This window comes from Nelusetta ayraudi, unplaced genomic scaffold (assembly GCF_046127955.1).
Source record: "Nelusetta ayraudi isolate G7.1 ecotype Tasmania unplaced genomic scaffold, CSIRO-AGI_Nayr_v1 ptg000042l, whole genome shotgun sequence".
NCBI classification, from domain to species: domain Eukaryota; kingdom Metazoa; phylum Chordata; class Actinopteri; order Tetraodontiformes; family Monacanthidae; genus Nelusetta; species Nelusetta ayraudi.
In genome coordinates, this window is record NW_027466092.1 from 11,711,817 (window position 1) to 11,849,806 (window position 137,990).

The following is a 137,990-nucleotide window of genomic DNA, read 5'->3' on the forward strand; positions in this document are numbered from 1 at the left end:
TTCTCCTCCATGGCTCCATTTGAGAGGTATCCATTAACTTCTCAAAGTTTGTCTTCTTTCATTTACACCTGCAATTCTTTTGTTTTGAATATAATGTCACAATACATAAAATATTTTCGTATCTATTCTTATAATTCTGAAATATGGGAGCCTTCTCCTGCAGCTACACAAACCATATTGTGTCATGCAACTCTTTAAGTCATGGATCCCATAAATGTGCTAAAAGATTTTCTCATTTTGTAGAATTTTAGTAGAATTTTAAAATTAGTGGGTAAACACTTTCTGTCAATTAATAAGAAAAAGGCTTCTATTTACGCTAAAATGGCTCATTTACAATAAGCCATACCTGTAAAATAATTGGTAAAATTCCAAAACTTGCAGGTGTGAGAGAAACGCTCCTCTTTGAACATCAAAACTCTTTTGCACAACACACACAAAAAAAAACCCTGACAGCCGTTTAGTGGCATCAAAAGCAAAGTGAGAAGCAATGGAATCCCAAAATTGGTTTTAAGTGAAAAAAAAAAGAGGTTGAAAGAGGGACGGCTGTGCAGAGGTGCGGCGGCACGTTTTTTTGTTTTTTATCGCCGCCGCTCCCTCGGCCGGCGCACACGGCTCCTTCCTAATCCACACTGACAGAGTTTTCAGCATGGGAGGAGGCGGGGACGAGTTTCCTACGCTTCTCCTCCCCAGTGGCGTTGCACGTTGAGTGGAACCCGCGGCCACCAAGGCCCCCTTTGTGTCGGTTATCAACAGGTGGCGAGTGACGGCACCACGGCCTCCCGTTCTCGGGAGAGCGGGCGGGCCGGGCAAGGAGGAGGAGGAGGAGGAGGAGGAGGAGGAGGTGCGCGGGAGGGGAGAAGCCCACAGTGGAATGTTCCCAGAAGAGACGGAGGGAAGCGGAGGAGAAGATGTGGAAGGGGGGGGGGGGGGTATAGGGGAGGGAAGGGAAGGAACAAAGCTGTTTTGGGGAGAGGGCAAGGGGGGCAGAAGTTGTATCAGTGGCGCTCGTCTCGCAGGTGCACCGCAGGAGGAATGCGCCTCGCTGTGATGACTCAATAATAGAGCCCCAATCATCAATTAGCCGACGCGGAGGAACAAATTTCCAGGAGTATGGCAATGATCAAGTCATTATCTAATTCATCTCATAATCTGCTTTTTGATCCCCCTCTAACAGGATGATGTCACCCCGAGCGCTAACCGGGCTCCGTTTCCTGCTACGATTCCGTGGCTTGACTTAATTAAGGTGCACGAGTGACAGACAAACGTCTAGACAGGCCTTCTGGATGCAGACCTGCCCGGACGACGAGAGGGGTCAAAGGTCAGTTCCTTCTTTTTCCTCCCCGACCGCTGCTCTTTTCTCCCACGCTCCCTCTGCATGCATCTCCGACACACCTGTGTCCTCAGTGGCACTCGGGTCGCTTCCCTTCCCCCTCACACACACACTGTCTCTGTCACACAAGCATGCAGGTTAGCCGTGTTGAGTACACACACACACACATGCATTCCAAGCCTCCTCCGCAGCTGCCTGTGCACCTGGGCTGGCAGCTGTCATCGCCGCGGTAACTGGCACACAGCTGGCTGCGTCACTATCACCTGGCTCATCTGCCCCTGAAAGAGAGGCAGATAAGTGTGCGGAGGAGTGAGGACGGACTGAATGGGCCGAGTGGAAGGAGAGCGGAGGTGTTTGGGAGTGGAGTGGGAGAGGCAATAACACCAAAGTGTGATGGCCAGAAAAGTTGACGAAGTGAGCAGCTCAAGGAAAGCAGCAGCTTCTGCGGATTTGTTTGACTTCGCATCTGTTTCGTATGTCCACTAGTGGCCACTACTGAGCCTCAAACCTCAGCTCATCACTTGGCCCAGTCATGTATTTGTTTGAAGAAATATTTAGCAGCATGAGTGTAGGCAAAAAAAAAAATATGTTTAATATAAGAATAAATAACTAAGTACTTTAGCAAATTAACGTTCAGGAAAAAATCTGATTCAAGGTATATATGGAAATTAATATCTATCTTTTAAAACCAATCTTTAGGAAAAGTTCACCCTCACCATCGTATCACACCCTCTGATCCGGAGTGTAATAGCTGCTATATTAGGTACACAAACAGTTCTAGGACAATACGTTGTACATTTGGAAAATTTCAAATAGGGTCAGTTTTCATTTTCATTCAGTGTGTGAAATAATTTAATTTTTTTTTAAGGTGAAATATGTCTTACAGTTGAAAAGAAAGAACATATAGTCTGACATTTCTGACACCCTTTTACCTCCATTTTGACTGCCGGGTCAATTTGACCCGAACAGTATCTATGTAATATAAACATGCAGGGGGTGGTTGCAAATATGTGAAAATCCATTTTCATATTATATGTTGTTTACACTAATTAAGGAAAGCAGAAGAAGTTTCATACTGAAAAAATATTTTTAACTGTATTTCCTAGATCCTCAAACTTTAAAACGGGTCAATTTGACAACATAACAGGAGGGTTAAATAATTGAAAATAATCTGGCATACACATAAAGTTATTTCACTTCAGAAACATAAAAATTCAACTTGAAGACAAAAAAAAACAAAAAAAACCAACCAACCTACTGCTATTTTCAACCTGTTCCAGGCTAAAGGCTAAAAGAAATTGCCAGTCTCTCTTTTTTTTTATAAAGGTCAGGATCAGAGGTGTAGCAAAACAAGCCTTTTAGAGACCCCCTGCCTGGGCCACTGTAATTACAGCTAAGGAAGTGGCAGAGCTTAAATGTGAGCCACCCTGTTTGGCTGTTAACATCCCATGACTCTGAATGAAAACAGAAAAGCAGTTTAATATCTTTTAATGTGCACAGTGTGTGTGTCCGTGTGTGTGAGGGCGATGCACGCCAGCAGCAGTGTGTGGCAAAACAGCACCGTGCAGCATATGGGCAGGCGTGTCTGAGCAGCCTGTTAAGCAGAGAGGACATCAAAAGGTGGGCTTAAACCCACCCACCCACACACTCACACACACACTCACGCACACTCGTACTCACACGAACAGTGTTACCAACTCTCACTATAACACCCCCCGCCCCCCTCCCACCCTCAAAAAAGGAGCCATTTACGGGACAATAAGAGGCAATTTATGGGCCCCTAGAAAATGAAGGCAATTCAGGGCCGTAGGATGAAAGATGACAAGGGTTTTCCAGGGACTAGCCAGTAGCTCTGGGTTTCTTCACAACTTTCTCCCGTGCTGCCGTCAGACTAAGAGGGACCAGTCACCCCAACTCTCGGCAGGAAAAAGAAATGGTCTGCTGCGTGGGCTCACATGGAGCCAACTAAATCAAAGCAATTAGGTTCCATTTAATTATGTTTTATGAATCCTTGGGGGGATATTCATTTGTTGCAAGTGCTCCATCGAAAAGTAATATGCGTCTCCTGTCTAGCCTGTCAGTGAACTCTGCAGAAATGTTTGAAAAATAACCCAAAAAAGTCCACCATGTCTTCGACTTGCTTGACTTTTCCAAAGGTGCTTGCTGACCTGGAATTCATCCCATTGTGACATCACAAAGGGGAGTCAAACTTCTAACTGGTAGTTACAATGTCCCCAGCTTGGTGTTTCACCCCCTGATATCACCTTGCAGCTGCCAAGGTTTTATCCAAACGTGAAAGACTCGAGAAGCAGGGGCTAAAAATAATTGCAACAGTCTGCAAACAGAGGGCTAAGTAAAGTTTGTTGTCTGGAGAGCTGTAGAGTTGAATTTGGACATCTGCACTGCACTCAGACTCAGACTCACTTGCCTTTCATTGGTTCTGTTCTGAAGAAAGTGTTTTTGCAGAAGGCTGTTAACAGAGGGCTAAATGTGCAGTACTCTGCACAGCTGGAGATTGAGATTTTTGTGTGAGGCTGAAGAGGGACAGTGAAAAGAGAAAAACCCAAAAGAGAAGAGAAAATACTCAAAACCAAATCAAATAAGAAAGATGAAATAAACATTCATGCTTATCTTGCCTCCCGATTTTTTTATGTCCTTTTACAAAATTAATTCACCTTTTAACTCCCGCACATGCCTTCCCCCGTCACCTGGAGGTCATGGGACGCTTTCAACCGCCTACATACATAAACACAACGGGATTAACGCCGCAGAAACACAGACAGGAGGACACGGGCTCGAGCCCATCCGACTCGGGGTTACTCGGGTGTGTTGATGAGAATGTTCGGTGAGAAAGCGCCGTGCCGGGCCCGTGAGCACTCAGGCGTGCGGGGCGGCTGTCTCAACCTGGGGCGTGCGCGCTGCTGACGGATGCAGCGGCGAGCACTCCTGAGGTGATCAGGGGGTGAAAGAGAGAGAGCGCGCGCGTGCATCTCCTCTCGGCCAGCCATCGATATGACTCAGCTCCGCCTCACACGGTCGCCGGAAACCATCTCATCTTAAATGTGCCCCCCCCCCCCCCCCCCCGCCCCCGCTTTTATCCGTCAGGTTTAATAGTCTGTAATGGTTACCAAGTACGGCTACAGCCGACCTCTGCCGCTCCGAACAGCGCTGTAGGCCAGCCAAGTGTTTGTTGTCAGCATTTTATTGGCTTCCAGGGAGGAGGGTTGTTGTTGTTCAGTGTAATCTTGGCACGCCAATAACAGGTTTCAATAAAAGCAGCTGCTCTCTAATGGTGGTTAAGCCGCTTTCTCCTCCTTCCCCCCTCTTTTTCAGGCGAGTGTGTTGGCTGGGTCGGAATAAAAACCGAGAGCTACCTGCGGAGAGTCTACTTTTGTCCCTCGCTGCTTCCCTTTCCTCTCCGTGTCTGTATCTGTCCAATCCAACATCCAAGATTTCACTTCCTCTCTCTTTTCTTTTTGTAAATCTTTGTCTGTCTTTTCAGCTCTGCCACTTGTTTCCTAAGCAGGTTGGCAAAGGTTCCTCGGGGCCTGGCTGTCACCAGCACACGCTGCAAAGCAGACTGTTTAAGTTTGATCACGCTGCCCCCCTCAGGGAATTACCTGCTGTTACAACTCAAACAAGCAAGAGTTGGGAAAGTGGCGGGTTTAAACTCCTGGAGTGAATTGTGATTTAAATTCATCTGATAGGTTCGGAAACATGAGCACCTTCTAAATTGAGATCCAATTCAATTTGGTTTTTAAATAATATTAATATAATTATGAGCAAAGGAAAACAAACCAGAACGGGGGAAACACTGAAAATGTTATTCAATTTTCAACACTCAATGACAACAACATAATGTTGTTATTACGTAAATGTTGTTACTTATATCATGTATATTGTGTATGTAAATATCACCTTTAGCAAGTCACTGCAAAGCGTTGCCATAATATTTTTCACACATATTTACATTTCCCTTCTCTTGCCAAAGAAAATTACATCTGATCTGATTCTGCCCACTAACCTATTAGCATTGCTCTTGAGAGCCTTTACATTTTTATGCTGTGGTTTAACTCACACCGCCGTTATGCAAAAGCGCACCATCTGTCTGATGATGTCTGTCAAACTTTAATGCATAGCAACAGGCTTCACTATTTTTCCCCTCTAACAGTCTCGTTCATGATGATGTCAGCCAAACAGTTAGGAGTACGGAAAATTAAGCCTTCTGTCCACATGCTCTGCGCTGTTTTGGGGCCCTGAGCTTGAACCTTCGACTATCAGCCTCCTGGGAAGTGAATGACAGCTTTTATATGTAAGAACACATGTAACTGATAGGAATTAACATGACTCATGCAGAAATGACACATCACTTTCCGTCGTCCCTCTGCGTCAGAAGCAAACTTTTATTTTCCTTAAACCCAAACAGCCGTTTGACATATAACACAAGTTGATTTTCGTCATCATTACGCTGTTTATCAAACCGGGCAAAAAGGCGGCCAACTAGAATTTACCGGAATCCATTACAGTCATTATAAGTGTTACGCTGACGGACGTTTACTCGTCAGTCAGATTTTTGAACAGACCTGTGTCGACGGAGTTGCCCCGAGCTGCCTGCTCCCTGAGTTGAAAGCCTGTTCCGGTCAGATAAAGTCCATCCAGGCGAGGGAAGAAAAGATCTGCCAAATGACATTCGCCAGCACGTCGTTTCCAAGAAAAGCCTCTCATCAGTCCAACCGCGGATAACAGCTCTTTGCCACGGCTGGAGTCATCTTTGCTAACAACTGAACCGTGTACGTCCGGCACCCCATCACTTACCGCACTGCAGTTTAGACTATTTGGGCTGTTATCATTTGTTTCTGTCATGAGCTGTTTTGCAAAACGGGATGATGGGATAAATCTGTTGCCTCGGCTCAAGCTTCTGAACCAGATTGGAAAATAGCTTCTGTGTTCCTGTAGCCAAAGCACAGCAACTGTGGTATCTAAAGTTACCTTATGCATCAGCATGTGCTGCAGAATAGAGACCAGCATGGCTCTGTAGGTCATGCAGGGTGTCTATGAAATAATGTGGGTTAAAATTAGTTATTTATTGAGGTCAGAATCATTAAGGATGTCATTTTCATCGAAGATAACTCGAGAAAGCAACATTTATCGCTTCATGTCCACTCAGAAGACAAACAATGGGGTTCTGTCTGTATAGGGAGATGGAGAATGGAGGGGTGGGGGGCAGCTTTGAAGAAAGCTGAGAAGTCAGAGCCATTCAGGAATTGATGGTTTATATGACAGTATAATCATGGTCATATGGCTGCGACCTCCCAGAGGCACCCAGAGGTCATCCATGATTCACTCGGCTAATGAGCCTCATCACTTAGGCTGTCAGACGCTCTTCTCCTGGGCTCAGGCTAATATCTGCAGCCGGCAGCGTGTGAAGAAGGGCGGGTTACGTGAGTGCTTATCCCATGCAACGCTGAGCGCCGTGATACATGGCTGTAATCAAATGAATTATTGAATGTTTATTTTGCATAAAATTGGAGTGGAGTGCACTGCGGTCAGGAGTGGAGTGCAAGATAATGGTATGGCAATTTGTAATATGACAGAATAAATATACTACTAGCAGTTTAGGAACTAATGAAGAAGTACATGTTCCTGAGAAATAGTTGGCATAAATGAAAGTTATTTCGCTGCAACAGTTGCAGACAAATCTAGCAAGTGGTTGCCACCATATTACTAATGAGTAGCAGATCAGTCATATGACATGAAACGATTCTATTTAGCCCTCTGTTTACAGACTCCTGCAAAAAAAACATCCGCTTTTAGTGTTTCCTTTTACATGTTTGGAAGGGGACAAAAACATGGTGACTGTACAGGAACATCTGGCTGGGGCTTTTATCATTCACCAGTCATAACCTGAGACTTAGTCTGGCTTTGAAGCTTTCATTGTGCAGCACTATTCTTGCACTTTTGTGCTGTCCTTTAAACCAGTGACTGGCCTTCGACTTGCGTAAGAAATATTAAGTGCCGTTTTTTTTTTTCCTCAACTGGCAAATCAACCCTTTTTCCCAATCCAATTTGGCAGGACAGCTGGACTTTGGTTGTTATCCGTTCTCTAAGTTTACAATATGCATTGCTGAGCAGTTGCTCTACAGATTCAACCTTCTTTTTTTTTCCCTACGATTTCTACTTTTAAGCTACTTCCTGAGTTTTGTCAACACCATTGGCTTTAGAGGCAGTCAGGGCACAGCGCCACCTGTCCAGGAAGGTGAGCCCTGCAGGGACACAGTCTGCGATGGGTGGGGCTGGAGCCGGCACAGCTGAACAGCAGCGGTTCCTGCTGGAGGCTGCACTCTCGACCCCAAGGACTGTAGGAGGGAAACAGGTGGTTCACGCCCTGGTCTGTTCTGGAGCAGCCAATCCCAAGACTAGAAAAAATAGGAAGTCGGTTCTCAGCAAGAAGGTCACCAAAACCGTTGGCCTTGCATTAATCTTACAGACCTTTCACTGTTAATGTCCCAGCTATTTGTTAACTTCCTGACCTGCTGATTTCTTACCTGGTGAAAGCAGCGGGGCTGTTGAGGTGTTGAAACAGGGTGGGCTCACACACATGGGCGGAACTTCGACACACGTCTACACATGACTGACCCAGAGGACCCAAGTGCGCCCTCAGAGAACTCTGTGGCGGCCATGTTGGGACAGAGTTACTGCAAAAACTCTGCCAAAAAAAAGGAACACAGTAAGAAACGGTGAAATGGATAGTTTAACATTTTGACTAGTTTGCCTATTGCCATAATCCCTATTCATTTCCGGTGATGCTAGCGCCTGTTGTTTTTGGGGGGAGAGACACGTGGGCTGTTAAGCAAACAATATGGAGGTGAACAGGCCTCCTTCCTTCAAAACTTATCAAATAAAAATTTAACAATCCAACAACTCCAAAACGCTCTCATGCACAAGTTGTGACCTGCACATTTATCACCAAACTGTGCAACATTACAAGACAGAGTTGTTTTCAAGGTGGATTTATCGCCCAGAACCGTGTTTATTTGAAGTATCTATGGCTCTCTCTGTGGTGTAACTGTGTCACTCAGCCCAGTGGTTTACTCTAGAAAGTAGTTTTAAGCGTTTGCTTCATGTGTTGTACATGATGGTACATTATCATACAATATTATTTAATAGCATGGTAGGTGTGCAGGTCACAAATAGTCCATGAGAGTGGTTGTATTGCGTTGCGTATTTGATGACCGTAGGAATTTTGCATTAGCAAGAAAAAACGTTGAACTTTAACAGTAAGCACAGATTGGATGAGAAAGAACATTCTGCAAAGAACTGTTTTTAACGACTCCAGTGTTAGATTAGACCAGGGGTGGCCAAACTTTATTGCCTGGATTAGACTATTGTGACTATTGTGAACATTTCAGCCATTAAAATGTGAAGTGGAAGTGAAACATACAAAGGTAAAATGAGATCGGGGTCAAGAGGACCATCCCCCCCACTCATACGTGAAGAGAATTCAACAAGAGGCCACTTATCAGCTGGGTACTGCCGTTACAGTGGGAAGCTATTAATCACATGACAAGTTAATAAGGGTTCCCACTCCGGTGGGTGCTTTTTTAAAATCCCAGGTTCCCTCCATGAGGCCACGCTACCTGGTGAGTGATGTAAGCGTCAACTCGCTCCAGCATTCCTTCGCATGTGAACTCCCGCAGAGTGAAAGGCTTCACCTGCGAAAACAAACACAAGGGCCTGTCTACAGCTGCTACCGTAAGGTAAACACGCACGACAAGAAGGAATGCGCCGACACATTTATGTAAAGGAAGGTGAGAAGTCGGCCGGTTCACCACCTCGGCGCCTCGCAGGATGGATCCTAGCGCCCGGCGAACGTCGGTCCTGTTGGCGGCGTCCACAGTCCACACGTGCGGTTCGCCGATGGATGTCTGGGCGTACGGGTGCTGAGAGGAGATCTGCCATTCAAGTAGTGTCAGTGATTTTACATCCCAACGTCTGTGAGGGGTTTGTGTTTGTTTCCCAGCTGCTGGTTGGTTCTGTTGAAAGTGTCAAACCTGTCTTGTGGTGGGTTTCCCTTTGTAGAAATCATTGTTGTCCGATGAGTGCGGTGGATGGAAGCGAGGCTGAAGGAAGACGCAGCCTAAAGCGATGGCCTCAATGGGAGCTGGACCCTCGTAGGGGAACCCAAGGCCTACAAACACCTGAAGAGGACAACAGCCAGTGAATGAGGCAGAATCTTTCTTGTTTTTAGTGGACACTAAACTGTGCCTTTGATATTAGCTCTCCATTTTGCATTTTTCTTTCGCCGACCTTGGCTCGGTGGAGAAGCTGTGCGAAGCGCTCCTGACTCAGCAGGCCGTGGTTTCTGATGAAGCTCGGCAGGCTGGAAGTTTGTCCTGGAGACTCGTAGACTGTGGCGTGGGTCTCCAGCTCTTCACTGATCCACCGCAAGTACTCAGATTTACCCTGGTGCACAAACACATGTGCTGAAGTCCAACCACGCAGGCCAAAAACATGCACTAACAAAAGCACCGTGACACGAAATTTTGAAATTCTCTGGCTTGTATCAACCTGGTGAAGAGCAGACAGAAAGTACTTGGAAAGCAGAGGTACCAGTTCAGCATTATCTGTTAGCTGCTGCTAGCTGCTATGTAGTGCAGTGCTATATGGAATCAAACAGTAAAACAATTATGTTGGCCAAGAAAAAAGCTTTCAATCTCATTCTGTTATTCCTGTGTCCTGATAAAAGTGTCACTAATGCAGTGTCAAAGTTAATCTCTTTAGCAGCGAACCATTGATTACCACTGTTCTAGCTTCTTTTACCAAGGCTTCAGTGCTTTCATATATGTATGTAGAGTGGATGATATTTAGAAAAGTGGACAACTTTTCCAGCGGAGGTTGACAAGATGGATGAGCAATGCATCTGACAGACAGACAGACAGACAGATAGATAGATAGGTAGATAGATAGATAGATAGATAGATAGATAGATAGATAGATAGATAGATAGATAGATTACCTGCCACATGTACTCCTGTTTGCCATAGACAACTGCAATCCGGTCTTTCCTGTTGGTGTCCTGCTGCACTTCCCCCTGTCCCTCCTGCACCGCCTCCGCACTCACAAAGCCCAGGAAGGAGTTATCAGGAGTGTGAGCTACAGACGAGAGAGGACGGTGTAACTGAATGTCATATAAACAAGTCTATAATTTTGGATTGTTCACATTGCACTCCATGCCTATGGACCATTGTTTGAGAAAAAACGTCATTAATTAATATGTTGGCCTTTGGTCCAGGGTTTTGGGAACTCAGTGATTAAGTGCAGCGAGACTCAAAATAATGCTGCACAGCATAAATCAGAAAGTAAAGGAAATAAGAAGTTAGGCGTTGGTTGTTTGTAAGAGCAGATGCCGCCCTGATACCCTCAGAAGCAACAAGGCAGGTGTGAAAGACGTGTGTGTGTGTGTGTGTGTGTGTGTGTGTGTGTGTGTGTGTGTGTGTGTGTGTGCGTGCATGCGTGTGCAGGTGTGTGTGTGTGTGTGTGTGTGTGTGTGTGTGTGTGTGTGCGTGCATGCGTGTGCAGGTGTGGTGTGAGGCCGCAGCATCTGCATGAGGGCATCCTTTTCTCTTGCTGTCTAAAAGTGGGTGATTAAAAGACATGCAGCTGAGCCTTCCCTCATTCACCCTCACTCCCGCCTGGAATTTCCTGCCTGCTGGGTCTCTTTTGTTTTTTTCTTCTTCATTTTTTTGCACCATTTGTCCACGCTCGTCTCCTACACCTGTCACAACTCACCGCTTAAGACGCTCAGACGCATCAGATTTGCGGAGATGTGCGAAGCGGACCCTGATACGATCAAGGCTGCCTGTTTGGTAGGAAGTGGTGACGGAATGAGGTCGTTTTACAGCTCGCCTTCATCTGCTTGTAAGAGATGTTTTACACTCCTTCAATGCAAAAACAGAAGCAAAAACCAACATTTTCCCAAGCTTGTTTCTTTTTTTCTCCCCCCCAGTCCTCCTCCCCCCCCCCGCCAAGGTTTTGCTGTCTCTTGCCATCAGCTAACAGTTATCCCATTTCTCTCTCCCCCTCAGCAGGGCAAATAAACAGAGCTGCAGGCTGAGACGTGAAGGGTGGCTCTCGGCCCAGCGTGTCCAGCTTGTCTCCATCTCCCGGCAGGATAGGAGAGATGACAGGGAGAGGTGTTGGAATAAAAGTTCTGTCTGGGTACCGAGTTTATTTAGCCCTGACGATTAATCCTCTCACCGAGCGGACGCTTGCAAGGGTGCGAATAAAGGGTTGGTGGTGCTGCCGCTGCATATGCTTATTTACACTCACTTAAGTGTAAATTTGAATTTTAAATCAGTACTTTAAAGTTATTGGTTGGTCAACATTTCGGATGATGGCCCTGGTGACAATTTTAAATCCACGCAACCATTCTGAGTTCCACAGAAAAATTCACCTCGTAGAAGCCATTTACTCCTATGCGAAAAAAGAAACACAACAAAAGAAGAATATAACATTTCTCTGTATTGCTAGTTGGGTGTCATCAGCGACTTAAAAAGCAGATTTTGAATTATTGCATATCCACTATGCCCTACTAGCCATTTGCACATTTGTGAGTTTGCATGGGATCAGCGAGAACACTGCACAGCGGACTATGTTTACACGCTCCTGGAGGTCGCTGTGTGTAGACGGCCTCAGAAGGTGGTGAACAGCCAACATGGAAAAGCTTTTTAAAATGTCAGTGACTAGAAAAAAAAATTACAAACACACACTCACAGACTTACAAACAGACTTACGAAACATAGTCATGTACTGCAGAGGCTGCAGACCCCAGCTGCCCCACAGCGTTTTATATCCATGGCTCTGTGCATAGCTGCCAAGATTAAATGCTGGTTCAGTGCCAAAAGAGTCCACGACTCTGAAGCGACACCTAAAAAAAAAAAAAAAAGATGCAGAAAAATTGAGAAAAGCAGATGCTTGTGTGGGACATAGAATGGTATTGGTCATGGACAATGGGCATCTCCTAAATCCTAATTGCTAATTTGAGGTTTTTTTGCCACTGTTATTACTGTCAATTATTATAAGAGTTTTGTTAATAAATACCACGACTAGCTATAGGAGCCATAGCAAAGAGTGCGCATAAGTTTGGTTATACGGAAAATACTTCACACACACGTGGTGGCAGCTATAGCTCCAGGGGGGTCCTGAGGCCAGTCAATGTACTGATCACCTGCAGACTGCAGCTACGATGCTAATGCTAATGTGTATGTAACGGGAAGATGTGGCATTCATATCCATGTATTGTTGTTGTTGATGTATCAACTTCCCGTGAATACTGAGTTAAAGTGGGTTTGACAACCGATAGCCTACGTGAGGGAATGGGAATGAGTTGCATTTGCAGAAGACCATGATATTGGCACCACTCAGTGCACCGATCGACTGCAGAGTGCAGCTAAGGGGCAAATGCTGTTGTATTACAGATTGCAAAGAATCAAAGGTTTTAAAACTACACATGCACGCCTGGATACTTGGCTTTCTGTCCAAGTGTGCAACACTACAATTCACAAAAGGTGGCATGAATGTAGAATTAAGTGCTCTTAGTTGGTTTGGACATATCTTTAATATACTTGGATTTTAAATTAAGGAGGCTGCTCCTCCATTGTGCAGTCTGCGGTGCTTGGTGAGCAAAGGGTTAAAATATGTTCTCCATGTTTGGTTGCTTAGTTATGGTTTCCATTAGTTGTGGTGCATTATTGCATTATCCATCCCGTTTCTATCATTTCTTATCCTGCAGTCAGGGTTGCACAACCGTGATGATGACAATGATGAAATTCATCCATCATTAAATCATATTCCAGATATCATCTCACGTACTTGCTCGTGGGTTATTGCTTCTAGAGCTGTTCATATAAAGTCAAGAGGTTATTAAAGGTACTTTTTTTTTAAAACGAGGTTAGCAAAAAAAAAAAAAAAAAAAAACAGGAAAACGCTGCTGTCATACTGGTAGTGCTTAAAGGCCAGTCCCATGGCGGCGTGAAGGTGAGCGAGGCCGTGGTAGTCCGTGTAGATAAGGTCAAAGGTGAGCGGACTCTGGATGGGACAACTGCCTCTTCCTGGGGCGGCACCTATCAGACTGGACACAGCTGTCGTCACTCCACAGCTGCCCACCCTTTTTGTTGTATTGTAATATTTTGCGCAAACTGAAGAGGAGAGGCGGGTTGCCAGACGGCGATGCCAACCTGTGCAGCTGCTGCTGTGAGGTGCTGAAGGTCAGGTTGTGGCCCAAGACTGTCAGACAGGCGCTGAGGTCGGCCCACTGAACCAGCTCACCCAGAGGACCTCCTTTTTTCACCATGGCTTCAAATCGCTGGCCAACGCTCCCTGCCAGCGCACCAGGATAAAGCAGCACCTGAAGCAGCAAACAGGAAGGGGAAGACATGCATTCATTATCTCTGTACCCGCTACTCCTGCACCCAGGGTCACAAAAGGTACTGGAGTGTGGACGTGTCGCAAGGACCATGTACAAAGATACACAATCAACCACATACAGCCAATTTAAGGTTCCCAATTTTGCCTCACATGCATTTTTGTGGACTGCGGGAGCAAGCCGGAAAACCCAGAGAAAACCCACACAGACGTAGGTTAAACATTCAAACTCCACAAAGAAAGTCAAAGCCACAACCCTCTTACTGTGAGACCACAGTGTTGACCTCTACACCATGTCAAGAACTTTAATCAGTCATAAAGAAAGAATCATGACCATCGATGCAGATGACTTGTTGCTTTTACCCTCATCCGATTCGGGATGGTCTTGTTGCTGCTCCCCCTCATCTTCAGTCCAGCCCGGATCCACCGCTCTGACGTGCTCTCCACCCTTGTGCGGATGAAGTTCATGGCGGGGCTCGTGTGATTGCCGATGGCCTGGTAGAGTGGACTCAGGGTTGCCCGGATCTCAGCCTGCATGTGATCATTGCCAGAGGAAGTGAATTGGTGTGATCAGAACTTTGCTGCAACTCTGAGGTGGCGGTACCTTCTGTGTGTGGGAGTCGAGCCTCTGGTGCCACGCAGGGCTGGTTCCACTCCTTCCAGGAGCAGAGGGACAAAAGTCCTCGATTTGGCTGAGGTAGGCCAGTATGGAGCAGGTGCCACCGTCCACCCCGTAAAAGGCATAGCAGGGGTCTGATTGCCAGTGGGCCTGCAGAAACTGGCAGGGAAATGGACTTTATACCTCATGTATTGTAATTTATATATTGTGTCTATACATATCCATCCATCCATTTTCAATGCCTGCTTATTCCTGAGCTCAGGGTCACGGGGGTCTGCTGGAAGGGCGAAGGCAGGGTGACACCCTGGACAAATCGCTAGTTCATCGCAGGGCCACATAGAGACAACTAAGACAAACAGCCATTTGCACTCACATACACACCGATGGACAATTTACAGTTTCCAATTCACCTCACATGTTTTTGAACTGTGGGAGGAAGCTGGAGAACATGGAGGGAACCCGAGCAGACACAGGCGGCAGCGCTAACCACTGTGCCACTGTGTCGCATCTACACATATATATACAGTATGTACTGTATACAGTATGTATAGTACAAATATATATGTATTTTCTGATTAGTTTATTTTTTTGTTTTTTACCTTAATACGATGGATTGTGAAAGTGGACCAGATAAATTTCCCTTTGGGATAAAACTTGAACTTGAACTATACTATTTGGTTGTAGCTTTCTGCTAAATTCAAAGCCAGAATAAGTAGAGAAAGAACTTCTTTATTTCTCGTTGGTTAGTTCTTGTTAGACACACCACGGTTTGAAAACTTTGGTAACGTGACAAAACACTTTTCATACAGTTCATGCTAATGCGTTTCAATTCCACATTCTTACCTCCACTTTCTCCGCGCACAGTGGATATGTAGGATCCTTTGGCACTTGGCACTTCTCACTGGGGCCTATGGGTGAGAAATTTTTCAGTTTTTTTTTTTCTCTTTTGTTTTGTTTACGTGGCCGTTTTAAATGCATCATTAACCCAAGACCTTGACATGGGCGACAGAGCGTGCACTCTGGAGCTAACTCACTGCAGTTACTGGACACCCACCGGACGGCTCACAATGAATGGCAGCCATCAGCGGGGCGTGTAGCACGAGCAAGAGGCACTAGAGTCGAGGCAGTGTGTTCTCAGGGGCCCTCTTCCCGTAAGCCCACCGCCACCGTTTCTAGCCAACGTCAATCAACTGGAATGAGCCCACACATCCACACACACCTGACCCACCTACACCGAACACAGGCTTTTTACAATGCTCGCCCCTGCCAAAATATACAGTCTTCAACTTTGTAAAACAACCCAGTAAAATAATAATAATAATAGTAATGATATTAAAGTTGAGACGGGGGAAGGGAAAACACCAGATAAGGGGAGGTGAAAGCGTGTGTGTGTGTGAGCGCAAAGTGCTCCCTCCTCCCGCAGGAAAAAGAAAAGAGTAGACGAGTTGGTGAAAGGACTCCTGGGTAATTCAGTCATGTTTTATGGGTGTGAGGTAATGTGAGAGTGGAAAGGGTGGGCGCTGAGCAGGCGAGAGCACGCTCGTCCGTGTGCGTGCGTGCATGCGTGGCCGGGCGAGCGTGCAAACCAGCGTGGTGTCTGTGTGGCCTGGGCTTCAGGAATCCCCCCCCAGCACCCACCCTTCTGGAGCCACTCTGTTCCCACCTCTGACCCTCGACCGCGTCTCCATGCTCACCACCCAAACATACGCTCCAAGAACCAGGTCCTCCTCCTCCTCGCATGCCACCAGCCTGTTTCACCCAACTTTCACCTGACGCATCTCTGGAGGGTCGCAGGCTCGCGCCGAGACTCTTTCGTCGCCTCCTCCCCATATGACCGCTTGATTGGCTGCGGCTCGGTGGGACCTGTTAAGCCTCCGTTCAAAGGACTTCATCCCCCAGAACCACCTGCACTGTCTGCCCCTCGAATCCTCCCCGCCGGCTTGCGGCCCTCGATTATCACAGCTTGTTAATTTCACTGTGTGGTTAACCTCTGCCGAGGCCACGAACCGTGCAGTTGGCTCCAAGTATGCCGCTGCTGCAACATTCGACCACAGACACGTAGGCACGCACACACACACACACACACTAAAAAGAAAATTGCAAGTGCAATTGGGCCAGTTATGGACGCTGGCAGCACGCTGAGGGGACACGGGTGTTTTTATTTGGTCCAGCTACGACGTTAAATCATATTGTCCCTGGAACAGATCCTAAAAATCTCCCCTCGAGCTCAGGCAGCGGACTGCTCTTAGCGATGCGCGTCGTGAAGCTAAACCGTAAAGTTAAACCGAGCAGATCCTCCCGAGCGGCGAAGAGCAGGTTCCATTTTGGTGCTCGTCCATCCGTGGAACTCAAATATATGACTTTAGACAAAACAGTGGCTCAAGCAGTATGTTCTTGAGTTCGCGCCTGTTGAATGAGCACTTTTCCTGTGCCGAATGCAATTTTTTACCCGCGACAATTCTTTAACATTGGAAAATCTGACAAAGTAATGCAAGAAGATTATGAGGATGACTTCAGGGCTTTACCCCATTGTGGTTTGAGGTCATCATGCACTGCCTGATGGTCTCGGCTGAGCTGGTCAAGCCGCTGGGAAACTCTCCTCAGCTCCTTCTCCACCACGTGAGCTGCCACCCGCTGGTCCTGTCTGAAGCTGGAGTGGGATGGACGCGAAACGCTGCAGTTGGGTTCTCGTATATGTCTGAACGGGTGGTGACGAACATCGTGAAGGAACATACCTCTGCAGAAGCAGGCTGAGATCATCCCTTGTCAGTTGGCCGCGGTCATCTCTCTGTCTGCTCAGCTGCTGCACCTGAGTGCTGAGGGCCTCCAGGCGCAGAGCCAGCCGATGGACGCTCGAACCGTGCTGGGCTGAAATGGAAGGACCCTCGTTGTTAGACGTATATGCATTGGAAAACCCCGTCCCCAGTGCAGATCATTATCATCAGCCAGATTAAGTCATGTTGTTTTATTAGCTGGACCTGCTTCAAATGAAACAGCACATTAATGGCAACGTTCTGTGTTTCTGTTATTCCAAATTCCATGCAAAGGACTAAGGAAATCTAATCTTTTTTTCAGGGGCCGTTTTCCCTAAAGGGGCCAATTTTATGTTATTGAGTCACAAAAATCTCAATAACTTGGGGCTTTTTTATCAGGTCACACACACACCAAACCAAAGTGGTGTGTGTGTGTGTGTGTGTGTGTGTGTGTGTGTGTGTGTGTGTGTGTGTGTGTGTGTGTGTGTGTGTGAATGAGTGTTTACGCGCTCACAGAAATACATATATGTAATTACACAGACTACTCAAAACACTGCATCTATTTTCTCAGTCATCAACACATCAATATGAGAGGCCTGTTGGGTTGTTTGGCATGGGTGCACTGACAGAAGAGAACTGTTTGGTACCTTAGGTACAACTTTGAGGTGCGTTGTGTGAGTTTCACTGCCATCTTGTGGTCATATTGTACATTTCAGTCTCAGGGGCAGAAATGCACGATATGAGAAATGTATGAGAAATTCAATCACAGTTAAAATATGTGCAATGTACACAACAGACTAGACAATGTACAGTATTATAAGTGATTTTAGAATAGGCTCTTCAAGATCAGTTAGCCCACATTGTGTTTTTGAGACACAGAATATAATTACTATTGTATTAATGTTAATCTTTTCATTTCCAGATGTTGCATAACTGATGACTCTACGGAGGGACTGAAAACTGAGGATTTGATGACAGACCTGAACAGTGTGCAGCTTCCCCCCGATGTGCTGGACTTTCCTACACAACCATTGCCTGGCGGTTTTCTTGTACACAACTCGCGGTGGGTCCCTAAAAGGTCGGAGCCACTGGTGGGTCTGCGGCAGAGGCACACCAGTGTCTCACACTGGCAGCTGAAAGCTCATCTCTGTCTGTTTATCCTATTATCAGTCAAAATTATCTATTTCTCCATGCTGACTTTTTTTTCCAGGATACTGCAGTTTAAAAAGGGATTTCCTAGATGGTCTGGGCTTTTGGATTTTAAATGTGTCTATAAGAAAGAAATCATCTCATTTGCAGAACGTTAATACAAAATTTTAATATTTTCAGCTGTGTGTATTCCATTAAGTTTTACAATATAAGTTTCTATAAATTTGGGATTTATCAAAAATAAATAAATGTAAAATCTGCAAAATATTACATCTGTAGAATAGGAAGTTTGTGAGTTGGAAACTTTGATTTTTGTTGTTGCAAGTTGCAGATAATGCAAATAGATCTGTAATTGTGAAATTTTAAAATTGAACATTTACATTCTTTGTGGCATGTGTGTACATCAATTATTTTGCACTGAAGTAATGTTAGAATGCAGGAACCATATCGAAAAACGGACAGTGAGAAACTTATTCAGACACTTGGAGACAGAAAACAGTGATTAAAAAGTTGCTGTATCTGTTTCCAAAGTCCTTCAACTGACGTTTTTGAGAATGACTCATAGCAGAAGAAGTTTACAAGTGGCTCAGGGCCAAAATATGCAAATTTATTCATCGAGCACATCGGGAGAAAAAAAAATGCTGATTTTACAGAAAAACGCGGTGCTGAAAACATCTGTCTGCTCCTGTGAAAACCGTGCTCCACAAACAGGCCCGTCTCCTTCCCCCTCGCGTCGCCGCCTAGCAGGAAACGTTTTGAAGACTGTTGAATTCATCAGTGGTATTCTGTCTCGCCCGCAGAACCCATAACTATCAGACCAAAGGTCGGACCCACCACAGCTTGTTTACGAAAGCTCTCTTTAACACAGATTTTTCACTGAAAGTCCGTTCTGCAGTAGCAGCGCTTGTGTCGGCGAGCGCCCAGGCCAGGTTACCTTGTTGCTCAGGTGACCTCCCCGCGGGTTCATCGCTGGACACCTCCAGCGGCACCCACAGGCTCTGCAGGAGCAGGGTGAGCACGGATAGGCACAGACAGAACACCAGGCAGCCGCTAGAGGGCAGACACGACAGCATAGAACATGCAAACAAATACCTCGACACGTTGCACTAATTGAAAAAAAAAAAAAAAAAAAAAAACTTATTAAGCCGTGTATTTTGTTGAATGGATAGTATATTTATTTATATAGATTTGCTTTCGCATTTTAAGTACATTGTGAGATCTCATTTGTATCCCAGACACCCGTAAAGCAGTCGTAAATAAGTCTGCAGATCTCAAAAATTCGAATATGCAGCCCTCTGTTTACAGTCTCTGGCAACATTTTTTCTAAACCTGCTAAAACTTTATTGTACCTAACTTCAAATATATTTATGAGGAGATAAAAACATGAGAGAGACGAAACTTGTCTAACATTGTTTAGCACTTTTCTGTTACATCACACAGGTCAGATAGACATGAATGAACTAATTTTCATGTCTGGGGAGTGTATTGGCAGGTTATAAAGATATTGTTGATTCTTGATTTCAAACATCAGTGAAATATGTTTTGCATTAGTAGCCTGCAGTACTTGGTAGACACATTTTACATCATTCCAAAGCCTTGACTTAGAGTATCATTTACTAGTCATTTTCCCATCAATTTGAGTTAAGTAATAAAATGTAACACATAAATCATGTGTTCCATTGCAAAGAGAGAATCTAATTCCATTTTACCTCTCCCGAGTGTGTTTGATGCAATAATAATGATTAAAAAAAATTGATGGCCTAATTTTTTTAACAACCCCAGAATTAAATTGTTCCATGACTTCAAGCAGGGACCTTGGTGTGTCAAAACACACTCTTGCAGTTCATGTGTATCCACACACATAGCTGCACGCTCACATGTTCTCCCAGTTGACACTTTAACTGGGGCAGAGAGAGCCATCACCTCAGTCGCACTTTCATCAGGCCAGTAAACCTGCTAAACCCCGAATTAGCACGGTGTGAAGCCCGGCTCGGGAGCACGCTACTCCCACCGCCTATAAAGCTCCCTTTTTTTTAGAACCAGATAAACAGTTTCCATTTTGTGTTCCATCAATCTGCATTTCATCAGAGCTGTCAGGGTGCTCGTCAGAACGTCACATCTCTGTGGTGGAGAGAGGTTAACGGAAAAGCAGCCAAACGATTAAACTTCACGGAGCGTTGTGGTTAACGTTGTGGCCCAACCACGGGCTGTGTCACATTTGGGGAAAAATAGTTGCACATATGGTTTTGTACACTATCAGCTACATAATGGATTATTTTTTTGTTGGGTCGGGTTTATTTAGCAGGTTTAACATCAGTTTGGGAAGCTATTAAAGTTTGGAAAATGTTTTTTTTTCCTCCTTTTGTAGCTTGCGTTACTGTATGACATTAACGCATGAACATTGAACCTTGTTTTTTCCAGACACTCATCTCATGCTGCAGAGCCTTACCTGCGAGGCCGCAGTGCAACATACATGGCCTTCTGTTGACAGGATGTTGGATCTCACTGTCAAAACAAAATGACAGATGCTCAGTGATGTATTTGTCCAAAAAAAAAAAAACTTCAATGCAATCATATGTGTCTTCATGTTGGGTTTCAATGTTTGGGTTTGAGTAATTAACATCTATTGTTGTTTCCTTTAAATTGCAGAAGCAATGGTCACATTTTCCACATGCATTGCGTGCAAACATGACAGAGTTGTGAGCAGGACAGCACGATTTGGCCACTGCACTTTTAGACAGTGGTCTTTCTTCTGTGAGCACGTTGAGCATGTTTATTAAACTGGAGAAATGACTGAACTTAAATGAAACAAAGCTGCCATCACCGCATTGTTGTGTGTCAGAGTCAGGGATGCAAAAATGTCAACAACTGAGCAGAAGAGAGAAAAGACACAACCACATGGACAACCCCACACACACACACACACACACACACACACACACACAAATACATCCTCACCTCCTTGGCTCTGCTTCCAAACTCACTGGCAACCATCAGGACCGTTTTGAAAAACACACAAACCAGGAAAAAAAAAAAAAGAATGAAGTCGGCAGGAAAGAATCTCATCTCTGTTTTTGTTTCGTTTTCTTTCACTCCGTCTTCTTTGGCCGTGCCTTTTCTCCGTCTCAGGGCCTATGGGTAGGCATCCTGTGGTTGCCAGGGTAACCTGACTCCCCTTTAACGAAAACAATACCCCGAGTGCTACTTAGGCCTTTCACAGACACAATGGAGCCCACGCTATTGGGTGACACAGTTTCTTTCAGCGTCTCCAGCTAGACTGAAGCCTCACTTGTGAAGTGATGCTCAAGCAGCTCATTTAAAAGGCTCGATCGGCACAAAACTCTGCCACTGAATGGCACAAGGCACACAAAGGACAGCCAATTAAAAGACAGCAAAGTAGGCATGATAGTGAAATTAAGTAAAATGACCACAGGGAAATTTTAGTAATTGAGAGCTAAGTTTGTTTGAAATTCAGATTTATCTTCAGTTGTTGCGTAAACCAAATATATAAAATAGAAACAAATCTGATGACTCATTGTTACTGGTGAAGTGCCACAATGGCAGCACAAGAACACTTTTGTTAAATGGATTTCTTTTGTTTAAAATACTTCTTTTTTTTTTAATAAAATAAAAAAAATCATGTGCACTGATGGTTCAGTGCACTTAACATTATTTTTCTTCTCTATTCCAGTAATTATGTGGAGGAAAAATGTCACAACTCAGAGTTTGAGTGGAAAATGATAAAGAAATTTCTTTACAGAAGGCTTTTTGTTAATAAGAAAATTAGCTTTCTCCTAAAATGAAAAGAAGAGTTACAAAAAAAAAATATCAATAAATTATATTTCAGTTTATCCTAAGCTTCCCCAGCCCACAAAGGTTGACCATTGATCCATTTTCACTTCCTGCTTCTTCCTTCATTCAGGGTTCCACAGTTTAAATAAAAGTAAAACAGTGTGATTTTGTTTGCCTGAGGAGGGCGACGTTGAGTCAAGATAAAGACTTCATACATTAGAGCAGCCTCAAATAATTACGTTTCAATAAATTCTATACGTCTGTAGTCTGAGTCTTTTGGATTGGAGATCTAAGTAATAGAATTATTAGGATTATGATGTTGATTATTATCATTGTTATTATTATTTTTTATTATCATTATTATTTTTATTATTATTATTATTATTACTAGTAGTAGTAGTAGTAGTGATAGTAGTAGTAGTAATGTTGTTATGTTAATAAAATAAGAAAAGAAAAGTTCATGCTCAAAACACAGACAACAACAGTGAGCCGAATTTAAAAAAAAAAAAACGCTTCTTGTCCACATATTAAATAAATAAATAAATTACAAAATGAATTGAATTACTACTATACTAGTATCATTTGCAAACATTCACCATTTTTGCGTGTTCCTCATTTCCACTGGCTGTCAGTTATACTAGAACAGTTGCCTAATGAGATTTTCTGCTTTGCTAAATGCTGAACAGACATTTCCTGCTTATTTCCCAACCGTGATGACTAACTCAGTTTTTCAAGAAAGGGATGTGTTTAAAGGTATCATTGTCACTGCGCCTCATGTTACCTCTGTTCCTTAGTGTTAAACCGTCTTCTTAATGGTGCATGTTTACATAGTAACATCCAGTTAACAAGACTAATCCATTGGATCTCTAAATTCAGCCTTACAGGATTGCTCAGATCTCAGAGGCTTTTCTGTAACAGAGTAATGGTTTCAGGTCAAGTTTTCAGATTCAAGCAAAACTCATCTTTCTGCATCAAAGTCTCTGCTATATGTTTGTGAAGATATGCATTGGTTTGGCCAGCTAGAACGTTGAGCATTTGAATGTGAGTGATATCTCGAAACCCAAATACTTTTATGGATGTGTAATCCATAATGCTGGTTCAAAAAAAACATTTCATCATTTTCATCATGAGCTCAGATGACACCAAGTCTCCCCTTACAGCAAAGCTGTGACCTTACTGGCCTTGATAATAGTAATTCTATTATAACAATAATTATAATACATGATATCATAAATACAAAAAAACACATTTAACATGAGCTGAATTTAAAGTCTAGCAAAGAGTTAACTTGTGCGACAGGAAGCAGCAGCAGCCGTGGTTGCTGCAGTGAGGTCAAGCTGTGTGGACTCAAAAAGGATTTGATGAGCATAAACCTCCATAAGCTAAGACCTTAGGGTAACTGGCTCTGCATCCATCTGTCTCTGTCTCTGTCTCTCTTTCACACACACACACACACACACACACACACACACACACACACACACATGCACACACGCACGTACACGTACACGTATACGTGCACACGTACACACACACACATATGCACACAGGGACACGGACACACATACAGTATAAAGAGAGGGATACAAATATACACTGTACAGACTGTACAAAACATAGTCTGTTACAGATTATAGTGAAACATGAGGTCCTGCAGATTCAGGAGCCAGACACATGACATGACTGCCGTCTGTCTTTCACATGGTGACACTCGCAAGCTGCCAGAAGAGAGCAGCTCAGGTTGCTGTTCTGGATATCAAGAACTTTAAGTCAGCACAGTCGTAATCAGACAGACTTCTTAAAAGTGTGCAGTGAAACTTATGCCAAGTTGTAAAATATGGATTATACATTTAGATAGATATAGATATTACATTACGGCCAGGGTTTAAATACTCAAATCTCAGAGGAGAGGTTGTTGTTATTGTTGTCTTTGCTTTTTTTTTTTAATCATAGTTGCAAAATAGTATGAGATAAAGATGAGCAGGGCGCAGCATCAGGTCACATTACATGAACATAAGACAACATCGGCAGTGAGATGGACAGGAGGAGGTCAAACATGAGATGTCGTGCAAGGCAATGACGTCTGTGAAATTGAATCATGGGTAATAAATGTCATGTGTTTGCTTTGAGTGCTGGGACAATGGTAGGGTCTGTTGTCCTCCCTCTGGGTACTTCCTGTACTGTCCCACTGGCATCACTTATCTCTCAAAAACATGTCTGGAGTCTTCTTGATCTCCCACTTCAGGTTATGGCTTGCGCACAATGAGCCAATGAGGAGAATATGTTTGGACCTTAGTACCTAGAAGGGCATAGGTGGGTTTAAAAACATCCCTTCATTGAATTACAGTGATACCGTCGTGTACACTAGATACATATAGTGTACACTGGGTGCCTAGATGAGGTGGATACGCCTGTTTTTCGTATTCGTGACTGTGCTCATGTTTTAATGTAGAGTGCATGACTTAAGCTACAACGCCATGTTTGCTGTTGTTGTTTTGTTTTTGTTTGTTTGTTTGTTTGTTTTTGTTTTTACTTTCGGTTAAATATATAATTCTGACATTCTCAGTTCTTTGAGGGATAACAACATTGTGCAGTGTATATTCTGTTTACGCTCTATAAACCCCACAACAGCCCTCCGCCTCTCTGCAGCTCCAGCAGCATCCCGCGCCCAGAACCTGTATCTACTGCGCATGCTCCAGACAACTCAATATGAATGCAGCTTCGCGTCTCAAGACATCTCACATCCAGGTAAGAATAACCTCTGTTTGCCAGCGTTTAGTCCCCCACCATTTGTCTTGAGCATTTCGCTAGGGATTCAGTTTCATTCTGGCCGCTACCTCTGCGCTGTCTATGCTTTTATCTAAACGGAATTTAAGCTAAAATGTGAGGACACTGTCAAACTTCAAGACGGATCAATTTATTTGCTGTTGCTAGCTAGTGCACCGTCGTTAGCTGCAAAAAACACATTTTGCGCTGTTATGTTGTCGCGTACATGTTGGCATTGCATTATGTCTTGCGTGTGGTCATGTCACGATATTACACGTTTGCGTGTGCGTTCGTCTATGCATGCATGCATGCGTGTGTGTATGTATGTGTGTCGGGTTAAGGTCTCGTTAGTGGTTGACGTGCGCTGACGGAAGCAGCTTGCGGCGAGCTAATGCTATCAATGCTAACTTGGCATCCGTGAATGGAAACGGGTCAGATTTACTCGTGCTGGAGGCGCCGTGCGCGTCCTCAGCTGGCTTGCTCGTGTCGACGGGCTGTTCGACGGGAAATGTGCACCGTTTGAAGCGTGTGTGCAAGCTGACAGTCCAGTGGCCGTGAACGCGGCCGTGCCCACTTTCACGGAAACGTAAAGTAGAGGTCGGTGTACCACCTGGCAGCGTTAGCAACGTCTCTGCAGAGGTATAATGACACATAGATTTGTGCCAATATTGCATCGCCCCTCTCGTATCCGACCTGTTTACAGGGTTCACATATAAGCTGCTGTGCCAATCGTGATAAGACTTCGTTTTGGGTTCATAGAAGATAAATAATGTTTTTAAAAAATGTAACATATGAAAATGAGTGTATTTTGTCTATGGGGTTATGGTTTTAAAGCGATGCATTTTCAATAATGACGAGCTCTAATTCTGTGCGGACATGGATGCAAAGTGTAAATGATCACAGCGGTGCGCTGAAAATCTAAAATGCACGTCTTGTCTCTGGCTTGTATCATTTTATACTTGTTTTTGTTTGGTTTGGGTTTAGTGCTGGTTGCCACAACAGATCCTTAATTAAACTGCTCAACATGATGGGGTGGGATTATTTGGTCTGACGACAATAATTAGGAATAGAGCGATTGCAGTAGTAAGGATTTTACTGACATCTTGAGTACAGCTGGAAAAGTGCAACCCAGAGGCATCCCGCTGAGGAAAACCAACAGGGACAACAAACAAATAAATTGAAACAATGTAATGACTCGGATTTAAAGTATGTGGTAGTTGCAGAGTCAGGGTGCAGGTTGACATCGCCTCACTAGATTAGGTGAGACGGCGTTGTTGTTCTCATTTCAACGCACACAGGAGACAGCAACTTCAGTATCTTGTACAGTGTAAAAAGCGAAGTGGTGTGTGTTGTGAGCGAAACCTTGGCTTGAGTTAATGGCAAGCGTTCAAATGTTAAAGGGATAGCTTAGCATCCTACTAAAAGCATTTCAGGTCAAGGAATTAAGGACATGCTGCGAGGATGTTGATGAATTGTTCGCATTTTGAAACAATAATAATGTAGTTTCAAGGGGTTTTGTAACATAACCGCTTTAGAGGTTATGTTGGGGGTGTGTGTTGGTATGCGCTGCAATGTGATGTGTCATCTTCTTTATACTGCAAGTGATCTTTGGACATGTGTCTTCATGTGACTTTGTGGAATCGTTAAACGCTTACATGTCGCACGTTCTTGCTGTACTGTGTGACGGTGTCTTTTCTTTTTGTCTGCACAGGTTTTACATAAACACTACTGAACAAAGATCCTCCTTTAATAGCTTGTGTGTGTGTGTGTGTGTGTGTGTGTGTGTGTGTGTGTGTGTGTGTGTGTGTGTGTGTGTGTGTGTGTGTAGCCAATTCAATCTCTATATTATATATATATTTTTGTATAGCATTCCTCTTTGACTTATGATTGCATGACATATGCACAAATGCTTTCCCCCCATGTAGATCTTAACAGAAAACCAATTGGATCAGTGAAATTAGCTAATGTTGTTTCACAGTGCAACACTCGTGGAAACATGATGGCATTCATTCCTTGAACTGTTTGCACTTTACGCTATAATGATGTTTGTTTCATACCAGATGAATGAGAGCATGGTTTTAAAGGATGCCAGCTATATTCACATTTAGACTTATTTACTTTATTGCTTTACCACTGGTTGATTTTTGCATACATTTGTTGTTGGGTTTGATTATTGACCTTTGTCTTTTTTTCCCCCACGCTGTCTCTTCCAGTAAGCATGATGGGCAACACTGAACAAGTAGGAGGCCAGTAACATCCAGCAATTTTTCCTCAACCCATCACACTGAGGGCGTGGAACAAGTTTCCAGCAGCATGGCTGATGAAGAATATGGCAGCTTCGTGGACTGGAACCAGATGGGAGATCTGGCTAAGAGCAGTGGGCCCACCAAGGTCGACTGTAAAGAACTGAAAGAGTTCAAACAGATGGCTCGGCAGGGATACTGGGCCAAAAACCACAAACTGCGTGCGCAGGTCTACCAGCAGCTCATCAAAGCCATTCCCTGTCGTACAGTCACGCCAGATGCGGAGGTGTACCGTGACATCATGGGAAATGTGGCCACCAAGAAGCCGTCCTCCCACATCCCGCTGCCTGACTTTGTGGACGGGAATCCCGTGCCGCAGTACTGCCTGAAAGCCGAGTCTGTGGCCTCGGCGCATCAGATCATCAGCTGCGTGGCCGGACAGTTCCCGGACATCTCCCACTGCCCGTCGCTGCCCGCCGTCACCTCGCTGCTGCTGCACTTCAGCAAAGACGAGGCCCAGTGTTTCGAGCACGTCAGCCGTATGCTGGCCTGCAACGAGCCAGGAAAGCGGCTGCTGGACCAGACCTTCCTGGCCTACGAGTCCAGCTGCATGACCTTTGGCGACCTGGCCAACAAGTACTGCGTCAACGCCCACAAACTGATCGTCGCCAGTGCCCAGGATGTGCTGGAGGTTTACTCTGGCTGGCAGCACTGGGTGCTGGGAGACCTGCCGTTCAGCCACATGGTCAGGGTGCTGGACGTGTACCTGGTGGAGGGCTACAAGATCCTGTTCCGCATCGCCATCGCCCTGCTCAAGTTCTACCGCAAACACAAGGCGGGGGCCCAGGGTGGCCTGAGCAACCAGCAGCAGCAAGATTCACAGAACGTCAAGGCAGACATTCAGGCCTTCGTCAGGGGCATCGCCTCCACCGTCAGCCCTGACAAGCTGCTGGAGAAAGCCTTCTCCCTCCGGCTGTTCAGCCGCAAGGAGATCACGCTGCTGCAGCTCACAAACGAAAAGTCCCTGCAGCAGAAAGGAATAACGGTCAAACAGAAGAGGTATAGTATTAGCAGTAGTCGTAGTAGTGGTTGGAGTAGTATCATTATTACTCGTTGCTTCTATTTGCCAGACAAGCAAATATGACACAAGTAGCATCTCATCAATACTGAAATGCTTTTCACATTGGCGACATAATCAAGGCTGCATTAAGACATTAAAGTTGTCAACCCCTGTACATCACAAAGCAGGTTCATTTTCAAATGATTTTTCTGTTTTGTTCTGTTTTCTGTTTCATTGTTCAACTCCCTGGTGTGATTGAAGTTGCTCCTCCTTTCTCTTCTCACAAAATGCTCTCTTTGTATTCTGTCTCTGCCATGTTGCTTTCATCCACATGTTCTTCACCTTCACTCCTGTGTTTTCCTCATTTCATAGACCTAGGTGGGTTCATTTCTTCTCTCTTCTACATCTGCATCCTTACATTCTCATATACTGTGTCATTACATTCATGTCAGTCACTGTTGATAAAAAAAAAGATGCTCTGTTCAGCTTGTTAATCAGTTTTTCCCCTCTTCATGTGTTCTTTACTGTGCTGTCTCCAGGCGAAACGTCCAGCTGGCCCTCAACCCTGACACCTTCTCCTCTGAGATCGTCAGTGCGAGGGAGATGAAGGATATCTGGTCATGGATCCCTGAGCGCTTTGCTTTGTGCCAACCGCAGCTCCTCTTCACCACCGCCACCCACGGCTGCAGCCTAAACAGGTATTCTGCTTTTCCAGATCTGTTCTTCTCCTGGGTTTTGTATACAGCTGACAGAAACAACAGGCAAGACGAATGCATTTTCCTAGAAATTAGAAGAAGAAAAAAAAGGTTTTCATACTGCTGTGCTTATGTTTCTGAGGAACTGTAGAATTGGGTAATGAATTGGATTTCAGTGAAAGTTTTTGGATTGTTATGCCTCATGTATTAAGAACCCCTCCACTGGATGTCTGCTGCATGTCGCCGCACAGCAGCAGGTCTGAACAAACACTACTCACAAAAAGTTATGGATATCTGGCTTTAATTTCAGAATGCAACCGAAAATGCGCAACAACTTTTACAAGTGAACCTAATCTGACCTTTGCTAAACATGCTGTGATGATTGATTGATCCATGAACAGACCAATGTCCTGGTTCAATGGTAATTGTATTGAGACAGTCGTCTTCATTGTTCGGTTCACATTGTGACATCATGAGACTTGGACGATGCCACAAAAACGGACACATGACATGACTGTGTCGCACCTTTACTCCCTGTTACTTGACTCCTCACCGTTTCTGAGAACAGTGGCTAACCTGGCAAATACGCAACGTTACCCGAACCTTAAGCCACTAAGGTCATTAGCTATATCTAGCCATTAGTAAGTGTGCCGTGAGTCTTTTAATGCACAATCAATTGAATGTTTTGCAGGTAGCGGCTGTGTGTTGTGTTGTTAGACTGAGCTGTGTCATTTTTCCATTTTCTCGCAGGTTCTACTCGCATTGTGAAGGCTATGAACCCACTCTGCTCCTCATCAGGACCACAGATGGTGACGTAAGCAACACGCATTCAATTAGAAACCTCGCTAATGCTTCCGAACCACAGGAGAGAAGTTTAGAATACAATAACCCATGACATCATGGTTAATTAATTAATTAATAATATTAATTTATTGTTGTTAATTTGAATATTCATTCTAATCCTGTGAAATATGAAATATATTGGTGTTGGATAAGGTAGAATTTTAAGAGTTGATAATGAAGTCAATCGACTAAAGCGTTTTTGTTTTTTGAACTTTGCACAGTAGAAGTGCAGAGTTGCTCTTTAGCTGGTGATTTATAGTCTAGTGCTGCAAGATGTGAACTATGTTCACTTATTTCCCTCCTCAGGTGTGTGGGGCTTTCCTGTCCACAGACTGGGAGGAACGGAAGAGAGGAGGCAACAAACTGAGCTTCTTTGGCACTGGGGAGTGCTTCGTTTTTAGGGTTGGTACAACACTGTCATCTTTTCTGTTAGCTAGTGGACAAATGAAACAAGCCAAATAGATTTTGTCCATTTTCAGCAGTATCATAATATGACCACTAGATGGCGCATGCTTTAACGGTTTTAGCGTGCATGGCCCCTCCGTGTCAGGGTCTTTTGAAAGGCTGCGCGACTGCTGACCATCTGCCATAGCGACAACATGTCAGTTGCAACTTATTTTTGTCCTCCTTCCTTGTCGTCATACAGAGATTTTTTTTAATAGATGTATCTGTAAGATCTGGGCTAGAAGTGGTACAACAGTCACACTGCATTGAGCTCTGCATTAATTTTTGATTACTTGTGGATGACACAACGCTGTGGCTTGTCTGAACCTGCACTGCAGAGAACACTGTCACACACGAATATACACACACAAGGTAGGAAACACCTGCAATCTAATCTATTGATGTCTTCAGAAGGAAGTGGGAAATTCCTCTCGGAAGTTTTGTTCATTTATTTTTGATTATTTCAATTACTTCCTCATTGCTTATCGGTTATAAAAAAGACCTCACTTGCAGACATGCATTGCTCTTTAAAAGAGCAGCGAATGAAGTGTCAGCTATTATTTTTGATGCTGCACGGTCAATTTTGCCCATTCTTCGAATGCATTGTTCTATTAAACATTCTTTTTACTGATCCATTAATTCAACTGAAAAAAAGCCAGCTGGGACTTGAGGAGTGATGCCAAAAAAATGTGTTTTTCTGTTACAATAGCTTAATTGTGTATATTTCCGACCAGAAGATGATGAACATATATTCTAATGTTTTTGGACAACTGTATTTTACATCTGATGAGATACTGAACAGGTGTGAGCATTTCAGTTTCAGAGCGAAAGTCACGGGAAGCACAAAAGAAAACAGCCCAAATGCTGTATTACACTTAGATTGTCCTGTCAGTATGAGTGGCTCCCCCCTGCAGCTGTGTGTTCAGGGAGTCACACCTCTGACACAGGCAAACAGCACCAAAGAGGCACGTCCTGCAAGTTCCATGGAGTTCCTATCCTAGAATTTGGAATGCTAAAATTCAGTTGAACACTTTTATTTTGACACATGGACACTTTAACCCATAGGTGTCAAACTCTGATGCGCGGGCCAGATTTGGCTCACAGTGTCATTATAGTTGGCCTGTGAGCCAATACAAAATCACTACTAGAGCTGGCCCGCCAGTATTATATAGCTCATGTACTGCAAATACTACAAATCCCAGAATGCTCTGCTCAATCAGCACAGGACTTTCCGTGGAGGATGTTATTATGCCTTAATTGGCTTATTGTTGTTTTATTTTTAAATGTATTATTAGCCGGTGGAAAAAGGTACTGTTGAAATGAAAGAGTCGTACAAAATGTATTTACATTTTATTTATTTTGTTGAGTTTTTTTTATTTGAAAGTCAAAGTTATTTGTTGTATAGTATTAAGTTTTGCTTGTTCCATATTCAAGTTTTCCATTTCACATCAACGTTGGAACAAGTTTTACATTTTGCTCCACTGTGTATTTGAGTTTGACACCCCTGCTTTAACCCATCCAAAATATCAAATTACTCTGCTCTGTTTATTTCTGTTGTTGATGAAGGCCTTTTTTTTTTTTCCTTTTCCCATTCTCCCACCTCCTCAACAGCTGAAGCCAGAGATGGAGCGCTATGAGTGGGTGGTGATCCGCCACCCTGAGTTGGCCTCCTCCGTCAAGGACCAGGAGCAGACGGCCTCCACTGAGGACCAAAACTCAGACAGCCTCAACCTGCAGCAGCCGGACAAGGCAGTGGGAGAGCTGTCGCCCTTCCTCTCGGCCCGCCACTTCAACCTCACGTCCAAGAACACCTCCATGTTCATGGCTGGCAACTTTGACTCCATCATAGTGGGTGAGTGGCTCATAGTAATGATTGTAAAGCGTTACTGTGGCAATTTCTCATGTTGTGACATGGTCTCCGGTAGCCGTGACTACTCGATGTATAATTGTATGTACACGTGTTTGTGCAGGGGGAGGTGAAGGAAACGCTCTCTACATCGACTCGGAGCTCAACCATGGGCGCACAGGCAGGTGTGCCACCTTTGACAACCCACCGCTGTGTGCTGAGAGCTTCCAGGTTTCACTGCTGGAGTCGTGGGGCTTCCAGGACTCCATGTCCTCATAATGTTGGCTGCGTACAGTAGTTCCACAAAAAAAAAAAAAATGACATGGACCTACGGTATGCAATCTGAACTACAGCCGTCCTTCAAGTTAATGTATGCTTAACTTCTTAATTTATTGATGCAGTTGATCAAAAATGTCTTTAAGTGGAGGAAAAAAATATGCAATATTGAAATGTTTGTGTTGTGTAATGTGTAAGGCAATACTAAGAACTACAGGATCAACTGACGATTAAGGTGATTATAGGTTCAGTGCCCCCAACCCTCCCATGTTGGCTGTGACATATTCATTCTGTGCTGAAATCTTTATAGTACTGAATGTAAATCATTTCTCAGTGAGTTTTTTTTTTGGTTTGTTTGTTTTCAGTTTTGTCTTTTCGACAAATCTGCCAAATTTGCAGTCTCTGTATTGCTAATGTGTGGGGGGGAACAATCCTGTTGTGAATTGAGGTTTGTGATCATATGTTGTGAGACACGAGTAAATTGGGTGGTATGTGTATATAAATGTTCTCATGGTTGGATTAAAATGGGGTGAGGTTGTACCAAGTTTATCAGGTCAAAGCCTGTAAATGTTTCCCACCTATCATGGATTTGCTGTGTGCGATTTCTGCTCAATGAAGTGAATGTGGTTGTGTTTGTGAGTATCCCTGGTGAACTTTGAGTCTTTGCCATTTTTGCACCATATGTCAAAAGCTTCCCTTTAAAAGGAGTGGCATTTTCTTCTCTATATAGTGAGTGAGTGTACGTACATGTGTAAGGAAAAACACGGTCAAACCACTAAAAAGAGAAACAGTGTTTGGTTTACAAATCATCTCTATTTTTGTCTCTCCACTTCATGTAATTTCCGTCCTTTTATCAATATTGAGATTAACAGCCAATGTCCAAAGTGATGCCCTGTTGGTGACGTGCTGTCAGGTTGTTTGTCCTTCTCTGTCTGGTCAGTTGTGCCCTAGCGAACAATAAGTGGATTAACTGAAAATATAAATGAAAATACAGAATCATGCTTTTAGTTCTCTCGTCTGTCTTGTCCTTTTTTTCCGTCCTCCACGTCATCTTTGTCCAAGCAGAGAGTCCTGAGACTGTCACAGTCACGCCAGATGCCTTTTTAAAAGTCAGCTGACCATGAATGGAACTCCCTAATCCCCGTGTTTTTTACATAGAGCTCTAGTCCTGGAGACTGGTAGTATGCCGGTATAGTGATACGGAAGCACTCAGTTTGAATCACAGTAAACTTGCACATTATACAGGAATTACTTTAAAAAAAAAAAAAACACTTAAAGTGACTGCTAATTTACACACACACTTTTTCGTATATGTATATGACCTATTTTATGCCTGTCTGTCAGATTCCTCTTACTGGATGTGGAAGCTGACTTTAAAGTGCATGACTGGAAAATGTTTGACAGACGTGAGTCAGAGTTGTATCTGAAAAGTTTGTTTCCTTTGTGAAAAGTCTGATTCCTTTACAAGCTTTAATATCAGGGGAGAAACTCCAAGCTGATCCATGTCCTGGGCTACTGTGCATGCAGAGTGCCACTGTATAAATCTGCTTTTATGAAATATAGATGCATGAAATTGAACAAAAACGAAGATTGGTAACTTTCCGTAAAAAACATGTCTGTGTTTTTATACTGTACCATCCCGGTGGGTCTCCTCAGGCATTTGTCTTTAAGTACGAATCAGTTGATGGTGCTCTCACCTTTTAAAAAAGCAATACTAAAGGAGTGTTTAATATTGATTTGGTGCGCTATGAGCTAATGCACTTGGAAGAATGTATCATTGTCCCCTTTGCATTAAGTGACATTGAAGCCATGCTGCCAAAGCTGCACTGTTTATTGAGAGTGTTTGGAGTCTGTTAATCGCGCAAGCGCTTCTATGTTTAGCATCTCCTTTGGGCGTTGGTCTGGTCTGGCACATCTTCTGAACATTGTACTCTCTAGCCCGAGAAGTAATGTACTCAAGTGTCGAAGGCAACACAGAGATGGAAGAACAGCCTAGCCGCTCTTCTTGACCGACCCCCTCTTCACCCCACCCTACACACTTACGACCAAGGGATTTGGGAGCAGACAGGATGTGCTGAATCACCTGCCGTTATTGAAACAATGATGCTGTTATTAGGAAATTCAAATAAGATAAGAGTATATACAATATAGCTGAAGTAAACTGCTGCAGTGATGAGCAAAAAGGTGAAGATTTTTTAGAAAATGCTAAATTACACCTTTCATGTTTCTCCCTCTCATTTTGACAGTAAATCATTGAGTTCTTCGGTCATTAACTGTCAAGTTTCAGAATAAAAGAACTAAGCTGAAAGCAGTCATTGTGTGAAATAAATGTACTAACACTCAAAAGTAGCGTAACCCGCTGGCTTCCAAATTACATGACCTTGTCTCTTAGTCTTGCACCCTCTTCATATACTGAAAAATATAGAAAATGCATGAAAATTTTATATCCCGACTAGTGTCTTCGTTGAATCATGATCTTGTGAAAATTCTTCACAGTTCCCCGTTTCCCTTCCTCTTACTGCGCCTCAAGTGTTCATTCCAAGATTGTGGCGAGCTCTCTTCGTCTGACGTTTAACACAATCAACGATCACTGCCAGCAGAACACTCAGCTGGACTGCTACAAACTTGATACACGGGCGGTCGCGTTTGTGCTTATTGGCAACATGACATCAGAGACATCAGAATGAGCCATCAATTGGGGATTTTTTTTTGTAAAACAAACAAACAAATAAATTAAAATAAAATGAAATGGAAAAACTAAACCAAAAATCCAAGTCACCAACAAATGGATTAATAAAGTGCCATCTAATTTGTCTGAAAGGAAACAGGCCTGCGTGGCTGACGTACAAACTGCATCACGAGCGAAGGAACCCTTGAGTGCATTGAGGGGGAGGGGTCCCCCTCTAGTGCTGACTACACAAGTCTGATGCAAGGCAGAGAGAGTGTGGCTGGATGGATGGAGAAAGAGGAGGACGAGAAGGAGGAGACATGGGGACTGCAATGACTGTCACACACACACACACACACACACACACACACACACACACACACACACACACACACACACACAAATGCATTGACAATTCAATGGCATTTTCACTGGCTTCCTCGCTCCTTGGAATTCTCCTCTTTATGTATCGCTCTTGCTGGAGGATATACTGTACAGTACCGTGTGTGTGTGTGGGTGCTCATCCCCACCCCCATGCTCCACGCTGCTGCATACCACAGCTGACTGCCAACATCCCTCTGCCACATGCTAGAGTCCCGGTGCAGAATTCTGAAATGTGGTTCAACATAAGGTCACATGGGAGAGATGTGAATCAATAGTGGGCTTCCATTGGGGGTAGGGGTGGGAGGTGATTGGAGAAGATGGGAATGGACACTCATAACATTTTGCATTCAGCGATGTTATTGTAGTATGAATGTAAAAAAAAAATATATATATATATATATATATTATATATATATATATATGATTGGATAGATATATACATATCTATATATCTATATATCTATATATCTATATATATATATATATATATATATATATATATATATATATATATATATATATATATATATATATATATATATATATATAGATATATATAATAAGTGGCATCATAACCTTTCCCATCATCTCATCCTCTCTCGAAGGGTGAAGTTATCAAAGGGAAACCCTGCAGCGGACCACACCAACTGGAGGTCTCATAGGGGTGACTCTCTCTCTCAAAAAAAGAAAACGTTCACAATTTCTTCAAGTGATTTTTAAAAAAAAGAAAATACATACATAACTTACAACCGTAAATTCTGTTGGATAAATTTGAATTATCTCACTGTATTTCGCCGGCTTCAACTTTGTTGCAGTGCGCACCCCACACCCTGTGCGTGATAGGTTTTCTTAGTCCGGCCAGTCAGGTGATACGTTCCACTTCGCCATTTTGTACTACTGCGCCGGGTATTTATCACAAGAGTCGTGACTAGCTTCGTACACACACTACTAGTTAGGTGGCTTGACCGTTCCTTTCTGTAACGCCTCTAGCTCTCCTGTGGCCTTCAGTAGTTTTTTTTTGTTTGAAAAGTGCCAATTTTTTTAGTCGACCGCAACGTCTTGTTTTGTACATTCAATTTATATACATTCATATATATATATATATATAGATTTTTTTTTTTTTTTTTTTAAAGAAAGAAATATTGTACGCGTGAGACAGAATGTCAGGCCCCGACTACTCTCCGTTTTTCGCAGTGATGGGTGCCTCCTCGGCGATGGTGTTCAGCGGTAATTATCTCTCATTTGTCACTGTATATATTCGCGTTGTTTGTTGTCTGTATTTGTTGTTATGTCCGCCACATTTGCCCAGGAGTCACGAATGAAAAGCCGTTGAGGCTCCCCCGAAGCTCGCACGGTAGAATTCCCCCGCTCGGCTCGCGAAAGTTGACGTCGAAATGCTAATGTCGAGCTGTCATTTCTTTAACGCTTATCAGCTCGCTGGTCTACCCGGGCAGTCGCCACTTTTTCTTTACAATGCAGAACTCATTATAGTTTGTGATGGTTAATATAGCTTTCGCAACAGGCCCGTCTTCTTCCAGACACAGACATCACACGGTAGTCTGCTAGCTGATGACGAATACACGTTAGCTCTGACGTTAGCTTGTTTCGCTTTGGTAGCGCTGTGCTGTGGCTTTACCTGAATGGCCACTGCATTTCCCGAATTTTAACATGAAGCGCGTCGAGTGTTTGGTAGTCGCGTATGTCGCAAAAAATGTATACATTTTTTAATCAAATGAGTACAAGTCGTGTTGGAAGTGGCTCTTCCAAGATTGTCACTACCGCTAAATTTTAGCGTCAGGAAGATAGTTGGCTTTCTCTTAGAAATTTGGTACATATACAGAAATTAGAAGTCTGAGCTAATAGATTTCACTGTATTGATAGCTGTAGGTGAAACCTGCTCTTCCCCAAACGATTTTTTTTTTGTCAACGAGTAAGATTTGGCGAAAAGAACGCCAGTTTTACAATTTGCCAAAATATGTTTTATGTTGCATGTACATTGTTATAAACTGCAACAAAAACGTTGTTCTTTCCATTTAAAAATGACTGCTATAAGCCACTATCAGCGGTTTTACTTCCTCATTGCTTAAAGGAATGACACAAGGTCACATGATTATCACATGATGAGACTTCTGACTCGAGAAATGTATCTCAAACTCCTTGATCTTTAGACGTTTTTCGTATGTAAATACATTAAGTGAGCTAATAAAACTGCTTCCTGTTTCTAGGTTTAGACAGAATCAACAAATATCTTAGAGCAGTGTTGATGTGTGTGTATGGTTGTTTAGAAATAACTTAGCAATGAAAGAGGGTAAACATTGACACTTTAAAAAAAAAAAAAAAAAAAAGGTCTATAACTATGTATTTATGTTTTATTTGCCCTTCTCGATCCAATATCATAAATTATTCTAGCATTATATTCTTTTAAGAGCTTCCATGTTTGGAATGACTCGTCCAGATCCAATGGCTAACCAATTAGTGACCGCTTGATCCCATCACATAGGGCTTTGGCCCCTTTTTAGCTTGATGAATATTGATTTGATTTTTTTTTTTATTCTTAATACTTGTCTTCTACTACTACTACTACTACTACTAGTCTAGTCTTCAAGTATTTATTCTAAATACTTGAAGACTATTTAAAATGTAGAAACGTAGGGATTTATAAGGATAGATTAAATGTTCTGTTAAAAAAAAAAAAACAATATAGTTTTTTTAGATTGTATTTAAAGTAATTCGTTATTGACTTCTAATTTCAGTTAAAAAAAAAAAAACCCAACAACAACAAAAAGCAAAAAAATCCTCTACTGTCTGCCGTCATCATCAAAAAAGCAAGCCAATTCTCCACTGGCTCATGTAGAGAGAGGGGATCATACTGGCATGAAGACGTGATGTGCCACTACTGAGATAAACAGATAATTCATGATTCAGTCCTAAACTTAAGGTAAGTACCTCGGAAGAGTCATTAAAAAAATAATAATCAGCGTTTTTATAGATAATTAATACAGCATACACGGTTTAAATGGCTGTAGTTGCTGTAAATAATTTGTCGGTCAGTGATATTTATTTGTTCAGGTAGTCCTGTGGTAGAGTTTTTCTTCTATTTTATTGCATTGTTTACAGTGCAGGTTGTCAGTGTTTTCCTTAAAGGAGCCCTCTAAGACCAGCCAGACTTACTTCTCTGCCTGCTCAGTAACTTTATTTGTTAGCAGTGCAACTAACCACATCGATGCACACCTGGCAACTGCAAAACAATACGTGGACTTAGTTTTGTTTGTTTATAGTTTAAAAACGTGCTGCTTATAGACATTTAAATGGCTGTAATCTGATCACTCCGACAGTATGTTTATCTGGGGAGAATACCTTGATAGCTGTGAGTAGTTCACCCTGGCAGTGTTTTATTTATTTTTTTCTCTTTGTTATCTGGTGATATCATAATGGCTTTATTGAGGATGCCTACTCTGGAACCAGTGACAATCACAAGATACCATGTAGGCCCCCCTTCCCCCATCTCATAGCATTAAAGCTGTATTCTTTTGATTTGCCACACCCATGTTATTACATCCTGACCAGCAATCTATCTCTTTTTATGTCTGTTAGAAAAACACCAGAGTCAGTTGCTAGTACAGAATTTTTCTTCTGTTTTTATATTTAGCATGCTTGCTAAACTTTCCCTGGGATTCAATTGATGTTCACCAAAACGGACAATAATTAGTTCAATGGACAAAAGCACAACTTACAGAGTGACAGCAGAATTTGTCACATATACATTTAAGATAATGCTCAACAGTTTTTAGCCTTCTTGGGAATGTGCTTCTGTTCATAAATGGCAACCTTCCAATGCTCGTGCTAAGTCATCACATGATGCTTGCACTCTCAACCCACTGGTATGTGGATTTCACTATACTTTCAGGAGCACTTTCACACATTGGGCTACATTTATTTTTCCTAACTGTTGTTTGCACACACATGTGCATGTTTATTACAATTTCTTTAAACTGGAGCTGTAGCTAATGATTATTATTTTATTGCTTTATCTGATTATTTACTGAAGTTTAGATTATTTTTGCCTATTATAATTTTAGAAAGAATAGTAGAAAATGTCTTAACAACATCCATCCATCCATCTTCTATACCCGCTTATTCCAATTCAGGGTTACGGGGGTCTGCTGGAGCCTATCCCAACAACAATTCCTCCTTAATTCCAGAAGCAGGCAAACAACAACCACAAAATAGTAATGAGTTGATAACTCAATATTTCTTTCCAACTCTACTTAAAACCAGTTCTTGCTCATGATGCAGTGAAGTTCAGTGCATGCGAGATTCTCCCTCATGAAGCAGTCTCTGGTTCTGACATAGCCAGACGTCACAACGGCATCCCACATTTGAAATATTTTGCCAGCAGAGGACGAGGGAGAAGCTCTTCATCTAAAACGAAAAGGATTAGGATTAAAACCTTGAGGTTCCATGTCTGCCAAAGCTTCTCACCAGCAAATCTGATTCATAACCACAGAGTCCTAACATTTGAGTCTCCAACGAATGAGGGAATCCCCCTTCTTTTGCTTGCTCCATTTTACAAAACATGAATTTTATAACATGGATAAAAAACATAATCATGTCATGAACCCAAACCCCTGTTATTCTGCCTTTATAGCCCTGTACTCAGATATTACGCAGTACTATCTGTTTCCTTGCGGACACAGCTGGAGGTCTTGGTGTTCAGCTGTTTACACAGTGGTGATCACTAACCTTTCCTGGTGTGGATGGCACACCTCAGTCAGGCCACGCTCACACGCTATGTTACTTATTAATCAAGAACAGTGTTCCTTTAGGTTTTCTGGAGTTTCAAATGTTGTGTATCTATAATGTGTTCACTATCTTTCTTACTTTAGACCTTAAACCCCTCATGAAGGTTAATTGGCCTGCTTGATGTGGCCATAAACCAGCTATTTCATTTTAATAACAGACTTCTGTATAGAATACCAGAAAAGTTCTGTTTAGCCAGGTGTGAAAATGTTGCCCAGTTATCTGAACACATCTCTGTGAATGAGAAGAACTGCCTCACCCCGTGTTAGAGCCATCCATAAGCGATTGACACATGGCTCACTGCCATGTGCGCATTTAAAGGTTGGCCTATGTCAGCAGGAGCTGCTGCTGCATCTTCAAGCAATGACAATCTAGAGCAGGGGTCCCCAAACTACGGCCCGCGGGCCACATCCGGCTCGCTCTGTGTGTCTCTGTCCGGCCCGCGTGAAGGCTGTCATAACCCCCCGCATAGTAACTTTGCCGACACGTTAGCGTAGCGCGATAGTGTGCTCCCGCCCCCAGTCAACGAACCGTGGCCATGATGCAGTTCCGTCATGTGGCCCATTGCAAAAAAAAGTTTGGAGACCCCTGATCTAGAGTATCTCCAGGCCCTGACAATGAACCCAATACATGAGGAAACAAAGGGACAAGTGTCTCAGACTGCGTTTAAACTGTCCAGCCAATATGATGTGTGAGGAAACTCATCCTTGTAAAATCCATGTAAAAAAAGAAACCTGCATTCATCCAAAGCAGGTGGACATAAATATGCACCTGACAAGAGCCAAAGTGTTGAGATTGTTGTCTAACCTGCTTTGCCAACAATGAATGAATGTCCCTTGACAAACCTTTGTTGTCAAGAGTTCATGTGTGTATCATTTGTGGACTCGCAGTAGTACTGGTTGCCTGATTCCTTGAAGGATTTCCTTCCTCTTTTTCCTGCGTAAACGTTAAATGGGCGTGTAAACGGGTTATTGGCGTTGACTTAAGGAAAAGTGTGTTGTGCGTCGTCTGAAACTCTTTACTGGACACTTGGCTGTCAACAGGCAGCAGCAGCTGATCTAACTATAGGACAGAATCATATTGTAGAGCTGAACTTGATTTTTCTCTCATTAACCCTGCAACATCCCGCACTGGCTGTGTGTTTGTGTGATTTAGGTGGCAAATATTTTTGGTTAATTGTGCGTGCAACATGACAGTGACGGTTACCACACACTGGTGTGGAGGGGAGGAGCCAGCAGCTGCTGCTGCCTCACTCAACCACCCAGCACTGGTGCTGTTTGCAGATCAGATATCAACGGCCCCCTTGCCCCTCAGATAATAAAAATAATAACAATAATAATCTTCTATGGAGCTGGTTAGCGGCGACGGCTCTGAAATCACAGACCTATAGGCAACCGGAGGAAGTGATAGAGCAGCTTTGTGGCTGGTCATTTGACTCATTCTGTAATTCAGCTCTAGAATCTGTCGTTGTCCTTGTGACATCTACAGAAAAACCCAAGTGAAGCCACGTTGGACTTTTGAGAGGAACAGAAACTTGCAACAGTTACATCATGGCTGCTCCATTCATTCGGTTTCAGTGGGGTTTCTTCTTTTTCAGCAAGTTTACAACTGCTCCGGTTTACAGCCAAATAATATTCAGTGTAGCTGCCACTGAGTTCCTTCTGTACTCCTGTACATCAACATAGTTGAGTTGGTTGTTGTGTTGGAGGAAAAAAAATATATTTATTATTAATCCCAAGAAAATGTTCAGCCTTCAAGTCAGTCGAAAAAATGTTATGCTTGGTGTTCAGAAGAAAGTGTGAACAGCTGAATTAAGTGACAAGTGCATCAATGGAGGATGCACTTTATTTTAATGAAATTAAATCTTGCACGCTGCCTTGCTAGTATTTCCTTGATGACTGGAATGTTGCGCAACAAATAAATTGGAAACTAAATTTTGAATCGGCAGCATGAATTCATTATTTAAAATAAACACTCTTGGTAAATGTATTCAGTCATAAATAATGGCCCCAGTCCAAAAAAGGAACTCGTTGTTTTAGACAAACACTGTTACTGCTGCTTGGCTGCAGAAGAGCAGCTCTGCTCTCATATTGCTCTTTGTTTGAACAGCAAAGGTGAACCTTGTTCACCAGTGCTTCCCTTCACTCCTCTTTGTTTTGTTACCATTGTTTTAGAAAATAACCGTCCGCGTCAGCGTGCAGTGCGAGTCCCTATCAACTCAACAGTCCCTGCAACAAGTGTTAAGATTGAGCTTCTTCCTCAAACTCCTGCTTATCGACTCCTCTCACCTTGCTGTGGATGACACAGCGGCTCGGTGCTGTGTCATCCACAGCGCTGCTTTCCTCTGCTCTTAGCGGCCCTAACGAAACGCCTCTCGGAGACGGTGCACGAACTCATGCGCTCCCACCTGGCACGGAGGTTTGTCATCCGTGTGTTTAAATAAAGCTCTCCGCTCGTGTTTTCTCACCAGCCTTGGGAGCAGCCTACGGCACAGCCAAGAGCGGCACGGGGATCGCCGCCATGTCTGTCATGAGGCCGGAGCTCATCATGAGGTCCATCATCCCCGTCGTCATGGCGGGTATCATCGCCATCTACGGCCTGGTCGTGGCAGTGCTGATTGCCAACAACATTGTAGCAAATCTTGAACTCCACAAGTAAGTGCTGCTCACCACGTGTCACCTCTACATTTTCTCACTTCTTATTTTGTTTTTACCCCGTTTTTAAAAAAAATTATTTTATTGAAGTGGTAAAGGCTCATTTAAGCACTGGAGACAAAGGCATAAGAGCTGATAATAAATCCGAGTCTCATTAACAAGGCTGTTGAACGGCAACAGCTGCTAACCTTGATAGTCGTCCAGGCACCGCCGCCTCAACAAAGGCTGCAATCTCTGCAGCAACAAGCGTAATGAACCATCATTACCCACAGCCTCAAATCCTTCAATTTTCCCCTGGATATCAATGGCACTGCATTTCTGTACAGTGTTGGGATTATCATTACATAGACATTCTTCAGCAGTTTAAGTCGTACAGTTACCAGTAGTTACAGCGCAGTCGTGTGATGATTTTAGAGCTGCATAAGTTTTTATAAATGTCAATTTCCTGTTTTTTTTTCCCCTTCATATTTTGTTCCTTGTTTTCAAATTGTCAAACATGACCTGGTGTGTGTCAGAAGTCCCTCGTGCTGATCAGCCGTGTCTCCCTGCATGTCCAGGAGTTTCCTGTACCTGGGCGCCGGGTTGAGCGTGGGCCTCAGTGGACTGGCAGCCGGCTTCGCCATCGGCATCGTGGGCGACGCGGGCGTGAGAGGCTCGGCTCAGCAGCCCAGGCTTTTCGTGGGCATGATCCTCATCTTGATTTTCGCTGAGGTCCTGGGTCTCTACGGGCTCATCGTCGCCCTCATCCTGTCCACAAAATAAAACAAAACCTGCGTGCCAAATCCCCCTCCCCTACAAAATAATCTCTACGAAAAGATCTGTCCTTTATTTTGCTGCTGGAGGAAAAAAAGTGTAAAATGGGGGGAAATTAATTGTAAAAAAAAAAAAAAAAAAAAAAAATTCTGCCACTGGAGATGAAAGAATTGACGTTGGGGGGGAATTATTAAACAACATATAAAAAAAAAGGTCTAATCTCAACAATGTGTACAGTCGTGTCAATTTGATAGTCAACTTGTAAATGCGCAACGTAGTGATTCATCTGTCCTTTGTGTGTGTGCGAAAGTGTGTGTGTGTGTGTGTGTGTGTGCGCGCGCGCGCGCGTGTTCCAAGAAGTTGTATGATGATTCCTTTAATCCCTCCACTTACTGCAGGCCGGCTGCTGAGCCTCTAGCCTCACAGAACCGACCTAAGGGCCCACATGGCTTCTTTTCTTCTGCGATATCAAGGCAGAAGTCGACACAATTTCTGCATTAATCTTTAGGATCTATTTGTAAAGATATGTATATTAACAGAATGGCCTTCTTTCCACTGATTTTTTTTAAATTTATAAATAATGGTCAGTGAACTATATAATAAGTCTTAAACCTTCCTTAAGATATACACATATATATATATATATATAATATACAGATATAAATATCTATATAGATTCAATGCACTGTGGGGTCATTGTGATAAGTGGATGGAATTCCTCTGGATGTAATTCTTTGATCATAAAGGTTGCCTTTCGTATGTTGCCAGTGAAGTGGGAGTGTTGTGTGTGTGTGTGTAGCTGTACTCTGATCATGACCGAAACATTCTCAAATTTTCAGTGTTTTCCTGTAGTACTGCTGTTTGCATTAAAGGTGTGTGTGCCCCGTGGCGGGTTTCACAAGTGTAATTTCCAACCGTCATCTCCTCTCTTCACCCGCCTCCTCTCACCTGTAGCTGTACCTCCTCCCCTTCACCACCACATCCCACCCATCTCAAGGCTCCTGCATGGTTTCACTGTCTTAGTGGGTGTGTGGATATGAAGCTGAAGAGCAATGCTGGTTTCAGAAGTCAGAATCCAGATCTGAGGTAGATTAGTGTTGTATAGGTACATAACAAAAAACTGACTGCAGACCAAAACACAGTAGCATGAGGCAGTTCAGTAGAGTTGAACATTGGCCTGATTTCAGGTCGAGTTTATCTTTTCTTTTTTTTGATCTGGAGTTTCGTTTTCTGAAACTGGACCTGCTGCCCAATCATTTACCAAGTGCCCATCGAAATCCCTGTATCACCACTGGTTATTGAAGTTTAACTGATGTGCCAAAGTGTATCACAATCGAATTAAAGACAATTCCAACTTAGATCTGACTCGCTTACCAATGTACATTGCAAGTGGTTCTTTTATTTTACAAGGAACATGGCTTTATGGACGCTTTTAGTTATTATTGACATGATCTTGTATATAAAACCTATTCAAATATATCAAGTATTCAAAACAATACATCTGCTCACTGAGTAACAATCATGGACTGATCTCCGAGCACAGGTGGCTTAATCGCTCTGGAGGCTGTTTAACAGAGTCTTACAAATACTGCTAATGGCGCTGAAGGTGGCGCTGTCAGGAAACGACTGCATGAAGTTCTTGCCCTCCTCTATGCTGGTGCTCAGCTGGGGATCCAAAGGAACAGAACCTGAAATCAAGAGGGTAACTTTAGTTATGCTAACATTAATAAAGTAATGATTAAAAAATAAATAAATAAATAAATTAAAAAAAAAAAAAAAATATATATATATATATATATATATATATATATATATATATACATAAACATAAAATACACCACTATTACCAGGTCTGACTAATTGCTGATTACTGCTGGACAGAATCAGTGTTTTGTTGTCAAATAATTCCTACATCATCAATTTTTATGTGTGTGTTTGAACTAAGAGAGCTTCATCATTGACCGCTGGCCAGTTACCAACAATTTAAGGATTTAAAGCAACCTGTAATTTGTGCACAGTTGCAGGAGGTACCAAACTGACGGAAAAAAACAGGTTCACGGGTCAGTGCAGGAATACAATAGAATATTCCTATTCAGTCAAGTAAACTTATTATTTGTAGAACTTAAATATAATTTTTTAAACATCCATTTAATTCTTCTACTGCAATTGATTAACGATGTCATAAAATATATAGACAGTCTGTTAAACATGTTCTAAAAGTGTTTCGAGGTCAGCACTAAGCAGAAGTGCCATCTGGATCCATGCTGTCCCACAGTCGAAATTGAAATGATCTGCATCATTACACCACAGTGGTGTAATGACCACACAATGATCTGGCTAACATCGAAGCAGTGTTAAATGATAAATTCAGAAGTATTGACTGCCGCGGATTGGGCTGTCCAACAGCTGCTTCGAGGCCCCGAGCTACCATTTTAGCGGCAGTGACGCGAGTTCGCCTCCCGACCTTCTTAATATATCCATACCTCCAGACCGAGAGGGACATTCAGTAGCAGTGTTAAACGACACCTCGTGGCCACACAGTTGAAGTGCATGTACTTGAATCCTATTAGTCTTACCCAGAAATGTCGATCCAGTCAGCTTGGCTAATTCCTCGCCGCCACCTTTGGAGAATATATTGCTGCACTCCTGAAAACACATAATTATTAGCTAAAATTAACTGCTTGTTTCACAAAATTTCACTCTTAAATTCGCAGCACTGTATACAAGTACGTACAGAGCAGTGTGGACAGACGAATCCGCTCATGTTCTCCACGATGCCCAGGATCCTCAACCCTGTTTTCTTGCAAAAGGTGATCTCTCGCCTTACATCCCCTGTAGATACGGCCTGGAAGCAAAAAAAAAAAAAAACCCAGAGAAAGCTTTGTGTGACTTCAGGGATTCCAATATTTTATAGCTTTCAATGTTTATAACCATAACGCAAAAAGCTTTATAGTTATTACACATTAGATACAATACAATTGCAAGAATAGGATGGATGGTCAGTCCTGAGCACTGTGACTGAGTTCACTGCATTCATATTTTCAATGTTATCTCATTGTGGGAGGTTTCTCCAGACTCCTGGGTACCTGAGGGGTGGTGACCAAAACGGCTCCATCCACCTTGGTGTGTTTTTTAAGGTTCTCCAGCACTGCTAAATGCTCATCAGACGTCCCGGGCGGTGTGTCCACCAGCAGTACGTCCAGCTCCCCCCACGCAACATCTGACACAAACTGGCCGATCAAAGCTGGAGGATAAGGAAGGTGATTTGTTTGTGTGATTCAACAGCAACAGACACAGGGCATGTTAAAAAAAAAATAAAAAAAATAAAAAAAAACTCCACAGAGCGCTGAGTTAGGATGATGTGTCTATAAATACACACCTGTTTTCTTAGGGCCCCTCCACACCACCGCTTCATCAGGATCCTCCAGCAGGAAGCCGATAGACATGAGAGCAAGATTTTTCTCGGCATCAGTGTAGACCGGCACCCATCCAGAGTCACACTGGTGCACGTCAGGCCGGCCAACACTCAGCATGCGGGGGATACTGGGTCCACAAAGGTCAATGTCCAGGATGCCAACCTGATGGACACGATTCATACCACAGGTTCAAGTGTACATATACATCCCACCAAAACTTACTCACTGCACTGGACTGGACTGATTTGAAAACATGGCTTCACAGGACGAGCTGTGTAACTGTCTCTTGTTCACCTTCTTGCCCGCGTGCCTGAGAGCCAGCGCTAACTCTGTGGTGATGGTGCTCTTTCCCACTCCTCCTTTCCCGGACAGGACCAACACAACATGCTTGACCTGCGCCAAATTCCCATCTCAAGTGGAACACAGAAGAAAATTTAATGTTAATCAAAAGTACATATGACCAAGGAATGACATCAATTTGGGTTGTAAGGCGACTCGCGGCGAAATTGCCACAAAATTGCGTCATCTGGACCCTCGACGGATTGCAGTTTTTGAATGCCTTCCTCTAAGTTAAACTAGTCTTATTAAAGTTCATCAATTACGAGGATTTTGAAAATAAACATTTTTCCATCTGTCTTTCTCTAAAGACAATCACATGACGCAACTCGACACGTTTATTTTCATAAGTTTTAACACCAACAGCGCCGAAAACGCTTACTTATGAAATTAAGGCAGCGTCAACTAGCCAGTTAGCTAAGCTGTTTCATGCCGATTCAAGAATTGCGGCTTCTAACTAGCGAATACGCAATGTGACGATTGCTAACAAAAGCTACAGATAGCGAACCTGTGCGTTTAAAAGAATAAAACATTTTTATACCGTTACTGTCTCCCATCATTATTTGGATGTGAGGCTTCTAATGTGCGCACTATAGATGACTCTTGTTCTTCCGCATATCGTCACTGGAATCACAGCCAATCATACAGCGAGTGTAGCAGCTAAATCCCGCCCTTTCCACAACACAGCCAATAGACCACCGGTGAGCGGCACGGCGCATTCAAGTGCACACTAAACTATCGAAATTAATGGGGGAAATGCATTTCTTCGCCCTCCTATCCTCAAACCTCCTCCGTTTATTTATTCATTTTAGAAACAGTAATATCCTCAACCTCGACAAAATCTTGTCTGCACCAGAAACGACAAGCTGGTTACAGGAATGCCTTTTTATTCTTGGAAACATATGGTCCGTGATCCTGTTTAGCTTCCTGTCACGAAGCCCCGAGACACACCAGCACTACTCCATAATGTAATGCTAGAAGTTGTAAAACCGAATGGTTTACCTGTAATATTCAATACTGTCACAATTATCCCCTCGACAAAAAAAACAACATGTCCATACATCACTGCCACGAAGCCATAAACACCCTGTTCGTAAATGTTCGTGAACAAGACACGTATACTTACATATTAATAGTCAACGTAAAGGCAATCAAAGAACATTTGTGAGAGCGCCTCCCACTCGACGCCGCGCTCATCCAATCAGCACGCGACCAGGCGTGGCAAGGTAATGTTTACCTCGTGCCTCACGAGAAGTGGGACAGAGTGCAGGCTGCGCGTGTCACATGGTCGGACGCCGAGAAACTCGCACCAGCGTCAACATGAGCCACTGCAAGAGCGCGCACAGGGACACCACTGAAAGGTAAGAGCGCACATTAGCCAGTGATACTACTGTGTTGTGGTTGACAGACCTTCAACTCTGCGAAGACGCAGTAGAAGCTTCAAGTCAGGATACCAGTATCAGGCTCAGATTACAGAATGCCACATTTCAGCCATCACTGCTGACAAATGCTTCCACTGAGCTGTGAACTATATTAGAATTTTCAGTGTTTTATTTGTTGAAATTCTTCTGTATGAGGTTATATTGCTTCTAGTATGTCAGTTGAATGCCGCTGTAGTGTGTGCTGACTGGGTTGTCCAGATGATGCGTTTAGAGTATGTAGGGTAAAACCTCATTAAAGTGAGTTGATAGCCCCAGACTAACTGATCTCAAGTATTGGCGGTTAGCTCCTGCACCTGTTTGCAAGGCAGTCACCAGATGCTGCGCTAAGTGGTGGGTATTAACCAAGACATGCCATCAGGGTAACACACTGATAACAAGAAACCTAACTAATGGCTGCAACTGGAAAAACGCAGGTTCAACACACATATATTCTCTCTAGAAAAAAAGAAAGTCCACATGCAGAGCAACAGGGACTCAATGAAGTTGCCAAAAGCAGCCTACTGTATCAAGCACGTGTTATTTGTGTCACATAGGTGAACTGAGAGAAGCAGATTGTTTTGTTTTTGTTTTGTTTTGTTACCAAAGTGGCTTTCATGTTATTGAACATTCAGCTTTGAAATGTTCTTTATAGTAGGAATGAACAAAGCGACCTTACTCTGAAATAACGTCTTGGCAGATACTTGAATTCCACACTAACATTCCAACGAGAATTTTTTTTTTAGGCGAACTGAGAAGCCAAACGTCACGGTCATCATATTTGATGGGCGGCAACAAAACAGCTTCAGTGATTTATAGTTGGTGCACGCTTCAGTTGCTAGGTCAGATGTGTATATCTGGAGCAGAGGCTGGCAGGAGCTGCGGTACCAAAATTGTAGAGCAGAAGGTTTGAGGGTCACACAAGTGCATGGAAACACTTCCTTCTGGCGTCTGTGACATGTGGGGCAAACGGAAACAGACAAGCTGGAAGGCGAGTGATCCTCAAAAGAATGTATTACAGTTGAACAATCTTCCTCTTTCTCATATTCGATATTTTGAAAAATACAGATTTTTGTATTGTTTTTTTTGAATCAAACAAACATTAAACAGAAATATGAGTAAGTTTGTCACTTTTTATCTCCTTTAGTCAGATTCTGGAAGGCAGTCGTAGACAATGAAAAACAATTAAAATTATCTCGTAGTGTTTCAATATTTCAAGTGAAACTGCATCTTCAGTCCATTGTCATTATTACATTGAACAAAATTCAAATGAAGACATACAAAGGTGTTGTGGACAATGGGCAATCAAACACCTCCATCTCGTGATAAAGGCTCTAAAACCACAACAAACAGTACATGATAAGAGCTCAGCCTAAAAGAATCAAGGACATGATCTGCTGTAAACATGCCATCTGGTCACACGTTGTTGGATCTGCTGTTCCCAGAGCTGCCATGCTGAGAAGAGGCAGGAACGGCCGGGTTCGGCATGTGGCCTGGAGCGAGACTCGGCAGGAGACAGACGTCATGGCGACCATCCAGACGTCGGGCTGGGAGGAACGGGACGGCCAGACTGCATCGCAGGTGAAACGTTGGAAAAACAATACGAAACAAAGAGCACCCCCTACAGTGCACTCACTCGTTTTGTTTGTGATGCAACAAAAAGGGTGTCGCTCGAGTATCAACAGAAATGTAAAATTAGCCATTCCTGCCGTTCCTTTGAATTTAAAATGCATGATTAAGAACTGGTTTCATCTGCCTTTTGTGTGGTGGGAGGAAGGGGGTCGTGCTCCAATTCTTTTGTTTGAGCCAAACTTGCCAACGGCTGCAGAACCTGAAAGTTTTCCACCCAAGCAAGAGGAACCTGCGTATGTTTTAAAAGCAGGAGGTTTATAAAGGTGATTTGATCCAGTAATGAAATAACATAATATGATTGTGTTATGAACCTCGGTGCGGTGTAGCAACTCTGGATTCAAAGGTATGTTTGGAGCAAGCAGGTTTCAAATACTGTAAGGCAGCTGGATCGCTGAGATTTCACTTTGGAATTCTCACACATCCATTTTGGAAAACTCCCACCAGTCGCTCTCAGTAATTTGGCACAAACCAAGCAGTGTCCTTTCAGGATGAAGTGTCAGGGTTTAGGGTGTGTTAGGAAGCAGCTGCAAGTTCCCAAATAATTCTGAGCACTTTGTGAATGAAGCACATGCAGCATGTTTTGATCTGATTTGGACAACTAGACCTACGACTGCAAACGGTGGGTTTGCCCCTCGCATCAATCAGATGACTTGGTGTGTTTCCAGTTCAATTATTGGCAGACAGAGATTAATCTTATCACCATAACTTTTGTAAAAAGTTGTTTGCTTGTTTTAAATAAACTTTTTTCTCGATAGAAAATGGTTTTGGAAAGACTGCATCTGCTGTGTTAACTGGTTTAATCCTCAACAAGAGTATACATCAGTCCTGCTTTCATTTCTGTTGTTTGTTACTGTGCTGTTAACTGGCTTCTAGAAATGTTAATGTCCTGGCCTCTTTCAATGATATCATTCTCTTTCAAAGAAAAAGTGTTTCCTCACGTGAATGCTGACACCTCTCCACTGGGGTGCCAGTAGTTTTCCACTGACCCCATCTGCAAACAGCCACTTGTAAGACATGGTCAGGTCTCAGAGGTAAAAGCGGGAGGCGCTGTATTTTTGGAAGTGGTCTAATTTTACAATCCCGACTCACACGACTCGTCCGACCAATAGGAATTGCAAACAGCTTGCAAGGGACTCACGGGATCTCTCGACACAGATGATACAGCGACCAGTTGGCTGGAGAATTTTGCTCAGATTGTGTCCGGCCTTCAGGCTCAACATGGTGCGGCCCTCTGACTTCCAGGACGCGGTTTGTGCTGTTTGTATCCGCCAGATGAGCGACCCAGAATCCGAGGCGGACCACCTGGAGAGTCCTCGGAGTGTGTCGGAGGCGGTGGTCTTACCGTGCACCGTGCCGGTGATTGGGGAGTCCTTCTGTCCGTGTTACCCGCAGGAGGATCTGGTCACTGGGGTCAGCACCGAATGCTCGTGTGGCGAGCAGGACCAGGGTGAGTGATGCTACTACCCAGCACTCTACATAAGCAATACAAGACTTAACTGACGGTTAGATCTTATATTGGTCTTATATATGGTTTGAAAATTTGTGCCATCCTGTCGATAAACTCTCTAGAAGGGTTGACGGTTCAATCTTTGTTTTTTTGTTGTTGCTTGCTCTGATTGATGAAAATTTGGAGATGGAAATGGAAAACAGGTGTGCCCTTGATTTCACAAAGGGCACACCAAATCAAAATTCAATAGATTATTAGATATGTGAAAAGTTACGAGCATAAATTAAAAAAATAAAGAGTCTTGACAGTAACTGTGTTACTCACGTCAGAGTTTGAGTGGGAGTGGGACGACGACTTCAAGACCTCTGGAGCCTTCCTCAGCTGCGACAACAGGAAGGTGAGTTTCCATGCCGACTACAGCTGCGGCACGGCTGCCATCCGCGGCACCAAGGAGCTCACCGACGGCCATCACTTCTGGGAAGTCAAGATGACCTCCCCCGTCTACGGAACCGACATGGTGAGTATTGTGTCAGCTGCGTCCTGCGGGTGGGGGGGGATCGTTGAAACGCTGAGACCGCCTGTTGATGCGCCCGTCTGTGGCCTTTTGTGTTGAGATGGTGGGAATAGGGACGTCGGAGGTGAACATGGAGAAGTTCAAGTACAGCTTCGGAAGCCTGCTTGGCCACGACGAAGAAAGCTGGGGACTCTCCTACACAGGTCAGAGTCGCCTGCCGAGGATCCAGACACAGCGAGAACTGTCAGAGGAATTGGCAAATTAGACGTATGAGTTGAAAATAAATATACAGCTAATAATTTGTGTACTTTAATACTTCACTTGTCATTTAAGAGGCCCGTCAATGTCACGGAGGGTAACATACCAGAGCCTGACAAGTGCTGTGCACTTTTGACCTATCCATAAAATGTGATGCTGCTCTTGAAGTCTAAAACCTTCCATGTATTCAGGTCACCTCCAGCACAAAGGGGACAAAGTGGTGTTTTCCAGTCGGTTTGGCCAAGGCTCCATCATCGGAGTGCACCTGGACACCTGGCGGGGCACGCTGACCTTCTACAAGAACCGACACTGCATAGGTAGGTGTCTGAAATATATGTGGAAATACTAAGACAGATTTTGGTTTGAAATGTCACATATGTTACAAAATTTACTTTTAACTGTTTCTTTTATAGCAGTGTGCTTCTGTCTGTTGCCTGTCAAGGAGTCTTTGCTCCACTTTTAAGAAAGTATGTTTTTAAGTACTCAGTTCTGGAAATGAAATTGTTGTGACATCACAAAGGGTACGCAGATATGTCACCAAGGGCTCCCCTAGTTTCCACGTTATGTAAAAACTGAGTTTACCAGAAATGCGTAATGTCTGCGCTTGGGTTATTTTGCTTGTTGTTAATTTCAGAATTTCTTTGCTAAAAGACATGGTTTTGGGAATCAGCGGTTTGTGATGTCACAAAGGGCACCGATAACCCTCCGAACTTAGTGACAACACCTCCACGCAGGTGTGGGTTCCGCGCTCCTGAAACAGCCTTGTCTTTGTCTGGTTCCTAACAAGTTGAAGGTCTGACAAAACCAATTCAGCAGTGAGATAAAACTGAGCGTTTCAGCTGAAGGCTGTAAACAGAGGGCTAAATCTTCAGCTCTGCTGAAACCTGCATATTTGCCTGGATACACTTTAACGCTGTCTCATACTTGGTATTACATGGAACTTTCAAAGCATCTGGAATTGTTTCTAAAACTTTGCTTGTTCTTTGGTTTTAGCCAGCATCGCTGCCACCAAGCTGCAGAACAAGAAGTTCTACCCCATGGTGTGTTCCACAGCGGCCAAAAGCAGCATGAAGGTGATCCGTGCCTGCTACACCCCAACCACCCTCCAGTACCTCTGCTGTGCGCGGCTCCGCCAAACGTTCCCCAACTGCCCAGACACACTCAAGGCCCTGGACTTGCCCCCGGGCCTTCGAACCCGCCTCCAGATGCAGCTGGGCTGGGTTTTCACCCTCAACCGCAGCAGCAACAGCTGTCCTGAAGTACCGAGGCAGTGCTGGGACCTCCCTGAGAAGCTCTTTGAGGAGGACCTGAGCCCGGCTCCGAGCCCAGTCCCCAGCCCAGTCCCCAGTCCCAGTGCCTGCGCCTTCCTGAGCCCCTGCAGCTGTAGTCCGCCCCCCAACACGGACCCACCTCTCTGCCCCTGTCAAACATCCCTCCAAGGCCCACCCTGCACTTGCCAGTGCCCTCCAACTCCCCCCAGCAGCGACTCTGACAGTTGCTGCTCAGAGCCAGAGGATTTCCAGTGCAAACGGTGCCGCTGGACATGATCCAGTGGTGGCAAAATGTGCATTGAGGTGATTTGGTTTCTGTGCGATTTACGGTCAAAGTCTTATGGTGAGACAACAGAATGTGACAATTGTTTGGCAGGTATTTCTTGTTCCAACACTGAAGTTGGTTCATTGTATTGTATGATACGGAAGTTACTTGAAAAAGAAATGGGGAGAAGGTGGTTTATTCATTTTTTAAATCTGTTTTATTGGTGATTTATCCTATTTGTAGCCTTTTTTTAAAAAAGAAAAAAAGAAATGGGAATAATGAGTTTTTTATATACTACGTGGGACTTTTATATTTGTTTGTGTCATTTGTATCTAAAACTTGAGAGATTAGACTTGAAAGACAAGAAATTCTAGAAATGTTGAGCATGCTTGTTATTCTCAGGAGGAGCCTCTAGGGGGGAGCATTACTTTTCACAGCATGAATGTTCATGCAAATGTGTGGCAAGCAGAAAGGATTCAGGCTTGAATGCTCTGCAGTACTGTTGCTTACACTGTTGCTTACAAAAGCTTTTTTTTTTTTTTATTACAGTGAGTATTTATTAATTTTCTTACTCTTCCATAAAATAAAACAAAATATGAAAAAAATGTTTGTCTGTGGCATATTTCAGAGCACATCACACAATTAGCAAACTTTGCGACAACAGAAACAGCTTCATGATATACAATATTCATAATGCATTTTCTTCTTTTTTTTTTTATATATTAAAATTCTTCCTGTAGTCAACACAATTGACTTTACGTCAATAGAAAGTTCACATGATACTTAGAGGCACAGTTTTAACTTGGAAACAATAACATCTTAGCAGCCAGTGGTGACGTCCATCTGTCTCGTGGCAACATCAATCCAGAACCAGCTGTGGGTTCTGGACTGTGAGGTTGCGATAAACTCTGGCGGATATATCCGGACCGATGCGCCTCTCCTTCCCTTCGCCTTGGACCATGAGATCAGCCAGTAGCGCCTTTCTCTCATGCTCCGTCTTCAAGTTCTGGTATTTCTGGCGAAGAAGTAAATATCCATACATTTTGTTTATGCTTGTAGAAATTTGCGCTTTTGAGTTTTTTTTTTTTTTTTTTTTAATAAACAGTTTTTTGAGTTTTAAATGTTCTTTACAAATATTTTGCAACACGTTGCCTTTGTATCCATCAATGAACTTTCCTCACATGAGAAAAGTCCTTCCTTAATTTCCTTCGTTTGCTCCACTTTGTGGAAACTGTGCTAAAGGATGCATTTTTGAAACTGGCCCTTTGTGATGTCACAGAGGGCAGTAATAACTCACTGATATCACCACCAGTTCCACGACCTCAAGACCACCTTGCAGCCCCTTTGTTTTCTTATCTCTGTCTAAACATGTTGTTTGCCCGACAGAACTTTGAGCAGCAAGCTAAAGCTGAATATTTTTGTAGTAGGAGGCTGCAAACAGAGGGCTAAATATACTGCTGTCTGGAGATCAAGAGGTTGCATAACAGGAGCCTTGTTTTTTTAAGAAAATCAAGATTTGAAAAAGGGCATCATAAGGGACCTTGAATAGGTCTATGTCAAATGTTGGCTTTTATATATCTGTGCAACTTTCAAGTAGGCACAGTAGGTAGGAGGTGGAGTGTGGTGTGGTGTGGAGTCACCTGCAGCAGCAGCTGAGGAGATGGGTACGCTGCAGTGACAGCGGAGGCCACGGGAGGACTGACTCTGTTCAGCTGCTGGATCTGCCTCCCCCACACCTGGTTCAGCCCTGAGCCGTTCCTCTCCACCCGAACCCCGCTGGCCCAGGAACCGTCCATGCAGAAGGGCAGCTCCACTCGCTCCGTCAGCATTCTGGAAGCACAGGACAGAGGATGTTGTCAGTGTGTGAAAGACGACTCGATATATTTACTTTGCTGCAATGAAAATGTGGCCGCTCACTTCATAGGGCGCTTTGATAAGGCCTTAGTGACGGCGCACACGTGACTTGTGACCTCTGTCCAGCCATCCAGGAAGATGAGTGAGATATTCTTCCAGAGCTGCAGGTACACAAGAACCTGAAATAACAAGAACAAGAAAAGATGCATAAACCCGTTTGCATTGAAAAATAAAATAAAAAAATAGAAATCAGCTGATATTTTCAAGGTAAACTAACCTCCTCGACGTCCACACTCTCCATCCCCAGTCTGGAGTGAGGCGTCTCAAATTCACTGTAATAATCAAACCTAAGGACATGGATAAGAGTCTGAATAATATAACAGCGTATCTAGTTACTACCTCTGCACATCTATTACTCACCTGTAATCTGGCTGCGCGTCTTTCACCAACAGTGTGACCACCTTCTTTGCATCCCGGTTGAGATGCTCCAGCAGAGCACTGAGGTAGGACCCTTCCCCAGGCTCCTCCCCCTCACTGTCTAGCATCTGTCAAATGGAAACAAAATCTTCAACATGCCCAACACAGGGGGTTTTGAGAAGCACTCAAACAGCTGCTTACCTTCTTTACAGAGAGCGCCAAGTCAATGAACTCTGACAGATCCAGAACCACAACCACCTGCTCCTCCTCCACGGAACTCTTCCCAGTGTCTCCTTGCTGAAAACAAATCAGTAATAAACAGAGTGAAAATAACATTTAAGTTGGCAAACCAAGAAGTCACAAAGGACTGTTAAAATATGCATAACAGTACACCTCCAGTGTGTTTGTCAGAGAAGCACATGAATCTGACCTCAGGTAAATCTCTGGTCCAAGCGATGCTGCGTGGAATTTGCTGGCTCTCAATGCTGAACCTCCACTCCAGGTTCACCAAAGTGTCCAGCAAGATGCCAGAGCCATCCTGCTGCAGGAGGGCTGTAGGATAGCACACATTCACACCCACATGAGCAAAAAACAAAAAAGGTATCGCTACATAACAGTCAAACCCGCACGGTAGATCCTGCAAACGGTAATGGGCCAATGACATCGCTTGTACCTGGATGTATGCCGACAGTGAGACACCTGAGGCAGTTCTCCGGCCGGAGACTCTTCAGGGTCTCCGCTGCGGCTCTCCTCCTCTGCTGCTCCTGCTTCTTCTCCTCCTTCTCTCGGGCTCGGGCTGTCCTCCGGCGCTCCGTCGCCTCCCTCCGCTCCTGTCGGTCCGCCTCCACCTCCGCCTTGGTGCGGCGTCTTTTCGCAGGACTCGGCGTCCGACTGTCGTTCGCCTCCGTCTGGGGACACAGAGCAGAAGCTCGGCTGGACTCTGGCTTTGTTTCGGACGATGGAAGGACCCCCGTCACGTCTTCGGTCGATTCGACTGTGATCTTTGTTGCAGTTTGTCTTTTGCCATTACGGTTCGCCTCAATGTCACTCTCGTCAGATTCAGAAATCTCCCATTCTTTGGCTCTGCGCAGCCCTGACATTCCTAGAGACTGCAACTCAAGTCATCAAGAACCTTTCCCATGAACTCAGGGTAACCATAAAGACGCTACCGTTTCATAACACATGACAACGTGAGATTTTGTATGAAGTGCAACAAAGATCAGCAGAGGCCCGCCCCTGCTTGCTTTTGATTGGGCACTTCTCCTTACCTCCGCCCTAGCCCAATCAGAAGCCAGTAGAAGCGGTTTTACGTGTACGGAGCAGGAAAAAATACACAGTGTACAATGACGGTAGCCGCAGTGGTGCAAGAAGTTTAAAACGCGCTTTAAAAAAAACAAAAAAACCCCACAATAACAAACGTTGATGGTACTGTCTATATGAAAGCTCAAACAATAATAATCCATAATTTCTATAACAATTTGGAGATATTGAAAGTAAACACAATTTTTGAATAACAAGGTCTTCAGTGCTGCAGTTTGTGCTCATGAATTCATAGTTTAATTACTAACATTTTCAATACATTGCCTTATTTTTCAAAGTTGTAATATGTGTTACTGATGTAGGAAAGTGTTTTTTTTGTTTTTTTTTTTAAAAAAAATGCAAATACATACTAAAGTTATGCGTTTAAAGAATTTTCACACTTGACACTTTAAGACTTGAAGGAAGCGCCAGTCCAATCCAATGAATGGATTCCAATGTTTGCCAAAACATCAACAAATGTGGAAGAAAAAAAAAGTAATAAGAAACGCTGGTGGCTACAGGGGTTTTCCAGGACAGAGCGGCAGCAGCGGACAGAAGTTTGACAGGAGTCGAGGTGTTTTGTTTTTTTGTTTTTTTGAAGGTGTGAACTTGGCGGTGGGCATAAACTGATTTGTGAGTGGATCAGGATGGCAAATCAGGAAGATGAGGATGAAGGGGATAGTGAGATAGAGTTAGGAAATGAATGGGACGTGGCGTGCAATGGAAAACCACAGCGATCACAGCAGGGAAGGAGCACGGGGAGTCTGAGTACAAATCAGAACATTAAAAGAAAGAAGCACACTAGCAGGTTGGAAGAGAGTAGTTCAGATGAAGGGAATAGAGTGACGCGGAAAAGGGTTTCGGAGGGGGAGTTTATAATTATTCTGAGGTTCAGGAAAGAGGATGAACATATCAAACCGATAGCGCTGACGAGAGAACTAAGAAAGAAAATTGGTGAAGTGGAAATGGCGAAAATCTTGTGGGATGGAAACTTATTGACAATATGTAAAATGGAGGAACAGAGAAATACAGGTAGGAAGGTGGAAAGTATATGCAAGAAGGTGGTGGGTGAACGAAAGGTATTAGGGGTAGAAATGGGTGCGAGGGAAGTCATAACTGGGATTCCAGTAGATGAAGACTTGGAGAAACTAAAAAGGAGGATGAGTGAAGGAGAGGTAAATTCAGTCCGGACACTGCAAAGAACAGTTAATGGGGAAAGACAAGATAGCATGTAAGTCCTTCTGGAATTTCGAGGGTCCATTCTCCCAGAGAGAGTTAAAATAGGGTGTATGAGCTTCCCAGTTAAGTCTTATATTCCACCACCACTTGATGCTATAAATGCCAAAGATATGGACACATAGCTGCAGTTTGCAAAGGAAAACAGAGATGTCCCAAATGTGGAGGAAATCATAGGTTCGAAGAATGTGAAGAGGGAGTGCAAGATAAATGTTGCAATTGTGGGGGACAACACAGGGTGACAACACAGGGTGACATATGGTGGTTGCAAAGCTAGACAGAAGGCAATAAAAGTAACTCAAATAAAAACAGCTAGCAACCAAAGCTATGCAGAGGCAGTGAAGAGAGTAAAGGAGCAAAGAGGAAGAGAGGATATTATTAAGGTTAAACAGAATGTAAGACAAGAAGGGGACGCGGAATTAGAGGTTGAAACACTGGTTTTGTTTATGGCCTACATAATAAACTGTACTGATCAAGTCAAACACAAAACAGAGAAGATAAGAATTAATGTAAAGGGGGCTGAAAAGTATTTGGGAATGAGGGAGGTATCCTGGGAAGATATTAATAGAAAACTGGAGGGTGACAAGCCTGGGGGAGCAAATGAAAAGACAGGCTGATTATATTACAATGGAACGCTAGAAATAAAATAGCAAATGGTCAAGAGCTAAAAGGTTTTTATTAGAGACTTTAAGAAAGCACCAGACATCTTGTGCATTCAAGAAACATGGCTGAAACCAGTACTGGATTTTTCCATTAAAGGTTATTATGATAGTGTCCTTAGAGATAGAGGAGAGGGAAATGGTTGTGGGTGTGTAATGTTTATCAAACAAGATACACAATACAGTGTGGTGGGGAAAGGAAGGGAAATGCAATATATAGTCATTGAAATTTGGGCAAAAGAGGAAAATATCAAAATAGTAAATTTTTATAATCCAGGTAACAGAATGTCATCAGAAGCCTTGGATGAACTGGCAGATTATCTAGAGGGGAAAGTTATATGTTGTGAGGATTTTAATGCATGTAGCACCTTATGGGACAATAAGAATGATAGTAATGGAGCGGTGGTAAAATAATTAATGGAGACTAAAAATCTGGTGTGTCTTAATGACGGAAGATGGACAAGAGTTGATGTTAGAACAGGGACAGAATCAGTGTTAGACCTCATGTTAGTATCAGATTCACTGGCAGGTCTATATGCTTGGTACGTGATAAAGGATACCTCTATAGGAAGTGACCATTATCCAATAATGATAGAAGTGGGATTGAATCTAGAACATCAAGATACAGGGAGAGCACAGGGGTGGTCATTTAGTAGTGCTGAGTGGGGGAAATTTAGGGACATTAGTCATAAAGAAATTAGAAAAATTGATACAAGTGTTGATATTGATAGGTTAAATGAATATATTTGTGCAGCTATTTTAAACGCTGCAAAGAAAGCTATTAAGTTAAAGGGAGTTGGGCAAAGAAAAAAGGTTGTTCCATGGTGGACAAAAAGTGTGATGAGGCAATTAAAAGCAGAAATAAGGCATTTAAAGTGTTAAAACAGAATCATAATTATCAGAGTCTTATTGAATATCAAAGATCACAAGAGGATGAAGAATCATAAAGTGTGCAAAGACAGAGTATTGGCAAAGGTTTTGTAATTCAGTAGGGAGGGAAAAAGAAATATCAAGAATATGGGGAATAATTAAAAGAATGAATGGGGTTAAAAAGGAGTTTAGATACCCTGTTTTAAAAGAGGGTAACAAAACAGCGGTAAGGGATAAGGAAAAAGCTGAAATGTTGGTTAAAACATTTAGAAGAATTCATAGTTCAGGAAATATTAGTGAAGAAGGGAAAAGGGGAAGGGAAAGGCCAATAAGGGAGAATGAAGCTTTGTTGCACTGTGAAGGGGAAACAGAGGAGTTAATTAATACACCATTTACTAAAGCAGAATTGAATCGAGCTTTAAAGAGGACAATGTGAAAAGCTCCAGGTAAGGATCAAATATGTTATACAATGATAAATCACCTTGATGAAACATCAAAAGAGGTATTGCTGGAGTTGTATAACAAAGTCTGGGAAGAAGGGAGATTAGCAAGCAACTGGAAAGAGGCTGAGGTGGTTCCAATAAGTAAGACAGGGAAAGATTCTTCTGACCCAATGAATTATAGGCCCATTTCCTTAACATCAAATATTTGCAAAGTAATCAAGAAAATGATAAATGAAAGATTAACATATTTTTTTTGGAGAGTAAAGGGTATATAGTAAAATATCAAAGTGGTTTTAGGAAGGGCCGTAATACTATGGATGCGGTGATGTGCTTAGAGCATGAAATAAGAAAAGCACAGATTAATAAAGAGATTAATAAAAGTGTGATAGTAGTTTTTTTTATATTGAAAAAGCATATATGTTATGGAAAGAAGGGCTGCCAATTAAACTTTTTTTTTTAAAATGGGGGTAAGAGGGAAGATAAACCAATGGATAAAAAAAATTCTACAAGATAGAAAGATACAAGTTAGAGTGGGAAATGAGTACTCAGAAAGTGTTACGGTGGAGAATGGAACACCACAAGGGAGTATTGTGAGTCCATTATTATTCTCAGTAATGATTAATGAAGTATTTTCAGAAGTGGAACATGGAATGGGGTGTTCTTTGTTTGCAGATGATGGAGCAATCTGGAAGAGGGGACGAAATGTGGGGTTTATTGTACAAAAAAAAAAAAAATGCAAGAAGCTATTTTAAAAGTAGAGGAATGGGCAAATAGTTGGGGATTTAGATTTTCAGTTGATAAAACAAAAGCAATTATTTTTTTACAAGGAAAAGAATGGGGAAGGAGATTAAATTAAAATTATATAATCAGGATTTGGAGAAGGTTAAGCACTTTAAACTACTAGGGATATGGTTTGATGAAAGACTCACGTGGGCAGTGCACATTCGGAAAATGATTGACAAATGTAAAAAGGTGATAAATGTAATGAGGTGTTTAGTGGGAAGAGAATGGGGAGCAAATAGAAAAGCCCTAAAATCAATGTATATAGGATTAGTCAGATCTATTCTGGATTATAAGGGCGATAGTTTATGGTTCGGGAGCAAGCTCAACACTAGATCAAGTAAAATATCAGTGTTTAAGATGATGTACGGGTGCATTTAAATCAACTCCTGTAGCAGCATACTGGTAGAAATGGGAGAACAGCCGCTGGAAATAAGAAGGGAACAACTAACAATAAGTTATTGGGTTAATTTACAGGGTCATCGTCAGGATCATCCAAGTTATTTTAAAACCATGACCATGCTGGGAGAAGGAGAGGAGGAGAACAAAGAGCTTTGGATGGACAGTGGCAGAAAAAGCAAAAACAATACCAGATAGATCAGCTACAGATCAGCCCAACAGTGCCCATACCACTAATACAGCCATGGTTATTTCCAGAGTTTACTGTGGATCTATCAATATTAGATCAAAGGAAAGACAAGAATGTTACAACAGTTACATACAGGTATACACAGATGCATCAAAGAGTTTAGACAGCAAAACAGAAGTAGGTTTTTTTGTACCAGAGTTTGATGTCAGGGTGGGGAAAATGATTGAGGGAAAAGTTTCAGTGTACACAGGGGAAATGGTGGCGTTAGTGTTAGCACTACAGTGGGTGAAAGACACAAGAGTAGGGAGAGCGCTTACATGTTCTGATTCAAGTTCAGCACTGTTAAGCCTAAATAACAGTCATTCTGACAGTAGACCAGGTGTTCTAATGGAAATGCAACAGGCACTGTACAGGATTCAGAGGATGGGTGACACGGTTATTTTCATATGGGTGCCAGCACATATTGGGGTGTCAGGAAACGAAATGGCGGATAAGATTGCAAAGGGAGCGACAAAGAAAGGAAATATCGAAATAAATGTTAGTATTTGTCGGAAAGAAGTCGAGAACATAATAAAAGGGAAACTAAAGGAGAGACGGCAGAAACAATGGGAGAAAGAAAAGAAGGGGAGGTGGTATTACAGAATCCAGAAGGAAGTTGGAGAGGCAAGGAGTACAGGAAGAAATTGGATGGAGGAGGTAATATTCTCATAAATGAGGTTTGGGCATACAGGGTTAAATAGCACACTGCATAAGATAGGGAAGCACAACATGGGGGGTTGTGACTACTGTGGTGAGGAGGAAACAGTAGAACATGTCATAGTAAAATGTAATAAATATAACACACAAAGGACACAAATGATACAAAAACTCAATAGACAAAAGGAAAGGTTCAATGTAATTAATATACTGAGGGGAGAAGCAAGAGGTGAGAGTGTTTTTGTTGAGATTTGTAAAAGCAACAGGGTTGTATAGAAGGTTGTATGTTTATTTAGTGATTTATCTATTATTGTTGTTATTTTTGTTATTAGTATTATTGATAATCGATTAATTTGGTTTTTATTTTAATTAATTAATTAATTTTATTTATTTATTTATTTTTTTATCTTTATCTTTATCTTTATCTTAGTTAAATTAATTTCATGTAGTCAGAATGATCCATACTCCTAATCAGTTAGTGGCGGTAATGCGCCAATTTGTTGTTTGCCCACTGCCATAAAACCTCAAGAAGAAGAAGAAGAAGAAGAAGAAGAAGGAGAAGAAGAAGAAGACGAAGAAGAAATAAGAAACAGAGCAAATAGTCACCCACCTGTTCGCAGCTCTGACCAGAGAGGGGCAGCACTGTCCCACAAGGCACGCCAGCCACAAATCTAAGAGAAGAAGAACAGAGCAAAAAGCAGAGCTGAGCTCCAATACATCAGCTCTGTCTGTCTGTCTGTCTATGATTCGTCAGAGCTCACCGTATTGTTTGTAGATCCGCGGTACGCTGACAAAACCTCAGCAAGTGACCTGTGGCAAAAACACCATCGCCAACACTGTGGACCAGTGCGGCTACCTCTTCGTTTTATGAAAACAACATTGAAGAATGTGAATTGGACGTTTCCCCTCTGAAGCTACTCAGTCACTCTAATTCTTCGCCATGGCTCAGCCAGCAGAGAAAGGTACATTTGACATTGGTTTTGTTGAAAAATGTTCAAGAAAGCAGATTGGTGACCCAGAAAGTCTCTGTAGCCTTTCCTTAACCAGCAGACTACTAAACCATCGAGTCAGCACTGCGTTTTCAGGAGAGCTCATGTGACTGAATAGGAAGTAGTACGAAACTTTGAATTAGCAATATTTTTTTGTACTCACACGACGTGAAATCATCATTGTCTGACGTTTGTAATGTCTTTCTGTCCATAAAACAGTGTCTAATATTTCTAGAGAGAGTGTTCAGCAGCTTTGCAGACGTTGAATTATTCCCCCTCATCTTCATATATACATTCACTTTGTACTGGAAACCCAGGACTCCCAATTTACTCCAACAAATCAACATTTGGTCAGTTTGAAGTTGACATTAAAATTGCCGACTTAATGCACAATGTTGAGCATTTGCCTTTCCCTCCTAGTGTAGTGAAGTATTTTGTTGTTAAAACTTATCCTGCTGATTCCAGGTTCCATTTATGCATTGAAAAGGAAATCAGGTCTCTGTTTTGTCCGTTTCATTCAAATATCTTATTTCACAATTTGACTTTTTCACAGCCTATTATCGCTTTGTTGTGCTCTTCTTCAACTGCCTGCTGACCTTTGGCTCCTACTTCTGCTTCGACATCCCCAGCGTTTTGCAAGACCAATTTCAGGGGGTGAGTCTCAGGAAGAGGGAGCTCAAAGAGTGCCGACTGATTTATTCATCGTCAATGTTAAGGGTCAACATCACAAAGGCCGTCCACAGGTTTGCTGACTGGCTTCCTTTTGTCCGACAGAACCTCACGTGTCCCAATACAACAGTGATCAATGGGACGACCGACTGTGTTTTGGGACTGGGGATGAACCCTCAGCAGTACAACCTTCTTTATGCCATCTACGCCTGGACGTAAGCATGCAGACACACATAGACAAACTATCTACTATCTACTACTATCTACTCTGCATACACTCAGCATTGAGAGTTGGACTTGAGATGATTAAAACTCCTAAAGACTACGTAAGGTGACACCATCGGGGGATGGGTCAAATGACAACAAAGCAAATTTCAAACGTGTAGGTCTGTGACAATTGATGGGACTGCAACCCTTTAACCTTTCATCAACAGTTTTTTCCTCATCTCCTATCAGGAATGCGGTCGTGGTGATCATGGCTGGGTTCCTGATTGACAAATTGGGAAACCGCTGTAAGTTTACGCCTGTCTTGTGTGTATGTCCTGAAGTGTGATGTTTTTTTAATGATACAAGTGCTTATCATACCACCAGGATGCCAGTCTGGCCTTTGTGTAATCTCAAGAAACTACAACCTAATCAGCAGCCACTCATGCTAAGTCAATTCTGTGCCTCCCCTCTCTGCAGTTGGCGTCTTCCTGTTCTCCTTCCTGTGTGTTCTGGGCTCCTCGCTGTTTGCACTGGGCTCCCACTTTAAAGGGACTCCATATCTGCTACCACTAATGCTGACAGGCCGACTGCTCTTTGGATCAGGCAATGGGTCTCTGACCAGTAAGGCCACCGTACTGAAACTCTACAGTGTGCAGTTAAAGAAGCGTCTCCTTGAGTTGCCCTGTCGTTTGTCTTCTCGTCAGTTGTGCAGAACCGCATCACGGCATTCTGGTTCAAAGGGAAGGAGCTGGCTTTGGCCTTTGGTCTGACTCTGGCCTTCTCCCGCCTGGGCTCAGTCCTCAACTTCTTCCTCACGCAGAAGTTTGAAGAGAGTTATGGCATGCAGTGGACACTGTGGGGCGGTAGGTTTGAAGGACAAAGTCATTATTTTCTTTGTTTTGTTTGTTTGTTTTTAGATTATGTTCAAGTTTAGTTTATAGCTAGTAGAGTCTAGTTCATAGTAGCTTAGTGTCAAACACTCTGATCTTCTGCAAGAGGACACGTTGACTCTCTTGATCATATTATTTTATTCAATGTTTTGAAAACTTGCTCTGAGTTTAAGATTAATTGTTTGTTGTACTTGTTTTTTTTTGTTTTTGCTTTTACGCTATGGAGTCCCTCAGGGTTCTTTTCCTGGACCACTTTGTATTTTTTGTTTTACTTTTTCGAATGAAAATTCCTCCAAACATTTTATCAAACAAAAGATTATGAACAGTGTTTGGCACACATTTCATCCTACATTAACTTTTAATCACATCCTTGATGATGGGCTCATTATTAACAACTGCATCAGTTCTGTTGTCCAACCATGTTTTATTTAACATAGAAAAAAACAGGACTTTTTTTTTCTTTTTACCAAATACTTAAAAACAGTTATCCATGCATGTATCTCATCCCACTTTAATTACTGAAGTGCACTTCTTCACTTTGCTCAAGAATACAGAGCTGTGCTAGAAGAGGTTTTGCCTTCTGTATACGTGTTGCCTCTTGTTTCATGGATTCTGTGAAATGTACTTTGTTATTTATTTAGAAAAGCACACTATAAATAAATAATTTGTTCCCTCAGGTGCACTGCTGTGTGTGCTTGGCTTCTTTTCAGCCATTGTGGTCAGCACTTTGGATAAGCTCGGGATGCGCCAGTTGGGTCTCGATGGCGCCATCCAGGAACAGTCTCGCAAAGTGGTTCGTATTCATGAGCAACAACATTTTATTTAAAATGTTTCTTTTGCTTTTTGTCAACGTAAAGGTTCATCATTGTTCTATCAATATAAATTATTAGCGTTCTTAAAGTGAAATTGGTTTATTTGAAAATAAGGATCTGAAAAAGGAAAACTGGGAGGAACTTGACTAAGTTGAAGTTTCAGGTGGTGTGTGTGTGTGTGTGTGTGTGTGTGCAGAGGATACAGGATGTGAAGCTCCTGTCTCTGAGATACTGGCTGCTGGTTCTCACCATCATGTTCTTCTACAACGGCATCTTCCCGTTCATCGCTGATGCCAGGTATGCCTTAAAAAACACAAAATAATATGAGACCCTGTGGGGGATTTCTTTTTGAAAAATCAATGTATGTTTCTCCTATGTTAGTAAATTCATCCAGGATAAATATAGCGGCTACAGCCAGAAGGAGGCGTCCTACATCGCTGGAGCTGTTTACGACAGCTCGCTGGTGCTGTCGGCCATCGTCGGCATCCTCATTGTGAGTTCCTCTCTCTGCTGTTGTTAGTGAAGGTGGATAAAATATGACCAGGCGTCTCATGAGACCTAATTCTAATGTCTATTTTCAGGACTATGTGGGTCTGCGGGGCATTTTTGCAGGAGCCTGCGCCATCCTCACGCTGCCTGTGTTTGGCCTCCTGGCCTTCACCTTCGTCCCTCCCCTGGTCTCCACCATATGGCTGGGAGTCACCTACTCATTCGCTGCTGTGAGTTCAAACATAGGCCAATGCAGCAAGTAGGAATTCTAAAAACTACATCGTTTAGAACAGTTTTTTTCAAACCACTGTTAGTTTGTATGCCGGTTGAGTAGTTCTTAATAACACAAAATAAAACACATATAACGAGAGTCATAAAGAACTTTCACCTTCCCTTATAAATTTTCAGTTGTACATTATTGTCTGTTATAATATTCGTAATAGGGAGGTCTGTTTGTTTGCCTGATTTAATGATACAGAAGGAAATAATCAAGGAAATAATCAGTAACACTCATAATCTAGTTATAAAAAAACAGAAACTAACTGCTGATGGTTTGCTTCACTGCGCCGAGCCTGCGTAATGAGCAAACTCCTCTGCTGTGACTCCAGGCGAGCATGTGGCCGTCCATCCCCCTGGTGGTGCCCCAGGCCACCCTAGGAACAGCCATGGGTCTGGCCACCTCCATACAGATGGTGGGGATCGGAGTGTCCAACCTGGTGGTGGGACAGATTCTGGGCACCAAGTCCAGGTAGTAGATGCTGCTTCTGGGACACTGCACGACATTTAGCAGAGACGCTGTTTTCATCAATCATCAACGGCCTTCCCTTTTGTTTTGCCCTCCTGCCCCCTCACCACCCCACCGCCCCATCCAGTGAAACCAAAATCCCACTGTGGCGCTGGCAGAGGATGATGATCTTCATGTTGGCCAACACCGTCAGCTGCATCGTCACCTCCGTTGTGCTCAACGTGGTGGACCACAGACAGGTGAGTGAACCTGCAAGGCACCTCATTTATCTCCTGCTCATATGGCTGCTGACCTTTTATCTTGGCTTCTTCATCTTCAGGGCGGGACCCTGAACAAGACGACCAAAAGGTCTCGGCTGGAGCAGACAGACTCTGACCGAGAGCCGCTCAACCCAGGAGACCACGAGCAAAGCGAGGATGATGAGGGCGACACGGTCAGATCACGTTCTGTCAACTAGACTTTTGGGAATAAAAAAAACAACTACTTTTTATTATAAACTTTTTTTTATTTTTTTTAATTCACTGCAGTAGATAACTAAGCTGTCTGGGAGAGCAGGTTGAAGTTCCGTTAAACAGCATTTACTCTCGAGATGGTTTGACCTGTTGTTTTTAAAATCATTTTATTGTCTTTTTAAATATTTACATTAGATTATATAAATTGTCTCAACCGCATTCTCTGTCAGATCTCAAAGCATTAATAACTCACTCCAGTTTCCTCCAAGACCAAAGGCACAACCCTTTACATACACCTCTGACTGTTCTGACCTTTGTTTGATCACTGTCTATTTGCAGTGGTGCTCAAGGAACTGACTGACTGACTTGCACTTCTTCTAGGCTCCTTTTCAAATAGACAAGACTTTTTCTTGCTTTGGAATTGATTGTTTTGATTTGTCTCACACGTCCTCACAGTCAACCCTGCTCCTATTAGGGACAGATGTTGATATTTTCAGAGTTTCAGCCACTACACTCTGTTATTTCTAGCTTTTTTTTTTTTTTTTTTTTATAAAATGAAATTACCGAATGAGTCTGATGTGCATGTCTGTATGTTGCTGTTACACATATTGCTTTGTATAGTAACTGAAAAAGGGAAATTGTTAAGTTGTGTAATTTTTTTTCCCACAAAAATGCAATTTATGTGTGCCAGAAATAAACTGTCATTCAACTCTGTTTCACTCCTCTGTCTTTTAGTACACAAATGGAAAGATACAGCTTTAGTGGGGGAAAGCAAAAGCAAATAAAACAAAAAAAAAACACTTTGCTCTACTGCACAAAAAAGCTTGACGGCTGAGCGTCTCCTGTCCTTGGGTCGTGGTTGACCTGCGACAGGTGGTGCATGATTCTGCTGAAGCCAAAGTCTTTATTAACAGCCTGTTGGATGCTGTTTTATTTGTTTTTCCTGTTCTGCCCGAACAGTTTCTGGATGTTGTTTCCTGCCAACAACAGTTGGCAGGCTGCCAACTGTTGTGCAACAGAATAATTACATTCTCTGGGGCCTGACGTTAAAATTCTCTGATACCTTCCCCCTTGGAGGAACATCTTCTCAAGAAGAGGCTCGTTTTCTTATGCATTGTGATGGCAACCAAATCTTCTGGACTTTTTCCTTCATGTACAAGGCAACAGGTGGAGCCTGAATCTTTGTTGTTGGTTTGCAGCCTCCGGGTCACGGTCCCTTTTGCTTTTAGATTATTTTTTTCAAAGAGCTTTAAGAAAAGTCGCGTCGATGAATTTGATCTTGCATTCTCCGATGGGAGGAAAAGGCATGTCCTGCTGTTACTGTTTGATCTATCCTAAAAGTCCTTGAAATTTTGCAAAACTGTACAAAAAAACATAAAGCTTAAACAAAGAGGCTGGTAACCAACTCCTCTATTCTACTCCTGTAGAGTAGAGTAGAGTAGAGTAGAGTAGGTGCTGTTGGTGGCAATGCAGCTGCAGAGCGCTACTCCCTTCTTTCCTGTCAAGCCAAAACCCCATTGTGGCGATGGCAGTGAATGATTGTCATGCTGAGACTCGAACCAGGACTCGGAGGCAGAGAGCGCATCTTATCTTCTGTGGACTGCAGTGGCTGAACCTGTCACTGGGCTTCACTCAACTTATTTGCCCTGCTCTTAAGGAAGCATTGCCACCAACAGCGCCTACTCTACTCTACTCTACTCTACAGGAGTAGAATAGAGGAGTTGGTTACCAGCCTCTTTGTTTAAGCTCCACCTTTATACACCAAATCTACCAGGTGCTCTGAGGATATCCAGAACTTGTCTCATATGCTGGATAGGACATGTTAGAAAAAGAAAAGGCGTTGTCTTCACAACTCTGATACAACCGTCCTGGGAGGAAGAACGTCAGACAGTCAAAGCATAACCATCCGCTGCCTCGAGGTTGTGCTTGCATTCACAGATGGCTGATAAAGGTACGTTCAACTCCAATTATTTAATCTATGCTACACAAATCGGCTCCATAATATTCATGTAGTCTAATATGATGAATTCCAGGGATTCACTTTAGATGGTGGATTAGACATTTTTGGTTCAATCTTGTTTTAAAAGGTAGTTAACAAAATACGTATTTACTTATTACTTAATAATAGATAGAATAATAGTTTCTTGGCTTCTGGAATGATTAATGCCAGAAATTTACACAATTATACCGAAAAAAAACACTTTGCTGCTGTGGAGAAAAGTAACCCTCGCCTTTCTCTTTCAGCATATTATCGCTTTGTTTTGCTCTTCTTCAACTGTCTTCTGTCATTTGGCCCATATTTCTGCCATGACATGCCCAGTGTGTTGCAGGATCAGTTCCAGGGGGTAAGACTGAGAAACAGGCACTTGAAGACACAACCAGCATTGTTCATAATTAATAACCTTATTCACTTTTCCCTCTGACAGAACCTGACATGTTTCCATATAACCGACACCAATGGGACAATGGACTGTGTGTTAGGACTGGGGCTGAGTCCTCAGCAGTACAATTCTCTCTTTACCATCAGTTCTTGGGCGTAAGAACCTGCACAAACAGCCATGTTTGATTGAATAAGAAATAATGACATTTTTTAAAGTCAATATCGAAATATACACATACACTCGAGGTGCAATTTGCTGCTACTGGGGGAGTGTGTTTGTGTATATATATATATATATCTTTCCACTGCTTGAAGGTTGGATGTGTGATATTCACGTTCACCACCTTCAAAGTTCAAAGTCTATCTTCCCCAGTCTCATGCTGGCTTTGAACTTCAGAAAGCCCGTCTATATGGCTAAATGCTTTCAATTGCTGCCGCGCAATTGGCTGATTAGTTACCTATACATTTTAACATGTGTATTCTTTTGTCCGTAGAAGTGCTACAGTGACCATCATGTCTGGGTTCTTCATTGATAAACTTGGAAACACTTGTAAGTTTTGAATATAATGTTCAATATAAACATTTGGGTGATGCGATGGTGCAGTTGTCAGCACTGCCAACTCACTGCAAGAAGGTCACAGGTTTCAATGCCTGGTTCTGGGGCCTTTCTATATGGAGTTTGTATGTTCTCTCTGTGTCTGCATGGGTTCTCTCCAGTTCCAGCTTCCTCTTACAGTCTAAAGCAACACATTCTCACTCCGTAGACAATGTGTTGTCTAAAGACATGCATGTGGGGTGAACTGGGAATTCTAAATTGGCCCTAAGAGTGAATCCCCCACAAGTGCAGGAGAAGCAGATGTAGAAAATGAAAATATAACAATGTGATAATTCATGGCCTGTGTCTATGTTTTGTTCAGTCCTTAATGTTGTTTAAAAAAAACATTAACGTTGACTGAATTATCTTCACTGATGATTTATTCACTCTTTTCTCCATCTAGTGGGGGTGTATGTGTTCTCTCTTCTTTGTATTTTGGGCTCCTCACTGTTTGCCCTGGGATCCCACTTTCAAGGAACTCCACACCTGCTGCCACTTATGCTCATAGGAAGGTTTCTCTTTGGATCAGGCAGTATGTCTCTCTTAGGTAAGACACAAATCACAGAAATGGTTGCACACATCAGTCTGCTCTGTTGTAATTCTCTCTCCTGCTCTTGCCAGTGTTGCAGGACCGCATCACAGCTATCTGGTTCAAAGATCAAGAGCTCGGTCTGGCTTTTGGTCTGACTCTGGGTGTCTCTCGCCTCGGCTCAGTCCTCAATTTTTTGTTCACGCAAAGTTTTGAGAAAGAATATGGAATGCAGTGGACGCTCTGGGGAGGTGAGGATACAAAATGACTAAATATGATCTTCCTCCTCTTCAACTGCCAGGGCTCCTGCCTGCCAGTTGCAACCTCAGCGTCCTTTCCCCAGATATTCACTGTCCCTCCCATTGACATGTCCAAACCACCTGAGTCTGGCCTCTCTGGCTTGAACTCCAAAACATCTAAATGTCCCTCTGATATGCTCATTTCTGCTCCTCTCATCCTGGTTACCGAGTACTGACAAAGAAATTCAACATCATAACTTCTGCAACCTCCACTGCATCATTTCCTCACTTTCAGAAAAAACATAGCTGTATGTACGTAAAAGGGTAAACACTTTATTTCTTTTTCATTTTTTTTTTTTAAACCTGGGTTTTGCTTGTTTAGGTGTGCTGCTGTGTGTAATTGGACTCTTCGTTGCCATGATAGTCAGCACCTTGGACAAGATTGGAATGAGGCAGCAGGGTCGGGAATGTTTGATCCGAGAAGAATCCAGGAAGATGGTAGAAACCCCGTTTGACTGGAGAATTGCTTGAATCCTGAGTCACCTCCAGGACACAGTTGACCTCAAGCTGTAATTTTAATTTGATGTTTTCTTGCTGTTGTTTACCAAGGGAGGTTTATTATTTTGTGCTGCAGGCAGTTCCAAAAAAACGAAATATCATTGTATTCTCTGATGGACGCTCTTCACAAATTATTGTTCTCTTGCTCTGTCTGTGTAGAGCATTCAGGACCTGAAGCTGTTTCCTCTAAGATTCTGGCTGCTGACTCTCTCCACTGTGTTCTTCTACAACATTATCCTCCCATTTCTTGCCAATGCCAGGTGGAGCCTTCCACTCAAAGCATGAGCACATTGTCAGAACAATGTTTTGTGAGAAATCTCTGAAACAACAATAACAACAATACTACTACTACTACTACTACTACTACTAATAAATTAAGTTCAATGGTTATTTTTTTTTTTTTAACTCTTTACTGAATGTCTTTGTTTTTAGTGAGTTCTTTCAAGATAAATACAGTGGCTACAGCAGGAAGGAGGGAGCCTACATAGCTGGGGCCATTTATGACGTCCCAGTGGTGCTCACAGCTTTTGTTGGCGTTCTTGTTGTAAGTTTCTTTTTTATGTCATCAGAGTCAATGTAAAATGAACATTTCATTTGTAACAGAGGCTGCTTGTGTTTGTTTCAGGATTACGTGGGTCTGCGTGTTATTTTGTTTGCAGCCTCCTCCGTCCTCTCACTGCTTGCGTTTGGACTTCTGGCTTTCACCTACGTCCCTCCGCTGGTGTCCACCATCATCCTGGGAGTCACCTACTCCTGTGTAGCTGTAAGTTCACATGGGTGAATTTTCTTTCAATTTTCCTTTGAATTATTTTTCTTGATTGTTTTTTTACTTCAAGAAAACTTAACAGGTGCTATGTGTCCAATTAGATCAACTTTATTTTTTTGTATAAAGCAAAGGCTTACACACCACACAAAGTTATATAATCAAGGGTGCACACCTGTTTATTCTGCTTCAACACATTAATCGCATGCCTCTCACCATGAGGGATGCCAGACAGTGAACTTACCGTCATATCTTTATTTAGTCAACTGGCGAAACAGTTTTGTTGTGCATGTCACAATGACAGTAAAAGTCTAATCTATTCTATTCTGCTACGGCTGACAATTAAAAAGGGCTCTGGTACGCTTCCCAGGTCATGTGACCAAGGGACTTGCAGTGTCATTTAATAGTTTTGACAATTTGTTTTGACAACTTTTTTACTTTGTTTGCACGGCCAATAAAACAAATGCTTTTTGTTCGACAATGCCCCCCAAAATTTTCAGTTTTATTTGCCTTCATTGAGTTGCGACAATAACCCCATGCTACAAGGCCTCTGAAGTTCAGATTGTGCTCTGTTCCATGCATGAGTTGCCAGATAACTAATGTCTTATCCATATTATGTTAGAGCATCTAAAATTAAAATCACAACAATGACAAAACTTCCTTTTAAATGGCAAAAAACTTTCTCAGACCCAGACTCTCAATTAGGGGTGGTGATTATCCACCAAAACCAGAGGATAGGAGTGGAGATGGAGTAACAACAACAGTAACAGATGCTTTGACAGAAATATTAATACTAGGGCTGTCAAATGATTATTTTTTTTCCTAAATTGAAATTATTCTCTGACACGCCATAGTTAACTGCGATTAATCACATTTTGATTTACATGTTTCAAATTCTGCTATTTTGCATAACAAGACAATTTTAATGTGCATATTAATGTAAAGTAACAACCAAATTAACACAAAGTAAGGATTTTCTTTTTGATCCTTTTTTTATTATGTCTTTCAGGGCAGTCCATTTAGACCCACTTATTGCATTTGCATTTTTCCAGGAGTTTCAATTTGGGTCCTCTCTCTGTTTCATACACCTCCTGTATGCGAGAACAGTTGTTCCCTCCAACGCTAAGGTGTATGGTGGGTCAGAGCAGGGACAAAAAGACCTTGTAGAAGGTTACAGAGTACTCAGGAAGACAATTTAACATATTGTAGCTAATTTATTTATACAAAGCACATTTTGGCTGTAAACATTCTGTGCTGCACTCTAGGTGTGTGCCTGGCCATCTATTGCCCTGGTGATACCTCAAGCCACTGTAGGAACAGCAATGGGTCTTGTTTTGTCCATGGTGATGGCTGGGAATGGTGTGTGTAATCTGATCATTGGATGGATTTTGGGCACAACCTCTAGGTAAGTAAGAATCATAGCCATGATCCACAATCTGCATTCCAGACATATAAAAAAATATATATCCTCTTTTTCCAGTCAAGCTAAAATCCCATTGTGGCGTTGGCAATGGATGATGATCTTCATGGTGGCCAACACTGTCTGCTGCCTCATCACTTCAGTCCTGCTCAACGTTGTCGACCACAGACAGGTCAGAAATGTCTTGGACTGAGTTTATGTTTGTGGTGTATCTGCAAGGAGTCATGCTCATATTGTTTTTCTTCTGCAGGGTGGGACCCTGAACAAGACAACCAAAAGATCTAAGCAGAGAGAGGGAGAGGCTCTGACAAAACGTCCCTCCACAAGACGCTGAGAAGCAATAGTGGGCCAATTCTATTCTTTCAGTGTGACCCTTTCACCGTACCCCACACCAGTCCCTGACACCTAGCTCTAGTGTTGTAGCACTCGAGATTGGTCTTAGGGCCAATTCCAATTCCTCCCTTAACTCCTCAATCTCAACCCTCTTCCTTAACCCTCAATCTTTGGCCCTCAAAAATAAGTGTAAGGGCTATCCTGTGACTTAGAAATGGGACACCCCTTAAGTACAGTTACGTCTTCAGACTGTGGGGGGCGGCCTTACGCCAAAGCTACGTCCAGTCTGTCAAGAAGACGACGAAAAAGAAGAAGGAGAAAAAGAAGAAGTCCTCCGTCGCTACACAACGATGTACACAAGTAACATGAAGCCGGGACCGCCGGTCCGGCTGACAAACATCGTAAAGTAAAAAAAAATAAATGTTACGCAACAACAATGTCAATAATCCATAAAAAAGTCTTAAACTAAGACAATAAAATGGTTTTGTAATATTTATATCTTTATTAACTAAGAAAATATTTCCATTTGTAGTTCGCTTTTTTCATCGCCATTTTTCAAAGATGTCTTGGCGAAAATACGCAATGCCTTCTGGGTAGCCCTTACTCCCAAGGGTGGTGCCGGAGAATCTCAATATTGAGGGCGATACGGCCCTTAAACTCGTCCCTCAACTTGACGTTCTTAGAATTGGGACAGCACTTGCACTTCGCGGGAGCGCGCATTTTTCAGATTGAGGGTTGAGATTGAGGGTTAAGGGAGGAATTGGAATTCACCCTTGGTCTCACAACCACTTTCTAAGGGTCTGGGTCGGCTCGACTCAGAGGAGTTTTTACTCGGTCTTGTCTCGGTCTCGGACTGGATGAACTCAGGATTTTTGATCAGACCTGTCTGATCGACAGAAAATAATCCAGCTGCTGCCATGTTTCACTCTCTGACACCCAGAGTGACACACCCCCTTATTCCAAGTTAATCTGTTTTTTAATTTTATGAAACAAAGTAGATTTTCTGAAAATGTTTCAAAATAGCTGGAAAAGCAGCAAAATGTTCAAGAAAATTATTGAAAGATATCCTGCTGTTCCATTTATGTAGAATACTCATTTGTTCTGTTTTGTTATTTTTCTTTAATATATAAAGTCTTGGTCTTGTCTTGGTCTTGAACCCCAAATGTCTTGGTCTCGTCTCGATCTCAATACTCTCTACTCTTGATAATGTCTTCCTCTCGGTTGGTGTGGTCTTGACGACAACATTATCTAGCTCCCTAGAATACAACACCTGGCAAAAATGATCGATTAACCAGTCTTGGAGGATGTTCATTCAGTTGTTTTATTTTGTAGAAAAAAATCAGATCACAGACATGCCCCAAAACTAAAGCCATTTAAAATGGCAACTTTCAAAATAATACTGGTAAAAGCTAAACATACTGCCCATAAGTATATTAAATTAAGTGTATACTTTCAGTCCAATAAAAGTCATTTTGTTACAGAAGCGGACACAGGAGGATCAAAAGGTAATTAAAGAGTTTAATTACAAAGGAGCAAGGCAACAACTACAGTAGTAACTGAACACTGGAATCAAGGAGTCATGAGGAAATCTGTACATGGGGCCTGAGGAAGATTCTGAGATAAAGACTAAAGAAATGACTGAAGTGGACAACGACTAAAGTAAGACAACAGGGAACTCCCCAGATCACAGACCAACTGAGAACCCTAACACATTTGGTTTTCTTACAGTTAGAATCATTTTTTTAAGGGAGTCTGGTATTTAAGGAATTCCGCCTGGCAGTGCCCTTTAATACAAAACAGAGTCAGGTGGACTTTCTTAAATACTGGATTTCCTCAAAAATCTTATACACTGGACCTTTAAAAAAATAATTGAGAATACATAATTAATAGTGTTTGCACAAGCAAGCAGCAGAACACACAAAATGACTGGAAACAGTAAGTGGCCTCATCCAGTGTGGTTGGTTTATGGCCTCTGTGTTGAAGCTCTGCCTTTGTAGAGCAGATCTGTCAGGTGCTGGCGAGAATTTATTTTCTTTTGAAAAAGCGCTCAAAATCTTCAACCATCCTGGGAGGAAGTACATCACGACAGTCAAGCATAACCATCCACTGCCTTGAGCTCGTGCTTGCACTCACAAATGGATGATAAAGGTATGTCCAGCTCTTATTATTTAATCTTTCCTGTAATTCCTGAAAACTTTAAGAAGCCATGCGACCATTGCTTGATCTAATTAATAATTTTAGGGCATTTTAAGTGAATTTAAATTTAAAAAAAAATTAGACCATACTCTTTACTACAAAGTAACTGATACATTTTAGCAACTAACACTGCTACTATAAAGACCAGTAACTCTCACCTGATATTGACTCAATATTTTTCCCCCAGCATATTATCGCTCTGTATTGCTCTTCTTCAACTGTCTCCTGTTATTTGCCTCAAATTTCTACCACGACATCCCCAGTGTGTTGCAGGATCAGTTCCAGGGGGTAAGACTGAGATACTGTATAAACACAACCAGCTTGTTCATGATTATTAACATTCTTCTCACCTCTGACAGAACCTGACATGTTCCAATCTAACAGCCACAAATGGGACAATGGACTGTGTGTTAGGACTGGGGCTGAGTCCTCAGCAGTACAATTCTCTCTTCACCATCAGTTCTTGGGCGTAAGAACGTGCACAAACCTGCCATGTTTGCTTTAAATAAAGAATAATGATTTTTTTCTTTAATCAACATATAAAATATACACAAACACTTTGCTGATAATGGTTGGCTGTTGAGTGAGTTTATACGTTTTTCTACTGCTTGAAGGTTGGAGGTAGTACGCAGCCCATCTGGCACCAACTATTATGCTCACCATCTCCAAACTTAAATCTTAAATCATTTAAATCCCCAGTCTGATGCTGGCTTTAAACTATAGAAAGTTGTCAACTGAAAGTCATGTCTACATGGATAAATGCATTAGCAACGTGATCGGCTAATTAGCAATTTTTGTGAACAAACAATGAAACATTTTACCTCAAAAGTGGCCACAGAGTGTACTTGCTATTTATTTATTACTGTTAGTGATAATAACTAAGAGAAATACAATCAAGATGTGTATTCCTTTGTCTGTAGAAGTGCTGCAGTGTCCATCATGTCTGGGTTCTTCATTGATAAACTTGGAAACAGCTGTGAGTTTTTAATGTGATGTTCAATATAAAGATGAGGATGATGCGGTGGTACAGTGGTCAAGCACTGACTGGGGCCTTTCTGTGTGGAGTTTGTATGTTCTTTCGGTGTCTGCGTGGATTCTCTCCAGGTTCTCCAGCTTCCTCTTACAATCCAAAGACTTGCATGTGAGATGAACTGGGAATTCTGAATTGGCTGTAGGAGTGAGTGCGAGTGTGAATGGTTATTTGTCTTTCTATGTGTTTCTGTGATAAACTGGCGACTTTTCCGGGGTGCAACCTTACCTTTGTGTGACAATGACAGCCTATGTTTTGTTCAGTACTTTGAGATCTGTTGTGTAAAATCTTTAAGGATGCCCGCCTAACAGAGTGTTTCGTATTTAGGGCACTTTCGGGTTGGCTTCCTTAGAAAAAGGCAGCGCAAGATGGCAGTTTACTACGAGCAAGACCCTTCCTCTATGTATATTCTTATTTATATGAGAACCGTTCTAAGAGTAGGGAAACCAAATTACTTTTATTGTGCTACACTTTTATTAATGTATTTATGGGCAGCATGTTAAGCTTTTACCAACATAAAAATCATAAAGCCCAGTTGTACACACTGGACATTTAATTATGCTGTTTTTACGAACTGAATTATCTTTATTGATCGTTCATTCATTCTTTTTTCCACCCAGTGGGGCTGTATGTGTTCTCTCTTCTTTGTATTTTGGGCTCCTCACTGTTTGCCCTGGGATCCCACTTTCAAGGAACTCCACACCTGCTGCCACTTATGCTTGCAGGAAGGTTTCTCTTTGGATCAGGCAGTATGTCTCTCTTAGGTAAGACACAAATCACAGAAATGGTTGCACACATCAGTCTGCTCTGTTGTAATTCTCTCTCCTGCTCTTGCCAGTGTTGCAGGACCGCATCACAGCTATCTGGTTCAAAGATCAAGAGCTCGGTCTGGCTTTTGGTCTGACTCTGGGTGTCTCTCGCCTCGGCTCAGTCCTCAATTTTTTGTTCACGCAAAGTTTTGAGAAAGAATATGGAATGCAGTGGACGCTCTGGGGAGGTGAGGATACTTCTTCTTCTTCTTCTTCTTCTTCTTCTTCTTCTTCTTCTTCTTCTTCTTCTACCGCTTATCCGGGGTCGGGTCGCGGGGGCAGCAGCCTTAGCAGAGATGCCCAGACCTCCCTGACCCCAGTCACCTCCTCCAGCTCATCTGGTGGGACCCCAAGGCGTTCCCAAGCCAGCCGGGAGACATAGTCCCTCCAGCGTGTCCTGGGTCTTCCCCGAGGCCTCCTCCCGGTGGGACATGCCCGGACCACCAGCCCAGGGAGGTGTCCAGGAGGCATCCGGAACAGATGCCCGAGCCACCTCAGCTGGCCCCTCTCGATGCGGAGGAGCAGCGGCTCTACTCCGAGCTCCTCCCGGGTGGCCGAGCTCCTCACCCTATCCCTCAGGGTACGCCCAGCCACCCTGCGGAGGAAACTCATTTCGGCCGCTTGTATTCGTGATCTCGTTCTTTCGGTCACTACCCAAAGCTCGTGACCACAGGTGAGGGTGGGAACGTAGATCGACCGCTAAATCGAGAGCTTCGCCTTTCGGCTTAGCTCCTTCTTCACCACGACGGACCGGTACAGCGACCGCATCACTGCAGCCGCCACACCGATCCGCCTGTCGATCTCACGCTCCATCCTCCCCTCACTCGTGAACAAGACCCGAGATACTTGAACTCCTCCACCTGAGGCAGGATCTCCCCACCGACCCGGAGAGAACAAACCACCTTTTTCCGGTCAAGAACCATGGCCTCGGACTTGGAGGTGCTGATTCTCATCCCAGCCGCTTCACACTCGGCTGCAAACCGAGTGAGGATACAAAATGACTAAATATGATCTTCCTCCTCTTCAACTGCCAGGGCTCCTGCCTGTCAGTTGCAACCTCAGCGTCCTTTCCCCAGATATTCACTGTCCCTCCCATTGACATGTCCAAACCACCTGAGTCTGGCCTCTCTGGCTTGAACTCCAAAACATCTAAATGTCCCTCTGATATGCTCATTTCTGCTCCTCTCATCCTGGTTACCGAGTACTGACAAAGAAATTCAACATCATAACTTCTGCAACCTCCACTGCATCATTTCCTCACTTTCAGAAAAAACATAGCTGTATGTACGTAAAAGGGTGAACACTTTATTTCTTTTTCATTTTTTTTTTTAAACCTGGGTTTTGCTTGTTTAGGTGTGCTGCTGTGTGTAATTGGACTCTTCGTTGCCATGATAGTCAGCACCTTGGACAAGATTGGAATGAGGCAGCTGGGTCGGGAAGGTTTGATCCGAGAAGAATCCAAGAAGATGGTAGGAAGAATGACTGGAGAATTGCTTTGGGCACTATTTTCATTTGAATTTTGAATAATATAAAAATAGCAGAATGTAACACTGAATGATTTCCATCTCATGCACACAAATCCTGAGTCACCACCAGGACACAGTTGACCTCAAGCTGTAATTTTAATTTGATGTTTTCATGCTGTTGTTTACCAAGGGAGGTTTATTATTCTGTGCTGCAGGCAGTTGCAAAAAAACGAAATATCACTGTATTCTCTGATGGACGCTCTTCACAAATTATTGTTCACTTGCTCTGTCTGTGTAGAGCATTCAGGACCTGAAGCTGTTTCCTCTAAGATTCTGGCTGCTGACTCTCTCCACTGTGTTCTTCTACAACATTATTTTCCCATTTCTTGCCAATGCCAGGTGGAGCCTTCCACTCAAAGCACAAGCACATTCTCAATAATGATAATACTACTACTACTACTACTACTACTAATAATAATAATGATAATAATAATAATAATAATAATGATAATGATAATGATAATAATAATAATGATAATAATAATAATAATAATAATAATAATAATGATAATGATAATAATAATAATAATGAAAACTTTACTGAAAGTTCTTTTTCATTTTAGTGAGTTCTTTCATGAAAAATACAGCGGCTACAGCAGGAAGGAGGGAGCCTACATTGCTGGAACCGTTTATGACCTCTCACTGGTGCTCCCAGCTTTTTTTGGTGTTCTTGTTGTAAGTCTCTTTTTCATCATCAGAGTCTATGGAAATAAGCAAGTCATTTGTAGCAGAGGCTGCTTGTGTTTGTTTCAGGATAACGTGGGTCTGCGCGCTGTTTTTTTCATGGTCTCCTCCATCCTCACTCTGTTTGCGTTTGGACTCCTGGCTTTCACCTACGTGCCCCCACTGGTCTCCACCGTCATCCTGGGAGTCACCTACTCCTGTGCAGGTGTAAGTTTGAATGTGCTGCATGAATTTTCTTTCATATTTTCTTTATCATAAAATCAGATGGTCTGGTCATTACAACTCTGTAACACAGTTTAACACACTGTAGCTCATTGACAGAAATACCAAGCACATCTTGGCTGTCAGCACCGTATTATGGATATGTTAATTTAAACATTCTGTGCTGCACTACAGGCTTGCACCTGGCCATCTATTGCTCTAGTGGTACCTCAGGCCACTGTAGGAACAGCCATGGGTCTTGTTTTGTCCATGCAGATGGCTGGGAATGGGGTGTGTAATATGATCATTGGATGGATTTTGGGCACAACCTCTAGGTAAGTAAGAAACATAGTCATGATCCACAATTCCACAATCTGCATTTGACACACACACACACACACACACAAACACACGCGTGTGTGTTCTCCATTTCCTCTGTTTTCCAGTCAAGCTAAAATCCCATTGTGGCGTTGGCAGTGGATGGTGATCTTCATGGTGGCCAACACTGTCTGCTGCCTGGTCTCTTCAGTCCTGCTTAATGTTGTCGACCACAGACAGGTCAGAAATGAAGTGTCTCAGACTGATTCCATGTTTGTTGCCTAAATGCAGAGGGTCTGGTTCATATTTATTCTTTTGCAGGGTGGGACCCTCAACAAGACAACCAATAAATCTGAGCATGGAGAGGGCGAGGCTCTGAGGAAAATTCCCTCTGAGAGATGCTGAGATGGACGGCAGTCCAATCACATTCTTCATATATGTTGCTTTGTTATGTGCCTTTGAGCAAGGAAAAAGAAAACAATCATGTAACAATATGTAACTGTTATATGGGGGAAAAAAATGTTTTGATGTGACTCTATTTGGCCTCATGTGCCTTTCAGCAGACAGTTTTTAATGGGTTTGATGCCAGGTCCTGGTTGCAAGTTCTTGTTATTAAAATTAGTGTTCAGGTTTTTGTATAACAAATATTTGCACAGAACAAAATAATTCTGTACTCAGGGCATGTTAACCGGTGATAGAAGCGTCATAACTTCACTAGTTTCCAAAGTTTTAGGGTGCGTTCGATTTGGCTTCATTATTTTTGTTTTTTGAGGGCGTCTCACTTCAGACATTAATGTGTAAATATACAATAAGAAGAAATTGTCTTAACTATGGCTGCACGATATTAGGAAAACATGCGATATGTGATAATGCTGTTGTGTGTTGCGCTCACGATATGACTTGTGATAAATAAGCAAATACTTATATAACAGTGTTCATATCTTTCTGCTTTGGATTTGCTGGTAACAGACTGCGGACAATAAGTAGCCTATGCAGACACTGAAAAAACCCCAACAATATCCAATGCTTCCTTTTCAGCAAGATGTTTTTGATGACAGAACTGCACCTGGCAGCAGCTGCTAATATTGACACTGTACCAACTTAGGTGCACAGTAAGACAATTTCTCGATCACTTAAACCGAGCATTTCAATATAAAACATTTATGCTACTCAAAACATGGATAACAGAAACATCCCCCAATACCTTAAATCCACCTGCAGTGTAACCGAGGAAAACCAGTAGTCTCGGGCCCAAATCAAAATGTTAGCTGGATGCTGCCTTCATTTCCTAATACCCGAAGAAAGCCATGCTAGCTGTGAGCCTTGGTAGCTCACAGAGGTAGACAGCTGATAAGATGTTTTACTGAGTTTCTTATTCGGGTGAAATAAAATCTAGCTCGACGAAAATTTCCGTATACCAATGTTTGTAGGTCACGAGCACTTAGTGCTCACTGCTCACGTACGAGAGTATATTCGCTGTGGTAGATGTGGACTACGACAGTAAAACCTAATATGTTGCGCATGTTTGTGAATTTCTGCCGAGTCTGCTGGCGGTGGCGAAGCACATTTGCAGCTGTTCGGTGAGGCAACACGTTGAATTGAGGACCAGTATGGACATAACACCAGTGTTTTGTGCTCCAGTTCCTTGTCGCCCACATTTTCCTCGCATGTCTCTGTCGCTTCCGCCATGACTGCGCCAGCCTCACTCTTTCCACGTGGTTCACAAACTCAACCAAAAGCAGTTACTTGGAGGCAGGCATCTAACGCAGTAAAGCTCAATCTGATTGGCCAAATTTCTTAAATCTAGCGCATGGATGAATGCATTTATCGCAGTGTTGACGAAATGTCTATCGCACATGTTGATATCGCGATATCGATACATTTATGATATATTGTGCAGCCCTAGTCTTAACATTTGTTCATAGAGTTTGTGTATCATATCCTTTGGAGGTCAGTGTGTTGGGTGACACAGAAAAGTTACTGAAGCCACAGGAAATGGGAAAAACAGTTTTGGACAAAATTCATTCTGTATTCATTAATTGGATCATTTTCTTTGGCTTTCATTGTACTTGGGTATAATTACCTGAAATAACTTTTTTGTTGATAGTTTAAAACCTAACTAAACATTTAATGACTCTTTAGTAATTCTTCCTATTGTCTTTCATCTTACACCATCTAAGCTAAACAATGAGCTAAGGTGACCACACCAGTGTTTAAAAAAAGTCATTGGCTATTTTAGTATTTAGTTAATTACTTAGAATTTTTTTATATAGCTCACAAAGTGGTTAATTTGTTTAAGAATTCAGTATGGTTCAGCACTGCCCAATGTGCATGTCTTCCTCACTTTACTTACTTATTTACCAAATTCAGTGAACAATGGTGTGTTCTATAAAGACTTCTAACAAGTGGTGCTGTGTATTTGTGCTAAGGTACTGATTGACCTATAGCTTGACATTGCTGCTTCAGAAGAAAATATATCAGGTATATCTCTCTCTCTCACTCTCTCTCTCACACACACACACGTTCAAGGTTAGATAGAGGTCTTTTTAGAATATGAAAACAATAGTGTTTACACAGCATGTTTGTGAGTGCTGTACACTATTTTGCTGATTCTGTTCTTAAGGCATGTTGGCATGGGACAGTAGAAGTTTGGTATTAATTCCTGTTTTTTTTCTTCTTCTTTTGATTAATAATTATCTTTATTTTATTGTCAAGTATTAATCAAGCAAAATGCCTTTGGGGCAACTTTCATTCTACATATAAAATTGGAAGACAGCAAAACCCACAGAGACATTCTAAAATGCTCAATTTTGGAGAAAGGCCGATCTAAAATGTTTCACAATTTCATCTTTATTTCTTGTTCTGTACTCAAAGGAGCATGGCAAAATTAATCCCCCCCTCCCCCAAACATAAAAAAAAACACATTTAGCCTGCTGTTAACAGACTCACACAAAAACAAACACACAAAAATGCTTTGTTGCCAACTTTTTGGAAGACAAATATAACATAAAAGTAAATTACAGTTCAGCTTCTGTGAAAGCAAATTAAACGTGAACAAATTCACAATTACATGACAAACTGAAATTAACATTAAGGTTTCTAAAGAAGTTACTTTATTTACAAGCTGTTAATTGGAGAACAGGCTTGCAGGGAGAACCAAGGTAAAACACCTCAAAACAAACAGAATCTGATCTTCTAATATACAGAGGGCTAAGATCACACCTGTGAGAAGTAAACAAAATAAAGTATAAATGAAAGGGTTACCTAAGATATCTAAGGTAAGGTACCTAAGAGTTACTCAGGTGAACTTCCTTCCCATTTCCCTGGGCTCCACCCCATGATCAAATTGCCAATGAATTGTTGCTGCGCCTTCCACATGTGCAAACCAACGGTTAACATCACAGCTCCATGAAAATATGGTATGCTTCATGCTAACTCAGTCCGCAGAAAAAGGTATGTCCCACTCCATTCTTTATTCTGTTTTATAATTTCACTCAAAGTTTTTAATTATTGCATTGCAAAAAACAGCAGACAAACATGTATTTACCTTATATTTTATGAATAAGTTTTATTTAATTCAACACTCTTTTTCTAAAATATAAAATTGATATTAAAATCACCCTCACTGCTGTCGTTCATTAATCTAAACAAAAGGGTCAACAAATAGCTGAAATAATGTGTAGTTCGTGTGAATTAGTCACTTACACATGGTAATGTGAATGGCAGATTCTTTCCCTACAGTTACCCTTTAAATGTCAGGCTGAGATAATATATCTGATGAATGTTTAAAATCACTCAACATAAGCCGCATTGCCATCGAGACACCGTGCACTCTTCACATTATCATTCTCTTTGCAGCCTATTATCGCTATGTGGTGCTCCTCTTCAACTGTCTGCTGTCATTTGGCTCCTACTTCTGCATGGACATCCCCAGCGTTCTGCAGGATCAGTTCCAGGGGGTATACAAATTTGGGCAGGGATATTTAGGGATGATCAGGACTGAGTGATTCATCATTTTGTTTTGGTGAAGAAAGCCTCTTGATGTTAATAAATGGGGTTTCCTTGTCTGACAGAACCTGACGTGTCCCAATGCAACAGCCACCAATGAAACAGTGGAGTGTGTTTTAGGACTGGGGATGAGCCCTCAGCAGTACAACTCTCTGTCCACCATCTATTCATGGACGTAAGAACCTGCACACAAATTATTTTGACTATCTGATCCAATCCTCAACATTAAAGATTTTTTTATTGGGCAAACCATTATTATATCGTAATGACTTAAAAAAAAATGTTTACAATTTGTATGTCTCTGATTACAGGACTGCTGCACTGTTAATGATGTCTGGATTATTCATTGATACATTTGGAAACAGCTGTAAGTCTTTGTTCACCTTTTAATGATGATGATAATGACAATGATAATGAATTCCTACAATTGCAAATTTTAAAAAAATAAAAGTTTCCCTCTTTGTGCAAAAAAAACAAAAAACCAAAACAATGAAATTGTCATTTGTAATGGCGACAAAACAGCAAAGTTTGATTTCCGAGATCAGCCATTGACAGCCATAGCCTTTACATAGAGGTTCTTGTTTTATAAATTATTGGGCCAGAATATGTCACAATGTTTCTTAAGCAACACTTGTGGTTGTTCATGTATTTCATTGTGTCATGGATTTCAGGCCCATAAAGCTCTCCATAAAGGCTATCCAGAGTCTGTGCTAAATTCCTGCTTTGGCACCTTAGTCCTTGCTAATCAGGTTTCCAAGTACAAAAAGTTGTTTCTGACTATAAGTGGTTCATTATGCGTGGTTGATGTATGCAGGTGTACTTGTATTGATGGACATTGCACGGGTTTTGGCGGCGTTTGACATGTGGCCTGTCTGCAGGGTATACCTTCCAAGTCAACACAGTTTTTTTTTTCCTCCAAGTACTTTGTGTTTGTAAAAAGGACAGCAAGTTTGTCTGCAACAATGAAGATCTCTAAGTTGGTTTGGGAGGGTTCATTTTTTGCCTGCAGTTGTTTTTTGTGCGGTTAATATAGGACAAGTCAAGAAAAGGATGGGTGAGAGAATGCAGCCTAGGTGCACTCCAGATCTTGACACTTGATTGAAAGTGGATCGTCATACCTCTTCAAGTTGTGAGGGATTTCATACTGTAAGACTGCACAGTTCCAACCCTGACCTCTATCTTGTGAATAAGTACTTTACAATTTTTTTCCTGATAGGCAACCAGATTGTTTTACAAGTTTCTCAAAATTTGCTGAATCCAAAACCATCTTTGGTCATTATTTTAAGGCAACATAATTTTCATGCCAATTCCAGCCAGCCCAAATTAATATGGTCTAACACAAATCCCTGTTATGTACAAGTCCGACTGTTCTAAACTATTAACTCATTTGATTTAGGAAGGGTTTTTTGCTTTATCTTTTCTCATTGCAGTGGGAATATGTGTATTCTCTCTTCTCTGTGTTTTGGGCTCTGCGCTGTTTGCACTGGGCTCCCACTTTCAAGGAACACCCGTTCTGCTGCCGCTCATGCTCGTAGGACGACTATTCTTTGGACTTGGCTGTGAATCTCTAGATGGTAAGGTCACCTTCCCCCCCGCCCCCCCCAAAAAATGCACTCTCTCCAGTACGATTCTAGAGCAATGTTTTTTGTGATATCAGTTGTGCAGGACCGTATCACAGCTTTCTGGTTCAAAGGTAAAGAGCTCAGTTTGGCTTTTGGTCTGACTCTGGGCTTCTCTCGCCTCGGTTCAGTCCTGAATTTTTTTATCACCATGAGGTTTGAAGAAAAATATGGATTGCAGTGGACGCTTTGGGGTGGTAGGTTCAACCTTAACTAGGTATGATAACTGCACATATTAATGTCACCCTTTTCTTTGTGCATTATGGGATTTTGTGTTTTGGTGTCCAGGTACACTCCTGTGTGTGTTTGGAATCATAATTGCCATCATAGTTAGTATCTTGGATAAAATCGGAACGAGGCACCTGGAAAATGGTACAATCCAAGTGGAGTCCAGGAAAAAGGTAAAAAGCCTTCCTGATCTTAGATTCTATTGCTTTGAAATGTGTGTGTGTGTGTGTGTGTGTGTGTGTGTGTGTGTGGATGGGTGTGTTTGTGTTTAACAATAAAAATAAACATGTCATAATATTCACAAAAGAGAATTATGTTTACAGTTTTTACTATGACACATAATATCTTTAAGGTCTATTGAAGATTATGTACTAAGAATAATAGCAAAATGCAGAGCTTAACTCTGAGTCATATCCACCTCCAACACATGCATGTATGGCTACTCAGTCATCATTAGGACACAAACAATAAACAAGTGTCCCAAGAATCAGGATACCTGCAACCTACAAAGAGCTAGCTCCTGTGAAGGGATGGGAATGAGTGTGGTAAATGCGAACGGTTCAGCCAGTTGTCTTTCAGTTTTAGGGTGAATTCCAATTCCTCCCTCAATCCTCAATCTTAACCCTCAATCTCAAAAATGTGCACTTCCGCGAAGTGCATGTGCTGTCCCGATTCTCAGAACGTCAAGTTGAGGGACGAGTTTAAGGGCTGTATCGCCCTCCACATTGAGATTCTCCAGCACCACCCTTGGGAGTAAGGGCTACCCAGAAGGCATTGTGTATTTTCGCCAAGACATCTTCGAAAAATGACGATAAAAAAAGCGAACTACAAATGGAAATATTTTCTTAGTAAATAAAGATATAAATATTACGAAACCATTTTATTGTCTTAGTTTAAGAGTTTTTTTTTATGGATTATTGACATCGTTGTTGCGTAAAATTTTTTTTTTTTTTTTACTTTAAGATGTTTGTCAGCCGGACCAGCGGTCCAGCATAAGGCCGCCCCCCACAGTCTGAAGACGTAACTGCACTTAAGGGGTGTCCCATTTCTAAGTCACAAGATAGCCCTTACACTTATTTTTGAGGGCCAAAGATTGAAGGATAAGGGCGAGGGTTGAGATTGAGGAGTTAAGGGAGAAACATTTATCTTTGCAAACTCTGATATCAAACATTTAATCTGGTGTGTCCGAGTAAATATGGTGGAAATTGTGATAATGAATGAGAAGACAATTTTTTTTATGTTGACAACGCAATCGCGTGTCATTCATCTGAGCAAACTGTAAAACCAACATACGACAGCCCAAGGTAATAAAACGCAGAGAGGAAGTGTTCATATAACACTTTAGGGAGAGAGAAAGAGAGAGAGAGAAAGAGAGCATATTAGGTGCAGGAAAGAAACTGTACTAGAATACAGGGCAAAATCATTGTACAGTGAATTGTGTTTATACAGTTCACGACAAGATCATATTTTCCATGTAAAGGAAAAAACATCACACAAAAATGGCTTCATTTTCTACCATCTTGCTCCACTTCTCCCAAAGTTTACTCTGGAAAATAGTAATTTGTTGACATTACATTGATACGTTTGTGTCTTATGATGTCTACGTTAGGACAATATCTCCTTTCAGTGTTCTTCTGCTTTATCTGGTGGCTTCTTGTTTTTGTCGACAGCCTGCAAACAGAGGGCTGTTATCTGGAGATCTTCAGGTTTTCTTGTAGATAACTATTCATGCAGGGAACTCATGACAGAAATGCAAAGAAATTAGAAGAGCCATTATTTAAAAACCCTTAGATGAATACCTCTAAGTTGTCTGGTAAGTCTTGTTCTTGTTTCTTTCCAGTACATTCAGGACCTGAAGCTGTTTCCTCTGAGATACTGGCTATTGTGTCTCTACATCATGTTCTTCTACAACATTATCTTCCCATTTCTGGCCAATGCGACGTATGGCCATCTGCCCCCAACACATGTCAAGAAAGGCTTGGTACAAAATATGTATGTATTAATTTTTCCTTTTTATCTTCTTTAGTGAGTTCTTTAAAGACAAATACACTAGCTACAGTCTGAAGGAGGCAGCCTACATCGCTGGAGCCATCTATGACTGCTCACTAGTGCTCACCATTATCTTTGGCTGGTTTATCGTGAGTGACTGTTTTATTTGCTTTTTATTTTGTTTAATAAAAAGGGCACAAGTAATGCTTATGTTCATTTTGTTTCAGGATTATGTTGGTATGCGGGGTATTTTTTTGGTGGCTTGCAGTGTCCTAGCGCTACTTGCATTTGGACTCCTGGCCTTCACCTACGTCCCTCCTCTGGTCTCCACCATCATCCTAGGATTCGCCTACTCTTGTGCCTCTGTAATATTGGATCATTGGTCTTCCCTAGTGTTAGATATTATTCATTGAAAGTGACATGGTGGTGATGTGTTGAGCAATGTCAGCACTGTATTTTTAGGATGTGCCTCCCACTGCCTAAAAATATGCTTGTGAGGCAAATTGGGAACTTGGGGGAACTTCTGAAATTGGCCATAGGAGTGAGTGCGAGTGCAAATGGTTTTTTGTCTATGTGGTCCTGTAATGAAACAGCAACGTGTCCAGGGTGTAACCCTGCATTTGCTTGATGAGAGGTGGGATAGGCTCCAGCAAACCTCAGCAACCAGCATTACCGGGGGAATTGTTGGCCTATTATACCAGAGACTCAAAACTTTTGTATTTAGAGTGAAATTATTGTAAATCCGTTCAGTGGGAACAACTGAACATCAAGCTAATTATGCTAGTTGTTGTTTTGAGAAAAAAAAATGGTTCCTTACACTCAACCAAGCAGGATTGGCTCAAAATCTGTCACATAGATTTTGATGCCTTCAGGGTTCAGAAAAAAACTATCACACATGATTTGTTCAAATGATCATATATCTGACATTATTGATCGTGTACAGAGGGCCAAACTAGCATATCAATATGATAATTATTGTACACCTGGCAACACTGCCTGCAACCATGAGTGCAGGAGAAGCTGGTATAGGAAAAGGAGGGCTGGATTAAACCTTGACAGGACTGTAGGTATGCGGATGAATGTGAAGCACAGTGGACGCTATAGAGCTGCACTGGATTTACAAAGCAGAAAGACTTATTATCTCAAGTCATGGTTTTAGAAAATACACTAATTACAATGTCTTAAGTACACTCATCTGTGTTAAATTACAGGTGTGCATGTGGACATCTATTTCCCTGGTGGTACCTCAGACCACCCTGGGAACAGCGATAGGTCTTGTAGTGTCCATAATGAAGACTGGGAATGGTGTGTGTAATCTGATAATTGGATGGATTTTAGGCCCCACATCTAGGTAGGACGAATAGAAGATTGTGCTCCATGCAATTTAATAAATATCTTTATTAATTCTTATAGTTAATTCGATTTCCTGTACTGTACAACCAGAATTCCACTGTGGCGTTGGCAGAGGATGATGATCTTCATGATGGCTAACACTGTCTGCTCCATTGTCACTTCAGTTCTGCTCAACATTGTAGATGGCAAACAGGTCAGATACACACACTCACACGCATACACATATTATTTATCTTGTGTACATAGAGCAATATTAGTAAATATTTGTTCTTCTTTAGGGAGGGACTCTGAACAAGACAACCAAAAGATCAGAGTAAAGAGAGAATGACTCTGATGAAGAGTTACCCTTCAAGATACTGGGTTAGAGTACCCAGTACTCTAGAATACGATCAGTACGATAAGTCTGAAGCTTCTGTGATGAGTGTCACGACAGACCCTTCATTTTATCCACTGTAGCAGCCTAATGGATGGACTCTAAAAAATGATCAAATTTATGGGACTTTGTCATGAACTTGATAAAATTTGCAAACTGACAAACGATTCAGTAAATTTGTAACTTGTCTAAGGACTACAATTGACTGATTTTTTTTTGTTTTTTTTATGTTCATCCGCAGGAATGTTGTACATATGCTGATTTGAAATAAAATTTTCTAAAAATGTGATTCCATATGTGTGAAGGTTCACAATCGTCCATGTCATTGTAGTCTTGAAGATTAAGTTAAGGCAACTGGACTGGTTTTTTGGTATCCTTAAAACATTTTTCTTTGTGTTGTCTTAGTTTAATATCATTTTTATGATCAATCATCCTTTTTTCGAAAAAGACGCATCAAAATATTGCTAGTTGTCTGCAATGTCTTGGTAGTTCTCAGTTGTATTAGATATACAGTAACGGAACTTCACATCTTTAATGCTGTATTTATGACGGTTCTGTAATTTATCACATTGTTGCGCCCCCTCTTTTTGATGGTGTATGATGACCTACCGAGCTGTGGTTCAGTAACAGGTTAACTTAACCTTTGACTCCATGTTGGTGGCTACTGTCAGAGAAGTTTCATAGCACTAAGAACAAACTGATTACTGGCAAAAGATGTCATGTCTGCCTACGTAGAAGCCATTGACAACTTCTGTGATTGGGATGAAGTATGTCTCACTGTTGCAAAGAAAGAAATAGTCTAAGCTGCATCAGCAAGGCCTCTCACAACGCTTTTTCCTTCAATGCAACAATGGAGCTTCAGGTTGTAGTGGGGGAAGGTTGATCGATTAATTTAATCGACCAAATTCACGAAGGAGTGGAAACGGACATCAAAAAGAAAGTAATGATTTTAATATTCAATATGATTTGATCGGTGCACCACCTGCTTTTTGGTTGTTGACGTCAGCAGGAAACGCCAGAATCAGTCTCAATACCGTCTCCCTAACGGGGAGTTCTTGACGATATGCAGGGATTTGAACCACACTTTAAGTCAGTCAAACAATGACATCAGGCTTAATGTGCATTTATTTGTGTAACAATAGATGGTTCACACAGAACAGCATGACATGAATGTGATCATGAAGACACAATCAGCAACGAACTGTGCGTGTGCTGGGTGTGTGTGTGCGTGCGTGTGTGTGTGTGTGTGTCTCAGAGAAAGAGAGAGAGAGAGAGCGAGAGAGAGTAAGTAATGAAAACCTAAACTTAAGCTAAAAGTAACAAAATAAAAGAAGAAATATAAAGGAGTTTCATTTGTCTACTAGGCTTGTTGTGGCTAAGTCTAACAAAAATAATTTGGCAGCTATTGGTTACACTGATGCGACAACCAGACTCTTTGAGACAGTGAGCAAGTGATGAGAGTTTACGTTGGATGAGCTTCTTCCAAGGTGGTCCTGGGAGTTTGTACTGTACCGTTTGGGTTTGGTACCGTGCAGGGAGCTTGGATTAGCACACCGACCGTCGAGGTTGAACTGCCCGTTCTGCTCTGTCCTGCAGGTGGCTTCACTGGCAGAGTAGAGTCTTCCTTTGTAACCAGTTGTAATTTTGGTGATCAAACGAATTACACGGTTACTTGGAAGGAAAACTGCTTGGCTGGTCCAAAAAGAAAAATTGTAAAAATCACAATCTCGGGGCTGAGGATGCCAGTTGAGATTGGGCAAAAATTTAAATGAAAAATAATGGTCACTGGACGAGGCTGAGTTGTTTCTGTTACTGTCTTAAATGGGGAAAATTAAGTTGACAAAATTAGAATAAAGAAAAATAACGAAGGAAAAAACAATAGACAAGACGACACTAAGAAAGACTAGACAACAGTCAGGAAAACTAAAAACACCAACTCTGAGACAAAGGAACTGAGTTCGCTGGTATAACTTGGAGAAGAGGGTGGTCTTTTGAACTCCAAGAACCAATGAAAAGGCTGTTCAAACACTAAAACTGATGGGTCGTCTTACACTATTTGCATCTGATGAATATGTATGTGGTGTCGGGTTCCTTGCTGATAAAGAAATTAAACAACAACAAAAAATGAAATAGGAGAACAACATGAAGAAATAAAAACCGTGTAATCCTTCGTATGGTGGATACCTTGCGAAAGTTAGGAAACAGTTGAGGAAGACATAGCATTCAAAGCACATTAAACCTTCAACATATATTTTGTATCTAAATATCTATCAACCTATCTAAGCATGCATACAAAAGCAGGAGTAAGCTTATTTATATTTAAAAGACAACTGAAATTGGAATGTTCTGCAGAGAGCCGCCAGTGGTACCAGTCCCTGCCTGGAACCAGGTCGTCTGAGAAAGTGTTCTTCCTAGAGCGGGTGTTTTACGGCTTTAAGATTTTAAGCCAGAGATAGTCGCAGAGAGAGTAGCATCACAGCCAATCAGGTACCACCTTTAGTTTCTCCAAACTTGGTTCACCGGAAGGCCGTGCTGCAATAAATTCCAATTGTCCTGGTGAAAAACATTAGGTCCAGATGTGGCACTACAAGGTTGTGCAGGGGCGTCAAACAGCTGCTGGCTGTGTGGAGATGTTGCAGCAGGCATCCCTTATGACTGAGGGCCCTGGTCTGAGTGGCGATGACTGGGTTTTTCAACACAACGATGCTGTAGTTCACAATGCCCGCCTGACAGAGGACTTCTTCCAGGAGAATAACTCTGCCACTCTTTTAGACCATCCTGCGTGGTCCCTTGATTTAAATCCATATGAGAACATTTGGGATGGATGGCAAGGAAAGTTTACAAAAATGGACATCAGTTCCAGACAGTGGATGCCCTGAAGCCATCCTTACACTTGGCACAACCTTCCCACTAGCCTTCTTAGACACACTGAGGGGGTTTGAGGGTTTTTTGTGCCATGGTCTTAAACCTTTGATCAGCTGAAAAGGTTATGTTGAGCCCCCCTGAAACTCTGTGCTATGTCGAGCATGACCCTTGTGCCCTGATTCTTCTCTGGGGCTCCTCCAACCAACCAGTGTAAACCTGCATGTTCAATGCATATCTGGTGTTAGCATCACATGCTGCCCAGATTTTTATCCCATATTTAGCTGGTTTGGAAGGCATGTCTTGCCTAAATGGGCAGTGACCTCTGAATACCACCAGCCTTTCATCCACAGTGATATTAGGGCCTGGGTTATAGAGTAGTGGAAGTTGCTCTACTGACTTGTCCCAAACTGTCCTAATAGCTGCCAGCTTGTCTCTCTCCCGTCTACCAGTCCTTGTTTCTTGATGGTCAAATCGGATTACTCTGGAGACATTGTGGCTCGAAATATAGCCCTGCCTGTCTCTGCATCCCACAGACTGGCTGTCAATTCATCCTTTGACTTATAGACCCAAGCCTATGAGGCTGGGATGAGGAGCCCCAAATACGCATTTAAATGTGTTTTGTCCAGCTCCTTCCACTTCCCCCTAAAAACACGCCTTCCTTCTGGATTAGTTTTTTCCAGAATGATTTTCTGTATTGAATTTGGCATGACCAGCTCAAAAGCTGACTTGATATCTGTCACATGAGTCACTGCTTGGTGCAACACTTGCCTTGGTGTGGGTGTGGTCACAGGCCCGGCTTTCAAAGGCTCTGCTCAACACCAGCAGTCTCTCCCTGGACTCCAGCCTGCACAGACTTGTACTCCTGTTTAAGGCCTATTCTTGTTTTTGTTTTGTAGATTGTGTGTGTTTGGTGAGACTAGTTTCTTTCTACTTACACCCTGACTTATTAAATAAATGTATGTTGATTATCTCAGCCGCGTTTGAACACCTTTTTTTTTGGCATGTTCCCTGTCATGGATCGTGACACTTAGGACTAATTAATAAGTAGTTGTACAGTCTGTCGCATGTTAGTTTATTTAAATTTACCACCATTTTCTTTTTTTTTTTTTTTACATTTGGTCTGCTCAGCACACACACCTCCCTCATCTAGTCAGGGACATTACACAGATCCAGGATATGAAAATGATTACCACGGAGTCTGCTAGGAAAGAGTTCCCCATTTCTGCCCAGAGATGCTGTCCTTTTCGCTCACACAGTTGGCAAATAAAGGTACGGGCCAGCGAACTTTTCCCTTTTCATTATTGCTTTATGTTTTGATTCTCAAAGAGGAAAATGTGCTAAAAGAAGAAAAAATAGTGAAAAAGTGAGTAATTTATAGAATGTGTTGAGGATGTTTTCTTTGCTGCTCGTCATGTTAAATGCATTAACTTTCTCGTAATTCCTTGGTTGTATGAAGGCAACTCTTGTAACTATTATTGAATGTTTGTTATTTGGATCAATTAGTTTGAAACAGGGAGAAGGAGAAAAGTAAAGAGTAGCGTTGGGAACACAGAAGACTTTTTTGAATAGCAGTGCCATTGTTAATGCCTCAATTGCTGTGGATTTTCTTTTTAGAAAAAATAGACCTACAAAAATATTTTTGTGTCAGTAAGTCATAACAATTTCCTTTGAGTAAATCACAACATAGTTTTATATGTTTCAAGTGACTCTGAGGAAGACAGTCGACTGCAGTGAGCCACTCAAACATTTGTCTGAACAAAAGAGCAGAAAAACAGGACATTATACATTTCCTTGAAACATATTAAAGTCATTACAATTAAAACATTTGAGAAGAAACAAGGCAGTAGAAACACAAATTCCATCCTTAATCATCTCTTAGTGTTTGCAAGCTTTTTTTTCCTCCGATATGACTGCAACAAAATGTTTTGTTGAATAATGTTCTTTAACATGCCACATCTTTTTCCATGTCTCTAAGTCTCACTTGTTGAATTCATGCACTAAATTCAAGAACTAAAAAGCAAGACTCTTGCAAAATCCAGTTGTGGCAGGAACAGCGGTTTACCATCCACCGTGTATCAATGCGACCATAACTGACTTGCATGGCTTATGAGAACACTGGCTCCTGAAAGAAAACCCTTTGTCATATTTGTTGATAAGCCAGTTGGAACCAGTTTCTTGACTGTATTTGGTTCTACTTAAATGAGGGGAAAATGTAATGTACAACCTACTGTCGTCTATCAGGTATTTCAAGTTTTTAAAAGACTTGAAGAACTAAGTAAAGTAATGCTTCACATTTTTTCTTTATTTCTGAAGACTGCTATATAATACTTGACCAGGCATACCAGGCCAATCACTTGCCACAATCCACGCCATTTATATATCCATATTTCGAAATAGACGACAGAAGGCTAAACATGTAAGCTGGAGTATCGATAGTCAATGGTTACCTGTAGTTCACAGGGAAATCTGGCCAAAGACAGTTTTGAGTTGAGCAAAAATTATTATGTCCACCAAGAAAGGCCTTTGATACCATACTGTAATGCAATAAAAGCTCCAATAAAACAATCACTAATCACTTTTCACTCTTGTACCCTCTGTGTCTTTTCCTATAAGACAAACCTTCTGGTTATGGGATCATCTGAATCGACTTTCCACTGTAGGTTTACGAAGGGGAAAAGCAAGATTTTCAGATTTAAAATCCAAGCAATGAAATTAGGATATTTTTTTTTTATACTAGTCATTGATTATATTGGTGTTATATTTTGGTTAGAAAATATTCTCCAGCAAGTAATTTCTCAGTAGTTAGATTAATGCATGGTTGACTTGTGTGTGAGTTGCATCAGAAATTGCACTTTTTCATAATTTCTTCACAGCTTCTTATCAACCTTGCGGTGCTCTTTAATTACCCTTGTAATTACTTATCTATATACTTATTTTACAGCTTATTATCGCTTTTTGGTGCTCTTCTTCAACTGTCTGCTGTCATTTGGATCTTATTTTTCCTACGACATTCCCAGTGTTTTGCAGGCTCAGTTTCAGGGGGTAAGTAAAAGAAAGCAGCAGCCGGTTGAAACTCAGAAGTGATTGTGAGTTTGAGTAACTATCTTTTATCTGACAGAATCTGACATGTCCCAGTGCAACAGCCACCAATGGGAGTGGGGACTGTGTGTTAGGACTGGGGATGAGTCCTCAGCAGTACAACTCTCTCTTTGCAATCGGTTCCTGGATGTAAGAACCTGCACACCAACACATGCAAACTACTTTTACTCCCTGCTAATGTTGTTGATGGCCTTCTGTATCATTGCACAGCCACTGTCTGCTTTCTTTTTGTCTTCCTCCTTTTCTGCTCTTTCATCTTCTCTCACCCTTAATTTTATGGGACCCGCTCGAGGTTTCTGCCTTTTGCAAAGGTATTTTTTAATTGCAGCTGTTGCCTCAGTTCTTGCTGTTGGTGGAAACAATCGGCTAAAAAGAGTGATATAGACCTGCTTGACATGCCTTGAGATAACTTTGCTATGGCATGGCACTACACAGCTATAAAGCTGAACTGAGTTGAAGCAAATTTGAATTGTTCTGGTTGCTAATAACAATTTAAAAATTCTCTCTCTCTCTTTCCCCCCTTCCCCCCTCTCTCAATAGGAGTGCAGTATTGCTGATGCCGTCTGGATTGTTAATTGATAAATTTGGGAATTCCTGTATGTCGTTGTGCATGGTTTCAGATCTGTTAATGGACGGAGCAGGTGAATCTTCAGGAATGATAAACATGTTTCCCTCCTGTCCTATACAGGCGGAACATTTCTGTTCTCTTTTATGTGTATTGTCGGCTCTTCACTGTTTGCATTGGGAGCCCATTTTAAAGGAGCTCCATGTATGCTGCCCTTGATGCTCTTTGGACGACTACTCTTCGGATCAGCAAGCCAATCTCTGGCAGGTACCATGACCTCTCAGGATTTAGAAACTTTAAGACGTAAAATCAACATTAATAACAGTCCTTATCAGTTGTGCAGGACTGCATCACAGCCACCTGGTTTAAGAACAAAGAGCTGGGCTTGGCTTTTGGCCTGACTCTTGGTTTCACTCGTCTGGGATCGGTCTTGAACTTTTTCACCACCAGCATATTTCAAGAAAAATATGGACTGCAATGGACACTCTGGGGTGGTAGGTCAACCAGGGAGCTGAATGGCACAAAGCTGCATGACCAAAAGTGTAATTTGTGCCCCCCCGCCCCCCGTTTTCTGTAGGTGTCCTGCTGTGTGTGTTTGGATTTATAATCGCAATGATAGTCAGCACCTTGGACAGTGTCAAAATGAGGCAACAGGGTCCCAGTGGTGTCATCCAAGAGACGTCTGGAAAAATGGTATCCGAACATGGATTGTGTTGTCCAAGAGATTAAACAACCTATATCCATCCATTATTAACTGCCTCCATTACAGGAGGAACAGGGAGACTGGTTGTCATGCTGTGTTACAATCAAACTCTAATTTAGGGATAATGGTAATTTTTGGATTTCCTTGTGTATATAGAAAATTCAGGACCTGACTCTGCTGTCAATAAGATACTGGCTGCTGACTTTCACCATCACATTCTTCTACAACAATATTATTCCATTCCTTGTAAATGCCAGGTACAGTACAATCCCACGCACACTTGTAGAAAACAGCTTCCTATCAAATACTTATTTCAACAGTCTTTTACCCCACTTTGTCTGTGTGAAGTCAGTTCTTTGAGAACAAATACGGTGAAAGTTACCAGGGTGAGGGTGCCTATTTATCCGGCTCAGTATACGACTGCTCACTGGTCCTCACGACCCTCATTGGCCTTCTACTAGTAAGTACTACTTACTAAGTAGGCATTTATAGCATTCTATGAGAATACATGTGAAATATGCAGGACATTTGTGACAGAGGCTTGTGCTGTATTGGTTTTAGGATTGCACTGGTCTGCGGGGCATTTTTATGTTCATCTGTTGCGTCTTGACTCTGCCTGTCTTTGGACTGCTGGCCTTCACCTACGTCCCTCCTCTGGTCTCCACCATTTGGCTGGGAGTCTCCTACTCTGCTTTTGCTGTAAGTCTATCAAGTCTCCATGTCAATATCTAATGTCTACGTCCCATCACATTTGAGATCACTGTTGTAGTGGGGTAAGGTTGATTGATTAATTTAATCGATCAAACTCACGAAGGAGTGGAAACGGACATCAAAAAGAAATTAATAATTTTAATGTTTATAATATTTAATATGATTTGATCGGGGCACCACCTGCTTTTTGGTTGTTGACGTCAGCAGGAAACGCCAGAATCAGTCTCAATACCGTCTCCTTAACGGGGAGTTCTTGACGATATGCAGGGATTTGAACCACACTTTAATAAGTCAGTCAAACAATGACATCAGGCTTAATGTGCATTTATTTGTGTAACAATAGATGGTTCACACAGAACAGCATGACATGAATGTGATCATGAAGACACAATCAGCAACGAACTGTGTGCGTGCATGTGTGCGTGTGTGTGTGTGGGTGTGAGAGACAGAGAGAGAGAGAGAGAGAGAGAGAGAGAGTAAATAAAGAAAACCTAAACTTAAGCTAAAAGTAACAAAATAAAAGAAGAAATATAAAAGAGTTTTGTTTGTCTACTAGCCTTGTTGTGGCTAAGTCTAGCAAAAATAATTTGGCAGCTATTGGTTACACTGATGCGACAACCAGACTCTTGACAGTGAGCAAGTGATGAGGGCTTACGTTGGATGAGCTTCTTCCAAGGTGGTCCTGGGAGTTTGTACTGTACCGTTTGGGTCCGGTACCGCGCAGGAAGCTTGGATTAGCAACACCGACCGTCGAGGTGGAACTGCCCGTTCTGCTCTGTCCTGCAGGTGCCTTCACTGGCGTTTTGGCATCAGTCTTCCTTCGTAACCAGTTGTAATGTTGGTGATCAAACGAATTACACGGTTACTTGGAAGGAAAAACTGCTTGGCTGGTCCAAAAAGAAAAATCACAAAAATCACAATCTCGGGGCTGAGGATGCCAGTTGAGATTGGGCAAAAGTTAAAATGAAAAATAATGGTCACTGGACGAGGCTGAGTTGTTTCTGCTTCTGTCTTAAATTGGCCTTTTGCCAGAAATGAAGAAAAATGAAGTTGACAAAAACACTAGACAAGACGACACTAAGAAAGACTAGACAACACTCAGGAAAACTTCTTCTTCATCTTCTGATCTTCTTCTCTTCTGAGACAAAGGAACTGAGTTCGCTGGTATAACTTGGAGAAGAGGGTGGTCTTTTGAACTCCAAGAACCAATGAAAAGGCTGTTCAAACACTAAAACTGATGGGTCGTCTTACGCTATACGCATCTGATGAATATGTATGTGGTGTAGGGTAGGAGAACAACATGAAGAAATAAAAACCGTGTGATCCTTCATATGGTGGATACCTTGCGAAAGTTAGGAAACAGTTGAGGAAGACATAGCGTTCAAAGCACATTAAAACTTCAACTTATATTTTATATCTAAATATCTATCAACCTATCTAAGCATGCATACAAGGGCAGGAGTAAGTTTATTTATATTTAAAAGACAACTGAAAGATTTAATAGATTTCGCATTCAGGCACTTCTATGGGCACGTATGCAAATATATTTATATATATGAGTAGATATATGTATATGTAGTTGTCAATATTTAAAAGGTGTATGTATGGATTGAGGTAACAGTCGCCTAAGTGTAACGTAGAAAACTGGTGATGGTAATGATAGGGATTATGGCAAAGCATGTAACATTGATATGAGGAAAACCAACGTGCAAAGTTTATTCAACTTTAATCGATCACTTAGAAATCACTTTCGTAACCCCCCCTTAGGGGACACTCTTGCTCCATCTGAAGCGTGAAAGCCTCCAGGCTTCCTTTAGGAGGAAATCCTAAATCCGTTAATCTTGGGGTTAGAAGAGTGATTCAAAGTCCATTAATGCTTTATTTTTGATGGTGGTCACAGATATGTGACTTCCAGATGTCTCTGTAAAAAGGAAAATAGAGTGTTTAACATTGTCTGATATTGAGATGTTCAGGAACATCTGTGTTGAGGATGGCCCTTGGAATGTTCTGAAGAGAGATAAAGGTCGTAAAACTAGCGCTGGCCGCCAGTGGTACCAGTCCCTGTCTGGAACCAGGTCGTCTGAGAGCGCTTCGGAGTGGACACCCAACTGTGATTTGTGGGTGAAAGTGTTCTTCCGAGAGCGGGTGTTTTACGGCTTTAAGATTTTAAGTAGAGATAGTCGCAGAGAAAGTAGCATCACAGCCAATCAGGTACCACCTTTAGTTCCTCCAAACGTGGTTCACCGGAAGGCCATGCTGCAATAAATCCCAATTGTCCTGGTGAAAAACATTAGGTCCAGATGTGGCACTACAGTGTTGTTGAGTTTTTAAGCTTTCTATGTGCAGGAAATTGAATCCTTGAAGGATAAGGAAAAGTTCAATGTTCAAAGTTATATTATATATGAAACAATGATATGACACACATGATCAGGAGAAAGGGAAGTAACATAAAAGTGAGCATACTTCCTTGGTTTCATTGGTTTCATAGTTAGGACAAAAAAAGATGGGAGGTAAAAAGACAAAGCAAAAAGAAACTGACCAACCAGCACTGGACACAATATCATAATAATATCTACTGATATTATTTACGTTGCTAAAACATTTGTGATCATTTTCAATCAGAAACTGCAGCCCATAGTTTTGTATTTTAAACATTTCACAGACGCTTTGTCTGTTTGATTTCTTATTTTGATTTCCTGTTATGGAGTCATCTACGTACTGATCTACAATCAACATGGACTCAGTGTACTTTAGGTCTCATATTTGAAATTCCTATGGTCCCCAACCCTTTTCTTGTTACCTGCATTATGGTTTATAATATGTTGTTTGTCATTCTTTAAATAAAAATATCAAACAATCAAAAATGAGCAAAACTAATGCACCAGTGGAACTGGAGAGCTTAGCTACCAGCTGTATATCTCAAATATATGTACATGAAAATGTATGGATAACACATTGATGGACATGCATAAAATGGGATACATGTTTATTGGAATCATGTTTCAAAGAACTGAGCCTCTTTTTGAACCTTTTCTCCAGATGTGCTCATGGCCTTCAATTGCAATGGTTGTACCACAGTCCACCCTTGGAACTGCCCTGGCCCTGACTCTCTCCATCAGTACGGCTGGGAATGGGGTGTGTAACCTGGTCATTGGATGGATTTTGGGAACCACCTCTAGGTATGAAGCAACTTCAAAGTAAGAAACGTGGCTTGTCTGCGACATTTACAAACTTTCCATTTTCTTTCACAGCGCGGCTAAGATCCCACTGTGGCGCTGGCAGGGAATGTTAATATTCCTGCTGGCCAACGTTGTTTGCGCCAACATCACCTCAGTACTACTGAATATTGTCGACTATAGACAGGTCAGCCACTCTGCTCACTTCCTGTGTATCATATTTGTCAGTGGTGCATTTCACGCCTAGGCCATCAGGGGAACTGAATTAGTCCGACCTCCCATTAGTCCGACAAATTTCCCATTGGTCGGACCTCCCATTAGGGTTGGGGTTACGGTTAGGGTTAGGGTTAGAGGAGATTGGACCAATGGGCAATTTGTCGGACTAATGGAAGGTCGCACCAATGCCATGCTCCCGGCCATCATCGACATCGTATTTAGTTCACCCCAAATTAATACACCTCATAATACCCTCAATATGACACAAAACTCAGTTCCCGGAGCATTTAAATCCCAATTAAGACTTAAGTAATTATAAGCACAGTGACACTGTCAAAAATGTTGTTTACATTGTACACTACAGATAATTCGGCAACAAAATTTTTATATTCTCTTTGGGTTGAGTTCAAATTGTAAAGTTCTCAGGGTTTATCCAGTCACAGGACACGTTTGTGTGAAATTCAGTGTAAAACCATCCAGCTGGTCTTGAGGCATTGCGTATGGGAGCTCTGATTGGCTGTTACAACTAACTGTGGTCCACTCATTTACAGCGAACAGGAGCCTGCAATGTCGATTCTGCTGGCCTTAAGCAGATATCATAGAACCTGACAACACAAGCTAGCTGAAATATGATTGGATAATCCATAATACACAGCAATGGAAGCAACACAATCAAGTGGTTATTACACAATGTGAAAACAACAGACAATGGAGAATAACTGTATTATAATATTAATCGGAAAATGTACTTTTTTCAGAAAGTTTAGGCCAGCAGAGAAGACCTTGCAGGTCCTTACGACCCACTACTGATATTTGTTATCATATTTTAACTGCACCTACATGGTTCATGGCTCATCTCATTCTCATCTCAACTTTTTTTCATTCAGGGCTGGACCCTGAACAAGGCAAAGGAAAACCTTTATCAGGGAGAAAGAGACTCTGATCAAGAGTCCCTCAACAAGGCAGAGAATCTGAAAAACAGGGATGTCAAATCGTATTCTTCGTGCTCCTGACTCTTCCTGTTTCCCCTTTTTGTCCTGATCTTGTTAGCCACCTCAACATCTGAGACAGGAGGTTTTTCCTGTCTCTTAGAAGTCAAAAAAGCTTGAAAAACAGGAGGCTTTTCAAGTGAAAACTCCTGTGTGAAATACCTCCTGTGTGAAATACATATTAATAGCAATAGGGTGGCTTGGTTTTGCTTCACAGGGTAAGATGCTACCAAACATTTTCACTAGCCTTTTGTCAACTTGTTCCAGTGAAGCAATGACTGCCGGTTGGTTTGGAAGAACTTTTTGTCACATACCCCAAATGTTTGGTTGTTGTAAAAGTTCCTCCCTTCTTTTCAGATACTACCCATGGGCTCTTTTCCAGATGGATATTTGAAATGTATTCCATGGGTATATAGGAATCATTCTGTCTAGTGTGCCTGCCTTATTTTTGTGAATAAGCAAGTCTTAAATTTTAATATTATGCACTCATCTGCAGCACAAGATGTGTATTTAAGGAATGTCCACATCCACTGCCGCTGGCATGACTGGTACATTGCTGTTGTGTTTGACTTACTATCTCATGATTATTCATTCATTTTAGATGTTGTTACGCATTAATGACAATCAATAAAAGGGTCTTTTTGAGATGAACAACTTTGGTGTTTGCTTTTTGCCTCTTTGGCCTGGGGATGTCACCTGTTGCTTACAAACCTTGGTCAATATCTAATTAATGGCATTTCAATCATTAATTAGATTAAGTCACCAAAGAGTGTGTGTGAGTATAGCAGTAAGCATAATGTAGATGACATTTGAAAAAAAAAGTCATGACCATTCAACAAGTAAACCCTTAACCCTTAATTTTAAATTTGATACACACATTTTAACACACATTTACTGTGATATATAGAGAATAAATCACTTTGTAAATATGCATTCTCTGAATCCAGACAATATTTTTTTTTCTAAGTTAATAAATAAATATGAATCTTGACTCTCTACTCTATCTACTCTACTCATGTTGATAAGATACTGAATGGTCCAGACAGGCATAGCACTCATAGCAAATATACAAATTTTAATGGGGTTAATGTGATCGAGCTTACCTGTTTAGTCCGAAACAGTCTTTTGCGGTTGCAGAGTTTGGGGATCTGAGTTTGTTTTCTGGCAAGAGACAACACTTTCGTCATCCATTTAATAAGGAAAACTGATCCTTTGGCTTAATCCTTCTATTTGTACTATGAAGTTATGGTGACATTGTAACCCCTAGGTTAAAATTAATTTCTGACAAGAGCTGTTTGTTTTTTCTTATTATTTATTCATTTTTACTTTAAAGCCCAACACAATAAGAAGCACAGTTGGCTCCTTTCAGGGTGACTTGGCTTGTCAGGAAACTCATTTAACAAGTGAAGCATCTTCCCCATGTCTAGAAATACAGCAGCAACAGGAACCTATTTATTTGACTGAATTGCCTAAGCAATTATTCAAATTACGCTTAGATGTGAGAATTCCAACTCAGGTCATTTCTGGTGTGATCTGGTATCTCAGCCTAGGCTCCAACCCCTCTCCATGAATCTGCCTCTCAATATGAACATTATTTCACGAGCTCTAGGGACAAACACCGTGCGTGTCCATTCTTTGACATGTCGTCCTTGGTGCTCATCCACTCAGCACCGAAAGGTATGTACCCTGCATGCTGCAGCTGTATTTTCAGAACTAATTTGTTCTTAGTTTATTTCAACAGCATTTCTGGGAAAATGGTATGATTCTCAAACATTACCCATCGATTAATTCAGTTAGTTAGTTAGTAAGCTAGGTAGTCAGTCAGGGTGGCAAACACACAAATCCTCAAATGTATATCTATTTTTTATTTAAAATCCATTTTGATTAAAAAACATCTTTGTTTGATGTGTGTGTTCCTTAGAATTTGTGTGTGAAATCTCCCAACTCACAATGCATGCATGGATTTTATTATTCAGAATTTCTTTTCTTTTCTTTTTTTTTTTTTTTTAACAGGAAACTGCCTTTCTTTCTTTTTTTGTTAATCACACAAACTTGTGGTCACAGCCCAAAGCAGCGTTGCCACCTCGGTGCCTCCGTTGCTAAATCTGGTTAATTAAATCTGACAGCAACAGTTTCATTTTTCATCATTTTCATCTTATTTGGACTGTAAAATTCAAAGCCACTGTCTGTAGAGAGACATCTGATTGGCTGCCATTTTGTAATTTTGAAATATACTATATCTTGGAGATTTGAAATGAGAAAAAGAAGTTGTATGCATATTTTTACATCCAAATAAAACTAAAAGTATTGATTGAAAAATATTTTTACTGAGATTATTTCATTCTTAAGTAGATTTCCTCTGCGTCCACTTATTCGCGTTCAGACTGTTCTGACACTCTAAAACACTTTTTCAAGCAGCCTCTTTGGATGTTAGACAAAACTGACAAAAGTTATTAAACATGACCTAGTAATTTGAATTTTTGCCATTTCTTTTCCAGCTTGTTATCGCTTTTTGGTGCTCCTGTTCAACTGTCTGATGTCATTTGGCGCGTATTTCTGCTATGACCTGCCCAGTGCACTACAGGCTCAGTTTCAGGGGGTGAGTCTGCAGATGCAAGAGTTTAGGGTAAGTTTTGAGATATAAAAAAAGGCAGAAACAATGACTGACTTCCTTTCCATTTGACAGAACCTGACATGTCCAAATGCAACAGAGGTCAATGGGACCATGGATTGCAAGTTAGGTCTGGGGCTGACTCCACAGCAGTACAACTCTTTATTTGCTGTTTATTCTTGGGTGTAAGGACCTGCAAAATACACACTTTCTCTTTTCTGTGTCACTGAGTTTCCTCTGTTCCCGGTTCTTTAACTTTAGTCAATCTGTCCTATACAGTCAGGACATGAGAGGAACAAATGGGAGCCTTTCTTTCCTGAGCTGGAGAAGTTACTTTCTAGCCATAATGCCTCATGATGAAGTAATACTGAGGGTGTATTCAAAAACAGCAACGGGTGTTTTTTGTTGTTTTTCTCAACAGAAGTGCAGTCGTGGTGGTCTTGGCAGGATTTTTTATCGATAAATTTGGAAATGGCTGTAAGTCTCTCTAAATTCTTATGAACGCTGGGCGTGTTGCACGCTGGGCCAATAAGACTTCAACTCTTTTTATACAGGGGGGGCATTTTTGTTCTCTTCGCTGTGTGTTTTTGGCTCCTTGCTCTTCGCACTGGGGTCACACTTCAAAGGGACCCCCTATCTGCTGCTGCTCATGCTCCTCGGACGAGTCTTTTTTGGAGCGGGCAACGGCTCTCTGATCGGTAAACCGACTTGTCAGAGGTTATGCGTGCACACCCGGGAATGGGAATGTCTTGAAAACGTCGTCTTTTTGGTCCCTTTCAGTGGTGCAGCAGCGCATCACGGCCATGTGGTTCAAAGACAAGGAGCTATCGTTGGCTTTCGGTCTGACTGTTGGCTGCTCTCGCCTGGGTTCAGTCATGAACTTCTTAATCACTCAGAGTTTTGAGGAACAATATGGGATGCAGTGGACACTTTGGGGTGGTAAGTCTTTGACATGGCCATGTTAGAGGTATGGTTTTTTTTTCTGCTTATGCAGCACATGGCATTTTTCTTTGTTGTGCAGGTGTTGTGTTATGTGTGTTTGGATTGATCATTTCCATTATCGTCGCAATCTTGGACCACATCGGAATGAAAAAGTTGGGCCTCGCTGATGTCATCCAGAAGGAGTCCAACAACATGGTATGAATCATTTTTGTCATTGTTGCTTTGTGTATTGATTTATTGTAATGTGGCTCACTTAATGTTAGTAGCTGATTTTGAATCAAGTTGTATCATTCAATTTATATTCCAGAAGTGGTGCGAAGTAGTCCATTGTAAAAGTAATTACATTGGAAGAACACAACATATTTTCCTTATGTAATTTTTCTCTCTGCACTGCTCCTTTGGGTCATAAATGTCCATTTGTGGTGGTCCAGTTTCTCTCATTAAGATAGAAAAAAGATTATTTATAGTCCATGTATTCTATCATTTGCTAACTTGACCATGGCTCCTGGCCATGAGGCTACAGAGGATATATTTTGTCAAGAAAAGTGGTTTCAGTGTACCTATTTCGAGTCAAGTTGGATTGTCGAGTCCTCTGAACGAACAATCAATCAATCAGTCAATCAGATTTAATTTTTTATAGCCCAGGTTTGCAAATACAATTTGCCTTAAAGGGCTGAAGCAATACCCCCTGCCCTTAGACCCTTGAATCATGTGAGCAAAAAAAAACATAAAATGCTAAAATGGGCAAAAGAAGAAATCACAGAGGAGGCATCCTACTCTGTTCAAATGTGCAGTAAGTGATACATTTATAGACAACACAACAACAAGAGAATAGATGCAATCATTTTTCATTCTGTGTGGTTCACAAAATATCACCACAGCCTTCACTGATTTCACAGTAAATGTGCAACAGAAATCTCTCGTAATCTCAAGTGTTTGATTTTCACTTTGATTTAATGCTCCAGTATGGAGCTTAAATTTGGTGCTAAAACTTCCACCCATCGGCACCAGAATAAAAAAAGTTAACTTTGGCTGGCAATCAATTTGGAATCCAAAGTCAGCACCACTCAGTTTAACCGGCAGCATTTCCAGACATTCGGGGACGATGGGCGATCGACCTCCTGGCCAAAAACACAAAGCTGGAGTTGAATTCAATTAGTCGCACAATCATCAATCATTCATCAACCCTCTCCCCACGTGGTAAATGTGTGAATTAGTGAGTAAATAATTAGTGTGTCAGCTTTGATTCCCCTTGACAGTTGCCCAGTTGACCCTCCTCGTTGCAGCGCTATGCCCGGCTCTCTCTTTCCTGGAATCATTTAATTTCTGTGACGTTTGTCCTCTCAGAGGATTCAAGATGTCAAGCTGCTGCCTCTGAAATACTGGCTGGTGGCTCTCACCATCATGTTCTTCTACAACACAATCTGTCCCTTCATCGCTGATGCCAGGTACCTCTCCCAGCTTGTTCCTTTCTGATGGATTTACTTCAGCCAGAATTTTTGTTTGACAAAACATTTCTGTTTTCCGCTCCTCTGTCCCAGTATGTTTATACAGGATAAATACAACATCTTCACTCCCAGAGAAGCCTCCTATATTGCTGGGTCGACTTATGACTGCGCCGTGTTCCTCATGGGGCCCTTTGGCGTTTTTGTGGTGGGTATCTGTTTGTGAAAAGTTTTCAATGAGCCGTTCACCTGTAACACAGAATGTGTTGTGTTAGGATTATGTGGGACTGCGGGGGTTTTTGGCGTTGTCCTGTGCGGTCCTGACATTGCCCATGTTTGGGCTCCTCTACTTCACCTACGTCCATCCTCTCGTCTCCACATTATGGCTGGGAGTCTCCTACTCCTGTGTGGCTGTGAGTCAATTTTTTCATATTTTTTTTAGTAAAGAGAAAATACCTTTAATCAACTGTTGCTTCTCTTTAGCTATTTATTTTCATTTTTATTTTATTTATTCATTTCCTGTCAGGAAAAATTGAGTAGCTAAAAATGAATTACAATAATCAGCATCGGAAAGACAAGAAGAAGAAAACCTTGTCCAACCCAGTGGGAGAATAACTGAAGATCCAAATACTGTTAATCAGCAAAATCAGTTTTTATCTTTCTGCAACGGTTATTACACCAGGATGTGGAAGGTCTTAAATTATTGATATTCATGAATTTATGAAAGGACTGTTTTACAGAAAAAACGGTTATTTTGGTGTACTTTTAGTGTGAACAGAAAACAACCAGTAAGCTACACACATTTTGTTGCATGAAGGTGAATCCAAAGTTGTTTGAGTTTGTTATTTGCCAAATAACAGTAAAATATCTTCGTTTTAAATAGGATTTTATAACATTTATCATATTATTTCTTATTCTTCTTATTATTCTCAGAAACTAATTTTTCTCACAGGTTGTCCAAATTTTCCAAAACAATCCAAAATACAGCGTATATTGCATTTTTTTTTTTTTTTTTTAAATAAGTAAATGGATGGATAAATAAATGTTACCTGATCAACTTGGTCTTTTAGGAGCTTCAACTTTCATATAAACCTATTTTTTTTTTTAACTTTAATTAGCATTAGCTTTTCATATGTTAATAGACTTGTCAAAGAGAGATATTACATTTCACAAACATACAGTATGTCTACAATATGTAATAATGTTTTACGAGACGTTCAGCTGTGTGTTTTGCCCTCAAGGTGTGCCTGTGGCCCTGCCACGCCCTCATGGTGCCTCAGGGCACTTTGGGAATGTCCCTAGGCCTGACAACTTCCATGTTCATGTTTGGGAATGGGGTGTCCAATCTGATCATCGGAGCAGTTTTAGGAACCACCTCGAGGTAAGAAGATGTCCCACGGCTCAGGCAGCCGTGTCAGGACCAGGACGTTCAGTGACCTCCACTCTTCACTCTGCTCCACTTCTCAGCACAGCTAAAATCCCCATGTGGCGTTGGCAGAGGATGTTGCTCTTCATGCTCGGCAACCTCATCTGCTGCATCATCACCACAGCGTTGCTCAACCTCGTCGACCACAGACAGGTCATGCATCCTGCGCACCAGTTGTAGACATTTTTATGGTGTTACTGCTAATGAGCGGATCTTTCTTTTTTTTTTTTCTTTTTTTTTAACAGGGTGGGGTTATGAACAAGACAACCAGGAAATTCAAGGTGACAGAACCGGAAACAAAGTCACTCAGCCAGGGCGAAGGAGACACAGGAAATGGGAAAAGGGCGTCCTATTCCAGCAGACATTAGATTTTGTCTTCATTTTCCTTCTCTTTGCTTTTGTTTCCTTCATTTTAAAGTATTGCTGAACTTCCGATGAGGATTCTGAAACCTTTTGTCAATTCTTTTTTAACTAAATCCCACATCTTTATCCAATAAAATGTCACCTTCGATGTTAAAACAATGTCTCTCCACTTTAGCATCCATTAAGTGAATTCTTGAAGCTCGTGTCCCCTTTCCCTCAGCCCGACTGGAGAAGCTGGCTCTCCTGTGGTCGGGTTCTGTCTTTGTGCCCCTAAGTGTTCGGGTCAGTGGTCCTCCTGTGGCCATCCTGACTGTGTGTCACACTTTGCTATTCCGAAGCAAACAGCACAACAGAAATTAAATTAACTCTTAACATTTCTGCAAACAAGACAATACAGAGGTTTCTTTGAATCGCTCTTTGTCGTCGTTGTTGTTTTTGTTGTTGTTGTTGTTGTTGTTGTATCACTGCCTGGGTAGGAAACATAAGTCTGTCTGACGAGAGCACTTTTATGTCGAATTCATGCTGTGTGCAAGGGAGAGTGGAAAAAAATCCATCCAGCGCAAAACATGTTCAGAGACAAAAAGTCGAACTTCTATCATTTCAATCTGCAGTCAGTAGGTGGCGCTCTTTCAACATCTGATTACTAGGGGACGAACTTCAATCTAAGGACACAGTGCTGAGAGCTTACGCATTTGTTGTTGTTAATTTGTTTTGGAATTCTTACAAACAATTCTCTTCTCCAGCTCTGAGCCTGGTGCCAATCACGCCCATCAAGCATCAAGAGTCAACAGCCCGGTCGAGAGGTGATCTAAATATAACTATGAGATCACAGGCTAGTACATGTGATAACAACTTTACATATTGTACACTATATACCTGTGTGCAAACATTCTATAATGCATTCATGTGCAAATCAAACAAGAATTATAGGAACTGATTAGGAAAGTGAAATTATAAATAAATTTGACTCATAATAGTTACTGAAAAATATACTGAATTACACAAAAATGTTGAAATCATTTATCTAACATAAAGGAGTACAAACTGCTTCTATATAAATTGTGGTTGACATTTTCACATATCTTATGATTCTGTGTTATTAAATTAAATCTGCTCTCTTCGTTTCAAACTTGTAAATGTTTCGACAGATGTAAAAGTGCACTGATAACTTTGCAATTAAAAAAACAAATAATTGAAGCAATCTGTTTTTCATAAAACTCCAAAATTTAAGAGTAAAATCGAAAACAGTAAATTTTAACTGACTGAATTATGTAGCTGCTAATGCTTTGTCTTGCACTCCATACCAGATTTATTAAAAAAAAAAAAAAAAAGGCAGTGAAGCTTAATAACAGATTACTGATCAAAGAACCAAATGAAAAAGTCAATCTTGTACGAAAAACATTCGAACTGAGGCTTCGAAAACATCACCGGAAATCCTCTGTATTTCTATTTTTTGCACATCCTCACTTTCCACATGCTCACAAATACGTACTGGAAGAGGAATGATGCAACAGATCAGTAGGAGGGTGAAGCCCATGTCATTGGAAAGGAGAGGAGAAGGTGAGCTCAGATCCTCTGAACCACAAAGATAAAACCTAAAAATATACCTCACTTAATCTTCTTACGGGACGTATGCTGGGAGTTAGTCCCTTAGCTTCCTGACTGTCAACTGTCACACACACATACCCACAGCCGCTGACACGGTCACCGGGACCAACTTGGTACCTGTGCCTTTTTAGACTTTTTCGACACCTGCAAAGTTTGCCCTCATGGTGTCTCACCTGGGCTCGGCCTTCAGCATCAACTGTCTGGCCGACAGGCTGGACAGCATGAGTGTGTCGAGCCTCCTCAACAGCAGCCTGGCCAAGATCTGCGGCTCCACGCACGGCAACGACATGGTGGTCCTGGACCGGGTCAAGAGGAAGAACTCGGTGCGGCGCATGTCCATCATCGAGGATGGCGAACTGGCCGAGGTCCTCTACCTCATCCCCAAGCAGTCCATGATGGAGCAGCTGCCGTTCATCAACCCCAACGACTACATCCTGTGCGAGAAGCTGGCCAGCATACCTGCAGAAATGTCAAGTAAGGGGCTCAAGTGTTCACCTCAAAAATTTTGAATTGGCCAAGATCTGAATGTGAAACCTTCTACACTGATTTGAACATGAACATCTTTAAAGTCACTCATGAAAAATGGTCATATGTGTGGTTATATCCACTATTGGCACTCTAGTCTTGTTCCGCTGAGTGCCTGAAAAGGGTCAATCACTGTGTCTGTATTGAACAGAAACTTGCAAAGACAGCGATCATTCATTAAAAATATTTCTTTACTTCCTCCATCAAAAAAGTGGAAATTATTGCCAGTCTGTTAGCTGCAATTCTGCTGTTAATTGGACACTTCGAATAAACAGCTTTTCGTAACTGCTGTCCGTGCTACAAAAACAAAACAAAATTGCACCCAAAATACTTTCCATATGCTCGTTTCTACAGATATGCGGTTGACGTCAGCTTCTGTTGGCTGCAGTAAAGTGTTGGGAAGAACTATAGGTGGAACTCTAGAACTATATAGGAACTGTAGAGCTAAACATGATGTTTCTCTCCTGATTCTATTGAGGATTACGAATTTCCTGTAACAACATTTGCTGTTTTTCCTGTTATGTGATTATGATGTGTTTGCTGCTTTAAATACGCTACAGTAAGAATCCACATACTTAAATGTCCTAGTCACTTACAGTATTTCGTATATATGGAAGGAAACAGTCAGATTTCACTTTGCTCAAACTCTTCTTATCACTTCAACCCATGATCAGATGTTGATGCATGACTTGGCTGCCATCCAACCTCTGGCCTCGCTTCAACTTGCTTCTGAAACACATTTAACGGCAGTGCACGTGCAGAGAAAGGTCTTGCAAGTTCTGCTGTCACTTCTGATTTTGTGCAAAAGGGATTCTAGATTTACAAAAGAAGAAAAAAACACTTGTAGTATACGGCTGTACACACACACACACACACACACACACACACACACACACACACACACACACACACGTGCACGCACCCTCTCTCTCTCCTGCCCTCTTTGTTTTGGACCACCCCTTTTCCCCCTGGACCAGCAGTCCAGTTAGCTGCTGTCCTCACTCTCCTCCTCCGCACTCTCCTCCACACTCAGCCACAGAAACCAACTGTCATGAAAGAGAAAGGTAGATAACTTTGTGTGTTAGTGTGTGTGTGTGTGTGTGTGTGTGTGTGTGTGTGTGTGTGTGTGTGTTAGTGTTTCTTTCGTGCTTGCTTTTACTTTGTGACACATTTTCTTCCATGAAAAGCAGCCTAATCTCTTACCAACATGTTCACTGTGTTGCTTGTTTTATTTTTCTCTTTCTAATTGTTTAATTTTCTTGCCTGAGTAAGGAGCATTTTCTTGCAATATAATCTTCTCCTGATCTGTCAAACTTTCTACTGAAGCTGATAGTCCGTGATGTGAAATCCTCACCTTGTGATTCCTGAAACATTAGTCCACTACCTTTTAACACCAGCTGCGATTCTTAAACCTTCGCCACAAACCTTAAAAGTTGAACTTATACTGAAAGAGCAACGGTGTAGTAGCCAAGTGGGGAAAAGTGCAAGTGCAGCTGTTCCAGCTAACTGTGGACCATCACGGGGAGATAAGACCAGCATGTGATTTCTGCACAATCGCCCCGTGTCTCAGCCTAATTATTTGATTTCTCAGCCACAAGGAACAAATTAAATGCATTGTTGGTAACATTTCTGTCGTGGCTCCTGGTTTAGTCAAAGAGTGTCTGCATGTTAAGGGACACACCCACCATTTTAGTTTAACCAAATAATAACTAATGCAAGATTGTTGGAACTTTTTTTTTTAAATGGGAACAGGAGGTGTAAAGGTTAAGCACGTCAGTGTAGTTAACTGGACCAAGGCTCAAGCCTTTAGTACGTTTTTGTTTTTCTATACTTATGGAAGAAAAATTGCTTGTATTGCAAACTGCCCGACAAGAAGAATCCATAGAAATATTATGTCATTGTCCTGTAGAGGCTTGGATTTATTATGTTTTTTTTTTTATCATTTAAATGGTAACTCAATACTCAAAAAGAATCAGTTGTACTTAAATCACAAACTACACCCTCTCACTCCCACACACACGCACACGCACAAACACACACACATGCGCACAGATGCAGATTGTCACTGCTTTATATAATGGGCTGTGTGATTAGCCGCCTATCTCAGGTTTCTCTCCATTTGCTGTCTTTCTAAATCTACCAGCCGCTAAGACTTGTCACCATATCGGCATTGCACGAGTTGAAGACAGCAAATAATAGATGGCTCTTTTGTGTGATGATGGAAAAAACAAGATTTTTGCTGAATCTGGATACAAGAGAATTTTTTTGTGTCAATGAACTTTAAAACTAGGCCTTATTTGTCTTAATGAAGCCATTCATTTAAAGAATTTATAAAGCACAGCCACCCTTGTCTTTATGGAATAATGAGTTATGCGTGTTTGTGTTGGCATTTTACTTTTGTCATGATAGAATACCAAAGTGTTCCAGGACAAGGGTCAGCCGGGCTGTGCATCCAGTTATATTTGGTTGCAGGGGCCAAAGGAAGGGTTCATCCCACATGAACAACATTTAATCTCCGAGTGCATGTTATATGTATTTCTGGAAAGGCCTGTAATACACTGTCCTACATGGAAAACCTATGAAAAATGGACTAACTCCTTGCCTAATTACCACGGCCAAAACTCCCTGACTTTGTATTATGTTATATCTTGTGTTAAGCGACACAGGCACTACTGTGCATGTCGTAAATAGTTTGTGTTTCCCTGCACGCAAAGGTCTTTAAGACTTTCAGAAGCCTCAGTCTGAGAGATCAGACAGTGAAGGGACACTGAATATTCATGTCTACCAGCAAACAAGCCAGTTTTACCAGGGGAAGAAGTGCACAGCGTGACGTGCGCACCAGTTTTTTTTGATTTCCAGGATTTGACGCCGTTTGTGACTTACACGGCTTGTTGCCACAGTGACAAATCTCCCCTGTTGTGAGGCAGATCGAGGCCCGCCGCTGCCACCACTGCATACCAAAGGTGCTCGGCAGTTTTCTCAGTATTCACGAGGCCTCACAAGTCGACTCGAGCCGCCGGAACAGTTGGGTAGCAGCTCAGAGCTGTTGAACGTCTCAACTCCTGGCTTCCAGTGCTGACAAACCCGTTTTAGTTTTGGCCGACTAACTGATAACAGCTAACAGCCATATTCCTAAACTGTGTGCCCAGCTGGCTGATGTGATCTTTTTGATGTGATGTGATCTTGATGTGATCTATCATGGCTGAACATTTTTTTTTTTTTTTTGGTCAGAAAAGATCACATATGTCTCTTTATCTATTTGTCTAAACACGGAGAGATGCGGTGCTCTCACTGCGCCACATTCCTTCCTCCCTCCACTAATCGCATTCAAGACCTTTCAAGTGGGCCTTGATTAGATTGTGCAGGAATCCAGCGCTCCCGCTGCCGTTTAGCACGGCAGAGATTCGCAGTGCAGGACTGAGACATCACGCCGCAGTAAACAGGAGGAGGAAAGGGACACTGGGGAACACGTACCGGTACAGTGCTTCTCTGTGTGGTCCTGTTGCTCTTCCCTGCGGATAACTGCAACTATCTGTCTATGTTCCTGTTCCACTGCAAAGCTTGTCCGTTCATTCTGTTGAGTTATGTAAGCAGTGACGGGAGGCCAATGCTGCTGTTGTCATGAAGTACTCTGACAGAAACGGAATTAACCTGCAGTTGTGGACAAAATGGGTTTTCATGATGAAGACCGTGCTTCTCATCTGTGCCTTTCTAATCCCCCCATGTTCAAAATGTTTGGATGGCTGCGTGTGGATGTTTGATTTGCATTTGCAAACTTCACAAATGTCACGTCCTGACTACGGATTAGCTGTAGATTATTAGTGGTTGTTGAAAGAAAAAAAAAGTGCAGCCCTCAGGCCACAGACTGATGAATGGGAAAAATGTAAATCTTCAGACATTAAATAGAAGTAGTTGCTTTTAGTGTAAACTTGTTCTGAAAGACATTTCTGGACAAAATTGAAGTTTAAAATATTTGAGGTCTCGATAGATAGATAGATAGATAGATAGATAGATAGATAGATAGATAGATAGATAGATAGACTTAAAACCTTACTTAACCAATCACTCATTATCAGTATATTCAGGTATTATTATTTGCCATGTGCTCCACTGCTATTATAAGACAACTAAGACCACGACTTTTGTAAAGCTGTGACTTTCTTTCCCCTCAGTTCTACACACCCAGGATGGCTGCCACCCCAATGGGGGGAAGCGGATCATCCAGTGCTTCAAATGCGGACAGCCCTGCAGAGGAGAGGTGCTGCGGGTCCAGACCAACCACTTCCACATAAAGTGCTTCACCTGCAAAGGTCAGTGACGTCACTGTGTCCATGAGTACAGGTTGGCTGTCACGCTCTCCAGTTAGAACAAATGTCTCCAGCCACGTTTGATTATATTCTATGTTGGAAGACACCCGAAGTGCCTCACTGTCACATATCATCAGAACACATTCTAGGTTCATAACCAGTTGGTGAACTTGACCAAATCCGCTGATGAATATCTTTGGCTTCCTGCTGCATCAGCGTGTTTGTCAAGTGATACTTAATGTTCAACACAAACTGCAGGAAATGAAGCTATTAAACCTCAAGATGGAGTAGAACCTCCTGGGAGCTCTGTAACTTCGCCCATGCCATCAAATATAATCAACCTTTCGCTGCGTGCACAATGGGCTCTTGTGAGAAGCTCCCGGCTTGTCCGACATTCAGTCGAGCTGCTCGTGGAGAAAATATTTTCTCAACAGGCCATTGTGCCCGCTAATTGAAAGTGACGAGCTTCCCGTGTTTTTCGCCTTTTCATCCCACTCTGATGCTGCGCACAGCAGAGTAGACACAAAGAGTCTCTCAGAGCGGCAGAGCCTGCAGTATTTTCATCAGTGTGCAGTGCCAGTTTAATGGGGACACAATCAGAATGTCAAGTCCAGCTACAAGGTAATAAAACATAATCACTTCATTACAGGTGATTACAGGCGGGAAAAATCTAAATAATGGTATGCTGAAATACAGTACAAATATTTATACGCGCTGGCAATAGTGGTTAAATAAAACCATGAGGGGCATTAGGGAGAATATAATTGGAAAAACTTAATGGTTTTGTAATAGTGTTTATGTTCATATTTGTTGTGGTAAATTGAGAAAAATAATTATTTTTCTTAAAATTAAATTAAAGCTCAGTTCAAGAAGTTAGACAGTCCTTTCTTTAAATAGAGTCAGTTTTAGTAATTCCCCTCTTACACTTATTTCTTCCACAGTGATCTATTTTTTTAAGTATTGTGTTGGGGGTGAGCATGGCAGGAGGTTAATAATAGAGCATCTATCCTTGGCTGGGGCATTGTGTCATGGCAGGACGGCTGAAGTGTCGGTGGGGGAGGAGTGTCAGAAACAGGGATCAAATGGCCCCAGACAAGTTGACGACCAAGAAAAAAAAAGACTCCTGTTGCCTCCTTGACCATGAACTCATCACTCACACACACACACACACACACACACACACACACACACACACACACACACACACACAGAGGGAGAGAGAGATAGAGATACGAGCACAAAAACACTTAAGATAGCTTGGCAGAAATGGAAACACGAGACTGACCAGGTGTTTGACTTCCTCGTGCACATTTAAAGAGCCATTCCCTCTTGTTGTCGGGTGAAGAAGAGCTGTTGTGGGAATCGGGCAGCTCTCAGCAGGCGTTATCAGCCTTCCGTTTAGACAAAAAACTTTGCACACCACATTTACGGGAGCTATTTGGGAACAAATGTCTGCGGAGCTCTTGTTTGCCATTTTCTTGTAAGACTGTCCCATGGTGTTATTTTTAGCTGAGATTGCCGAGTTTTCTGTGTGCACATCAAATTTACTGTCAGGTACAAATAAAGAAACCTTGAACTTTGAACCATAAACCTTGAGATGACTGAGACTAAAGCATATTTAAGAGGGAGCCATTAAAATAATTTAAGGTGATTTTGTTGACCGTGTTATGTTGATCGATCTGATTTTTACTGACAGTCAGGCCAGGAAGGAACAGCTCGAGGCTTCTGATTGGTGCATCACTGCCTCATGAAGACCCACAATGAGCCAATTCTTACTTTGGGCTTCAGTGACCTTTGCTGTTGTTTTAATTTTAATGTAAAAAGGACACTTTGAAAAAAAACTGTTGCTACTGCAGCGTCTGACCTGTTCTCATTAGCACTAGCTGAATCGCTTGATTGTCTTCTTCTGTGGTTTTTAGGGCAGTTTGCAACAGTTGCACTTTGCCCAAGTCTCTACAAAAAACAAGTCCAATCAATTCAAACAATATTTTTTTTTTATTCATGAAGAACTAATCAAGCAGGTTGACTGATGATGGAACAGTCTGACAGACGACTCGTTGTGCAACACAGCTGAGGAAGTGTGCAGAATTTAAATCTGATCAAATCAACATCAGCATTGAATTAAGCCAATCTAGTCTCTACCCCTCCTGCAGGATATCACCGTAGCCTGAAACCCCGTTAAGCCACAGGTTGTCAGTATTTTCTGTTAGTCAACCCCTGACACTTGCTTGTGTGTCCACAGTGTGCGGCTGCGACCTGGCTCAGAGCGGCTTCTTCATGCGGAGCGGCGACTGCCTCTGCCCGCTGGACTTCCAGAGGCTCCACGGCACGCTCTGCAGCAACTGCAGTGAGTTTGTGGAGGGGGAGGTGGTGACGGTCCTGGGCAAGACCTACCACCCCGCTTGCTTTGTGTGCACCATCTGCAAGTAGGTGAACTACTGTTTAAAAAGTTGGAATCACAAGGTGGGTTTTTTTCCTTGTACCGCTGTGTAAATCTATGAACCTGCGTCCCTCAGACAGGCCTTTCCTGCCGGGGAGTGCGTCACCTTCAGCCGGAGGGACTGCCTCTGCCAGCGCTGCGTTCGCCCCCCATCCCCGACGTCGAGCGGCCTCAGCTGTCCCAGCAGTGAGTGGGGGAACATCCTGACATTTAATCCGCTGCTTTAATCAAAAAGTATTTATTCGCGAAAGCTTGACAATAGGTCAAGGACTTTGATCCAATGCAAAGGTACAATCAGCCTGCGGATTTATGCTCTGAACGTTGGCCAGCTGTGGCTCCTTTGCCAGCCTTTATTTAGTTTATCCTGAGCTGTTCAAGGTCAGTGTGGTCCGCCTGTCATCGTGGACGCGTAAAAAAAAAAATTCTTCAAGGCATTGTTTGTGTTTATGGATGCTGCACGCCAAGACCGGGCGTCAGCCGAGCCTATTAGCACTTTCACCACGGAGCTCAGTATCACCTTAAAATGTGTGTCACCCGCGGGGGTCCCGCCAGGTCAGTGACCTAGTCAAACGTGCGAGGAGGTCTATAGGCTTACTTCAACTTGAACCATGGAGGAGAGCTCAGCGGAGGATCCAGACTCACAAAGCCCCCCGGGGCTTAAGAGGATCTCGCTGCGGTGCCGCGATGAAGCAAAGCAGCTTGCAGCAGGTGGTGGAGTTTGACTTGACATTCAAGGGGGTGTCGTGTGTGTTTCCAGATCTCTGAGGTTCCCCCCAGGCTGCCCCACCGCAGCCTCATTTTATCCAAAAAAATGAATAAATAATTAAAAAATCGAGAGAAGCATAGAAAAAATCTAACGCTTTCTTGCACCTTCTGTTTCTGGGGACTTGGCAGTTTGGGGACGTGCTTGCTGCATACACTTAATATTTGTGTAGGACCTTTAAATAAGAAAACAAAATTTTGGTGTAAAAGTATTACATGAAGTCTGCCTGCTTATTTGTTGTACACTTTTGTAAGACATGGTTTCTGTGATGTCAGATTGTTCCGGCTGTGGTCGAGACATCAAAAATGGCCAGGCTCTCCTGGCCCTGGGCGGTCAGTGGCATCTGGGCTGCTTCAAGTGCAAAGCCTGCAGGAAGGTGCTGAGCGGAGAGTACATCAGCAAGTAAACACAAATTTCCCTGTTATACCTTTTCATTGTGCCCACAGTGTTCTCTATACCATAACTTAAACCTGACAATATAAATGCCCGTGACTACATGTTCTAATTATACATGTGTGTGTATATGTATTGACATAACCTTTTGTTTTTTCAGAGACGGCATTCCTTATTGTGAGAGGGATTACCAGATTCAATTTGGAATACAATGTGTCATGTGCCAAAAGTATATAACTGGAAAAGTCCTAGAGGTGAGGCTGTGATATGAGTTTGATCCCACCACTCGACAAGTCTGACTGTTTCAAAGCATGATGCCGTAACTTTGTAGATGCAAAGGAATCTGCTCACATAAAGTAGATTACATATTCTTGATCATCCATATTTTTGGGGGAATCTGTTTCAGGCTGGGGACAAACATTATCACCCCACGTGTGCCAGATGCAGCCGATGTGACAAATTGTTCACAGAAGGGGAGGAAATGTATGTGCAAGGTCAGTCGGAAATACTTTTATCTGCACCGAGCGATGCACTTGTATGGAAAAACTGCAGATCCTTCGACTGTGAGTCAGTGCAGCAGATAACTGTTCATGTCTTGACAGGATCCACAGTTTGGCACCCACAGTGCAGAGGCAGTGGCAGCAGCCACAGCAGCCACAGGATGGAGGACGGTGACAGGGTAGGAAGTCTTTAATGAGCTGTGTGTGTGTGTGTGTGTGTATGTGTGTGAGAGAGAGAGAGAGAGAGAGAGAGAGAGAGAGAGAGAGAGAGAGAGAGAGAGACAGAGAGCCAGGTCCTTATGTCTCTCCTACACAGGTGCCTGTCACCGAAACTTTGTTTCATTAAACTCGTTTCATGTCACCATCTCTCCTTTCTCAGGTCGGCAGACCAAAAACTCCCAGTCTTGATTTCTATTACCCACCTCAAGGCCTGAAGGTCAATAGTGTGAGCTGCCCTGCGCATCCGCATAGCAGGCTGTAATCTCATGCCTTGAGATTAGCCGCACGGGCTTGTTTCACATGCAACACGAGCACTTTGTGCACTGGCCTGAGCTCTTAGGTCTTGCGTGTCACTTGAAAGGAACTGAAAATTTCAGACTTTTCAATTCGTAGAATGATTGTGAAAGATGAGCTCCCGCATGTGGCACATTAGTTTGGACCAAGTTGCATGTTTGGCCGTGTCATCTGCTGTCAGCAAGCAGTATCTGCAACATGTAAAACATGCTTGAAAAATAGTCCCATATTATGCAAAATTCACTTTCTCACTATTTCTAACCATAATACGAATATCTGTGCGGTCTGTGATCTCTGCAGAAATAAGAATAGTCATACAACACATCATTTTCTGATTTTAATTGCTCTACTGTTTTGTTTTGTTGTTTTTTTTGTTTTTAAAATGTCCTAGAATATGGGAATTGGCCATTTTGATGATGATAATGATGTCACAAAGGGCACAGATACTTCTTACAGGTTATCCCCAGCCAGACAAGTGAAAGGTGGAACTACCTGGGGTAAAGCCCACTGTTTTTGCAGAAGGCCTTAAACAGAGGGCTGAATATAATATGCTGTTCCATGGAGATTGGTAGATAGAAATTAATAATGCAAAGCCATCAGAGTCTAGTCTAAGATGTGCAAATAGGTATAATGTGGGACATTTAATCTGCGTCATCTCATGCTTGAGATAAAAAAAAAAAAATGTCAATAAAATCAGGTGTTCGTTTGAGGTATTAAAAGAAAAGATTTAAAAAGCCATTTTGTCTCTCTTTTATTTTTTCAGACTGCCAGATCCTCTTCTGAAAGCTCCAGCTCCAGACCCGGCTCGTGCACGCCTGGAAGTCCCAGTCGAACGATCTGCGTAAGTTCCGGCGTCCACATCTGCCGAACGTCTTCCACGTTGCTCGCTTCGCAACGGGGCTTAATTCACTCTCATTTATCCTCTGTTTGCACAGGGGAGTCGCACGGACAGTGTCGGTCTTGCAAGATGTTAATATTGACAATAAAACGCAGACAGCAAATTTAGCAAAAAAATAATAGTCTAAATGAATCTACATCTCTACTGAAAAAAAAAACCTTTTTATTTCTGTCCCCCTGTACCTTGACTGATCGGAACTTTTATTTTTGCTTGCTTTATTTTGCTTGTGAGAGAAAGAGCGAGATTTCAATTGTGGTTGAATGACAACGAGCCCGCGGAATCAACCACACATTGAAGGGGAATCTCCATTTGTTTGGCTTCGAGCAATCTGAATGCGCTGGCACTTCAGATGGCTTTCCATGGTTAAACGCGACGTGGTGCTTTCAGTGTCCCTGCTGGTTTATTGTGTGGAATAAACTTTACCTCCCTCCCCCATGTAAAACAACTCGCCCCATGAGTCTCCATCACACGTGAAGACAAGTGAAACATAAGCGAGCCTCCGAGATTATGTTTTGTTCATCCAACGTGCCAAAGTCAGACTACCGTAGTGTTGCGGGATTAAAGTTTTATTCCTTTGTGCAGTGATGTCATGCAACCTTTGACCTTTGACCTGACCTCCGCTGACCTGTCTGCTCCTTTCACCTCCTGCCCTCCGTTTCCTCCTCGCCTACACCCCTCCCTCCCTCTCTCCCTCTATCCTTACCTGTCCCAGGCAAAAGTAGATAACGAGATCATTGATTACCGAGACTTAGCGGCAATTCCCAGAGTCAAGGCTATATATGACATAGAGCATCCTGATATGATATCCTATAAGTGTGCGAACGGCAACTCCTCTACTTTGGACAACAAAGCCAACAGGCAGGAGAGGCAAAGCCCTGCAGAGGTAACCTCCTGCGCTACCATGCAAGTTCACACTCAGTGGCATGTTTCTGTGTCATTGACTTTAAATCCTGTTGTCTTGCTTTGACTCGTTGCACTTCATCAGACCAGACCAGCGAGTTGTTGTAAGCGAATAATACACCTGCAGGCACACAGGACCATGCCTCATTGACAGTTTTGGAACATGGAAGAATGTTTTCTTTAAAGTTGGGTTTTCTTTAAAAAAATAAATAAAATAAAATAAACGTTTTACTGTGCATATTTCCCTTCGCATTAAACCTCATACACATCTAAATTCCAATACTGGCTCAATTTCCCATTTTTTAAAATTCTATTTCAAAACATCTTAAACGTTAATGTGTGTCGCTATGACATCATCGGGGTTGTATGTCTTGTCTTTTTTCTGAGTTTAGAGAAACATGAAATGTCTTCTACTTTCCAATTCATTCCTCTTCTCCCTGTCCTCCCATTCAGTCTCCAGGAAATGTATCTGTGAGCACAGAGGTAAATATTTACTTGATTGTTCATAAAACTAAATTCAAGGTTCCACATTCAGAACTTTACTTTTTGCATTCCTCACTCCGGTGGAGCAGCCACACGTGATTAATCGTCCCAAAAATTCAGTAGATCTGGTAGGGATAAAGCAGTGGGATTAGGTGGTGGAACTCAACAGACCTTCAAACGGTCACTTCAAGCATAAATGCACCCAAATCTTTGGCACTGGTGACCACATGTGAATACTTTCCTCAGTTGCAACTACTATTGTTGTTTAATGCCGCTTAAAGATGAAAGCCAATTTCTTCACAGAGATAAATGTTTACTAGACATTAGTCAAAAGGAAGCCAACACCCCGCACATTACAAAATAGCTGAGGGCAAGACATTGAATCTCCGGTAAAAACACAATATGTATGCTAAAGTAACCCGTTCTTGAAGAGGTATTGCATTTCATATGAAGTTAACCACAAGTTAAAGGAGTGAAATTTAGACTTAGGGCTGGCAATTATTCTTTAAGAAAATATAACGTTTTTGCCCCATCATCACTAATTTTGCAGAATGTGGCCTTTAATGAAACAAAGATATAAACCGGACCCTAATGTTGCATTTTAAACTTGTTCCTTCCTCCTTTACAGGACAGCCTTGATGGAAGGAAGACCATCCCAAAATCAACCAGCCACGGCTCGTTCGGAATGCACGCGATGTACAACCGTCACAGCTACTCCCCTTCAGTGTCTCGGTCGCCACAACACTTCCACCGACCAGGTGAGAGAAGCCAAAGCCAATTTATGTTTATTTATTTATTTATTTTTTAGGAAATCACCTTTGTCTTCTCTGGCCTAGATGAGATTTTAACCCCACAGATCACATCTGTCACCACTTCCCTTCTTTCCCACTGTGCACTTCCTTCTCCTCCTTCTCCTCACCCCTGCCCCCCACCTCCCACATTCCTAATAAGCAGGATCAATGTTTTCTGCGTCTTTATGCTCTCGCAAAAATGACACAAGCCCCACTTCCTCTTTAAATCACCACTTTCCCTCCCAGGCTGAAGGTAAGATCCCTTGCTGCTCCTCTGCATCCCTTTTCTCTCACCTGTATGTTTTCATAAGTATGCACGCGGCAAGTACAATAAAAAACAAAAAAATAATAAAATAAAACAAGAAATCCAGCCTTAAGTAATTACTGAAACTGCACCGGTTATTGGAAAACGTCACAGCTGAAGAAGTAGTTTAGGTTCTTTATTAGTAATGACACTGAGCCATCTAGTGGCAGGTTGAGAGAGAATCCCGGTCACACATTTCTTGTTCCTCCGCCCCATTTTGGATATTTTTGCTCTGTAACCTTTCTTTTCATTTCAACACATTCAAATAGCCAGAGAGGACACCAAAGAGGGTAGTGTAACAATATGCTTGATTAAATACATTTTCAAATCCCACTGACTGTTCGATTGATCGTTCTATTATCCAAGAACAACGTGTGTCTGTAATATCTGTCAGTAAAATCCCCAGAAATGTGAACAGAGAGACAGACAGACAAGCAGTTTGTTTACGTGATTGTAATGCACAGCAATCATATATATATGTATATATATATAAATATATATATATATATATATATATATATATATATATATATATATATATATATATATACATATATGTATATATATATATATATAAATAGATACAAACAGTATATTTACTACATTCCTCCATATCTCAGAGTACATATAGTCACATCCCAGGTGGAGGATGACATACAAACAAAATGTGACAGAAAAGAAATCAGACGGAATATTGGGTCTTGCGAGATTAAAAAAAAATAATAATAAAAAAATAATAATTCTGCAGGTTAATAAAACCAAACAAAAAAACAAGCAGTATATTTGCTGTGGCTCATTTTTGTATTGAATTTACCCACTGACTCTGTTCTTTTCCTCAGCAGTTGACGAAGGCCTTGACATGTACAGGAGGCCTCCGATTTACAAACAAGGTACTGCAATACCGTCCCTGCCTTCCTTTATTCCTCTTAATCCACAGACTACATGCAGTTCTGCTGGTTTAAGGGATGCAAATTACTGTACATTCAGACAGCTACTGCTACTGCCACTACACACTGTTGATGTTGACTTTGACATGTTTTTGTTTTCAGTTGAGCGCACGTTTGAAAAAGAATCATTCCAGGGCCAAAGCACATTCCTGCAATTGTACCTATAGGCATGAAAAAGTGCACTATAAATAACTAAAGAGAAGTAATACAATAGCGACACGGTGGCGCAGTGGTTAGCGCTGCCGCCTCACAGCAAGAAGGTCGTGGGTTCGATTCCGGGGCTCAGGCCTGGGACCTTTCTGTGTGGAGTTTGCATGTTCTCCCTGTGTCTGCGTGGGTTCTCTCCGGACTCCGGGTTCTCCGGCTTCCTCCCATAGTCCAAAAACATGCATGTGAGGTCAATTGAACACTCTAAATTGTCCAAAGGTGTGCATGTGAGTGTGAATGGTTGTCTGTTTCTATGTGGCCCTGCGATGAACTGGCGACTTGTCCAGGGTGTCACCCTGCCTTCGCCCTAAGACAGCTGGGATAGGCTCCAGCAGACCCCCGTGATCCTGAAGAGGAATAAGTGGGTATAGAAGATGAATGAATGAAAGTAATACAATAAAGTACAAGTTAACAAGTCTGTGAACTTGAACAAGTTCACAGACTTGCTAGGCCTGTTGTAAGCTAGACTTTCAAAAAAAGAGAGCAGTCCTGAGAAAAAGAGCTATTTAAAGCCACTGGGGAGGTATATTTTGCTCAGTAAGACTGATCTTCGGGCACAGGGCCCAGTCTGACTGTAAGTCGTCTCATTATAGGTTAATCTGTCTGCTGTTTCACTTTCACACAGATCCAAATTCCTCCAGCTCTCAAGCAGCCTCTCTGCCTGGATACGGTCGCAGCGGCCTTAATCCAGTAAGAGCTGCACGTCACCCTTCCCTCGTATAATTGTGTAATGCTGTTGTTGTACGAGACGCTCCTTTGACTGCTGTTGACTGATTCCTGTGCACAAACAACTAACAACGTGATGTGTTTCCCTCTCGTCAAGCCGCGCTCGGCTGATTTCTCCCGTTCCAGTGGTGACAGATTCCGAGGTAAGTGTGCCGTAATGCGTACAGTTCCATCGCAACAAAATTCTACAGAATTATTATTTATTTTTTTACATTTGAAAATTAAAAAAATATGAGAAAAATATAAGATATAAAGAGGAAAAAATAGGAATAAATGAATTTCTTTTTTACAAGTCTGCAAATTATCATTTTTCTTTCTTTTTTTCTACCTCCTTTTCAGACTTTAAGGTATGTGAGAGCAGCTGGACGGAGCTCAAAGCTCTGCACTCAACACAATAGTTGAGAGGAACAATGTGTGATCACATTTGTAAGAGCACATGTGAGAACTTTGCCAAGAATCTTCTCCATGTGCTGCTCTGTCTGCTCTGAGCCTCTTGGCCTGTTTTGTGGCCTGGACCCCCTCCAACATCAATTTCAGTTAAAATCATGAAAATATTTCCATTTCCATTTCCATTTCTAACTCTTTGACTACATTTAAAAAAAAAAATCCATCCTGGAATAACTCTGCCGTGTCCTTCTCCGGCTGCATGTGTGTGCTTCCCCTGCAGTTCCCCCATGACGGCTCACATCCTCTAACAGGAATGGAGAGAGGAGTGTCCATGCCTAACTTGTTGGAACCAAAAGCAAGTATTGTTTGCACATCCATGCTCTTTGACAAGGCTTCAAATTCTCTTTACCTTAACTCAAGGATGTAATTGCTGCAGTCGTTCAACAGCTCCAGGCTGGTCTTGCGATGTCCAGGACACCATATCCTTTGTGGGAATATCGACACATACTGATGAAGCAGGAATATTTCCCTTTTAGGCGAGAGCTAGACAAATATTGATGATGACTGCGCAACCATGCAGCATGCAACTAATTTTGCATGTCACGTGTCGTTTAAATGGCACCTTGAGGCTAGGTAGCTAGCTCACTGCATTAACCTTGCAATGGACTGACTGTGTCTGCATGTTGTTACTCAACCTTTTCGACTATTCTCTGCCATATCCAGGTCTACCCGTATGAAATGCTGACAGTTGCCAACAGAGGGCGAGTGAAGCTTCCCAAAGACATTGACAGAACAAGACTGGAGGTAGAGTCCTTTTTTTTTTATTATTATTATAGTTTGATGCTTTTTGATCATTTGCTAGCCTAAAGTTTATTTATAAAGGCCCACGTCATATAAAGTCCTCAAAAAGCAGTTTGCTTTTGTTTGCCAATTATATTTACATAAAGTGCACTTCCACCTTCCAGGGTTTTTATATTATGGTTTTTCACTCACTGAGCCTTTAAATGGTGATGAAAATAAGATTTGCCACAAATTATACATTGTAAGTTAAAGCGCTGAACTTGACTAAAGTTAACCTTTCAAAATCTTTACTTTTTTAAATAAATGCTGGAAATGTTCACTTCAGGTTATAGTCAAATTGTAAGTGTAATCCTATGGCAATGTTGTCATTTGCTCTTATTCAAAAGCAGATGAGACCATACTGAGTCAAACCAACAGTTTTATTAAGAAAAGAAAATTGCAGGACTTTTTGCCCATGATGCAACTGTTTGTCTTGGTTTCCTCTACAGCGCCACCTGTCCCCTGAGTCTTTCTACAATGTCTTTAGTATGGACATTCAGGAATTTAACGAACTTCCACTGTGGAAACGAAATGACATGAAGAAGAAGGCAAATCTCTTCTGAATGCTGCCTGGAACAGAGTTTCACTTCTTTCTTTTTGTGCACTGCATGTCAAGCGAGGACCTTAAAATAGGTTTGGAACTACAGATAAGCAGCAGTACAATGCTGTGCTCCCCAGTTAGTTTCGGTAGGCTTCTGAAAATAATTGATTGCATTTTACACCCTAAATCAGATACATGTGGACATTATTGATTTATGTTCCTGGAAATGTTGTCTGAGTTTGTCTGTTTTGTGAGGACAAATGTCTACAAAAAGAGTGGAATTTAAATGAAAGGTAATGCTAAATTTGTTTTACTCTGAAAACACACTAACTAGGATGTGCAATATTTTTTAACAACTGTCTCAAGTATTTACAAATCTTCATATCAAGGTAACAAATTTCAAAGACTCTTTGAATAATTATTCTACATGAAGAGATTGAATAGAAATGTTCCTTGAAGGTATATTTAGGCATGAAAATGTCAACCTGGAAAAGTCTTTTTGTTGTTTGGTTTCCCAAATGTGCTATTGTGTTGTGTTACTCCCTCACTTCTGTTGCACATACGTCTAAGCACAAAACTTAAACTTAATTGTGCTCAAATCAGTGCTTTTAAATGTTGACTAACATTTAATGACAATTCTGTGCTTTTTTTTTGTTGTTCATGTTTGCTCTGTATTTTTGAACAAAAAGACACTCATTCTGCTGCACCAGTGCGTCAACTCAAGCACACAAAATAAAATCCTGCTCTTCCTATAAGTAGAATGAATTGGTGTCTTTTTGAATGAGATCAGTAAACACAGTTATTTTGGTGTAATTATTCAGTTTTTGGTCCTTGGTGAATCTCACAACTTTTTGCAGCAACTTTAAAAAAAAAAAATCAATAGTGGCAAAAACAGCCCAGAGAAGGAGACATTTTTAATCTGGTTCCTTTTATTTCGCGATCATTCATACTGAAAAAAGAAAAAGAAATGTGCAAAGAAAACAATGAAATCATTGTAGCTGTTGTGGGTGTGTTGTGTTAGATTTCTTTCCAAGTACAAAGTGTTGCTGTCTTCGCATTCTAGCATATCTGACCATTATGTATTCATTTGTATATCTCACGCTCTCCTAAAAAATATGTACAACAATAGACATTAAGTTTTACTCTCTTCCACTTACACTGTTGCTGTCTCAAGTAGCCAAGCTGATTGGCCGAGCTGTCGTGAGAAGCCAGCTGTTTTCCTCCACCAGGGTCACTCGGATTAGATCATAACTTGTGTTCAGTGCCAGTTGCCTGTTGGATTCCCATGTAAATCAGTATCAGAAACATCTTTATATCTAAACATCTTTAGTGTGTCCTGCCTCAACTGACAGCTGACTCGTATGGTCACCTCGTCATCAACCCTGATAACAACCATTAAATCAAATCAGGCTTTGTAGCAGACAAAGAAAAAAATAATAAACAAACAAACAAAAAATAAAATGAATGGCAGAACATCTGAGGGAAGTTGTGGCTGAGAGATGTCGTTTGAGAGAACTTTGTCATTTATTTACTTTAAATCATTCTGATCTGAATCGTTTTTGCACAATCCGCACTCAGTGCGTGTACTCTCACTCGAGACAACAGGTGGTGCACCAATGCAAAGCATGACAACATTTTTATTAGATCACATCATTGTGCAACCGTTCATATTTTCACATATAAAAGCAGCTGTGTTTTGGAATGATTGCAGGATCGCTGAGTAAAACTCATCTGCTATCCATAACTCATACATTCCATTCCAGATTTAAGGTCTGACATCTTTCTCTCTCTCTCTCCCCCTCCCTCTCGCTCTCTCCATATATATACCGTATATACTGTACGTATATACATATATGCGTGTGAGTGTGTGTGAGTACATATGTATGAACATAAATATATAGATATGTATACAGAAATACATGACTATGTACATGTAAACACACACACACACGCACATATACATACATTTTTATTTTTGTCAGGACCAGCCACTGGACATTGTTACACCAACAGGTGGTGCCCTTGAACTTATATAAGAATTCTATACTGATTTCATGAACAGTTTGCTGAAATGTATCTTATGCATTTACTTCACTTTACACTGTCCTCAAGAAAAACAGATGGTTGGTAGTTATCAGAACAAGAAGATAATTTAAGTGAACCATGGTACAAAATAAGTCAATGGAATGTTATAACAGTTCCTCAAATTGTTTAATATTTAAAAAAAAAAATAATACAATTTAGGTTTTGTTTTTTTGTTTCTCTAATGGTAAGTGTCAGAAATGCAATAGCTTAGTTTTATAAACTATATATGTTTTTCTAATTGCCTTAATTTCCCCAAAAAAATAATTAAGGAAAAAGACAGAAGCCCTGCCAGGCAACATTAAAACATGATTGTAGTGCAGTTGGGATGGCATGATCATTTTCTAAATTACTACAACAACAAAAAATCTGGGCAGATCGTTCTAACATTTAAAAAAATTGAAGTCAGGTGCAGATGATAAACTACTTTTAATAGCAGGTAAATAGTTGGCTGTAAAGAAGTACTTCTTTGCAGCACACACATTCCTTTTCATGGTTATCTGCCATGGTGCTTGCAAGTGTTTCATTAAATGTTAGTCAATTAAGGATATTTAAAATGCATTTAAAAATTTAGACAGATTGCGAAGGTGAATTGCAAAATGCTACCAGGGCCTTCTGAAAAAAGAAAACCATACTAAAATAAATAACAAAACAAAATGCAGAATCCTACAATGTGAAGTGATGATGACTAGGGGACATATAACAAAAGAAATGTAAAATTATTTCTTTATTAAACATATAAAGCAGAGGTTCTGATTTCAAGTTCAAGAGTTTCGACACCAACAGTCCAGGGTACGTGGTAATGAAACTGACAGTGTGACCTATCGCCTGTCCTGTTAGTGTGTATTGAAGAACTGCAAAAACATGTGCGAAAAACATAAACAGCCCTCCAATAACAGCCATGTAGCCCCCGGTAGACCCATGATATGAAGAGGAAATATTAGTTCAGGCCCATTCTAACAACAGTTCCACACAGGGGTTAATATTTGTTGTCGTGGGCTCTTTAAAGCCCACCTAGCTTAAGGGAAAGTATTGGGGATTTTCTTCCAAGCTTTCTATTCGCCCGTCCCGGACAAGGGGCACCGTTGCGGGCGTGTCCACGAATCTGACTGGCCAGCGTCGCTGTCACTCTCTCTTTAAGCGCCTCCCGCTTTGCTGTCCACCTACTGGATGTGTATGTGCGGGCGTGTGCGTGCGTGTGTGACGGTTTTCACGAAAACATTCACCGCAGCCTGGCGGAGCAGGGAGCGCTGCTACGACGAAGTGAGAGCCGCCGCAACGGAGCTTCTCACGGGCACGACACTTTCGACACTCATGGCGTCTTTTAAAGTTGGATAACGGCGCGTGGCCTTGAAACGGACGCGAGAGGAGAAGGACTCTCGTCAAGGGAATGCTTGCGCTTTCACTTGTTAGATGAAAGAGACGGGGAGAGGAGAGGAGTGCGCGCGTCCGCGCGCGTGTGTGTAAGGTCTGAGGGGGTCCGAGGTGGACACCCTCCCCCGGCATAGAAACGTTCCGCCCGATGGAGGCTGACGGGACCCTCGCAGCGAGCTCCAGGCCCCTAACCCGGGACGTCACCTGGCAAACGTAGAAGAAGAAGACGCAGAAGAAGAAGAAGACGAGCACCTCGGCAGCCGGTGGCGGCGGCCCGCAATTAAAGGGAAAAGAGACGGCGGAGCACACCTGTCTAGCGTCGCTTATTTGACAACTCCGTCACAAGCCCCCCCCCACACACACACACACACACACACACACACACACACAACTAACTTTGCGGGTCAACGTCAGCTGCGGCAGGCAAGCTTTCACCACCACAGCCACCGCCAGCACCTTGCGCAAGATGACTATGATAGATATAACTTAACGAGAGGTTATCCAGGTAACCGAGGGCAAACACACCGTCGCCTCTTTTTCCAGTTGAGCGTCACGGGGTTTTGTTCCAGAAAGTTGACCTGCGGACGTTTCGCCCATCGGATGTTTTTCTCATCTGTGTACAAGTTTTGAGCAGCCTTGTCGCGCAAATAAGGAATTCTTGGATTTTTTTTTTTTTTTTAAACCTTGTTTTATATTCTTTACTCACCAATCATGTCATTCAAAGAAAATGCCTGTCGTAAGTTTCAAGCAAATATTTTCAACAAAAGCAAGTGCCAGAACTGCTTTAAGCCCAGAGAATCACATTTGCTGAACGACGAGGACTTAAGTCAGGTAAGAAGAAGTCATGCTACTATGTCACCTTTCTGATATTGTGTCTTTATATTTTTATATGTGCAATGTATCAGTCGTGAGGCGACCAGTGGCATGTGTCAATAGGCCATGAAGTGCACAGGCGAGGCTAATTGAACACAATTATTTTGTTGCTCCAGGGTGCATATTGGCCCTAATTCATGCAGATAGGCCTTCACGCTGTCCCATTGCTTCCATTACAGTAGCGTGTTATCAGCTGCCTGTGTGGAATATTTCTTTTTGCCGTCACATCTGTGAAATTTTCGTACTTAAAGTTCAAATCAAGTACTACATCCTTATCTTGGACACTGCAAGACTGTCAGTGTTCCAGTTTGCAGTAATGGATTAAGGACACAAACATAGATCTCTGCAATATCCTGGTTTGATATCTGTTGATATTGGAGCCAGGTCAGTGCAAAGTACTCTGGCCTACATTCTGACGTTTGTCTCTGATAGACAAGTGTAGTCGGACAACTTCAAGGTCCCAACACGAAAGATATTATCAGATATTATATTTTATATTTTATTTTCAATCGTGAGCTGAAGTGGAACGATCTCAAATGCACAACAGATCTTCAGAAAATACAATTCTTGCCCTCTGTTTGCAGGCTTGTGCAATATTGCTTGTATTTAGCTTCCTGGTTGAACTGATGCTTTGTTGGGCGTTCCATCAAGGCAGCCCTGCAGAAGCTTCAGTGTGGTTAACCAATAGATTCCTGGCCGTGTTGTTGCCTACCTGTGACAGCTCTTTGTGATGTCACCACGGCAGTGTTTCTAGAACTGCTTGATTTATCGCAGAAGATTATTAACGTTCCTGAATGAAATAATTGGCATACTCGAGGACCAATTAACACTGGCTTCCATCCAGGTAGATACCTTTTATTTAAATGACATTTGTGTGACTGGCACCAGCCAGTCCTTTTCCAAAGTCTACAACATGGCAGCGAGGACCGACAGCCCGCTCCCCAACCCCCCAAATCACGATAAGTGGCTTCCCCGCTGGAACGGAAATACTCCTGAGGTTATGTCTCAGTGGAATTTCTCACCCTTGAGTTTTGGATGGCTGCACCAAGTGAGAGGTTATCGTGTGTTGACACTGAGACCCTGAGCGGCCTGCTCGTCTTGCCTCATGTTTTCTGGTGGTCCTCCGCCACAAGGCCTGTGAATGTCATTCTCTGCATACTTTCATTCAGAACTCTTGGCATTTCTTTTGCCAACCCAGCAGCTCTCTCCGCAAACAGTCGTTTAGCGGGAGGTGGGGCGGGCTTTCTTGGCTGTTGAAGAAATGAGCATGCACGCAAGTACAGTCAAACAAATCCATGAAGCCACTGAAGGATAAAACAATGACCCAGATTCATACTACGCATTTCTCTCTCTCCGAGGAAGACTTGCTGTCGGGGCTGTGCTCCAAATTACACACTCCTTTTAGTTTTTAAAGTCTGTCCTGCTGCTGCCATGAGAACAAACAATGGTGCTATGATGCCTGTGTAGTCTGGGATGTGATCTGTCATTTCAGCACCTGTGAATGAGCTGACACCCGTCTGTATTTCTGAAGGTATACTCGATCTGTCAGTCTGCCCTTTAACAGCAAATCCATGTCCAGGAACAGTGGATTCTTATGTAGATGCATGGTTTGGTATGTTAGTCACCCCAAACATGTTGTACAGGCTGTGTCTTCTTTCCCGCATATTTGGTTGAAAGGATATTAAAAGGCTGAGGCAGCGTCCACATTTCTTTGTGAGTTTATCACATTTTCTTTTTCTCTGAAGAGAAGGAAGCTGGTGTTCCAGCATTAGTGTGAGTCCACTCTGACTGTACTGCCCTTTCTCACAGTCCTACTATCACATTGTCTCATCTGCATCCTGTGTGCTATCGCCTCCCCTAGTTGTTCAGTGGAATCTTGGCATTTTTCTCTGCACCCCTCCACACCCCTTCAAGTTCACCCAGAACTGCCCAAGGTGACCGTTGGCAGTCCCTTTGATGTCATTTTTGTGCACAGACCTGGTTGGCAAGCTGGAAATCGCGCTGTAGCTCCTGTAATCAAAGTGAAAGAGGATTTCACGCTGGATTATACTGAGCTGTACACGGGAAGTTATGACTGTAATCAAACCCACTGTTGGAGGGACATGGAGGTGTCAAGTTGCTGTAAATGTCAGTGCTTTTCCAACTTGATTTGTAGGCAATTGTACTTTAGTCTTGGTGGTGGTGGGTGGGTAGTATCTCAGTTAAATAAAATACCTGAGTATTAAGATCTTTTGGTAGAAAAATGTTAAATATATTCTTTACACATTCTCCAAAATAGTTCTTCTGTGAAAATAACCCTGGGTTGTTTGCGCAGATGATCTTAGGCTGAGGCAAAATGGCTCTCTGCAAGAATGCTGGAGATCACATTCATACCAGAACTGCTTCAGAGTGCCAAGCCAACATATAGTAAATCTCTCAGTTTTGACTTTCAAATCTGCAGCCACAAAAGCTCTCGGGCTTTGCTTTCTCTCCTTTTCCCTCGTACTCTGTTTGTTTTTGCCCCCACTTCTTTTCTTTTTTTGCCTAATTCTGCCTCTCGCTGCCCCCTCCACCCACCAGTCCACCCACTTAGAGGATCAGAGGGAAAATCATGTGTTGGCCTTTCTTTTTTTTCTTTTTTTTTTCCTGGGACAGCATGGTGCTCTGGGATACAGCCAGCTGGAGAATGTAGCGTGCAGTGAACTGAAGGCAGCTAATGGCTAATACACACCTTACTGAAGTTAAAGTGTGTGTGTGTGTGTGTGTGTGTGTGTGTGTGTGTGTGTGTGTGTGTGTGTGTGTGTGTGTGTGTGTGTGTGTGTGTGTGTGTGTGTGTGTGTGTGTGTGTGTATATGGGTCACTGCATTTTATAAATCCCCAGCTCTATCTTGTTGTAGGATTGTTTTTATTTGCTTGTTTGTTGCAGTGTTTGCGTCCCTTCTCTAAGTGTGCTTTCTCCTCACCAGGCTAAAGCTGTATATGGAGGTTGGTTGCTGCTGGCACCAGAGGGAACAAATTTTGAGAATCCCTTACACAGATCCAGGGTAAGTACTTTCATTTTAGATAAAGGGTTAAATGTGTTTATGGTGAGAGTGTTCAGTATTTTACAGAAGGCTGAACATTCAGAATTTACAAATGGCGTTACTGTAACTCCACGTGCCAGAGTTGCAGCATGTCTGATGTCCAAAGCCAAAAACGCAACCAAGCAAACACAAAGCTCAGATACTCGCAGATCTCTGACTGACAGGATTGCCTTTTCCTGTTTTGAATTCCCTGGCCTTGCCGGCCTCTGAAATCAAAGAATCTTGTCTTTATAACTGCCTCAAGTAGCTGTAAACGTGATACTTGAGGGCAAAAAGAAGTTAAACTCTGTGGCACAGGAGCCACTGATAACCGAGAGTTATGGAAATTGAAGCTTTCTTTTTTTAAAGTCATATTGATGGACTTATGATGGTGCATTCTTCGCACCATGCAGGTAACACACCTCACTTCACAGGGACACTTTACACGCCTACTTAAACACCTCTAGCGATAGCTGAAGGAACCAAGCTCACACATTTATTCTGCCATTATGGATATTAATGTGCGAGGAAGAGTAGGAGAGTGTAGCCGAGCAAATGGGCTGGACGGATAAGTTCTCATTAGGAGGGAGCTGGGCAGGCAACCAAAGCCAAAGAGTCCTGCATCAGGCAAGCTGGGTGTGTCGTGTCACTGGCAGAGGTGGCATTCACCCCAGTGCAAGTCAGTAAATCATGAAAATGATTTTCAAAACTAACTTTCTTTCAATGTAGAAAAACTACATGGTGTTGCTTTAATGAGGGAAAACTTTTTTTGCCAACCATATGAGTGCAGCACTGAGGGTTTTGTGTCAGACTGCGTTTATGGTTGAAGTTTTTTGAAATTAGGGTCAGCTCCAAGGGTCCCTGGTAATGCAAAAAAAAAAAAAAAAAAAAAAGGCAATTAGCGTGCAAACCCTTGCTTTAATCTCATTATCCATTTTAACACTCGCTTCACATCAGACAGAAAGGGGATCTTGTTATTTTGGCTCTCGTCGCTGCTCCATGGATTCAGCTGCTTCCTGTGGGAGGCTCAGCTCGCTGTCAGACGAAGCCCTCACTTGGGAAGGAGTAATGCGCCTAATATTGACACTTATTTCATCCGTCCTGCCTTCCCAAGCAGCATGTGAAAGGGAGCTCCACTCCTTTCAAGCTACTTTTTTTTTATCAGCTCCCAGATTGAGCGGTGGTGGTACATCCCAAAGAAGGAGTCAAGAGAATGTGGGGGAGGAGAAGGAAAAGTCCCAGTTCTCACAGCCACACTGATGGCTTCCATATGGGGTTTTTGGTGAAAAGCACCTCTGGATCCTTCCACTCAAACTACTGTCAACAGTCTGCTGCTGCCTTGACATAATCACTCAAGTGTTCTGCCTTTCCTACAATCAGCTTCTCACCATGGGGGTATAATTGGTGGCCTGTGCATAGCGCTGAGTTGAGCAGATTGGTCAGCTTCGACCGACCAACAAGCAAATAACAGAGAAAAAGAGCTGACACTGGATGACTCATGTTTTGGAACTCCTTTAGTCTGACAAGCTGCATGTCTGTGACTCTGCTCCCTCCACCAACAACTCAATAAAACTCATCTGAAATCTCTCATAAGATACGTTTTCAAATCTTAATGTTTCATTTTGGACTTCAGTTCGGCAGATTTAAACAGAAAAGATGTCTGAAAACGGCAAATTTAGCCCTCTGTTTACAGACTCCCACAAAAATGCTCTTTTTTTTTTTTAACTTCTTGATGAAACCTCTGTTTTATTGGACCACATGTATGGAAGCGGATAAAAGTTGGCTGCTGCAAAGCGGTCTCAGAGGATGGAACCAGCAACCACCCGCCCTTGTGACATCATAATGAGCTGGTTTCCACAACTGCAAATTTTCTGAAGAAGGATGGACTTTTCTCATTTTTTCTGTTGGACTTTAATAACAGATTCAGGATAAATAATATTGTTGAAAACCATTGGCAAAGTGGATTTTTGTCAAATATGTGACGTTCAGAACCCCCCAATCTAAGCCAAACGATCTTACACCTTATGAGTGACATCTGTTCATGTGTGTCACTGAAATATTTGAATGAATTTTCTGTTGAAACATCTCAGTTCTCCACATTAAGACCTTCAGGGGATCTCTTACAAAGTCTCTT

The 137,990-nt window shown here is 42.1% G+C and overlaps 14 protein-coding genes and 1 long non-coding RNA gene across 25 annotated transcripts in view; 12 read left to right on the forward strand and 3 right to left on the reverse strand.

The window, feature by feature from the left end:
- Positions 1-5,711: 5,711 nt before the first annotated feature.
- Positions 5,712-21,528, reverse strand: LOC142893642 (alpha-1,6-mannosylglycoprotein 6-beta-N-acetylglucosaminyltransferase B-like). Its single transcript, XM_076034431.1, has 18 exons — positions 21,233-21,528; positions 20,724-20,779; positions 19,209-19,324; positions 17,108-17,240; positions 16,898-17,022; positions 15,216-15,280; positions 14,358-14,531; positions 14,117-14,284; positions 13,567-13,736; positions 13,329-13,460; positions 12,124-12,257; positions 10,347-10,483; positions 9,638-9,793; positions 9,382-9,528; positions 9,163-9,282; positions 8,968-9,042; positions 7,876-8,036; positions 5,712-7,746 (listed from the first exon to the last, which is right to left on the reverse strand). Exons 2-18 carry the CDS (start codon positions 20,747-20,749, stop codon positions 7,548-7,550), a joined length of 2,238 nt encoding a protein of 745 aa, XP_075890546.1. The 5' UTR covers positions 20,750-20,779; positions 21,233-21,528; the 3' UTR covers positions 5,712-7,547.
- LOC142893651 (uncharacterized) lies at positions 8,726-9,533 on the forward strand. The gene is made up of 4 exons (XR_012927729.1): positions 8,726-8,857; positions 8,944-9,087; positions 9,178-9,298; positions 9,410-9,533. It is a non-coding gene; the product is annotated as an uncharacterized LOC142893651 (long non-coding RNA).
- A 3,158-nt stretch (positions 21,529-24,686) lies between the features above and the next one.
- Positions 24,687-33,246, forward strand: tbc1d24 (TBC1 domain family, member 24). Of its 2 annotated transcripts, none has more exons than XM_076034434.1 (7): positions 24,687-24,814; positions 27,046-28,134; positions 28,675-28,833; positions 29,581-29,644; positions 29,980-30,075; positions 31,729-31,969; positions 32,088-33,246. In XM_076034434.1, the coding sequence occupies exons 2-7, from the start codon at positions 27,146-27,148 to the stop codon at positions 32,240-32,242; spliced, it is 1,704 nt and encodes a 567-aa protein (XP_075890549.1). In that variant the 5' UTR covers positions 24,687-24,814; positions 27,046-27,145; the 3' UTR covers positions 32,243-33,246. The 2 variants fall into 2 exon arrangements, with proteins under 2 accessions (XP_075890549.1, XP_075890550.1); XM_076034435.1 differs by lacking the exon at positions 24,687-24,814 and adding an exon at positions 25,050-25,471.
- Positions 33,247-36,394: 3,148 nt separating this feature from the next.
- On the forward strand, positions 36,395-44,412 carry atp6v0cb (ATPase H+ transporting V0 subunit cb). Its single transcript, XM_076034440.1, has 3 exons — positions 36,395-36,518; positions 42,562-42,745; positions 43,303-44,412. Exons 1-3 carry the CDS (start codon positions 36,452-36,454, stop codon positions 43,505-43,507), a joined length of 456 nt encoding a protein of 151 aa, XP_075890555.1. The 5' UTR covers positions 36,395-36,451; the 3' UTR covers positions 43,508-44,412.
- A 465-nt stretch (positions 44,413-44,877) lies between these two features.
- On the reverse strand, positions 44,878-47,849 carry nubp2 (nucleotide binding protein 2 (MinD homolog, E. coli)). Its single transcript, XM_076034439.1, has 7 exons — positions 47,792-47,849; positions 47,209-47,324; positions 46,878-47,076; positions 46,585-46,742; positions 46,233-46,343; positions 46,075-46,144; positions 44,878-45,186 (listed from the first exon to the last, which is right to left on the reverse strand). Exons 1-7 carry the CDS (start codon positions 47,808-47,810, stop codon positions 45,047-45,049), a joined length of 813 nt encoding a protein of 270 aa, XP_075890554.1. The 5' UTR covers positions 47,811-47,849; the 3' UTR covers positions 44,878-45,046.
- A 616-nt stretch (positions 47,850-48,465) lies between these two features.
- Positions 48,466-54,499, forward strand: spsb3b (splA/ryanodine receptor domain and SOCS box containing 3b). The gene is made up of 7 exons (XM_076034436.1): positions 48,466-48,611; positions 50,114-50,249; positions 51,573-51,747; positions 52,077-52,264; positions 52,362-52,464; positions 52,711-52,836; positions 53,513-54,499. The coding sequence occupies exons 1-7, from the start codon at positions 48,535-48,537 to the stop codon at positions 54,064-54,066; spliced, it is 1,359 nt and encodes a 452-aa protein (XP_075890551.1). The 5' UTR covers positions 48,466-48,534; the 3' UTR covers positions 54,067-54,499.
- A 66-nt stretch (positions 54,500-54,565) lies between these two features.
- Positions 54,566-57,618, reverse strand: eme2 (essential meiotic structure-specific endonuclease subunit 2). Its single transcript, XM_076034437.1, has 8 exons — positions 57,000-57,618; positions 56,757-56,878; positions 56,528-56,623; positions 56,330-56,454; positions 56,187-56,256; positions 55,973-56,088; positions 55,696-55,885; positions 54,566-55,070 (listed from the first exon to the last, which is right to left on the reverse strand). Exons 1-8 carry the CDS (start codon positions 57,424-57,426, stop codon positions 54,915-54,917), a joined length of 1,302 nt encoding a protein of 433 aa, XP_075890552.1. The 5' UTR covers positions 57,427-57,618; the 3' UTR covers positions 54,566-54,914.
- Positions 57,619-63,707: 6,089 nt separating this feature from the next.
- Positions 63,708-68,862, forward strand: LOC142893652 (lysosomal dipeptide transporter MFSD1-like). Of its 2 annotated transcripts, XM_076034442.1 has the most exons (14): positions 63,708-63,860; positions 64,441-64,541; positions 64,662-64,771; positions 65,013-65,068; positions 65,241-65,384; positions 65,468-65,626; positions 66,331-66,446; positions 66,662-66,762; positions 66,847-66,958; positions 67,047-67,184; positions 67,563-67,702; positions 67,827-67,938; positions 68,019-68,132; positions 68,227-68,862. In XM_076034442.1, the coding sequence occupies exons 1-14, from the start codon at positions 63,839-63,841 to the stop codon at positions 68,227-68,229; spliced, it is 1,428 nt and encodes a 475-aa protein (XP_075890557.1). In that variant the 5' UTR covers positions 63,708-63,838; the 3' UTR covers positions 68,230-68,862. The 2 variants fall into 2 exon arrangements, with proteins under 2 accessions (XP_075890557.1, XP_075890556.1); XM_076034441.1 differs by having other exon boundaries at positions 68,019-68,862.
- Positions 68,863-71,541: 2,679 nt separating this feature from the next.
- LOC142894244 (lysosomal dipeptide transporter MFSD1-like) lies at positions 71,542-75,085 on the forward strand. The gene is made up of 9 exons (XM_076035514.1): positions 71,542-71,673; positions 71,748-71,906; positions 72,277-72,392; positions 72,612-72,712; positions 72,885-72,996; positions 73,078-73,215; positions 74,481-74,620; positions 74,696-74,807; positions 74,886-75,085. The coding sequence occupies exons 1-9, from the start codon at positions 71,625-71,627 to the stop codon at positions 74,967-74,969; spliced, it is 1,011 nt and encodes a 336-aa protein (XP_075891629.1). The 5' UTR covers positions 71,542-71,624; the 3' UTR covers positions 74,970-75,085.
- Positions 75,086-76,769: 1,684 nt separating this feature from the next.
- On the forward strand, positions 76,770-82,398 carry LOC142894245 (lysosomal dipeptide transporter MFSD1-like). The gene is made up of 12 exons (XM_076035515.1): positions 76,770-77,116; positions 77,352-77,633; positions 78,085-78,341; positions 78,887-78,958; positions 79,033-79,191; positions 80,357-80,472; positions 80,768-80,868; positions 81,093-81,204; positions 81,283-81,420; positions 81,610-81,749; positions 81,861-81,972; positions 82,054-82,398. The coding sequence occupies exons 4-12, from the start codon at positions 78,910-78,912 to the stop codon at positions 82,135-82,137; spliced, it is 1,011 nt and encodes a 336-aa protein (XP_075891630.1). The 5' UTR covers positions 76,770-77,116; positions 77,352-77,633; positions 78,085-78,341; positions 78,887-78,909; the 3' UTR covers positions 82,138-82,398.
- A 2,750-nt stretch (positions 82,399-85,148) lies between these two features.
- Positions 85,149-91,437, forward strand: LOC142894309 (lysosomal dipeptide transporter MFSD1-like). Its single transcript, XM_076035573.1, has 13 exons — positions 85,149-85,185; positions 85,591-85,691; positions 85,806-85,915; positions 86,052-86,107; positions 87,171-87,314; positions 87,398-87,556; positions 87,648-87,760; positions 89,428-89,528; positions 89,614-89,725; positions 89,804-89,941; positions 90,788-90,927; positions 91,020-91,122; positions 91,208-91,437. The coding sequence occupies exons 1-13, from the start codon at positions 85,149-85,151 to the stop codon at positions 91,244-91,246; spliced, it is 1,353 nt and encodes a 450-aa protein (XP_075891688.1). The 3' UTR covers positions 91,247-91,437.
- A 4,945-nt stretch (positions 91,438-96,382) lies between these two features.
- On the forward strand, positions 96,383-104,080 carry LOC142894310 (lysosomal dipeptide transporter MFSD1-like). Its single transcript, XM_076035574.1, has 13 exons — positions 96,383-96,408; positions 97,041-97,209; positions 97,286-97,395; positions 97,807-97,862; positions 97,955-98,098; positions 98,167-98,325; positions 98,409-98,524; positions 98,691-98,791; positions 98,883-98,994; positions 99,096-99,233; positions 102,285-102,424; positions 102,497-102,608; positions 103,525-104,080. Exons 1-13 carry the CDS (start codon positions 96,383-96,385, stop codon positions 103,648-103,650), a joined length of 1,509 nt encoding a protein of 502 aa, XP_075891689.1. The 3' UTR covers positions 103,651-104,080.
- Positions 104,081-105,266: 1,186 nt separating this feature from the next.
- Positions 105,267-110,686, forward strand: LOC142894311 (lysosomal dipeptide transporter MFSD1-like). Its single transcript, XM_076035575.1, has 13 exons — positions 105,267-105,303; positions 106,125-106,225; positions 106,313-106,422; positions 106,659-106,714; positions 106,792-106,935; positions 107,018-107,176; positions 107,259-107,374; positions 108,527-108,627; positions 108,721-108,832; positions 108,900-109,037; positions 109,866-110,005; positions 110,092-110,203; positions 110,296-110,686. Exons 1-13 carry the CDS (start codon positions 105,267-105,269, stop codon positions 110,416-110,418), a joined length of 1,449 nt encoding a protein of 482 aa, XP_075891690.1. The 3' UTR covers positions 110,419-110,686.
- A 2,841-nt stretch (positions 110,687-113,527) lies between these two features.
- On the forward strand, positions 113,528-129,247 carry LOC142893653 (actin-binding LIM protein 1-like). Of its 4 annotated transcripts, XM_076034445.1 has the most exons (20): positions 113,528-113,610; positions 116,719-116,856; positions 119,096-119,279; positions 119,370-119,479; positions 120,332-120,458; positions 120,610-120,703; positions 120,856-120,943; positions 121,052-121,128; positions 121,329-121,385; positions 122,226-122,303; positions 123,073-123,243; positions 123,714-123,743; positions 124,372-124,501; positions 124,698-124,787; positions 125,681-125,728; positions 126,618-126,682; positions 126,816-126,861; positions 127,058-127,065; positions 127,829-127,909; positions 128,395-129,247. In XM_076034445.1, exons 1-20 carry the CDS (start codon positions 113,598-113,600, stop codon positions 128,506-128,508), a joined length of 1,749 nt encoding a protein of 582 aa, XP_075890560.1. In that variant the 5' UTR covers positions 113,528-113,597; the 3' UTR covers positions 128,509-129,247. The 4 variants fall into 4 exon arrangements, 3 of the variants coding, with proteins under 3 accessions (XP_075890560.1, XP_075890558.1, XP_075890559.1); XR_012927731.1 differs by lacking the exons at positions 127,058-127,065; positions 128,395-129,247 and adding an exon at positions 127,386-127,460 and having other exon boundaries at positions 125,678-125,728; positions 127,829-127,859; XM_076034443.1 differs by lacking the exons at positions 124,698-124,787; positions 127,829-127,909; positions 128,395-129,247 and having other exon boundaries at positions 125,678-125,728; positions 127,058-127,131.
- A 2,508-nt stretch (positions 129,248-131,755) lies between these two features.
- Positions 131,756-137,990, forward strand: part of LOC142893654 (myosin phosphatase Rho interacting protein) — a 45,964-nt gene continuing 39,729 nt past the window's right edge. For 3 of the 6 annotated variants that reach the window (XR_012927732.1, XM_076034447.1, XM_076034450.1), the window contains exons 1-2: positions 131,756-132,773; positions 135,761-135,838. Coding sequence is in view for 5 of the 6 variants with exons in the window: in XM_076034447.1 (XP_075890562.1) it covers positions 132,654-132,773; positions 135,761-135,838 (198 nt within the window). In the remaining variant the exon portion in view is untranslated. The remainder of the gene's footprint in view (positions 132,774-135,760; positions 135,839-137,990) is intronic. The other 3 variants (XM_076034448.1, XM_076034449.1, XM_076034451.1) reach the window with 1 other exon arrangement.

Coding starts and splice junctions, on each gene's coding strand:
- LOC142893642 (XM_076034431.1), bottom strand. CDS start 20,749: ATGTATGTTGCACTGCGGCCTCGCAG. Junction 15,281..16,897: donor TGACCTCAAACCACAATGGG/GTAAAGCCCTGA, acceptor TCTCACCCATAG/GCCCCAGTGAGAAGTGCCAA. Junction 8,037..8,967: donor ACGCTTACATCACTCACCAG/GTAGCGTGGCCT, acceptor TTTTTTTGGCAG/AGTTTTTGCAGTAACTCTGT.
- tbc1d24 (XM_076034434.1), top strand. CDS start 27,146: ATGGCTGATGAAGAATATGGCAGCTTCGTGGACTGGAACCAGATGGGA. Junction 28,135..28,674: donor ATAACGGTCAAACAGAAGAG/GTATAGTATTAG, acceptor TGCTGTCTCCAG/GCGAAACGTCCAGCTGGCCC. Junction 29,645..29,979: donor TCAGGACCACAGATGGTGAC/GTAAGCAACACG, acceptor TTCCCTCCTCAG/GTGTGTGGGGCTTTCCTGTC.
- atp6v0cb (XM_076034440.1), top strand. CDS start 36,452: ATGTCAGGCCCCGACTACTCTCCGTTTTTCGCAGTGATGGGTGCCTCC. Junction 36,519..42,561: donor CTCGGCGATGGTGTTCAGCG/GTAATTATCTCT, acceptor TTTTCTCACCAG/CCTTGGGAGCAGCCTACGGC. Junction 42,746..43,302: donor GCAAATCTTGAACTCCACAA/GTAAGTGCTGCT, acceptor CTGCATGTCCAG/GAGTTTCCTGTACCTGGGCG.
- nubp2 (XM_076034439.1), bottom strand. Junction 46,344..46,584: donor TTTTGGTCACCACCCCTCAG/GTACCCAGGAGT, acceptor TTTTGCTTCCAG/GCCGTATCTACAGGGGATGT. Junction 45,187..46,074: donor GACTGGATCGACATTTCTGG/GTAAGACTAATA, acceptor TCTTGATTTCAG/GTTCTGTTCCTTTGGATCCC.
- spsb3b (XM_076034436.1), top strand. CDS start 48,535: ATGGTCGGACGCCGAGAAACTCGCACCAGCGTCAACATGAGCCACTGC. Junction 48,612..50,113: donor CACAGGGACACCACTGAAAG/GTAAGAGCGCAC, acceptor TGCTGTTCCCAG/AGCTGCCATGCTGAGAAGAG. Junction 52,265..52,361: donor CCGTCTACGGAACCGACATG/GTGAGTATTGTG, acceptor TTTTGTGTTGAG/ATGGTGGGAATAGGGACGTC.
- eme2 (XM_076034437.1), bottom strand. CDS start 57,426: ATGTCAGGGCTGCGCAGAGCCAAAGAATGGGAGATTTCTGAATCTGAC. Junction 56,089..56,186: donor AGAGTGTGGACGTCGAGGAG/GTTAGTTTACCT, acceptor TTGTTATTTCAG/GTTCTTGTGTACCTGCAGCT. Junction 55,071..55,695: donor CTCCTCAGCTGCTGCTGCAG/GTGACTCCACAC, acceptor CTTCTTCGCCAG/AAATACCAGAACTTGAAGAC.
- LOC142893652 (XM_076034441.1), top strand. CDS start 63,839: ATGGCTCAGCCAGCAGAGAAAG. Junction 63,861..64,440: donor GGCTCAGCCAGCAGAGAAAG/GTACATTTGACA, acceptor ACTTTTTCACAG/CCTATTATCGCTTTGTTGTG. Junction 64,772..65,012: donor TATGCCATCTACGCCTGGAC/GTAAGCATGCAG, acceptor ATCTCCTATCAG/GAATGCGGTCGTGGTGATCA.
- LOC142894244 (XM_076035514.1), top strand. CDS start 71,625: ATGCTCATAGGAAGGTTTCTCTTTGGATCAGGCAGTATGTCTCTCTTA. Junction 71,907..72,276: donor GCAGTGGACGCTCTGGGGAG/GTGAGGATACAA, acceptor TTGCTTGTTTAG/GTGTGCTGCTGTGTGTAATT. Junction 72,393..72,611: donor GAGAAGAATCCAGGAAGATG/GTAGAAACCCCG, acceptor CTGTCTGTGTAG/AGCATTCAGGACCTGAAGCT.
- LOC142894245 (XM_076035515.1), top strand. CDS start 78,910: ATGCTTGCAGGAAGGTTTCTCTTTGGATCAGGCAGTATGTCTCTCTTA. Junction 78,959..79,032: donor AGGCAGTATGTCTCTCTTAG/GTAAGACACAAA, acceptor TGCTCTTGCCAG/TGTTGCAGGACCGCATCACA. Junction 81,421..81,609: donor TCACCTACTCCTGTGCAGGT/GTAAGTTTGAAT, acceptor GCTGCACTACAG/GCTTGCACCTGGCCATCTAT.
- LOC142894309 (XM_076035573.1), top strand. CDS start 85,149: ATGGTATGCTTCATGCTAACTCAGTCCGCAGAAAAAG. Junction 85,186..85,590: donor AACTCAGTCCGCAGAAAAAG/GTATGTCCCACT, acceptor TTCTCTTTGCAG/CCTATTATCGCTATGTGGTG. Junction 90,928..91,019: donor ATTTTAGGCCCCACATCTAG/GTAGGACGAATA, acceptor CTGTACAACCAG/AATTCCACTGTGGCGTTGGC.
- LOC142894310 (XM_076035574.1), top strand. CDS start 96,383: ATGTACAACCTACTGTCGTCTATCAG. Junction 97,396..97,806: donor TTTGCAATCGGTTCCTGGAT/GTAAGAACCTGC, acceptor CTCTCTCAATAG/GAGTGCAGTATTGCTGATGC. Junction 98,995..99,095: donor CCCTCATTGGCCTTCTACTA/GTAAGTACTACT, acceptor TATTGGTTTTAG/GATTGCACTGGTCTGCGGGG.
- LOC142894311 (XM_076035575.1), top strand. CDS start 105,267: ATGTCGTCCTTGGTGCTCATCCACTCAGCACCGAAAG. Junction 107,375..108,526: donor AGAAGGAGTCCAACAACATG/GTATGAATCATT, acceptor TTGTCCTCTCAG/AGGATTCAAGATGTCAAGCT. Junction 110,204..110,295: donor ACCTCGTCGACCACAGACAG/GTCATGCATCCT, acceptor TTTTTTTAACAG/GGTGGGGTTATGAACAAGAC.
- LOC142893653 (XM_076034445.1), top strand. Junction 122,304..123,072: donor GTCCCAGTCGAACGATCTGC/GTAAGTTCCGGC, acceptor TACCTGTCCCAG/GCAAAAGTAGATAACGAGAT. Junction 127,910..128,394: donor TTGACAGAACAAGACTGGAG/GTAGAGTCCTTT, acceptor TTTCCTCTACAG/CGCCACCTGTCCCCTGAGTC.